Source organism: Anthonomus grandis, chromosome 12 (genome assembly GCF_022605725.1).
Source record: "Anthonomus grandis grandis chromosome 12, icAntGran1.3, whole genome shotgun sequence".
NCBI classification, from domain to species: Eukaryota; Metazoa; Arthropoda; class Insecta; order Coleoptera; family Curculionidae; genus Anthonomus; species Anthonomus grandis.
The window spans coordinates 7,863,353-8,007,531 of NC_065557.1; the positions used below are offsets into that span (position 1 = coordinate 7,863,353).

The following is a 144,179-nucleotide window of genomic DNA, read 5'->3' on the forward strand; positions in this document are numbered from 1 at the left end:
TGCATAATGTAAGTATATATGTAATGAAATTTACATATACCAGGATAAAATAATGCCAATAGTAAAGAACTTGCATACAAATTATTTATAGTACAAATGAAATTTTTCTGTTATATATGCATTATGGTAACGTTACCATTGTCACGTACAAAATTTTAAAAAACAATAATCTAAATTTTTTCAATTTTTCGAAATATTTCGGCATGTGTAGTTTATTTTTTTTATTAAAACATATATTTTATCTATAGAAATATTTACTTATATCTTATAGAAATTTGTTTACTTTAATTGTATGTATGTACACCTTTTCCAATAAAATATAATAAATTCTTTTAATATATAATATTTTAATATTTTTTAATGAAATATAGCATACTCCCAGTAGATTTAAAGAAAATATTTATTTTATAGAAAAAATAACACTTATTCCAAGAAATAATACTACCATCTACTAATGTGCTTTCACACTACATCAAATATAATTTATTTACAGTAACTCTTACATGTATTATAACTATTTAATGACACTTATAAAATATACCCTAAACTTAATAAAATTCCAAGTTGCAAAACCCCAAATGTAATCATGTGTCCAGATGATGGTGGACTCACAAAATCTGAAAAAGGATCTACGACGATATGTCCATTTTCCGCCCCCCTTGCTAGCCCATAAACTGTAACGTTGCAAACCAGGGCACTTCCAGGGATCACATTTTGCACCACAGACCTTGGAAGTATGTAGGAGTCATTATCATAAATGGCAAGTGGTACATTAACGGTCATAACGTTATTATTCTGGAAAGTAACGTAACTGCAGTTAGTCAAATTTGAATTCTCCGAAGCAACTGTTATCGCTGTTAAATTGGTAAATGGAGTATCTACATTATGCCTTAGTACAACGAGATTATTGTAGATTGTAGTGTTTACTTCACCAATAAGCAGTGAAGTTCTTGTTATTACTGTTTCAGCATGAATATCCAGAAGCTCTCGCTCAGCCTCAAAGAATTCTTGTAAAGTTCTATGAACCACTACATCTCTATTACTGATTAATACTCCCAAAGCATTTTGCTGGCTAACCCTGCTACTAAAGTTACTTATTATCTCACTGTACAATGGTATACTATAAACATGCTCCAAAGTGATAGGGATGCTATTCCACATAATCAAAGCATGCTGTTTTTGAATATTATGGTTAAGCAAAAGCCTCACAAAATCTTCAACTTGAAAAGTAATCAAATCATTGATAAACAGATCCCTTACAACTTCCCAAAGGGCTTCAAGGGTGATCCCGGCAGCACTGCAAGCAACTTCCAAGTTCTCTCTAGAAAAATTCCCTTTAATAAACTCTTGCCACGGATCAGGCTCTCCATAAGCAATACCAGCAGAGAACTCATTAACATTGATGTTTAAAGCCACCAAACCATTCCTTAACGGTGCTCCAGAGAGCCCCAACCTATTAATAGCCGTATTATAAAAATTGGTGAATGTCCAATTAAATAAGTTCATTGTATAATAAAAGCCATTAATACTAAACACTTGGGAATTGGAAACATTCCAACTTTGTAGCACATGCTCAGCAAAAGTGAGGTTGGTGGTGTTTGCTTGATACAAAGTTAAAACTGCCTGGGCAGAAATACTTTTTTCCACAGGTCGGTCATATATGACGTTTATAAGGTAATTCGGGATTCTTGCTTCGGATATGTTTAGTAAAATGCGGGTGAGATAGTCCTGACTTAAGGAAGCTTCTTGGGTTTGGACTACGGTGAGTGTTGCTAGAGAGAGCAGGGCTGCAGTGAGGAGTTTCATTTTCGGATGCAGTCAATCTGGAAAATAAAATTAAGTTTTATGTATATAGGCGTTGTCAGAAATAAGTGTAATTAAGTCAATAAATTAATAATTCCAGGCAATTTAGATAGTGACTGACTATCTCAATGGACAATTAATCGATTCTAAATATCCATCTTACACCAAAAATCGTCATTACAATATGCCTTTCATTTGTACATAACTATATGATAAAACCAATATTTCAAAGGAATTAAGGTAGTAAATAAAAGAAATACGATATTGAAATGAGCTTTTATATTTCTTCTGGGCATTATTATCGTTTATCTTCTAAAACTTTTAGTCCTATGGTTCTGGTAGATTTTTTTAATTAGTGAAGTAACTGGTAAAGAAAAATATCTATCGGAGTGATTCGGCCATACTACGTTCCAAAACATGATTTAATCTTGATGATACTTGCTTGTAAACATATAACCCGGTTTCTTTTTACTGTATTTCACTTACAACTTCTACTTCTTCTGGATTAAGAATTTTAAAAATATAAAATATCCAATTTTTGTTTAACTTCTTTCAAGGCACCATCTACATCGGGTAAAACCCGTAAAGCCCTTATATAGTTTTTTAAGGAATTTACGTTTAATTTGATCAACTATATACAGTACAATATAAATAGTTGTACATATTATAGCAATAGATCTAACTAAGTTTATAATGGCACGCACAATTAACGTAATTTTATAGACATTGGAATAAAGACATGAGGGTTACACCTCTCTGTCTTCTATGATATTTCAAGGGCCATAATAAAAATATATTTCAGGTGGATTATAAAGTAAAGCTCGTCCTATAGATAAAATGAAAAATAATAATTTTTAATAATTCCATAAGGCATGAAAAAGAAGTAGAGAGTTACCTTTTTTCTCATATCTTACAAGCTTCAAATGCCATTTTAAATATCTTGCTAGTATTTCAAGTAACTCCTTTGAGACAGTTTAATTCAATACTTAGGTCTTGCAAATATATTCTCGTAAAACTAAAAGTGGAATATTTAAAAGCTTAGTCAGTGCCTCAGTAGATTTTTATTCAAACTTGAGAAGCTGCTTAGAAGCATTTTGTGCTCGAACTACCTGGAAGACTTACAACAATTCTATGAAAAATTGCATTCCTAAATAAGTTGATTCAACTACCTAAAAGTAAACACTGTTTACTCAAATATGTAAAGAAAATTTACGCGGGAACATCTTAGGAAGATTCTCAATCTGACTTGAGCACACTTTTTGAAGCATTGTATTAAAACTGTCTGAGAGCAATTATATATTTCATATTCCAGGCAGTTAAAGGGATTTATTTAAATTATTTTTTTAGACAGTTGAGATAATTCTTTAATTTCTTCCAGGTAGTTAAATTTATTCAGAGTTGAATGATTTATTCAGAGTTGATTGCCAATTGAAATAAAAATACAGAAAATGACAAATGAACAAAACTACCTGAAAGGAATTGGACAGTTTAGTTCAATGAGATAGTTCAATTCAAAAAGTAGAAAGCTACTTTTTTTCATATAGTAAAAGCTTCTAATGCCATTTTACATATCTTGCTAGTATTTCAAGTAACTCCTGTAAGACAGTTCAATTCAGAACTTACATCTTTCAGGTAATTAAAGTATTTTTTCGGTTGTTCTAAGTTTTTGGACTAACTGTAAATGTAATTTTAATTTTGTTTTCCTTAGTAAGACACTTCTTAAGTCAGTGGATATTGAGGTCCTTTCCTATATCCAGATTTAAAAAAAAATGTTCACCTTTATTCTGGAAATTCGTCGTCTTTGTAGTAAGTTCCTTAAACTTATCACACTTCCTAAGTCAAATTTGTTACAAATTTGTTGCTCAAGAGTTAGATTATACAATATTTACCGTTTTTTCAATTTCTTCAGGCGGTTTACCCGGAAATTGCGGTCTTGAATAGTAGTATAAAATATTGCGTCTCGCCAGCTTTCGGCGTAATGAACTTGCAAAAGTGCGGTCGTCCTTAATAATCTAGTTCCTCGTCTTCTAACTACTGGTATAGCCCTAAATGCCAAAAAGATTATGCCAAATGATAAGTGTTTTTTTTAGTCCAGCTGTCCGATTTGCTGATGGCTGAAGTATCAGCAAATATTTTAGTACATCAATCTTATAAATGTGATTGGCGTAATCTCTGGAAAACTACCCTTATAATTTCATTTGAGCTTTTAGGCCTTTCATATTCTATATTCTTATAATAAAAACTATTATTGCATTCAGTTAATGTAGCATGTGAGCTGTAGAATAGTGAAGCTGCACAATAGTGAAGTTATAGAAATTCAACTAATGACTGAAGTATGCTCGTTGATTTCGTATCTTTCGTATCCTCATATTCCCTGCAGACAAGAGACCTGGTCAGCTATCTATCTCTTTTCTCCTACAGAATTTGAAAAAGTAGTTTATACTTTACTTTTTGAATCCTTTTCTGTGCTACTAAATTTTGCTTTTTAGTTAGTTCGCCAAGATTTAAGCATTTGGAGCACACATCTATTCTGGAACTACTAAATTGTAATTTTTGTTTGTTTTATTGTGTATTTTTTAAAAATGATTTTTGTATATTTTGTAATATTTTTACTTGCTTTATCTACTTTGTTCTAAAATATAATTAATATAACTAAGCAGTTCAGGCACTTGAAATAAAAACTGTCCAGTTTCTTTCAGGCAGTTGTGTGCCATCAAATTAAGCATAAATTCAACTGCCTACAAAAAGTAAAAAAAATAATCACGTTCATCTAAAAGAATTACTTTAACTACCTAGAGTTTGAAATATAAAAACGTAAAATTTCTTCCAAGTAGTGTCAACACATGCTTCCGAGGATATTTTCAAGGTAGACTATGAATCTTTTCAGGATATTCACGAATGGAGTTCCTTGGAATATTTTAGTAAAGAGTGTTTGCTTCCAAACAGTTGCACTGACTCACATGTGTATGAGAGTTTTTCTAAGAAATCTTAAAATTTTTCCAGGCAGTTGGAGCACAAAATGCTTCGAAGCAGGTTGTTAAGTTTGAATAAGAATCTACTGAGATTTTCAACCAGTTTCTTAATATTCTGTCCAAGCAGTTTTTTTTTGTTAATACAGTAATATTTTGTGTCACATTCCAGGCAGTCATTTTTTCTTTATTATTTATTCCAGGCAGCTGTGTGCACTTGCACTTTAGGCAATTAAATTAAAAAGTGTCCAATTTCTTTCAGGCAGTTGAGTTGATTTATTATTTTCTGTATTTTTTTTAATTGTTACAAATTATAGATAGGTTCAACTGCCTGGAATTTAAAACATAAAATTGCCTGCAGGTAGTATTAATACAAAATGCTTTAAAAAGTGTTTTTAAGTCAAACTGAGAATCTTTCCCAGATGTTCCCGGATGAAGTTCGTTGAAATATTTGGGTAAACATTGAGTTTATTCAACTTCCAAGAAGTAATTTTGTATATTTTTTTTCAAATTGGCACAAACTGTAAATAGATTCAACTGCCTTGAAGAAATTGAAGAATTATCTCAACTGTCTAAAAAATAATTAAAAAAATCAATTTAACTGCCAAAAGTGTACTTAAGTTTCTTTACTTATTGGGTAAACATTGTTTACTTCTAGGTAGTTGAATGGACTTGTTGTGTTGAATGACTCTTGTGACAGAATTGTTTCACAGAATTGTTGCCCTTTACAGAGATTTTTTTTTCAAGCAGTTCAAGTAATATTTTGTTATATTCCAGAAGGCTAATTTTCTTTTGTTAATCATTTCAGATAGTTGTAAGTATATTTAAGTAATTCAGGCAACTGAGTTAAAACCTATCCAATTTCTTTAGACAGTTAAGTTCATCTGTCAATTTCTTCATTTTTTTAAAATTTTCACAAACCTTGAATAAATTCAATTGCCTGAAAAAATTTATAAAATAATTTCAACTATCTGAGAAACAATCATTTTAACTGCCTGCAATATGAGATATAAAATTCTTCCAGGCAGTGTTCACACAAATTGCTCTCAAGGATGTTCTTAAGTGAGATTGAGAATCAGTCATTTTTAAGTCTCACATATCCGCATTCTTAAGCTAAATTTACCGATTTTTTTTTTTGATAATAACTAATTGTAATTATTATAGAAAATTTAATAAAATGTTACCAATTATATATACAATATCATTTCACTGAAACTTCTAAACAAAACCCTGGGGATCACTAAATTCAAACATTTTTTATATTAATTGACTACAGGATAAACATATATAGCACAGGTCATATTGTTGAAGGAGATCATCGGCATCAGCCGACTATATCTCTTAAGAATTATGGTAATAGGTTAATGAGAGTTATATATATTTAAATGGAATTTGAGAGCCAGTTAGTATGTTACATACCAAGATCTAAAAGATAACTCTGATGTCTGTAAAGAATACTAGCAATTTACACAAGTCGGATGTAATATCATCGGAAAATTTGTGTACATAACTAAACATAAACAAGAAGGAGCATTTAATACATAGTACCAAAAAGTAAGTAGTATCCTCTAGGATAATCCTTTTTTTCTGATAACGAGGTTTTTTCTTCTCTTGGGATGTATCCTTTGGCCTCCACGATCTCCAGATTTGAGTATATGCGATTTTTATTTAAGCGTGTGGTCTAAAGAACAGTTTTTATGCTTAAAGAAGTGTTTTTAGATAGTTTGAATTTCTAATTGGAAGTTATTAAAAATAGCCAATGAACAATAAAAAAATAGCCTAGCAAGTCAAATAGAATTAAAAAAAATGAAAAGCGTCAAAAAAGATCATAAGAAAATTAAATTGCAAAAGTACCGAAAAAGGTGAAACAAGGGGTACACAGAAGAAAGAATACCGGATGAGAATCATAAAATACGATGACAAAAAAAATAGGAAAAGCTTTTTAGAAGGTTATCAAAAAAATAATTGTAATTAAGGCAACTAAAAAGTAAAAAAGAAGAATTATTAAAACTGAGAATCCTACAATTAAATTGATATATAAATATAAAAAGTAAAAAAAAATTAAAAAAATACAGCATAGATAAAAAATCACTCCAAAGTTAAACAAAAATAAATTAGTTTTAAAGGGTAATTCTGCAGTTTAGCGGCTTTTGTCTAAACTAACGAAAAATGCTGGGACTTTTTGCACAATGGGTAGATTTGGATATATATTTTTCACTGAGTGGCAATTAGAATAACTCTAGTATTCGATTAGTTTTGTCAACAAATAGGTGACAACTGAGGTGAGGTTAGGTATGGTGTTGCCAGTTCTGTCGTCAACTGTGTTTTCTCAATTTGCAGCTTAAGCCTTGTCCCTAGTGCGGCTCATGAGTCAGTGCCTTCTCTAAAGTAGAGAATTCACTCTGTATTTTTTTAGTCACGTGAAATATTAGGTAGTATGCGTCAAATAAAGTAATATAATTTCACAAAAACTGTTTTTACCTTTTCTTGTAACTAAATCTTTTTTCACGGGTTTTCTTTTTTAAATGGCCTAATTTTACCTGAAAAAAAAGTGGCGGAAGGTGTATTTTGCTCACAAATAGAGGTAAACTGATTTATTTAAATTTTTTCCTGTTTTTTTACACTCAACGGAGAGCTTACGCCTCTTGTGTGCTTAACATTTACGAGGGGTTTGGTTGGGTTGAAATAAATTGTCTTGAGTCGGGACATCGAGCACTCTATATACTTTTTCATGTTAGAAAGTATGAAGGGTCTGATCTTTATACTTACATTTTAGAGAAGGTCAGCCAGGCTGGGGACAAGGCTTAAGCTGCAAAGTGACAAAACGCAGTTGACGACAGAATTGGAACACCACACCTAACCTCACCTCAGGTTGTCACTTAGTCTCACTATTTGTTAACAAAACTAATCTTATTCTTATGATTAATCACGTCCCATAGTGAGTAATTTAGTGCGTGATAACACCATCGTCGTGATAAAATTTGACTTTCCGCCACTCTTAGTAAAAGATATATACCCAAATCTACTCATTTTGCAAAAAACCCGACCATTTTTAGTCAGTTTTGACAAAAGCCGCTAAACTGCAGAATTACCTTTTTAAGTATAAGGTGAAAAAACAGAGCAATATATATTTTTAAAATAATTTTCACATTTTTTCAGGAAATTTTTCATTTTTGATGTCTTTTAAATATCTATGATAGCTTTTAATTTCTCTCAGTCTAAAGTGGTATATGATATAACTGAACATAAACAACATAGTCCTAACAAGTAAATTTCTTTAGGACAATTCTCTATAATTTCTTTTGTGATAAGTTCTGATTTTCATTTTTGACGGATCTTATGTCCTTTGGCCTCCACAATCTCCATATTTGAGTATATGTGATTTTGTTTTGCCTAAGGGATTCTAAAGAAGAGTATGTATGCTTAAAGAAGCTTTATTTTTAAAATATGTCATTATATTTTTAATTATTAGCTACACAGATTATGCAAATTGGCGCCTAAAAGCTTTAGATTTAAACACGATTGACTCAAAGGTAAGAGAAATTAAGCATCTCATGGCATTATGGAAAGGCAGTTTATGGATAGATAGCCAGACTGATGGAAATATCAGCCTAAAAACTACTCGCTATTGCCAGTTTGGTTTTTCCTAGGTTTAAATCCGATGTCGACTCTACTGAATTAAATAGATTCCGGCTTTGAGTTGATCACCAAGAGATAAAAGATATTGTCTCGTTTACTCTTAATGAATGACTTAAACTGTATGGCGAGACCGAGGACAACTTTTAAAGTGATTGCTTTTCGACTAATGAACATTGTGAAGGACTACATCCAGAACATCGGAATAAACTTTGGGCCCGACAAGGATAACTATCAAGTGCAAGGATAACTATCAAGAAATCCTTGAACATTTAATAGTAAGTGAAATAGTATACGAAGAATGTTTTTAAAAATTATAAAAAAGTTAATAAAATTTATTAAATAAAATAGTCAACAAAGACTAAACAGAAGATAGCATAAAGGATGAAAAGCACCAAAGACGAGATCAAAAAAAAACAGAAGAAATAAGAAAGAAATTTAAATAATCCAAATATTTTTGAGCTAAAAAAATTAAAACCCACAATCCTTTAACTGCATTAATATACTATGAATATAAAGAGTGAAAAATTAAAATACTAATAAAATATCACACTAATAAAAAAATGTTTTAAAATATGGAAATAACAGAGATACAAAGTAAAAAAATAAGAAATAAGTGATATTAAAGTATTTAATTATATATTCTTTAAAAAAATTGACCAATTAATCCCAATAATGTTACAAATTCTTAAAACATTAAAAAAGTAAACGAAATATAATGCTAAAAACTTGTGCAATAAGAAAATTAATATTTTTGTTTACCTAATTAAAACTTGTTTTATTATTTTAATTTTAATAAAAATTTTATAAATATAAAATAAACTCACCATTAGACCCAGCTGAAAAATCTAAACTGAACAGCCAAGCAGTTTGTAATCTGATATTTAAGAGCAATATTGACACACCAATTTGGGATTAAAATAATTTTAATAAACACCAATTTCTACCGTAGCCTCCGATTACTAATTTTTCTGTAAATAAAGGATTGTTCCCTAAAATTAATTTGTCATAAATTGCTCATCGTTAGGTTGGCCTCCGTAAGAAAGTCAACAAAAACACGCATATTTAAAGGAATTCTAGATTAAGTTTAATTTGTGAACAATATATCAAAGATAAAATAGATTGGGCTGCTTAGATTAGGCCTACATCATTAATTTGTTAGATTTATGGATTCTAAGGCTGGGTTTAGTGTTCTTTTTCGTAAGTTTGATAAGATACTATGCGGGCATGCCAGCTCAGAATAATTCCCTTCAGTTTTATATGTAAGATTAGGAGTTTCTTTATAATAATGATCCATATTTATTTTTGATATTTCAATAGTATCCTATAATGTAAAACAATATTCAATTTTATTATATATCGTCACTTACTTCATAACCATTTTAATCTACTTCACTAAACGCCCACAAAATGCGATTAAAACAAAAAAATAGTTAAATTTACCCATGATATAACTGTAACGGTCTTATGATTAAAGTAAACAATAAAAAGTAAATTCGGGTTAATGTACAAGGTAATTTCCTACGGTAATTATGTAAACAGAAATTAGTTATTACAATAAACACGATCAAAGTGCTTTAAATGTGAAATTTATAATGTGCAGGAGGCTGTTAAAATCAGTTAATTTTTAATGTAAATTTATTGATGGTTTTTTAATTGCTTATATTGGACTGGTAATGACATACATAGGTATTTTTAGATTAATATACTTATAGTTATAATAAGATTGAAAAAAATACATTTGTGAATAATACTTTTTTAATTAAGTTGGATTTTGATTTTTTTTGTTATTAAAATTTATTTTCTAATTGATTAATGCGCTTGTTTATTTATTTTAAGATCTTGTGTAATTTAAATCTTGGATCCTTAGATTGTTATGCTTAGTAAATAGGTCAATCCGCCTTTAAAATAATGAGAAAATATTTTAATGTTTTAGTTTCTAATAATTAAATTTCTGATTACTTGAATGTTAGGCCATGAAAAGTTTATCGTAATCGTAACAACCTTTTCACTGATTCGAGACTATAAACATAATATAATCGCCATAATAATTACATATTCAGATGTATAGAAGTTTATCGGTATCAAAATAATTTTTTCTACAGGTTTTACGCTGACCAGTTAATCATAATAACCAGTTTAATAATTAATTAAGTGTACACGAATAAGGGGTGATCTGAGTTGAAATATTTATTTCGTTATGACAACCTTTTTAAATCACTCTAATGAATCTTTACAAAACTTGTTTGAATCAAAGTAGTTTTATACTAATTCTAGTTGGATTATTCTTCTTACTACTATATTTTCATTGGTTCAAAGTCCTAAGCATTAAGTATTAATTTAAATATAAATTAATTTTAGCCAAATAAAGGTTCATCTAAATAAAATTAATTGTTTCCTTTGTTTTATGGTAATATATATTTTAAAATAATTAATTGCCTTTAAAAGATTATTGGAACCATCTAAATTTTTTATTCATCTAATTAAAAAACATGCTATAACTGTTTTATTGGTAAATTAACTTATTAATGTAGGCCGATAAAAGATGATTTTAATTAAAAGAATTACTTTATTAATTGTTTAATAATGACTATTTAAAACCACCTTAATTAATCTTAAGCAAATGTATCTGAAGTTCGTTATTGATTCTAGTTTGATTATTTTTTACAACTGATTAATTAATTTTGGGGTGTTATAACTTTATCATAATCTTATTAATTATTCAGCTAATTAGCTTCAAATGAATAAAGATTTTTTTCTTATGGTTTTGCGTTGACGTTTTTATATATGCATATTAAATTAATTGCATGCCTTTAAAAAATTATTGAAACGATTTCAATTTTTTTATTGAGCTAAATTAATAACAGGTTATATTCGTTTAAATAATTAATTAATTAGGTATAGGCCGATAGTGGATGATTTTAATTAAAAAAGTATTTTGGTTATTCTATATCGAAGAAAATTTAACATCACTTTTATGAATCTTAAGGGAATTTATCTGAATTTTGTTATTGATCCTAGTTTAATTTTAATTTTTTAATGACTGTAATATAACACAATTAAATTTAGGCTAATAAAATTTTATCATAATCGTAATATTCTTTTTATTAATTCATTTTAACACTAAATATTAATTGCAATAATCATACAAATAACTATAATAAATGAATGAAGGTCTATCGAAACGAATTTTTTTTTTAATTTGCACTTACGTTAATATATATTTTTAAATAATTAATTAAATAATCGGAGGTCTTTAAAAGATAATTAAAATCATTAAAATATTTTATTAATTCTTGACAAATATGAACATATTATAATCATTTTGTTAATTAATTGGTTAGTTGTACGCTACTAAAGGATGATCTTATTCAATATATTTTTTTCGTTAATTCGATAGTTATATTGTAATTAGTTTTAATAATTGAGTAATTAATTTTAGACCATTTAAAGTTTACCATTATAATAACAAATTTTATATTGATTTGAAACCCTTAACATTCTTTAATTATTTTAAATAAGTTATTATATTTTTTTAAATTAGTAACTAGTTAATTGCAGGCCTTTAAGAGCTTATTGGAACTATTGACTTTAAGATTCTTAATTGATTTTTAGTCAATAACATTTTATAATCACTTTAATAATGAATTAATCATTTTATTAACCTAGAAAGGATAATCTTAATTAAAATAATTTTACATATATTCTATATAGAAGATAATTAAAAATCACTACAAAAAATACTTTCAAATCACTGTAAAATCACCTTCAGGCTTGTAACTTTAAGAATCTTTTTATTCGATTCGAATATCAATTAGTTAAATAAATCGAATAGTTAATTTATAATAATTATTATTTCTTGAATATTAAATCAGCTTTAATAAAATTCTAACCAAATTTTTCCATCAATTATAAGGCCAGATCATCTCATAATCATGGCGGATTATAATCACTTTGCTGATTATACTCAACTTTAGGACCATAGACGTTTTTAAATTACAGTAACTTATTTTTCTCATCTATAGTAATATTGATAAATTAGATAATGATGAAATATTAGATAAATGATAGAAAATCGTTTAGGCTTAATTATTGATTATATAGAAGAAGCTACTGGTACAAATACCGATGATAATCTTGCACAAAAATTTTTTCAAGATTTTGTAATTTCATCAGAAATAACCGTCATTGATTAAAATTTAATATTTCGCTTTTTTGTCATTCATTCAAGTTCTTGCGTGGATTATATATCAACACTAGTCAGTAGACTGCTTATGAAAGTATCCACCCATTGGTCAGTTATCTGAGAAAGCGCAAGAAGCAGGAAATAAAGAGCACCAAAGGTAGCATGACCTTTATTCACGAAAAATTAGTCATAAACTACAATCAAAACTACAGTCAAAACAACATAAACCAACATGGATATTTTTCAAAATTTATTAATGTCCTCTGATCCTGTGATTGAATGATGAACTAATTTACGAAAAATTAAATCATAAAAGAAAGAGCATCTTTTTACTAAATTTATGTCTTTCCTTGAATCGTCTATAACCAACTCTTCCTGTTACAGTAGCAGTGACTCTGAAGGAGCCTAATTTTTTGTTTGAGTTTTCATTTTGTTTTAGGCGATTTAAGAGATGTAAGTAGTTCTAATTAGAAAAGGTAATTTTTCAAATTTACGCAGTATCTTTGGCTCACTGGGTACCTTGCCTTAATAATTACTAATTTTCCGTACTCTTGTAATCAAAAAAAAACTTAAAAATCATTTGATTGTTCCAATTTTGTTGTATTGAATTTAGTATCAACTTCCTCGATCCCCCTTTTATATATTTTTATTGATATATAGCTCTTTTAGAAATAGGACTATACTGAATATAACATCAAAATAGTACATAAACAGGTATCGATCGGTGTCAAAATATATATTCCGCATAGCGTCGTCATTTGTAGGGCCATTATTGTAGAAATTGTCGCGCACCCCGTTTCGGAGAAGTATCTGTGGAATATAGTTCCCACCTTTTCCTTTTATCACCGTCCAGAATCCATCCCGAATGTAGGTCAACCTGCTGCACCTCCACTATTTATAGCATTCCACATACGTTAGGATTATTTGTCTGTAATTCTTCAAATATTAAAAATATCCTCATTAGAGGCAGAGGCATCTCTTTGAAATTACTTTTGCTAATAAGAAAAAGGTTCACTAATATCATTATCATATAGCCCCTGATGTCTACTACTGAACGTATGCCTCTGAATATATTATGACTAGCATCCTTGTCCAAACGGTCCTGTTTTACGCCACCTGTATCCAGTTAGTTACTATTCTTTTAATGCCATCGCGCCATCTTGTTGGAGGCCTTTCTCTGTTTACATATGCTTTTATACGAAGTCTCCACTTCAAAACTCTATTCGTCTATCGGTTATCGTTTGTTCCCGCAACATTGCCTAAAATTATTCTCTTCATTTCTCTTTGGGTTTGCAATCTTGGTTTGACATCGTTGTTCTTGTTTACGTTGAAACCTCTGATCCATATGTCAAAATAACCCATTTTCAGAGTTCATGCATTTTCCTTATCAGACCCATTGGAATACTTGATCTGAAAAGGTCTCTCAGCTTGCCAAATGTAGCCCAGTTAAAGTTATTCTTCTTACTAACTCGCATGTTTGACCCCAAGTCTTTATAGGAAACTACTGGTTCTGTTCGATGTCTTTGTCGTCCACGAATATATTCTTGACGTAAACCAGGTTGGTCATGAATTGGCTTTTAGAAGCAAGCCAACTCTTCTTTAAAGCAATAAAGAGTCCTTGTAACATTGTTTGAGCCTGGTCAAAGCTGTCAGCAATAAGTACTATGCCATTCGCAAACTTGAGGTTATTAAAGATCATTCCGTCTATATTTCTAGTTAACGGTTTCACATACATACTCTAATAGGGCTGTGAACAGCCTTGGAAGAATTATGTATTACTGACAACACTTTATTCCTTCTATCAGGGAGATGTACCTATTAGCTATTTTACATATATCCGGAGCACCAAACTTTGTGTTTTGGTTGACAGAGTCAAAAGCTTTCTTAAAGTCAACGAAGATCAGGATCAAAGGTTTGTTCTATATAATCTTTTTTCCAATCAGCCAATTTTAGAGATGGTGATTTAGAGTGAGGATATTCCACATATAGTTTCTAATTCTAAATCTGGCTTGGAGGTTGATAGAAGTCTAATTTTAATGTTAACTTTTAAGCGACTAATTTCATAACCACTTTGTATAGGTGGGATAACAAGCTAATCACACTATAGTTGCTCAAATAAGTCAGAGCCCCTTTTTTATGCATTTTTATTATTATCCTATTTGCTCCATTTAAGAGGCACAGGTTGAACAACGGAGCCAGAACTTTTAGTAACATATAAACCTCTACCTTAACTGCGTCATTATTAAGGCAAATAAGATCATCCCCAGCTACTTTAATATTCATCATCTCGTTCAGGAATGTTGATCTTTCCGCTAGTGTTATCTTTGGAATGTTCTTTGTATGTATATTTTCTACTTTCCTGATCCTAATATCCTTATTCTTATTCTTTTCTCTCTACAGATCTCTGAAATTATAGTATAGTAGAGTAATAATAAATGATAATAACTCTTTACAGCACCCTTAAAATTAGGTTTCTTTTTATTGTTGATATCTCTATTTAACTATACTGGATCGTCCCTGTTTTGTATCAGTCCTGTTCTTCAGCTCTCTTTATTTATTTATAAGTTTCTTTGTGTCTGTATTAATTTTAACTTCATTTCTTCTGCCTCTTCTCTTATGTATCTGCACTCTTTACGGATTCCATTGTTTCTACGTCTATTTCCTTCAACTGTGTCTCTTCAATACTAATTTCAACAGCCTCCTCGTAAACCTTGGTATTTTCTAGAAGGATCTATTCTATTTGATGTCTTTTGTTTATTATCATGTTAGTTCTTTCGCTCTTAAGATTTTGACTCTTAATACTCTATGATCACTTCCTTTTAAGCAGTTGTTAAGGATCAATACATCGTGCAGCATATTTTTGTTGTTTGTAACTATAAAATCTATTTCATTCGTAGTTACTCTGTCTAAACCATATCCACTTTTTTTTGGGACTCTTCTTGAAGAAGCTATTCATTACGAAGAAACTATTTTGCAATAAAAAGTTTAAAAGTTGTTGGTGCATATATTAATATATGCATATATTAATATAATTTTAAATTGCATTATACTGTTCTTGAGTTGTTGGTAATATTTGGTATGTTTTCTATATATAAGAAAACCAATACTTCCTGCTCCTTTGTCATTATCTTATAGTCTCATGTAGAACTCGATTTTACGGTTAAATGTTCTTCTTCTGACTGTTTTATTTCACTGAGATCCACAATATCCCACTTCATATGTTTCAATTTTTCGTCCAGTTTTAAAAACTGTTCCTATAATGACAACTTCCTATTATAGATTCACTTGTACAAGAAAAAGGTTAAATTTTAGGAAATTTTTCTTAGGGTGTATGTAAAGCCATACCTGCAATTTTAAGGGGTGACTGCAAGCGGCTCTGCGCTCACCGGAGCACGAGCGAATTGAAAAATGATGAATTAGAGTTCAAGGGTTGTTAAGCACTTTTTTTAGAAAAGTTTTACCGTTGTGTCAGATGGTATTAATGAGATATGGATTATTGAAAAAGGGCGATTATGGCTTTTTAAAGCTCGATAAAATGGGAAATGGATATAGTTGACATTTTGGGTTAAGTAGTACGCATTTTACAAGGTGCTCTATGAGAAATTTTATAAATTAAGTGCTGTAACGGAAATGGTTAACAGTTTGAATAGGTAATAAAGTGAAAATATTGTGGATTGTTTTCTGAAATATTAATATTCTTTATTCGTTATTTTACTTAATTTTTTAAAAACAAAAATAATTTTTTTTTGGTAATGAAGTTTTAAATATTTACCGTATTATCCTCATGAAAATATGTCTTTTATAAATTTGTGTTTAGGGATTAACATCCAATTTTACATTATAAGGTCTTGTGATTAAATGTATAGAGAAGTTTATAGCATTTATTCTCAGAAATTAAAGCACCATAGAAATAGGACAAAATTTTTTACAGTTTTTCTTAAATAAACATTTTAAAAGGTGCTATATAAACCTAAAAAAAAGAGTAAAAACCATTAACAAATTGGACAACGAAATAACGTCATATTTTTTATTGTTGTTACTTCAGTCCTTTACTTTTTAATTTAAGTCGAAGGTATATTGTAATTTTTTTTTAATTTTTATTTAATTAGTTTTTTTTAAATATTAGCATTCTTATTCTTCACTCTAATTTTTTTTATTCTAATAGTTTTAGTAGCAAGGTATTAAATAAAAAAATTTTCTTGCAATTTACATATGAATGCTATAATGTCGAAAATAAAAAGAACATTTATTGATAGAGGCCCAAAGTAAGAGGAAATTAAATTAGTTGATGAGAAAGTTTCGAATTCTTACTTAGTCATCCTCAGGAAAAATTTGATAGTTACACTTATGCATCAATAAAGTATTTTAGTAAATTTAATTTTTTATATTAAAATATTATGTAAATCAAGAGAATTTAACTTCAAAAAACAAAATTAATAACAAAATCAATTGGATAGTTTTTCTTTATTTAAAGAAAAAAAATATAAACCTGATGTGCCTAATTATAAAATATATTGTTTTTGATTTTTTAAGTTTCTTTTACTAATTTTTTTATTGTATTGTTTTGATATTCTTTTGATATATTCTATTTTACCTTATTCTAATCCCTTTGATTTTGATACAATTCAATATAAAATAATTTTTTTTAAATAGTTTCCTTTTGATCGAAGTTTTGTCATAAATTTAAGTACCTCGAAAAATGCTTGACAAATAGTCAAAATACCAAACTAATTATTCAACCCCGACACACCATAATGCTCTCTTTAAACCTTTAAATTTAAATTTTCTTAAAACATGCCTATGCACATAAGGAATATGGATTATTTTCAATTTTTTTTTTTTTTTTTTTTTTTTTTTATGATGGTAAACACAAGCACAAGAGGAAAGTCCTATGTCACTCTTGGAGTGGTGCTTGCGCGAAGATATTTGTGGGCATTTATCTTGAATCGCTGTAGGTTGTATGCGTCGGGAAATATGTGAGGTGGAAGCCCGTTCCACAAAGAAGATGTTCTCCAGATGAATGAGTCCCGATTCAGCGACGTCCTTGGGGTAGGCAGGTGGACTCGATGTTGATGAGCCGCAACTGCTAGACGCGTCCTTCTTGCCGGAACAGCCCTGGGTGGAATCAGGCCTGCCAGCTCAGAGGAGCACTTACCGTGATAATAACGGTAGAATAAACAGAGATCAGCCACCTTTCTTCTGTGCTCCAGACTATCCAGACTCTTTGTCAGTTCTGGTTTGTCGATAAGACGAATAGCTCTCTTTTGTATAGAATCCAGTAGGTTTAAATTATGCTTGGGTGCAGAGCTTCAGACATGCGAGTAATACTCGAGGGAAGGGCGTATTTGAGCCTTATAGTCAGCAGCTGTTGTATACAGTTTTTTCGTTTTAAAAAGCAGTCCGCGTTTTTTGGAAGCCGCCCTACCGACCTCGGTAACGTGGTTATGCCTGAACACACTGTTGGTGACCTCGACTCCCAGAAGATGTAAAGATGATTTCATTGGCAATGTTTTCCCTGCCATAACCAGCTCCGGGCCACCAAGGTTAGTCTTCATCGTAAATACTGCAGCCTGCGTTTCTTTAGCGTTAAAACTGACCAAATTATTACCGCCCCACTCTATTTTTGTTGTTCTAATATCGTTGTTGGTTGAAGCTACTCATTGCTGCCTAAGATTCTGAGAACTTGCGGCTGTCGTTGGTTATTATTGGTTATAATTATCTCTTAGTTCAAGTTGTTTTTCCGAATAGAAGTAATATGACCAACTATAACGCTGTAAGTAACCAATCATCGTTACCAAAATTACTAATATGTCTTCTTAGAGCTGTTTTCAAGCTGAAGTGCAGATGTCAATGTGGGTTTGTATGTTAATTACATAGACGATCGTTCAAAGAGGGGATCTTTGACTCGATTTATACAAATTTCTCTAAAGCATTTAATCGATTCAATCATGGAGTCCTCTTAAGGGGACTAAAGGTTTGAAGTATTGCAATTCCTCCTCTTCAATAGATATCTGATTTTATGAGAGGAAAAACTGAAGCAGGCTAATTATCTGATGAAATATGTGATATCAGGGATACTACAACCGGCTTGCATGCTATCCTTTTCTCTATCTAGGTCTCAGTAAACTTTAAGTTGTTTTAATTCTTACTCATTAACGTTGAATTTAGTTTAAACTTTAGTTATTAAAGAGAGAAACTAGAGGATTGTTCTCACTATCATTTTCATCTTAATTTGTAACGTAGTGCCTTATTTAGGGTAATACATTAATTTAGGCACCCAAGAGCCTAAAAGTAACAATAAAAGTGAAATCAGGATAAACTTTGTAAGTTTGGATCCTAAATATTTTTTGAACGTATTATCAGATAATATGATATTCTTTAATGAGCTAAAACAGAAGCAATACAATGCGGCCTAGCAGTATTCATTAAATTTTGGGGCAGGTAAAATACTTCAGGATGGTATGATTTTTAGATATCACGTTGATAGGATCACGTAGGTATTAGGATAATAAAGACAGGAGCTAGGAGATTCAATGAAAGTAAAATTAAAATTTCAAATCATATTTTATACAAAACCGTCCGTTTTTTCCTATTCTTAATCTATTAATTGAAAAAATTTAAAAAGTCCAGTGTTCTGATATCAACGGATGATGACAAACTTTTCAGAAGCATTGAGTCTTTGAATGATGCTGCCTTACTATAAGAGGGTCATTAAACATTCATTACATTAATTGGTGTAATTTAAACAGGATGTTGATATTTTAATGTTAATAAATACTGTAAAATTACTTTCATCAAGGCAGTGAAAATCTGTAAATTCAATATACTTAATAAATAATCTTCCAGTTGGCTCTAAAACAGAAGTTTTGGACCCAAAATTATCATTTAAGAGCCACGTCAAGCACGTAACAAATAGGATAATGAACGTGTATTATTTAATTGAAAGGTCAAGTGTTGACTTATCTATGTTTACTTTTAAAATGCTTTATTGCTCTCTTGTTAGAGCAATTTTGGAGTATGGGTCAGTTTTTTTTTGGTTTCCATCTTACAAGTAACATTGAGCAGCTCCAAAAATCCAGAATACCTTTTTGCTACATTTAGAAATAGATATCACAGGGACTAATATAACTATCAGTAGGTGAGGAATACTCCAAATTTTCCTACACTAGTATCATTAGGAAATCTATAAGATTTATGTTTTTTACATAAAGTAATAAATGCTACTAAAGGCACTCCTCAGTTGTTGTCACTTTTTTAACTTAGAATTCCTAACAGTCTGAAACTTTTGTAATATCATTTTACCAAACTAACTACAGCATAAGTGAAAGCAAATATACGACTAGTTTGCATTACCTTAATGACCTTCTAGGAAAAATAAATCTATTTAACTTTAAATTTAGCGCTTTTAACCAAAAACTGCTAGTAATTTGTAACTGTGTTAAATGATTTACTTTGCTTACTGTAATTTTGTGTGATATAATATAGAGTTTCTTTATTAAGTTATATGGAGTGTGATACTTTTCACTAAACTCAGATAATTACAACGTAAATGGTTTCCATTGATAAATTAATTAAAATATTTAAGTACGATCTTATGAATGTGTGTATAGTGGTATATCTCTTCTGAAGTTATCTGTTAAAGAAAATTACTCATTACCTGCAAATCTCTTCCTAAACACCAAAAATCCAAAATTTCTTCTAAACTCTTAAATACACTCCACGCCTCAAAATCACATGAGCATCATTATTCCACCAAACCAAAAAACTAAGTATGTTAATGAGATGTTGATTAGGCGGCGAATGATTGTAAAAATTTCAAAAGATAAAGGTGAACATAAGCTTATTAAATTATATGACATAAGAAGGGCAAACACATTTATGTTTGATTTAACAGATAAAAGCGTGTTATTACCTTACTTCTGCGGTACGAATTTTTAATAATTTATTTTCATGTAATTGAGAAATTGATTTTTTTAGTATAGCACTTTCTCTATATAGAGTAAACGGGTTTTGCACTGACTCTAACTCAAATACTTTCTAGAAAAAACTGTCAAATTTTTAATTGAGGATCGTATCGAACATTTTTGGAAAATACACACAAATTTGTCATGTGATCTAACGCATTAAATGTTTTGTCTTAAGGATTTTCTAGTTAATGCTCTTCAGTGTAAAGTAAATCAAGCTTTATTGTGTTTTTAACTGTTATTGATTTTAACAATTTAATTTGTAGTTGTTACATTAAACCCTATTATCCAGAATTTATTTCTCAATAAAATTAAATTAAAACGAACGTTAAACGGACCATAAAATTAGAAATTTATTTTACTTGCTGTCAAAGATGTCGTTGTCGCCTGACGTGTCCCGCAGCAAGAGTAATGTGGATCTGGAACACGTATAGTTTTGGATTCGAGGCACGAGCACAACGTCGAAATCTCATTACTTTTGCCAACAAAACCGAGTAATCAGGAATTCTTTGAGTTTTGTGGTTCCAGACGTCTACCTAGTTTTTAACTTCATGCAGTCGGATTTGATGCTGAACAGATGCCTTTGTATGTTGAACTTCTCATTTCTATTGTTAAGATATCCCTTGTGATCCTTCCATGAAAATATCCTAAGAAAGCTGATTTGGGTGTGCTTTTTCATCTTGTTCGTATTTTATTTCAAAGTGAATGCTGAGTTATTATAAAATAATAATAATAATAATAATAATCTTTATTTAGCATAAATAGTTCATACAAAAACAAAAAAATTTCCTCATAAACCAATACATATAATATTAATAATAATGTTTACAAACCTAATTTAACAACATATTTAGTCAGCAAGAGTACCATATAAATAAGCAATAAATATATTAAAAGTAATTTTTTTAGAAAACCTGAATGATACAGGGTTTCTCACTACGAATAGACGCGATCGATATCTCGGAAACTATTTTTTTTAAATTTGGCAATATGGCACAGTCAATTGGGGCTACACAACTAAAATATTTTAACAGTTATGACGTTTCCGGTTATACCGGAAGTAGGTGTCAACTTCGTTATTTTAAATTGAACTCCAATAAATAAAGGCTACTAAAAGGGAGTAATCGGTAATTATGTTAAGGCTTATAAACATAATTTTTCATATGATTTTAAAAATATGTCAAAAACGGTTACACTTAGGTATTGAAGATTATACACAAAATATACCTAAAATTTCACGTCGAATCCAAAAATGTAAAAATATACAGGGAGTTTAATTTAAAATAACGAAGTTGACACCTACTTCCAGTATAACCAAAAACGTCACAACTGTCAAAATATTTTAGTTGTGTGGCTTCAATCGACTGTGTCATGTTGCCAAATTTTCAAAATTTTTGAAAAATTAGTTTCCGAGATATCGATTGCGTATATTCCTCGTAAGAAACTCCTTTTCTTACGGATTGATGCTGCGCAGGAAAAATTGGAAGAGATCTATGTTCAGGAGTGGATGAGACAGCTTATTTGACCATGATGACACATGCCATTTAAACATGTCTGTTGTGTTTTATAGATTCGTTAAGAATTATTGAATCAGTTCCTAATTGCTGTTTGCATCCATATGCCTTACACTAATACATTTTTTTGATTTTTTTGCGATTAAATTATTTACTTCCAAGTATTTATAACGCTAGATCAGTTGTAAGAAGTTAGATCGCGAACATAAATAGCAAGAACGGCTTTTGTTAAGATCCAAAAGTTTGTATATAATAGGAAATTCAATTTAAAATTCAGCATCAGAATGCTACGATGCCATTCAACACTTTTCTATGGATCGGAGGCTTGAACACTGAGAAAGGTTAAAATGGATAAGCCTATAAGATGGTATTATCAACGTTTATTGAAATTATCATGGATTGATAGAGTTTCTAACATAGAACTGCGTCTGAGAATCCAAAAAGAGGAAGAAACAATAAACATCAAACATAAACATAAACATAAAAAAAGAGAAAACTCGAATACTTTGGACATGTAGTAAGAGGACCTAAATATATGCTACTTTGGAACATCAAGGAATAAAAAATTAAAGGAAAAAGAAATGATATTAAGAATAGCTGTAAATAAAGTACGAATTGCTTTGATGATTTCAAACCTCCGACCAGGAGGCGGAACGTGAAGAAGACTTCGTAGATTATGTAAATTATACAATATGTCAAAATCTTGTATATAGTAGGTTAATAGGCATTAGATCGGTATTTGGATGAGCCATTTAGGATTTTTACATCTTGGGGCAAAAAGAACGTTACAGCTTTGTGCAATAGCTAGGGAGCTTGTCTGGATAGCGATTATACCAGTAAAGTATTTAGCAATATAAGTATGTGTGCATTTCAGCCGTTTCCTTCAAAATTGATTTATTTGGGCTTTAATTAGGATACAATTAATAAATTTTAACATATATTTAACACATTATATTTTAAAGTCACGTGACTCTTATAACTCATTTGCTATTGATCCGATTGGGTTGAAATTTGGTATTTGGAGTTTTATTAGGATGCCATTATTGACTTTTTACAAATTTTTAAAATATTGTGTTTTTAAGTCACGTGACTATGAAAATTTCTTTCCTATTTGCCGATTTGATTGAAATTTCCTATTAGATGATATGTATATATTTATAGATAATATTTTGTAGTAGGTGCCCTATTCCTTTTATCTTAATTAGTTAAATTATTTCTTAAATTTGCCTTTAAAAAAAAATTAAAAATCGTCAGTTCGAATACATAGGCTTTACTTATCTTTTTTCATAATATTGTAGCATTATTATAGATTTTGAAAAATTTTGTCATAAAGCTTTTTTATTACTTTTTGAATAGTCTTTAGACAGAAAAAAGAAATTTTAAATTTAGAGCATGTTTTAAAAAAATGTTAATTTTGGGCCGGATTTTGTTCGAAAATCGATAAATGCAAATAAATAAGTGTTCTGTTCATTTTAGAGTCATATCGATAATTACCTTTTTAAAAGGTATCCTGAAGTAGTACAAGATAGAAAAATAAAAAATTGAAATTTTTCCATAGAACTCTTGATAATTCAATATTTATGATTAATAGTTTTTTACAATTTTCTCCGAATCTGTGATAGTTATAATCAATTCGTTTTAACATTCGGATACCTCGTAATATTCTCGAGAACTTTTATTTTAGACAAAAAGTTGTCAGAGTTATAGTTTATTTAGAAAAAAATAAAAACCGTTTTTTCGAAATTTTTCATGGCTATACTCCTTTTGATTTTCGAGCAAAAAAAAAATTTTTTTCTTGGGTTTTTTTACTGAAAATTGCAAACTTAGGGCTTACATTTTAATTTGTCGATTATCATTTTAAGAAAAAAAATGGTACCGTGGGAAAAAACGAGTTTTTTTTTCACATTTTTACTAATATCTCGACTTTATAGCTTCGATTCAATTCGTCGATGTTTTCTATTATTCCTTATTCTCCTCCTGTTAATTCTTTTTCTATTTTATTGCAATTGACTTTCGAAATAAAACTAAAAAATTTAAAAAATCGACGTAAAAATTAGGTTGTCTTATCCCTATACATAGACGCTTATAGGACCTACTATTTTCCCTTTATATTGTGGCACTCGTATAAATCGTGGAAATTTGTGTTATTGGGCTTTTTTACTAGTTTTTGAATGATTTTTAACCAGAAAAAAGAAATTTTGAAATCGGAGCATATTTTGAAAAAATGCTCATTTTGAGCCCGGATTTTGCTTCAAAATCAAAAAATGCAAAGAAATAGGTTTTCCGTTTATTTTAGAGTCAAATCGATAATAACCTTTTTAAAGGTACTTAAAAGTAGTACAGGATAGACAAATAAAAAATTAAAATTTTTTCATAGGACCCTTAATAATTCGATATTTATGTTTCATGGGTTTTCTTTATTTTCTCTGATTTTGTGATAGCTAGAACCGATTCGTTTTAACGCACGGATACCTCATAATATTCCTCATAACTTTTATTAAAGACAAAATGTTGTTAGTGTTATAGTTTATTTAAAAAAAATAATTCGATTTTCGACAAAAAAAAAACATTTTTTTCTTGTGTTTTTTTTTACTGGAAATTGCCAACTTAGGGTTTACATTATAATTTGTCGATTGTCATTTTATTAAAAAAAATGGTACCGTGGGAAAAAAACGAGTTTTCTTTTATTTTTTTTTTAATTTTTACTAATATCTCGACTTCTATAGCTTCGATTCAATTCGTTGATAGTTTTTTTCTTACTAACTTTTTCCTGTTAAACCTTTTCATATTTTATTACAATTACTTTTAAAAATAAAAAAGAAAAATTAAAACAAATCGACGTAAAATCCCGTTTGTTCTATTTCAATAAATAGACCCTTATGGGAACTTCTCTCTGAATTTGGTATTTATGGTTTATTTATGATACAAGTAATAAATTATGACAGATAACTGACATTTGAGTTTCAGCCTAGATTCTGTTCAAATTTGGTATTCAGGCTTAATTTAGGATACAATTTAAATATTTTGACAGATATTTGAAATATAAGACAGTAAATTGACACACAACACGACTATATAACAAATTATGGTTCTTTGAAGCATGATACCCCAACCACTGGTCATCTCTTTCCTTGGCAGATAAACGTTAGCCCCCCCCCCCCGACTGACCAGACCTAAGTACACCTGATAATTTTTGTTTTTTTCTAAGAAATTCTATATGGCTCTTCACAAACAAGACCTAAAGGTTCCAAACTGGTCCCCACGGACCAAAAGTATAGATACTTGTTTTAACTGCTCAGTTCTAAGTTCAATATTCAAGTATTTTTAAGCTTCGTGTTGGTTTAGTAGTTTTATTGTTGTTCGACTTATTCTAATCCTATTAGCTATCTAATATTATTATTTTCATCTATTGTTAAATTCTTTATTGTAACCCTAAACTTCTCACCAAAATTTTGTTAACATATTTTTTCATTATTGACTTAAATTATTTAATATTTGATGACTTTATTGACCCTCATCTGAGCCGATAACTAAAAAAAAAAAAACGATAAAGTGTATAACATTCAAATAATTGTTTACTTGGTAATAAATAAATATCTCGGTTAATTTTTTGGTATAAATACCCACCGATTTGGAAGACAATTACACAGATATTCAGAAGTATCTTAAGAAACAACACTGTTCATCAAAATGAAAGTAGCTATTGCTTTGGCAATCTTTGTCGTTGTTACAGCTGTGGTAAGTAATCTCTTTTAGTTTTAAGTAGTCGCTTATAGAAGAAATTTGTATATTTTATTATCGTTTATTTTAACTTAGGCTGCACTCGACAAAGAGCAAGTACAACAAAAAATGAAAGCTGCCAGTGAAAAATGCTTAAACGATCCCGCAATAGGCGTAACCAAGGAGGAATTGAACACTTACAGAGAATCCAAAGGAACTGGACCCAAACCTGCCAACTTAGGAAAATTGTCCATATGTGTCCTGAAAGAAAACGGCTGGATGAATAACGATAATAGCTTGAACACCGCCGAAATTAAGCAAATCCTTGAGCTAGGAACACACGATCACCCTGAAAAACTGGATGAAATTATGGCCAAATGTACCGCTGACAAGGGCAGCTCAGAGGAAACCGCCAATAATTTGCTCGAATGCCTTGTCCGTCTTCGAGGTCATCAATAATTCATGCATAATTCAATTATATTTTGATGTAAGTCAATAAAGTTTTACTAAAACTATCAAGAAAAACTTTTATTTTAACCTAGAAAGTTGATTATTTGTATATTAGTCATGCCATAAGCTTTTGCTTATTTGAAATAACAATTAGGTTTATATTTGATTATACCTTTTCAGTTGGATAATAATTTTTACATTAGTATTAAAAGTATTTTCTTCGTTCTAAATCTTTGGGAAGCCTAAGGTCATTTGAAACACGCTATATAGCTTTACACTATATTACATTTCCAACTTATTCTTCTACTTCTTTTATAAGTATTTATATATTTTCATTTGGCTTAGAGCTTTTATTATTTTCCTACGTGTTTGTCGTGTTATCACTAATTATTGTTATTATTTAACATTTTTTGGTGACTTTGTTGACCTACTGCTAAGACGATAAATAACTTTAAAATAATAATACAACGATAAAATTTATTACATTGAATTAATTGCTTACTTAGCAATAAATAAATACCTGGCATAATTTTTTGGTATAGATATCCACGGATTTGAAAGACCATTGCATAGATATTCAAAAGTATCCTAAGACACAATACTTTTCTTCAGAAATACGTAACATTCACTAAAATGAATGTGTTTATTGCTTTGACAATTTTCGTCGTTGTTGTAGCTGAGGTAAGTAATTTAAAAAAAAAAACTATTTTTACCGCATTTTTTTACTTAGGCTGCAATCAAAAGAGAGCACGTACAAGAAAAACTGGCAGTGAAAAATGTTTGAACGATCCCGCAGTGGGCGTAAACAAGGATGAAATAAAAGCATTTAGAGAATTAAAAGTATAGGAAAATAAACCTCGGATAGATGAATAACGATAACACCTTGAAAACCTCCGAAATTACACAAATCTTTATGGTGGAAGCGGTAGCTAGAAAAAAACCGCAAATTGTGATACAAGCAAGACGTTTGGTACATGTATATTATAGACCCAAATAATCATTCTGGCCCGAAGTTCCTACGAAAATTTCCCTTAGGGGAGGAATGGGGAGAATAACTACCCCTTACTGAAAATTTAAATAGATTTTTCTACAAATCGTAGGTAAGCGTGCATTTATCCTGTTAGAAAGTCTTGTGGTTGGTAAATAGACACTGACAGTAGTTTTAGTAGTCCTAAAGAGAGTAAAAAATAAGTTTTAACCCCTAAAAGGGAAGTTTACCAACTAATTTTTTTTAGAGACAAACGTATTAGTTATATAAACATGTTAGTTATAATAGGTATTTTATCCCAGTTATGGCACAACTAAAATAAAATATGGTCTCAGAGGGTGCTACGAAGGCAGGCAGGCACCCCTAAAATGCGCCCCTTCTTGCCTTTCCAACTAATTTAATTGATTTTCTATTCATTTTCTATTCAGAGAGTTTCATCTTCATTGCTTCCCTCTATAAAAATAAAAAAGGAGTATTAGTATACAATAATTAGGATAAAATAATTGACAAACACACGTTTTATTAATGCAGTCTCCGTGGCAAACTTTGCAGGCGGGTGTGCACGGGATTGCATATTTTTTACAGCAGCATCTATTTGTGTCACAGCCAGACCGATAACCACACCTATCCAACTCTTTAACTGATGCCCATATCCAGTCTAGCTGCGACCAAACTGGCTCAAGGGAACCATCTTCCTGCCTCTTCCACCCCCATTGTTCTGGGGGTGGTCGGCTGGATATAGAGCTTTCCAGTGCACGTCCCCATATCTCTCCAGCTTGGTACTTAAACGCGTTTTATATGCTCTAAAAGGGCACCAGCGGTAGGAGGTATCCCTGAGATGGACTTCTCTTCAGTGACAAATAAGTGACGACGGGCTTCGGTGATATCGGTTATCTCGCTGCGTGAATCGTACATATCAATCGTAAATTTTTCTAGAGCTTTTTGGTGTGCGTCAGTCGGCTGATCGATGCTGGAGGGGTACGACAAACACTTAAAAGCTGAAGTAATGTCTGGGTCTTTTCAAGTAGACCAGGCACTTCTCTTACCTAAAACACATTATATCAAAACAATTTCTCTTACCATGATAAGAATACGCACCCTTTGATGTAAAAAAGGAAGTTGAATCACACCCTGTAAAACCGTGAAATCCACGCACTGCATTTTCTCTACCAAGTTTATTTGCCAAACAAAACCCACAACTTTTTTAAACCATGATCTTGAAGCTCGTGGATATGAGATACTCCCACAACAACTACGTCTGTGTCGGAACAGCGGATCAGAACTGACTCGATTCCGTCGGCAACCATATCTTTTACATGAAGAAGTATTCTGCCGTCAGCTTCCTTCATTTGGGAAATATCCAATCCTTGTAACTCAGAAGTAGATCCAGGTGACGTTACAATTTTATTATCAACATTTGTAACAATTTTCAACAGTTCCTGTTTGTTTTCTGAGTTTTTTAAATAGTCGTTCCAGTTTTTTGGAAGAATATCTATAACAAATAAGAAATAATGGCAAATACTATTGGTTAAAAGTTATTTGTGTCAAATTTTCTTACCTCTTTCAGGAATATCTATCTGGCGAACTCCAGCACCTCTTCGATCACGAGTGGTTGCTTTAAGACTCATATTGCAGTAAAGATCCCAGGCCATATCTATTCTAAGAGCACTTACGCTGTTATCAATTTTTGTTAGAGCAGGAACTAACTGTTTAGAACAGTATTCGGAGACATTTGTTGAAGTGCCCGTGGGCTTATATAGATGAACTAGTCCTGCACCATCAACTACAAGTCCTTGGCACTTTATTGGATGTTCAGATAATGTAGTGTACTTCTCAAGGATGCTCATTAGATCCGCTTTATTTCCAGGACGAATTTCACCGTATATACATTAAAAATAATATTTTAGGGCATAAAAAGTCACAAGTACAATTTGTTTAAAAAAGAACTGTCCTAGAATATTGATCGCAATGGTACATGACAATTTTTTTTTGTTTCTTGTAAGTTGAGCGGTGGTGCAAAGGAAGGTGCCTCTCCCCCTCCCCTACCCCCCCCCCCAAACGTTTCCAAAATTTCTTGTTTTTTAATTTGCATCAAATTTATTTTATGAAAATGTACTAACTTAAACATTTATCTTTTGCGCTAAAGTTTCAAAAAATCAGGGGGTAGCCACCTCCTTTTAGGGGTTAATAATTGTTTTGACTACTTTCAAAGACTACTATTACCTTTTTTTAACACCTGATCGTAATTCACAATGTTTTGAAACAGAATGAAAGCTGGTTTACTGACATTTGGTGAATAAATACATCTGAATTTTGAGGGGGAAGAGAATGGTGCTTCCACTCCTCCCCTAAGGGATGTATTTAAAGCAACTTCGAGTAGAAATGATTATTTGAGTCTATAGTACATGTATACCAAACGCCTTGCTTGTATTACAATTTGCGGTTTTTTTGTAGTTATTCATGTGTACCGCTTCCACTATTAAAGAAGGGCTACACGGCAACACTGGAAAGTGAAAGAGGCTATGACCAGATGTATCGCTGATAAAGGCACTCTAGAGGAAACTGCCAATGGTTTGATTGAATGCTTTGTCTTCCATGGTAAAAATTATAAAACTGCTGCTACTGCTTAAGCAAGAGACATTTCAAAAATTTGTTGATCTAACTCACTAAAGTTTTAATAAAACTCTTAAGAAAGACTTCTCATTTGACCTGGATAGTAAATTACTGATATATGTAGTAATTGTTACGTTATTTTTAAATTTAAAATATTACATGTCAAACTTAATTATGAAACTCCTCCGAATAATCGTAAATCTTACAACCTTGAAAAAAGGCGGATTTTTACCAAAAATAGATTTAACAGAATAATAAACAGTCACCATCATAGCAAAATAATAACCAGCCCACCATATAGAGAGGCGCAATAGTTTACCACCCAAGATGATTTGATTGATTCTGATTGGCTAATTTTTGACGTATATTAAATATCGTGCAAAACTATCGTATTTGATGGCTGTCTTTTTTTGTTCCCTTTAAGTGAGAAACAAGCCAAGTCTCATGATTTTATTCAAAATTAAAGTATTATTTAAGATATTCTATTTTACAAGAATCATATTGTAACTATACAGAGCAGAGGACAGGTACATTTTTCAATTATGGATTAATACCTAAATGTTTTCTAATAATGCTGAGGTACAGTTCTCAATTTTTAAAATTCAGTTCATCCTCCGAAATGTCGGGAGTTTAAATTTCCTTATCTTTATCTAGGCTAAAATATACGTGCAAATATCTTTTATACACGAGTTTGTATATTGGTAGTTACCCAGAGAGTCCTAGAAATCATAAATTTTTCAAATTTCCGTCGAAACCATCATTACTTCACTTCTAGTAAAAATATCACCAATTATCAAATTTGCTCCACTTTTCTGGTTCCAATTTTAACAACCTTGATAATCCTATGCAACTTAAAATTGAAATGCAAAGTGTGCATAATCACTTAAAGCACCTTATGCAAAAAATGTCCTATTTGCAATCCAGTTTTAAAGTGTGTCTTAAGATGTATTTATTGATATTGCTTGAATTAAGAGAGAACATATTTATTCAGTCATTTAAGAAACTTAGAGTTCATCTCAAAATAGAAATTTTGAACTGAATTTTGAAAAACAGTTGGTTTGTTTATGGTTAAAAATCACGGTTACAAATCATAGAGTTACAAATCTACAAGTTATATTTGACTAAACACCTCTCCAACTTCTGTATAGTGATGGTAGATTTTGGTTTATCAAGAACAACTTTAGTGAGTACTCCTTCTAGTTATAGATAGCCTATTAAGGATAAAGTTTTTTCGCTCTCATTTTTTAGATGTACAAGTTTGATGACATTTTTTAATTTTCTTGGGCCTTTTTACGAAAAATCTAAGCAAAGAATCTCTGATTTTGAGAATTCAGGTCTAATTGGCAGGACTTCTACCCAGGCAAATCAAAGTTTGGTTTTTATGATAGGGGGTCTAAGAAAACATTATAAAATTCCTTATTTTCTTTTACAAAAAACACTATTAAAACTAAGGCATACAAAATTATATTATCTTGTATAAAAGATTCACAATGCATTGGTATCAAAGTCTGCATAACTATATGTGTTTATCACATTGGTATATGATTTTTATATCATTTTGTAGATTGTTATATTATATTAGGGATTAAGTTAAATTTCTTATAAAATAATGCTAAAAAAAATTAAAACAAAAAATCATGCATATTATCCAGTCATTATTGAGTAATTTATTTACAGTGAGAACACAGAATTATTTTTATATACCTGCAACAATTTTACATTCATGCATAATACGTTTTATTAATACCATGCTTACAGTTCACAGTATTTAAATAAGAATGTGTTGTAATTATTTTTTTGCATAAAGTTCATTGCTAAATTCGTTTCAATTCATCTTAAAATAAAATAATTAAAAAACAAATTGGTCTTGTTTTTTTTATTTAAAATTTGCTGCCATACCTATGGCGCTAATTTATAATTACTAATAAGTATCTATATTTAAGTATTTTCAAATTCCAGTCTTAAATGTCCTAAATAAGCAATTTCTTAAGAGCTAAATTTAATTTAAATATTATTTTAGCTGATGTGTTAATTCTTGAACAAAACTATGGGAGATGTCAGATATGCAATATTAACATTTATTTTTCCTTTCAAAAAATGTATTAGGTATATTTTAAACTAGTAAATGGATTGTTAATTTTATATTAAATTAAAATAAAATATTATGATAATATATCTTTCATCACTCTTCAGTTAACGCCTAAACTTTTGGAATTCCTTGACTTCAAATTTAAATATCGCGCCATAGATCATGTTTAAATTTCCCGCCACACGCCACCCAAGTTGATCGCTCCCGTCCTTCTGAACAACATCAATACAAGTGTCAATGGAATTTTCGTCTGATCATTAGGCAACTCGCATTTCTCTATATTTGTGATCCGAAAGCTGATCGAGAGGCTCATTTTTTATTGACGACTAAAGGTATTAACATATCTTTTTATCCTTCTAACACCGGATGATTAGGAATAAAGACTAGTTAAGGGAGAACACTAAGGTTTAAATTAGAAACAAAATTCAAGAGTAATATGGTATTTTAACGTGTGCACTTCAAAGCAAGAAAAAGGATCACAGGAAGACAAGAAATAGCAACCTATAGTGCAGCATGTATGGAAGCGTTGGGCAAACGAACACATTTCTCATTTTCTGAAGGAAAAAAAACCAAGGAAGAACTTAAGAGACTGGTCTGAGTTAACATCAAATAAGTTACTTAGAACAGCTGTAAATAAAGTACGAATTACCCTGATGATTTCAAACCTCTGACTAGGAGACGGAACGTGAAGAAGAATTCGTAGATTACGGAATTTATACAATATGTCAAAATCTTGTTTACATCTTTGGGAAAAAGGTACATAACAGCTAGGGAGCTTTTCTGGATAGCGATTATACCAGTATACCAAGCATTTATTAGCAATATAAGTATGTGTGCATTTCAGCCGTTTCCTTCAAAATTGATGAGTTTTATTCCCACCTGTTGCTTTCTAGCTGCTTGTTTTGAAAATTGCTTTTTCCACATTCTTTAATGCTATACTGTGGTGTTGCATAGGAAAATTAGTCGCAAATTAAATTTCTCGTAAGTACAAAGCCTTCTCGTGATGTTTTGATTCTTATAAATAGACTCCCAACATTTTTTGTATTCGGTTGTCCATAATAAGCTTTTTCATTTTTTTTTAAACTGTATTTTGTTTAATCTGCTTTTAATTTTTGTTTGTAACTCTTTAAGTAGCGAGTGGATCCGCTAGCATATGCACTAAGTTGCATTGTTTCCAGATTGTAACATAGATCGACCACTCATTTTGGATGAAGGGCAACATGTATGTTTATTTGTTTCCTAGTTCTTGTCTTCCAATTTCTTACTTCTGCTTACGTCCACTTAATTTTTTTGATTGCTATAATCTTGTTTTAAATGCTCAGTTTTTAGTTCAATATGCTTACTTCCATCGTGTTATTATACTCCCAAGTATTTTTAAGCTTCATGTTGGTTTAGTGGTTTTATTGTTGTTCTACATATTCTAATTCTATTAGCTTTCTAATATTATTATTCTCATCTATTGTTAAATTCTTTATTGTAACCCTAAACTTCTCACCAAAATTTTAAAACAAATTTTCTTAACATAAAGATTACAAATAGGGGAAGTCTTTATCTCCAAGAAAAATGCATGTAGGTCACTTAGGTAAATGTATTATGCATTTCGTCGTTTTTTGTAATGTTCTGTATCTGGTGATGGCTGTTTACACAGCCGAAATGCATAATACATTTACCTAAGTGACCTACATGCATTTTTCTTGGAGATAAAGACTTCCCCTATTTGTAATCTTTATATACGCATTCTCCTACAAAATAGGGACTTCTATTCAACTTTCTTAACCTATTTTTTCATTATTGACGTAAATTATTTAATATTTGGTGACTTCATTGACTCAGATCTGAGCCGATGACTAAAAAAAACGATAAAGTGTATAACATTCAAATAATTCTTTACTTAGTAATAAATAAATATCTCGGTAAATTTTTTAGTATAAATACCCACCGATTTGGAAGACAATTACACAGATATTCAGAAGTATCTTAAGAAACAACACTGTTCATCAAAATGAAAGTAGCTATTGCATTGGCAATCTTTGTCGTTGTTACAGCTGTGGTAAGTAATCTTTTCCAGTTCTAAGTAGTAGAAATTTGTATATTTTATTATCGTTTATTTTAACTTAGGCTGCACTCGACAAAGAGCAAGTACAACAAAAAATGAAAGCTGCCAGTGAAAAATGCTTAAACGATCCCGCAGTAGGCGTAAGCAAGGAGGCATTGAACACCTACAGAGAATCCAAAGGAACTGGACCCAAACCTGCCAACTTAGAAAAATTGTCCATATGTGTCCTGAAAGAAAACGGCTGGATGAATAACGATAATAGCTTGAACACCGCCGAAATTAAGCAGATCCTTGAGCTAGGAACACACGATCACCCCGAAAAACTGGATGAAATTATGGCCAAATGTACCGCTGACAAGGGCAGCTCAGAGGAAACCGCCAATAATTTGCTCGAATGCCTTGTCCGTCTTCGAGGTCATCAATAATTCATGCATAATTCAATTATATTTTGATGTAAGTCAATAAAGTTTTACTAAAACTATCAAGAAAAACTTTTATTTTAACCTAGAAAGTTGATTATTTGTATATTGGTCATGCTATAAGCTTTTGCTTATTTGAAATAACAATTAGGTCTATATTTGATTATACCTTTTCAGTTGGATAATAATTTTTACATTAGTATCAAAAGTATTTTCTTCTTTCTAAATTTTTGGGAAGCCTAAGATCAATTGAAACACGCTATACAGCTTTACATTACATTACATTTCCAACTTATTCTTCTACTTCTAAGTGTTTATATGTTTTCATTTGGCTTAGCGCTTTTATTATTTTCCGTGTTCTGTCGTTTTATCACTAATTATTGTTATTAGGAATATTTTCATGATAATTACTATGAATATTTTTATTCTTAAATTCTTCACTGTAACCCTAAAACTTTTCAAACATAAAATTATTTAACATTTTTTGATGACTTTGTTGACCTACTGCTAAGACGATAAATTACTTAAAAATAATAATAAAACGATAAAATTTTAATTAATAAGCAATTAATTAAAAAACTTTCAATTAATTGTTTACTTAGCAATAAATAAATAAACCTGGCAAAATTTTTTGGTATAGACATCCACGGATTTGAAAGACCATTGCACAGTTATTCAAAAGTATCTTAAGACACAATACTTTTCTCCAAAAATACGTAAAATTCACTAATATGAAAGTGGTTATTGCTTTGACAATTTTCGTCGTTGTTGTAGCTGGGGTAATTAATTTTTTTAACCTTTAAACAAAAACTACAAAAAACAATTTTTACCGCATTTTTTTACTTGACCTGCCATCGAAAGAGAACACGTACAAGAAAAGATAAAAACTGCCAGTGAAAAATGTTTGAACGATCCCGCAGTGGGCGTAAACAAGAAGGAAATGAGAGCATTTAGAGAATCGAATAAAGAATAAAGGCAGATAATAAAGGCACTACAGAGGAAACCGCCAATGGTTTGGTTGAATGCCTTGTCTTTCATGGTAGAAATCATGAAACTGCTGCTACTGCTTAAGCAAGAGAGATTTTAATAACATGTTGATGCAACTCAATAAAGTTTTGTTCAAATTTTTGAATGGCTTTTAATTTGACCTGGATTGTTGAATATTGGTATATGTAGTAGTGGTTACAATGTATTTAAATTTAAAAGATTACATGTCAAAATAATATTAAAACTCTTCCGAATAATCGTAAATCTTGGAACCCCAAAAGAAACCACATAATTATGACATTTTTAACTATCGTATTTTCTGTCTGTCTTTTTTTATGTTCCTTTGGGTGGAAAACAAGCCAAAACTCATATGATTTTATTGTAATTGGAAGTTTTTATTTATCTGTTGTTCAAATTGAGCGTTTTACTCTAAGTTCATCTCAAGAATAAAAATCTAGAACTGAACTTGAAAAAAAGTTGGTATGTTTATAATTAAAAATCACGGTTACAAATCTTACAAGTTATAATTCACTAAGCACCTCTCCAACCTCTGTATATTAATGGTAGATTTTAGTTCATCGAGAACAACCTTAGTAAGTACTCCTTCTAGTTATAGATAGCCTATTAAGGATAACGTTTTTTCGCTCTAATTTTTTAGATGTACAAGTTTTAATTTCTGGGCTTTTTTACGAAAAATCTAAGCAAAGGATCTCTGATTTTGAGAATTCAGGTGTACTTGGCAGAACTTCTACCCAGGCAAATCAAGGTGTGGTTTTCATGGTAAGGGGTCTAAGAAAACATTATAAAATTCCTTATTTTCTTTTACAAAAAAACACTTTTAAAACTAAGGCATACAAAATTATATTATCTTGTATAAAAGATTCACAATGCATTAGTATCAAAGTCTGCATAACTATATGTGTTTGGGCTATCACATGGGTATGTGATTTTTTTATCATTTTGTAAATTGTTATATTATATTAGGGATTAAGTTAAATTTCTTATTAAATAATGTTAAAAAAAATTAAAACAAAAAATCATGCATATTATCCAGTCATTATTGAGTAATTTATTTACAGTGACAACACAGAATTATTTTTATATACCTGCAACAATTTTACATTCATGCATAATACGTTTTATTAATACCATGCTTACAGTTCACAGTATTTAAATAAGAATGTGTTGTAATTATTTTTTTGCATAAAGTTCATTGCTAAATTCGTTTCAATTCATCTTAAAATAAAATAATTAAAAAACAAATTGGTCTTGTTTTTTTTATTTAAAATTTGCTGCCATACCTATGGCGCTAATTTATAATTACTAATAAGTATCTATATTTAAGTATTTTCAAATTCCAGCCTTAAATGTCCTAAATAAGCAATTTCTTAAGAGCTAAATTTAATTCAAATATTATTTTAGCTGATGTGTTAATTCTTGAACAAAACTATAAGAGATGTCAGATATGCAATATTAACATTTATTTTTCCTTTAAAAAAATGTATTAGGTATATTTTAAACTAGTAAATGGATTGTTAATTTTATATTAAATTAAAATAAAATATTATGATAATATATCTTTCATCACTCTTCAGTTAACGCCTAAACTTTTGGAATTCCTTGACTTCAAATTTAAATATCGCGCCATAGATCATGTTTAAATTTCCCGCCACACGCCACCCAAGTTGATCGCTCCCGTCCTTTTGAATACAATATAAGTGTCAATGGAATTTTCGTCTGATCATTAGGCAACTTGCATTTCTCTATATTTGTGATCCGAAAGCTGATCGAGAGGCTCATTTTTTATTGACGACTAAAGGTATTAACATATCTTTTTATCCTTCTAACACCGGATGATTAGGAATAAAGACTAGTTAAGGGAGAACACTAAGGTTTAAATTAGAAACAAAATTCAAGAGTAATATGGTATTTTAACGTGTGCACTTCAAAGCAAGAAAAAGGATCACAGGAAGACAAGAAATAGCAACCTATAGCGCAGCATGTATGGAAGCGTTGGGCAAATGAACACATTTCTGATTTTCTGAAGAAAAAAAACCAAGGAGGTAGAAGAACATCGTGGCTTAAGAACTCAAGAGACTGGTCTAAGCTAACATCAAATAAGTTCTGAAAACAGCTGTAAATAAAGTACGAATTACTCTAATGATTTCAAACCTCCGACTAGGAGACGGAACGTAAAGAAGAATTCGTAGATTACGCAATTTACACAATATGTCAAAATCTTGTATCTAGTAGGCAAACAGGCAATAGATTGATATTTGGATGAGTTATTTAAAATGTTTACATCTTTGGGAAAGTTCTAAGTTGCATTGTTTCCAGATTTTACCATACATCGACCGCTGATTTTGGATGAAGGGCAACATGTATGTTTATTTGTTTCCTAGTTTTTGTCTTCCAATTTCTTACTTCTGCTTACGTCCACTTAATTTTTTTAATTGCTATAATCTTGTTTTAAATGCTCAGTTCTTAGTTCAATATGCTTACTTCCATCGTGTTATTATATTCCCAAGTATTTTTAAGCTTCGTGTTGGTTAGTGGTTTTATTTTTATTCTATATATTCTAATGCTATTAGTTTTTTAATATTATTATTCTCATCTATTGTTAAATTCTTTATTGTAATCCTAAACTTCTCACCAAAATTTTAAAACAAATTTTCTTAATATATTTTTTCATTATTGACGTAAATTATTTAATATTTGGTGACTTCATTGACCCACATCTGAGCCGATAACTAAAAAATACGATAAAGTGTATAACATTCAAATAATTGTTTACTTGGTAATAAGTAAATATCTCGGTTAATTTTTTGGTATAAATACCCACCGATATGGAAGACAATTACACAGATATTCAGAAGTATCTTAAGAAACAACACTGTTCATCAAAATGAAAGTAGCTATTGCTTTGGCAATCTTTGTCGTTGTTACAGCTGTGGTAAGTAATCTCTTTTAGTTTTAAGTAGTCGCTTATAGAAGAAATTTGTATATTTTATTATCGTTTATTTTAATTTAGGCTGCACTCGACAAAGAGCAAGTACAACAAAAAATGAAAGCTGCCAGTGAAAAATGCTTAAACGATCCCGCAATAGGCGTAACCAAGGAGGAATTGAACACTTACAGAGAATCCAAAGGAACTGGACCCAAACCTGCCAACTTAGGAAAATTGTCCATTTGTGTCCTGAAAGAAAACGGCTGGATGAATAACGATAATAGCTTGAACACCGCCGAAATTAAGCAAATCCTTGAGCTAGGAACACACGATCACCCTGAAAAATTGGATGAAATTATGACCAAATGTACCGCTGACAAGGGCAGCTCAGAGGAAACCGCCAATAATTTGCTCGAATGCCTTGTCCGTCTTCGAGGTCATCAATAATTCATGCATAATTCAATTATATTTTGATGTAAGTCAATAAAGTTTTACTAAAACTATCAAGAAAAACTTTTATTTTAACCTAGAAAGTTGATTATTTGTATATTGGTCATGCTATAAGCTTTTGCTTATTTGAAATAACAATTAGGTCTATATTTGATTATACCTTTTCAGTTGGACAATAATTTTTACATTAGTATCAAAAGTATTTTCTTCTTTCTAAATTTTTGGGAAGCCTAAGATCAATTGAAACACGCTATACAGCTTTACATTACATTACATTTCCAACTTATTCTTCTACTTCTAAGTGTTTATATGTTTTCATTTGGCTTAGCGCTTTTATTATTTTCCGTGTTCTGTCGTTTTATCACTAATTATTGTTATTAGGAATATTTTCATGATAATTACTATGAATATTTTTATTCTTAAATTCTTCACTGTAACCCTAAAACTTTTCAAACATAAAATTATTTAACATTTTTTGATGACTTTGTTGACCTACTGCTAAGACGATAAATTACTTAAAAATAATAATAAAACGATAAAATTTTAATTAATAAGCAATTAATTAAAAAACTTTCAATTAATTGTTTACTTAGCAATAAAGAAATAAACCTGGCAAAATTTTTTGGTATAGACATCCACGGATTTGAAAGACCATTGCACAGTTATTCAAAAGTATCTTAAGACAATACTTTTCTCCAAAAATACGTAAAATTCACTAATATGAAAGTGGTTAATGCTTTGACAATTTTCGTCGTTGTTGTAGCTGGGGTAATTAATTTTTTTAACCTTTAAACAAAAACTACAAAAAACAATTTTTACCGCATTTTTTTACTTGACCTGCCATCGAAAGAGAACACGTACAAGAAAAGATAAAAACTGCCAGTGAAAAATGTTTGAACGATCCCGCAGTGGGCGTAAACAAGAAGGAAATGAGAGCATTTAGAGAATCGAAGGAAAAGGTGTCTGTATCTTGAAAGAAATCGGATGGATGAATGCATAGAGTAATTAAAAGTATATTAATATTCATTTCTCTATGGATGAATGACGATAACACCTTGAAAAGCTCCGAACTTAAGCAAATCTTTGAAGAATGGCTACACGGAAACACGGCAAAAGTGGAAAGAGCTATGACCAAATGTGTCGCTAATAAAGGCACTCCAGAGGAAACCGCCAATGGTTTGGTTGAATGCCTTGTCTTTCATGGTAGAAATCATGAAACTGCTGCTACTGCTTAAGCAAGAGAGATTTTAATAACATGTCGATGCAACTCAATAAAGTTTTGTTCAAATTTTTGAATGGCTTTTAATTTGACCTGGATTGTTGAATATTGGTATATGTAGTAGTGGTTACAATGTATTTAAATTTAAAAGATTACATGTCAAAATAATATTAAAACTCTTCCGAATAATCGTAAATCTTGGAACCCCAAAAGAAACCACATTTTTAACTATCGTATTTTCTGACTGTCTTTTTTTATGTTCCTTTGGGTGGAAAACAAGCCAAAACTCATATGATTTTATTGTAATTGGAAGTTTTTATTTTTCTGTTGTTCAAATTGAGCGTTTTACTCTAAGTTCATCTCAAGAATAAAAATCTAGAACTGAACTTGAAAAAAAGTTGGTATGTTTATAATTAAAAATTACGGTTACAAATCTTACAAGTTATAATTCACTAAGCACCTCTCCAACCTCTGTATAATAATGGTAGATTTTAGTTCATCGAGAACAACCTTAGTAAGTACTCCTTCTAGTTATAGATAGCCTATTAAGGATAACGTTTTTTCGCTCTAATTTTTTAGATGTACAAGTTTTAATTTCTGGGCTTTTTTACGAAAAATCTAAGCAAAGGATCTCTGATTTTGAGAATTCAGGTGTACTTGGCAGGACTTCTACCCAGGCAAATCAAGGTGTGGTTTTTATGGTAAGGGGTCTAAGAAAACATTATAAAATTCCCTATTTTCTTTTACAAAAAAACACTTTTAAAACTAAGGCATACAAAATTATATTATCTTGTATAAAAGATTCACAATGCATTAGTATCAAAGTCTGCATAACTATATGTGTTTGGGCTATCACATGGGTATATGATTTTTTTATCATTTTGTGAATTGTTATATTATATTAGGGATTAAGTTAAATTTCTTATTAAATAATGTTAAAAAAAATAAAAACAAAAAATCATGCATATTATTCAGTCATTATTGAGTAATTTATTTACAGTTAGAACACAGAATTATTTTTATATACCTGCAATAATTTTACATTCATGCATAACACGTTTTATTAATACCACGCTTACAGTTCACAGTATTTAAATAAGAATGTGTCGTAATTATTTTTTTGCATAAAGTTCATTGTTAAATTCGTTTTAATTCATCTTAAAATAAAATAATTAAAAAACAAATTGGTCTTGTTTTTTTTTATTAAAAATTTGCTGCTATACCTATGGCGCTAATTTATAATTACTAATAAGTATCTATATCAAAGTATTTTCAAAGTCTAGTCTTAAATGTCCTAAATAAGCAAGTTCTAAATAAGTAATTTCTTAAGAACTAAATTTAATTTAAATATTATTTTAGGTGATGTGTTAATTCTTGAACAAAACTATAAGAGATGTCAGATATGCAATATTAACATTTTTTTTCTCAAAAAAAGCACTTTTAATAATATGTAGATATTTTTTAAACTGGTAAACGGATTATTAATTTTATATTAAAATAAATTAAAATATTATGTCAATATATCTCTCTTCAGTTAACGCCTAAACTTTTGGAATTCCTTGACTTCAAATTTAAATATTGCGCCATAGATCATGTTTAAATTTCCCGCCACACGCCACCCAAGTTGATCGCTCTCATCGTTGTGAACAACGTCAATCAATATAAGTATCAACGGAATTTCCGTCTGATCATTATCCAACACGCATTTCTCTATATTTGTGTTTTGTGATCAGAACACTGACCGAGAGGCACATTTTTTATTTTAGCTATTGACAACGAAATGTATTATCATATTTTTTCATCCTTCTTACACCGAATGATTGAGAATTAAGACTAGTTAAAGGGAAAACACTGAGGTTTAAATTAGAAACAAAATTCAAGAGTAATATGGCATTTAAACCTGTGCACTTTAAAATTGAAAAACGAGTTTCAGTTCGAAGCAAAAAAAAGGGTCACAGGAAGACAAGAAATAGCAAACTGTAGTGCAGCATCTATGGAAGCGTTGGAAAAACAAATACATTTCTGGACTTTAACAACGAGTCAAATTTACATAATTTGCTGAAAGTCGGATGTTTGGTGCTTGTTAAAAAGGATTCTGAACTTATGTGAGATTGTAGATTGTGTAGAATCACACGATTACATCCAGGTGATTGTGATGTTTCCTGAGTGGTTGACAAAAATATTCGCAATAGTGAAATCTGTCGTTCAGTGACTAACATTTGTGCTCTTTCATTAGAGGGAACATTTGTAATTTACTGTATTAACTTATTTTACTGTGTTCTGACTTGCTTGAATGGCTCATTTCCCAATCAATTTCATATTCCGGAGTCGACGTCTGATCTTAGATATCGAGCCCTGTGCATAATCATTAGTTTTCTAGTTTTCGTGTCTCATTTTCTCAGTTCTGCTTGCATATATCTTACTATGCTATAGTTGTACTAGATGGTACCTAAAGTTTAGTAGTTTTTTAGCCGGAATCCTGTCTACAGTTCTTGCTTATGCTGCGGGATTTTCTAGTCTATTCCTTATTTAGTTTGTTTTTCATCATTCTATGCTCTGCTCCCTCGTTTTCTTCTACTCCCAAGTATTTATAACCTTTCTATTGGTTAGGTGCACTAGCTTTTTCTTTTGAAACGTTGCTCTCGTTAATAATTATTGTTGTTAATAATATATATTAGTAATTTTATTTTAAATTCTAATAATTTGAATAATTTGAACCAATTTTCATAACACTTTTTCTTACTATTGACGTAAATGATTTAACATTTGTTGAATTTCTTGACCTAAAACTAGACCGATAATTAACAAAAAATAATAATAAAACGATAAAATGTATTATATTTAATTAATTGTTTACTTTGCAATAAGTAAATAACCAGATTAATTTTTTGTATAAATATCCATGGCTTTGGGAGACAATTATATAGACACTTAGAAGTATCTTAAGAAACATTGCTCTGCAAAAATACGCAAAATTCACTAAAATGAAAGTGGTTATTGCTTTGACAATTTTCGTCGTTCTTGCGGCTGGGGTAAGTAACATTTTCCAGTTTTAAGTAGTTACTAGTAGAACAAATTTGAATATTATATCTCCGCTTTTTTTTTACTTAGGCTGCAATCGACAGAGAGCAAGTACAGCAAAAAATGAGCTGCCAGTGAAAAATGTTTAAATCTTCCCGCAGTGGGCGTAGACAAGGATGAGTTGAAGACTTACAGAGAATCCAAAGGACAAGCACCTAAGCCTGCCAACTTAAATAAATTGTCAATGTGTATCCTAAAAGAAAACGGCTGGTTAAAAGACGATAACACCATAAACACCTCCGAAGTCAAGCAAATCCTTGAGTTAGGAGCACACGACCACCCCGAAAAACTGGATGAAATTGTGTCCAAATGTACCGCTGACAAAGGCTCTCCAGGGGAAACCGCCACCAATTTGCTTGAATGCCTTGTCGTTCTTAGACATCATGCTTAGTTCATAAGAAAAATATAGTTCAATTATATTTTGGTGTATCTCAATAAAGGTTCACGAAAACCATTAAGAAAAACTTTTATTTTGAACTGGAAAGTTTCAGTTTTTCTCCCGAATCTTTTGGGGAAACCTCTGTTGTTCTAAAATAATCTGTAGTAGTTTGACATTGTAGGACTCTATAAAGTATTACAATAATGTCAGAAAAGTAAGTTAAACCGAAATTATTTGCTGTAAAATTAAAGCGACACAGCGCAAACGGAGACAATAAACATGGTTAATATTAATACAGAAAATTCAGGTGATATTACCTTTTTTAGTGCGAATGACATTCACAAGGATATCGATATCGATAAAGAAATACTATACTTAAGACAACTCATCAAAGAAGAAAATGTCATAATAGCAATTACCCAAGATAACATATATTTTTTACAAAACCAAATTAATGTTCAAAATAATATAACGCTGAAATTATCCGCTATCACGTCAGCGCAAGCCTCGCCTTTAATTCATCTAGTAAACGAGGATAAAGATCTTCAAATTGAAAAGAAAAAACCAGCGCCAAATTCAAGTACTAGATAGTACAAGAAATAAAAGAATATGTCAATGCTAATTTCCATTTCATTCAATTTCCATCAAATATGGTTTCAACAAGATGGCGCCTTCCTTATTTTGAAGTTAATGTAAGAAGATTCTTAGATACGACTTTTAAAAATCGTCTGATTGGCAGAAGAGGTGAAATTGAATGGCCAGCGAAAAGCCCTGATGTAACACCCCTAGACTACTTTATTTAGAGGCATTTAAAAACAATATTTTATGCGATAAAGCCGAAAAATATTAAGGCAGTACAAGACAGCATTAGAGCAGAAAGTGAATTGATAACTTTGGATTTGTTAAAAAACGTAGCAAATGCTGTTTACTACAATTTGGCACATTGTCAAACCGTTTAAAGGAGTTATTTTAAACTCTTAATTTAATAGGTTTATTGTTTAAATACCTTTTTTTGTATCGTCTCTTGTTTTAAGCGTTAATTTGCATGTTTTATTTATAATAAATTCTACATAATAATTCCATTGTATCTTCTAATCTGGTAAAGTTATGTTATAGATACAGCAAATGTTATATGAAGTTGTATTAAAATTTTACATAGAGTCGAAAAATTTATAAAAATTATACCATTTTATTTAAAAAAAAAACTTGAGTCACTACTTCTATGTAGATCTAAAAGCGATTTATCATTCTTATTTGGGAAACTTTTTAATAAAGCGCTCGTTCACATTTTGAAAGGGATCCGGCACTTTTTTAACACATGATGTACGGATTTTAGTATATACTGATTTCAAATATCTCTGGAGGAAAAACGGCTGAATGATTTTATGCCTTCTTTAAAATTAATACCAACAATAATTCAGGGTATTACAAAGCCGGCTGCAGGCTCGTTGCTTGATAATAATGAATAAAAAGTAGTATATGCTAATGCTTCAAGTATGTACTACATTTTAAAAGATTTATACTACACAAATGAAGCATTTACTACTCTCTGTAGCATATACTACTATGTACGCGATACATAGAAGAAGGTGCTATGCTTTGGAAGTATCTAATAGTTATAGTAGTATTTACTACAGTTTAAATGAAGTTGGTGTTTGACAAACTTCGGCCACAGCAATCAAAGTGTTTTAGTAAAAAATGGCAGTTTTTATGGATGTGCATCGTCAAAAAGTACAAACAAAGAAAAAAATACAATAATGACGATTTATATCGAAAATTATTTAGGTAATTACCATAAATTTAATAGATTTTTTTATCCCAATCAATTAATCACGCTTTGGTATTTTAGATTTAACAGAGAAAATATAGAGTGGCTTGGACATTATTTTCTCCAAGATGATAATGAACCGGTGGCAACAAGGGGTGGAGCCCTGTCACCGACTTGGAAAATGGAGGTTTTTTTGAGAAGTTTAGGTGTTTCTAGTAAATTAACTTGTTATTTGAAAAATGTAAATAACTTTTCTTACAGGAGATCCTGGATTTCAGCAAGGAGTTGGTGTTGATCTAGACGTTAATCAAAGCACTGTTTCCAGAACCTTAGCCACGGTATCTAAAGCAATTTATTCAAAAAGAAACAATTGGATAAAGTTCCCCAACACTAACGAATTGCTTAGAGTTGCTATTAATGAGGGAGCACGTGGTGAGCGAATGCCCAGGGTTATAGGTGTTATTGACTGTACCCATGTAAAAATAACAAAACCATCTATTCACGGTGATAAATACGTGAACAGAAAAAGAGTATGCTCAATAAATGTTCAAGCTACTTGTAATGCCCGAGAAATGTTTACAAGTGTGGATGCATCGTGGCCAGGCTCCGTACACGATAGTCGAATTTTACGAAACTCCATAGTACATGGAATTTTGTATAATAATGTGCACGAAGCAGCTTTATTAGGTGATGAAGAATATGGTGTTGCCCCGTGGTTATTGACACCATATAAAAATCCAACTACACCAATGCAAAAAAATTATAATTTTATCCATGCAAAGGAATGATGTGTCATAGAGCGCTGCTTTAGTCAGTTAAAACGGCGTTTTCTAATGCTTCAGTATACTTTTCGCCTAAAAACTGAAAACATTCCGGAACATATTGTGAGTGCATTTGTACTTCACAATATAGCTAAATATCTACAAGATCCATACCATGATTTTGATCGAATTGAGATGGAAGTTCAGCATCCAAATGAACTAATGCCAGAGGGTAATCAAGCACAAATTCGAAATCAAGGTACACAGCGCAGAAATGAAGTTGCTGAGTTTTTATTTCGTAATGATAACTAGCGTACCTAAGAATTTAAGTTATTATAATTATTATGATAATTATATACTAAATAGGTAACTTAGGAAATGTTCAATAATAAACTAAGTATAAAACAGTAACAACTAAATAAACTAATTATTTCAATTTTAAGTTTGTGACAAAATATCAAACTATAAAAGAAATAAATGGATACTACACCTCATATTATATTTTAATTATGGGTTCATACGTAGATTTTATATTCCTGTAAATAATCCAACATGTCCCGCCTAATTAAATGGTCAACTAACTGCCCACCAGCTTTGGCAAAATTTACCAATGCAATCGCGGCCCGTTCCTGAGCTTCGGCTGAAGACTGAGGAAGTCATCTTGACTGTTTTGGAAGGAAACATCAATCTCGTTGCTTACACCGGCCTGACATGCACCTGGTACTCTGTGTAGAACTAAGTTTTCTCCTACATTCCATAAGTCGTAGAATTTTTTTTGCCATTCCGTCAGTACAATTCTTTTATTTCCAGTTTTTTTCGAGTCAACTATTTTCTTAACTTTTGTTTTCATGTTATTAAGCTTTTTCAAAATTTGTTTTGTGTCTAGGTTTTTTCCCATTATTTTATTAAAACCAGTTGTTAATTTTTTTAGTGCATCTTCTTTTTCATTTTTAATTTTTGGTGTCATCTTTTTATCAAATAAAATTTGATAGCGTTCAAGTAGAGTAACAAATAATACTTGTTTTTATCTTGTCCTAGCTCTTTTCTTGCATCGGAATCTGAAGAATCACTCATAGTTAAACCAGTATTATAATCACTGAACTTTTAAAAAGTTTGAATCCGAACCGAATTACACAAACACACTTAATACTAATAGATGCACTGATAGAAAAACGAGTTTTGACAATTGTCAATTTTGAGAACTTTGACACGCGCTTACTGCGCACTTTTCTCTTAAGTAGTAGGTACTTCTGTTGGGCCGTACAGTGTAGTATTTACTTCATAGGCAAAGTAGATACTTTTATGTAAAAGCAAATGCTACAAAGTAAATACTTTTTAGCGAAGCATTAGCATCTACTACTTTTTATGCATTCCACCAATGTGTATACTAATCTTAATTTCAAAAATGATATTTACACTTTTATGAAATATGGCCTCTCTGACCATTTTTTCTTGTTCTTGGAAATTCAAAATAAATACAACGAAAGAAAAGTACGATAAAAAATAAAAAAACCAATATACTCTAAAGAAAACATTAATTTTTTTATTTTATAATTATCTGAAGTCCGAAGATTGTAATTATATTTTTGGTAAAAGGACGTGAATTTAAAATTTAATAAATTTTACTTAGTTTTTGAGTTTTATTATAGCATATCTTTTCCCGAAAAAATACATATCATAAAAAATACGCCAAGTCATTGTGTATCATTGTGTCAAGTGAAATACAGTCTACAAAGTAAAAGACTTATACACAGGATGACACTATCTTTACCTAAGAGTATAAAAATTTAAACAAACTATATAAAAAAACAATATTTCCCGCTAAAATAAACTTTAGCAGTAGCATGCTTAATACTTCAAATGATATTATTATGTAAATGGCTGGCAAATTTTAAACAACACCAACGGTAAAAATCTCTATGTGATAAATTCATTAACTATTTTTTATTTTCCGTAAACAACATTACCAACAGCCTAAATAACAAGCAAAATAACAATCAAGGACCGTACGTAACACTCTTAACTTTCTCTTTAACTTCTTCACTTATCTTTCTTAAATGAAATTTTTCCTTTAAACTTAAATAAAATAAGCCCAATATTTAAAAACAGAAGTTGCGACGATATAGAAAACTATCGGCCGATTTTGAGTCTATCCGTTTTATCAAAAGTGTTGGAAAATTGTTTTATGACAAATAAGTAATAGCTTTCTTGCGCAGTATGCAACAGCAATAAGCGAGAGAAAATCTACTAAAACCGCATTAAAAAGAAGCCTTTATCAAAATCTAGTTTAGGGTGTTTAGACAATTAGTGTATTTTACGATAATAATTAGTGGATAGAAATATCTTCTATAGTCCAATTAAATAGGTTGAAAGCAAACTAACTATTTAAATCTGAATTCTGAAATCTGAGAACTGAATAGAATCTATCGAATATGAAATATTCGTCTACTCTAAAGTATGTAACTTTCATTAATTAATGTTATTATCAATATAATTAACAATAATATTTTTATTTTTTAAATCTTTAAAGTAACCCGATAACTTTTTTACAATTTTTTAAGTTACTCTTTTTTAAACATTTTTACTACTAACGTAAATTATGTAACATTTGATGACTTCATTGACCTTCATCTGAACGGACAATTAATTAAAAAAAAAAATAAGACGATAAAATGCAAAAAGTAATTATCTCGATTATCTTTTTCATATAAATATCCATGGATTTGGAAAACAATTATACAGACATTCAGAAGTATCTAAAGAGACATTTCTCTGCAGAAATATTCAATATTAATCTAAAATGAAAGTGGTTATTGCTTTGACAATTTTCGTCGTTCTTGCAGCTGGGGTAAGTAACATTTTCCAGTTTTAAGTAGTTACTAGAAGAAACTTAAATATTATATTGCCACCTTTTTTTAACTTAGGCTGCAATCGACAAAGAGCAAGTACAGCAAAAAATGAGAGCTGCCAGTGAAAAATGTTTGAATCATCCCGCAGTGGGCGTAGACAAGGATGAGTTGAAGACTTACAGAGAATCCAAAGGACAAGCACCTAAGCCTGCCAACTTAAATAAATTGTCAATGTGTATCCTGAAAGAAAACGGCTGGTTAAAAGACGATAACACCATAAACACCTCCGAAGTTAAGCAGATCCTTGAGTTAGGAGCACGCGACCACCCCGAAAAACTAGATGAAATTGTGTCCAAATGTACCGCTGACAAAGGCTCTCCAGGGGAAACCGCTACCAATTTGCTTGAATGCCTTGTCGTTCTTAGACATCATGCTTAGTTCATAAGAAAAATATAGTTCAATTATATTTTGATGTAACTCAATAAAGTTTCACGAAAACCATTAAAAAAAACTTTTATTCTGAACTGAAAAGTTGATTATTTATATAGTAGTTATGCCATAAGCTTTTGATTATTAGGGGATTATCTGAAATTACGAAGAAATTTGTTCTTGATTGTCCCTTAATACTTGGATAATTTTTAATTATTTGTCAAAAGTATTTCTTTTATCTTGAATTGTTTGGGGCAGCCTACCGTGTTCCAAGACACCTTGTAGAGCTTTACATTATAGGAATCTATAAAAGCTATATATATAGATTTATTATGTATGTCCTAAACGTCTTAGATCTTTTTCTATAGAGTGGTAGAGTTGAAAGAAAAAACTTAGTTTTTTAGAAAAATTTGATAATTTGTAAATACATTTTTTACTTCACCATTTACCAATAACAAAAAAATCAATAAATTTGTAACAAGAAAAAAAAGCTGGAGGATCAGAATATAAGAAAATTATATAATAATTTATGACAACATTCAAAGCCTTTTAGTAGTAAAAATCAAAATTTAATTACCTACATATTCTTAATAATAATATACACAAAAACGATAAAAAATATGAATAAATTCAAAAGGGGCAGCTTGATGTTACCTTTAAAAGTTTTTTCCATCAACGTAAAATCATTCATTTTAGACCTATTTATATAGTGTGTAATCAAGTATAAAAATGATTTTTTAAACAATTCCTTATTGTGCCAAAATATTAAGCAAATTTTTCTTTTAATATTTAAGTAATGAAATCAGAAAAGTGAGTGAAACCGAAATTATTTGCTGTAACAATAAAGAGATCAATGAACGGAGATAATAAACATGGCTGACATTGATACAGAAAATTCAGAATATATAGTTCGATTAATATATATTTGCGTTCACCTCATCATTCTTTACATCTATTTAAGACAATCAGTATACTATGGTAGTAGCTTTAATATACGTCGAAAACTTATAATGAACGTATGTATTGAGTCGAAAAGAAATACGTATTCTAAAAACCATGTGTCAAACAAGGATAAATGCCATATGTTAAACAAAGAAAAATAATATTCGTGTTTCCGATATTCGATATTTGACACAGACCATTGGCGTTGTTGTTTTGTAGTTTTATTTTTTGATATTTAGACTTTCAGCAGTTTGTTTCCTTATTTGTGGTTATAATTTTATTTCTTTTTATTATTATATTTAAACAGTGGTTTTCATAACTTTTACTAGTGTTCAGGTTATGTTATAATAATTATCAATTTGCCAAGAAAACGCTTGAATTCTCAAGCACGTGTCCTTGTTGGGAATCTCATTGATTATTTTAATCACAGATCAAGGCTGAAAGAGATAATAATGGTCCGCTTATTTCTTTAAACGTAGTCCAAGAGGTAAATAATACTATTTTTATTCAATATTTGATAATATGAAAAACTTTATAGAGAGTTGCTCATGCCCTGAAAATCAACTTAAAAACTGTAACCGGCATCAAAGTATCCAAAGATCAAAATGCGCTGCCTTCAACACCTGGAAAAAATAAGTCTCGAAGAAAAACCAAAACTCTCGACCTGAATGAGGATACTAAAATGGAGGTTCGGAAATTGTATATTGTTATTACACTTTCAGAGAAACATGTAACCATACAACCATTGGGGTTTAAATACAAGAAAGATGATAACCGAAGAGCACTAATGGAGACACCTAATATAGCTTCAATGAGAGCAGCATTTTTCAAAAAATATATGGAAAATAAACATTTAGAATTTACACGTCAACTAGTTTTTCTCGATGAAACATGGATTTTCTCAAAGGGCAACAAAATGAAATCATGGCAAGATGAGAATGTAAAGAGTGTGTTGGATTTTGCTAGTAAATCGAAACTGATGGATTATCATGGAGAAATGCATAGTGAGAACTTTACAAAACGGGTAGAAAATCAATTAATTCCAAATTTAGAAGAACCATCTTTAACTGTAATGGATAATTCTCCATATCATTCAGTTGAGTTGGAAAAGCAACCATCATGTTCTTGGAAAAGAGGTGAAATTGTTGAGTGGCTCGAGAAGAATGAATTTCGATTTGATAAGCAGATTTTTAAAGCAGAATTGTTGAGCTTAGCAAAGTTACACAAAAAACCAAAGAAATATAAAATAGATCAATTATTACAAGCAAATGGACATGAAGTTTTAAGATTGCCACCCTACCATTGTCAGTTCAATGCTATTGAAATGATTTGGGCCGATACAAAATATAATTATAATACACATATTGGTGGAGTTGGGCATACAGATGAAAACGTTTTAGAAATGTGGCAAAAAGCTTTAGAAAAATGTACGCCAGAAGTATAACAAGCAAAAGGCCGTGAAGTTATGACCGTCAAGTCATAATCGAAGAAGTTCCAGAGCTTATTATCCACCTAACCAATGAAGAAAGTGATAGTATTAAAAGTTCTATTGAATCCTGTGAATCATTAAATAAAAAATTATAGAAATAGATCAGACGAACATTTGCACAAATGTTGAAATTTAATGTAAAAAAAAAATTAAACTTTACTAGAAAATATTAATAACCTAATAAATGATTTACCCAATGCAAAATGTTATAATATGTATTTTTAGTAACTGAATAAATATTTTACATACTACAATTCATTATTTTATTTAAGAATCATTAAAAAAAACTTGTAAATAATATTATTATAACAGCTTATTTCCAAAGAAATGCACTTTTTTTTTAATTTAATTTTGTACTTTTAATTACTCTAGAGTTGGATTAAATTCAATTCTGTGTCCATTTATCAGTTTTATCTCTAAAAATAAAAGTAACACATAGATTTAATGCTTGGTTATCATCAAGAAAAACCTCGCTAAATTTGATAAAATCATTTTATCTTATAGAGCTCCTCAGTAGGACTATAAACCATTCAAATAATCATACGAAAATATTTCACAATTTGAATGTTTTATAATTATGAATATTCATGATTTTCATAATAAAAGCAAAGAGTAGTACTCTTTGATAAAAGATTAATGCGATGAACCAACGAACCTGTTTTTGGATTTGAGTTTAACTTAGACCATTGATAATATATCTGGTAACCAAATATCATAAGTAAATATATTTAAAATCAATATAGTCGAGTTCTTTAACTTTTTTAACTAGATAATGTAGAAAACAAAGCACTTTTTAAAACTTAATTAATAGTTTATTTGAAGTAGAAACCCTCAAACCGACTGAGTTGATAGCTGATTTGACTATATTGACCTTTTGCAGTGCCAAAGAAATCCATGTCAATGTTCATTTAGAAAACGTTCATTTAGAAAATCATGTTCATTTAGAAAACGTCGATTGTGTATTTTTGCAAAAAATCAACAATAAAATTTCAATGGCATTTTTTATCGTTGACATCATCCATATGATGATCGAGGAAATGTTTAGGAATGCCGTATTCAAAAACTGTGCCGATCATAAAATATTCATAAAAGAAATTAAATGCTACAGTCTCATTCTTCGTGAACTTAATTATTTAGGGAAAAGGTTTTACTGAGACTCGAATAATGACGCGAGAAATAAACTGGTTTAAATGTTTATGTGCACAGATCATTATTTGCAAATTTTACAATTAATTTGCTGGGCTGGTAATGGGGTTGTCTCCATGTGCATCGATATTTAAGTGCCGAAACACAAGTAGTTCAAGTACCTTGTGATGAAGAAGCATATTTATCTGGTTTATAATTGAGTTTGTGTAGAATGCTTAGCAACTCGATAAGACATGTAGAGGGACTTTTCTATAACTCGAGTTTAGAGAATAAATACCGAAGTTTTACTTGAACTCTGTTATAATTCGATTCCATTTGGACCAAAAAGTTTTGGCACAGTTTTAACATTTTCAAGCTCAATTTCCTTAAACAGGGTACCTGATGATATTTATTTTGATAGAAGGAATCAGTTGATTATTCGAGTTTCACCTGACACTGGACCACTGTTTGTACTTTTTCCTTGATGGGTTTTAATTAGGTGGTCAAACGGCCTAGAATTACAATATGGTTTCAGCTAATTTCGGTTAAATATTGAAAAAAAAAAACTAAAATATTTTGCTCTTTATTCTTGTTTGGTATCCTATAAACCTGAAAACTATTGATTTGATATTTTTCTCCCAAAAAAATTACCAGGCGTTAATCAGTTAAGTCTCAAAATAATGTAATGTTGAAATAAAATTATTCACGATCACGTCAGCGCAAGTCTCGAGTCATTCATCTAGTGAAAGCGAATGGATAGATCGCTGAAATGAAAAGAGAAAAACGTACTAGATTTGTAGAGAGAAGGATCAAAGTAATATACACCGACAAATTAATACTTCTTAGTTAGGAAACTCCCACAGGAGCCAATGGAACACTGAACTGTCGATTGAATGTAGCGCCCTCTAAATGTCGAGGGGTAGTACTAACTGGAAATTATGATGAGTTAGTGACGTTATAATAGCGGGAAATTTAAAATTTGAATTTTACTCTACTATACCAAGCGCTTCACATTAGTAGAAAATATGTAGTTTTTTCAATAACCATAGTACGCAAAATGTGTTAAATTGAAATTTTTTTTGGTCTCCATATTAAAGTCTTCCATTTAACACTTTTTGTCGGTTTCGGAAATGAATTAAAAAAGATTTACAAAATATATTTAATTAAAATTAACATCAGGTATATACACTTGTGACAATTAGATTTAGGTATAATTTTTCCCAAAACCTTAAACCTAAGTAAAATTACCCCAATATTTAAAACCATAGATTAATACTTCTTAGTTAGAAAACTCCTATGAGAACTAATAGAACACTAAACCATCGACTAAATGTAGCGCCCTCTGAATGTCGAGGAGTAGTACTAGCGGGAAACGATGATAAGTTTGTGACGTCATAATAAAGGAAAATTTAAAATTTGATTTCGGCGCCAAATATAGATTACCAGGATATAAAAAAACTATCGGCCGATTTCGAGTCTTTCCATTCTTTTGAAACATATTATTTTATGATAGCTTTGTGACAAATAAATAACAACTTTCTTTTTCCAACGCAGCATGGATTTACCGAAGGAAAATCTACAGTCTACAAAGACCGCATTATTTAAAGCATAAAATTCAAGATTTTTTTACAATTGGTGTATTTTACAATATTTTTTACGTACTTATACACGGTATTCACGGGTCTCCACTTAAATGAATGTCCAAACAAATAGCTCGAAAGCAAATTAACTATTTAAATCTGATTTTCTTAGGACTGAATACAGAATCTATCGAATATAGAATATTCTTCCTCTCTCTGAAGTATTTTGCTTTCGTTAATTAATATTATTATTTCTTATTTCTTCAAAGAAACCTCAAAACTTTTTAAAATTTTTTTAAGCTAATCTTTTTTAAACATATTTTCTCACTATTGACGTATATTATATAATATTTCGTGACTTCATTGACCCACATCCGCACCGATAATTAACTAACAAAAAATAACAAGACGATAAAATGCAAAAAATAAATATCTCGATTATTTTTTTGGTATAAATATGAACAGATTTGGATGGCAATTACACAGATATTCAAAAGTATCTTAAGAAACATTACTCGGCAGAAATACAAAAAATTCATTAAAATGAAAGTGCTTATTGCTTTGACAATTTTCGTCGTTCTTGCAGTTGAGGTAAGTAATATTTTCTAATTTTCTAGAAGAAACTTGAATATTATGTTATCGTTTTTTTCTTACTTAGGCTGCAGTCAACAGAGAGCAAGTACAACAACAAATTAAAACTGCCAGTGATAATTGTTTGAACGACCCTGCAGTTGGCGTGAGCAAGGATGAATTGAAAGCTTTCAGAGAATCCAAAGGACCTAAACCTGCTAACATAGGAAAATTGTCCGTGTGCGTGCTAAAAGGAATCGGCTGGATGAAAGCCGATAACACCTTGAAGACCTCCGAAATTAGAGAACTCTTTAAACAGGGACTAAACGGTGACCTCACGAAACTGGAAGAAGTTATGGGCAAATGTGTCGCTGATAAGGGCACTCCAGAGGAAACCGCCAATAATTTGCTTGAATGTCTTGTCTTCCATGGTAGAAATCGTCAAGCTGCTTCTACTGCTTAATAAATAAATATTTTAATTAAATTTTGACCCAATAAAGTTTTATAAAACCTAAAAGACAAATATTTGATTTAACTTAGAAAATTGTTGCTTTTTATAGTAGTTATTCTATACAAGTTTTGAACTATTAAGCGATTATCTAAAATTAAGATTAAATTTGTACTTATTTTAAAATAGATCCCTATAAATTGATTCCAACTCAGGAACTCGTGGAAGACGATTTTAACAGGAGACCGAACTTTTAAAAAAATGATGCCAAGGATTGTTTTGGTAAATTTAATTAAATTGGATTATTTTTTGATTTTATTTTACATCAAGACAAAGACTGATGTACAAATTCAATTAATTTATAGAAAAATAGAAATAATTTACTGAATTTTTTAAAGAACAATATGATTTACAATGCTTAAATTTTTTTAAATATTTCCAAATCATTTAATTCTGTCAATCAAAAAAAAATTCAAATTAGGCATATTTAATCATTCTACGTAGCGGTCAAATAATTACCACCTATTTGGGAAAATCAGCTTTAGTTTTAGTTTTATTTCAGGTAAGACTAATTATTTCTTTAAATAAAGAGAAGAATTTTGGTATTTTACTTAAATAAATAAAAATGTTATTTATATGATTTCTCATTTAAATTTCGCACTATAAATGTGATAGAATAGCAACATTGCTTGAGGTAAAGCTTTTTTTTCATAAAAATTAAAATATAAGGAGGGTTTTTAGTCTAAATTATAGGAAACATATTACAAATTAAAGAAATTGAGTACAGGAAAACTTTGATTCTTAAAACCATAACCGAATTTCCGGTCGCATGATCAGCATCAATATTTCTTTTAAACAATCCTCGAATTTTACTTATTTGTTTGATACAAAATGCTTAAATTAGGGTTACCTTTGTTGTAGAAATAAAAAAAAATTAAACATATCAAATTTTAAATCAAAAGAGTACACACATCAAAACAACACAAAGTCTCGGTCTCAAAAAAATTCTTTTATTTGTTAAAGTGGTGACACGTGTTTCGCTCCTAAGAGCATCATCAACAGACCTTAAGAAGGTTAAAAACACACCCAACTGGGTCAATTATACACACACACTACAGCTACTAGCAGTGTGTGTGTATAATTGAAACAAATAAAAGAATTTTTTTGAGACCGATACTTTATGTTGTTCTCTTTTGATTTATTTATATCAAGGTCTCTCTCAGAATATGGACGACTTCTTTTACTATCAAATTTTACCAAAAATTTGTCTTCTTTCATCTTACACTTGATTACATGGATTTCGCGGTCGAATAATTAGCACTAATACTATTTTTTTAATTGCTATTTTCTTCTAAGATAATTTTTGAATTGTTTGAATGGATTTAATTAAAAATCCTTAAATAAGAGTTGTTTTCATTGGGCTTAATTTAAAATGCTCAAATTATAAAATTTTAACAAAATACGTTTTTTTCTAATCTAACAGGGAAGCATTTGCATTTATTGATTTTGTGGTCGGATAATAAAAATCAATTAATTTTTAAAGGCAATTCCTGATTGATATACATGGTAAGTCATTAATATTGCACGAAAATTTAGAGGCGTATTTCTTGGATCAAACTAATGAGAAACTTTTTATAAACTTATGTTCAAAAATGCTTATAAAATGCAGAAAATATTTATATGTATAAACATATAATAAAAATATGACAAAACGTGGCTCTCTCTACTAGTGACCTCAAAAGTATTAAAACATTTAAATTTAGCATCTTTAAAAACATCCATATATCTAATTTAATAACATTTTTCTCCCTTATTTTCAAATTACTTAGAAACAAGGAATAATCCTACAAATTTTTGTTCAATATTATTGACTGACTCTGTATAAAGCTGTTAGATAAAAATGAGATCTACTGAGAATTTTTTTTCGATGAGTGCACCTTTACACTTTATAGTATTCAAATCAACAAAATTGCCACTATTTGTCTAAAGAAAATCCCCACTGAATAAAAGAACAAAAGACTCAACACCCTGAAAAAATCAATGTTTTGGTAGGAATTGTCGTTACAGATCATAATTATCATAGGTCTCTTGTTCATCACTAGCAACTTCAATGTTGATAATTATTTAACACTGCTCCCAAATAACGTCGTGCCAGCTTTCACAAACATATCCTGATTCATTAAAACCCACAAATTACCGCTAATATCTTTAAGCGAGATTTAGAGAGCATTACCAAATTAATGTTCGACAGTACCACAACGGAACATTTCCAAATCGGTTGATAGGGAGACGAGGACCAATGGAATGGCCAGCACGATTTTCTGATCTGACTTTACAAAACTAATCCCATATCTATAAGCTTCGTGCTGTTTTGGTGCTTTTATTATTGTTATACATGTTTTGGCCACCCTTTTCTTTAATTATTATTTTTTATTTTACTATCATTATTATTATTGTTATTTTTATTATTTGGTGCTTTTTTATAACCTTAAAATCTCTAAATACATTTTTAAACCAATCACTTTAGCATTTTTTTCCATTATTGATGGAAATTATGTAACATTTCCTGACTTCATTGACCTACAGCTGAGCCGATAACTACCTAAAAAAATTAATAAAGCGATAAAATATATAATATTCTATTAATTATTTACTATAAGCAATAAATAAATTTTTAATTTGAGTTTGTAGTATAAATATCCACGGATTTGGAAGAGAATTGTACAGATATTTAGAAGTATCCTAAGGCACAACACTGCACTGCCGAAATATACAAAATTCACTAAAATGAAAGTGGTTATTGCCTTGATAATTTGCGTCGCTTTGGCAGCTGGGGTAAGTAATTTTTTCCAATTTTACTATAAGAAACAATTCTGACCGCATTTTTTTACTTAGGCTGCAATCGATAGAGAGCAGGTAGTACAAAAACTGAAAACTGCCAGTGACAAATGTTTGAATGATCCCGCAGTGGGCGTAAATAAGGATGAAATGAAGGCTTTTAGAGAATCGAAAGGAAAGGGAACTAAGCCTGCTAACTTAGGAAAATTGTCCATGTGTGTCCTGAAAGAAATCGGCTGGATGAATGCCGATAACACCTTGAAAACCGACGAAGCTAAGCAACTCTTTGAACAAGGACTACACGACAACCCCACAAAACTACAAGAAGTTATTACCAAGTGTACCACTCCTAAGGACACTCCCGAAGAAAGTGCCAATGCTTTGCTTGAATGCGTTGTCTTTCACGGTAGAAATAGTGAAGCTGCTGCTTCTGCTTAAGCAAGAAATGTTTGATTTATATTTTGATGTACTTCAATAAAGTTTTGTTAGATCTCTCGAGAAAAACTTTTATTTCGACCTGGAAATTTACGTAGTTATGCCATAAGTTTTTGAATATTAGGAGATGATCTAAAATTAGGATTGAGTTGCTTGTACGTGATTGTACCTTTTAGATTGGATAATGTTTGAATTTTGTTATACAAGTATCTTCTTTTTTTCTGAATTCCTTGTGGAAGCTACAGTATTCCAAGACATTTTGAAAAGCTAAACTCACTTTACATCCATATATTTGCTTCACGTATTTTGTTTCTCGTCAAAGTAATAAGTATTCTGAAAAATTAAATTTCTTATCCCAGTCGGTCCACTCAGCAATATCACCATGATTTCCTATATTTCCAAGTAAGTAGAATTTATTTTATTTATGCTAAAGAATAAGAACTAAATAAGAAGATTAATAATGAAGAAGCGAGGTAATAAATTGATAGGAAATTGTACTTAGATGCATGTATATAGATAGTTTTCATTGATAAAGATGAAGCGATGGATAAATTCGATAAGTAAAGAAAACAAGATTTGGAAAATAAAGTAATTGAAGAAAAACGAAGAGAAGTGTAGGCTGATGGTAAAACAGCAAATAAAAAGCACTTAAATTTCCTATAATAAAATATGATATATGTTTTCAATCTCTCCTCTCAACCTTGTGTTCTTCATCCTTCTTGAGTCTTACTTCAAGTTTTCTGCAGATTATAGTGAGATATACCTTAATCCTCAAAAAAGCTTCAATTATTCCATTAAACAGATTTGCATTGTGCAATATAGAATAATGTGATCTTACAACTAAAATTGAAATTTTCCAGTTGTTTTCTATATCACCATTTCATTTCTAAGCAAATATTTAAATTTTTTGGAATTTGGAATTTATTTTCCTGGCATAATTTACCCGGTTGCATTAAAAAATTTACCTCTTCCCATTGGAAAAAAAATCAGAGTAAAAGGCTATGGAGCTTAAATTTAATGGGTGATGGAATTTATGTTTAAATATGTCCTCCAAGAAGAACACATTATTGGTCCAAGGATTTTCTTAAATTTGTACATTCAAAGCCATAAACATTCCACAAAGCCCTGTTTCCAATAAGAGACTTTCTCTAAAACATATAAAATACATATATGATTAAAATAAGATTAATGAGCTTATTTAATTTTATTTTGGCAAAGAGCCAATTTGGATCATATAAAAAATACCGAATTAGGTTTTTAGTATCAATTTAAGACCAGTTAATCCAATGATTTATGTTATGTAGTTTTATAGACCCGTTCACTCCATCACCCCCTAATCCAAACTCTTCCGTCCATAAAAAGATCACGAAAAATTGAGGTAACAGTAAATGATTTTAAAGAGTAATATATAGGAGGAATTAATGTCTGTATGTTCACTTTACTGCTGAATTACATATACACTATTTAAGATTTATTTAAAGGGGGTTTTGAAAACTTGAAAAAAGGTATTCCAATTAAAGATGATAAGGCAGGTAACCAAGTATTACTTGCAGAAGATCAGGATGATCCCACTACATATTACTTCAGCAAGTGCAGTTTGTCAATTAACCCATTAGAAACAGAGTATGTAATTGTAGAAGGCGAAGAAAGGTATTAAGTACCAAAAACCATACAAATTAAAAATACGAACAGCTATAAATAACTCGATGTAAGCATTACAAATAATGGTCAGGACAGAAAGGAAATAGCAATACGTTAACTAAATAGTATTATCTAGAATAACGACATAACTCGAAATATAAAAATTAGAATATAAAAAAGTATCATATTTCAAAAATAAAAGCAATGGAAACGAACTCCTGACGTTGATATTATTAAGTAACCAACAAAGACAAAATAAGAAATACTGAAATCAGAGATTGTATGTGTATAGACATCGATATCCTGAAACTATATACTGTAGAAGACTGAAATGGTATGACCATGTCGAAAGGTTGGATAATTAATAATGGCCAAAGGGACTGTAAACTTTTGGCATTGTAGACATACTAGGAAAATAGTTTACCACCTACATAAAATCTGAAAAAAAACAAGCTCAAAAGAACCAGACTTTTACATTTATAAACCTGGACTTGCCACACTATTCCTGTCACTTTTGTAGAGACAAATTTCCTGTAATATGTGTATTTCAAGGAATCTTGATTCTTGATTATCCGATTGCTTCCACATACGTTATATGTTATTATTAATATACTGTGATGATAAAAAATTATACTGTAGAATTGATACTATTGAGGACTGCACTAAACTCCAAGCAGCCATTAACTTAGTGAATGAATGGTGCAAAAATAACAACTTGCCTCTAAATGCATCTAAATGCTGTGTAGTCTCCTACTCCTTAAAAAAAATACTGTGTTACTTACCAATACAAAATTTATAAAGTGATACTACCAAGATCAATTCACTTCAAAGACTTTTAGGAGTCATTTTTGATAGCTTACTTTCATTTAGTTTTCATATCGAAGATTGAACAAACTCCTGTACCTTTGTTCGTTCAATTTTGGAATATTCTTCCCAAGTCTGGTCGCCACATTATCAAAACCATATTCAAGAGCTTGAAAATATACAGCGAAAATTGGCAGGTAAAATCTTTACGGGAAAGAAGGGATTCGGCAGATTTACAGTTCTTACATAAATTAATTAATGGCATAATTGACTCGCGAGAGATCTTGCAAGTTCTAAATTTACACACTCCTCGGCTATCAGCTCGCAACTTTTTACCTTTCAATACCTCGAACCAACATTACAAAACTTTCGCCTATATGCAGAGCTTGCAATACATACAACTCTATACAGAATCAATGTGATATATTTAACTGTAGCCTAGCCGAAATTAAAGGAACTCGCTTAGTTAAGATAATCTTGTTTTCTTCTTTTTATATATTTATTAATAATTTATCATATCTGTAATATTAATTTTATTTTGATAAGATGATTTGATGTTTATATACATCGTTTCCACTCTATTATTGGAGTTTCTCTGTTGAGTGATGTAAGTAAATAAATAAATAAATATGTCAGAATGTACACGTAGAGGAACTTGTTAAATTTTTGAGAGACTTCCATAGTTTTTACTTCTTATTCATCTGTGCCTTCGACCTGAAGATTGAAATTAGTCATCTTTTACAACGTCGTAACGTCAGAACTGAGCTATCAATATATTACTAATCTATAGACGTTAATTAGAACACATGGAAATCTTACAACACAAACTGATCTTATTGATCTGGCTCGATTACTAAGGCATATCCGAAAAACCGTAGTTTTGTTAACAGAATTAGGAACATCAGACTCGGATCAGTAAAAATCCAAACACCTTGTCTTTAGATAATCAGAGGCCGTCAAGGAACATTGGAATCAATATTTTTCTGACCAGATACCAACCGACCCATTGGAATAGCAAGAGATAGTGATGAGCAGTCATTAAAGGAGCCGGACAATTTAAATAAAACTGTCTCTGATCTACCAATTTGCTATTGTCTGTTCGACCTATTATCTATCGACCCTTAATCTCAACTATTTCAAGAAGAAAGTTCACCATCGAGGAAAAAGGAAAAAAATATGTATATACTATAATGTTTGTGATTATTATTAGATTTAAAAATTACAATTGTTTGACGATATATAAAAGTGTCATTAGAATAAAAATGTGTTTTAAATTAACCAAGCAACTATCGAATGACCAGTTCCAGAAAGAACTCTTTAGATCTCTAAGGTACACCGTTCTCCAATAAAAGATGAGTAGAGTTGATATTTTGGTTCCAAAGTTGTTGGTATCTATTGTTCAAGAAGTAATTTTTTATTCTTAAAGAACTATTACAAAAAAGAATTTATTTTAAAGTTGCAATTAACATGTACACAAACTCATTGCAAACGCTTTTGTGTAATTAAGGAGAACCAATAAACTTTAATTTCCTTTTTCACTAGTAGCAATTATATCCTCCATGATTGATAACAAACATGCTAAGAAAGAAGAACCACCATAAAACCAATGACGAAAAAGAGAAAAAACCATAAGGAATCATAACAATCAACAGAAGCGAGGAACCAATTTGCGTAATCAGCTCTAGTATCTCCAGCTTTGAAGGAAAAATACATCATCTACACTAAGGAAGCTGTATTACCTGTTTCTATTACCCATCAAATTTAAAACATTTCACAAGTGTAATGAGTAAGATATTTATTTTAGGCATATATTTCTTAGTACAGTCCACTGAGTACATGCAAGTGTCATGCAAGAGATAACCTTTAATGGTTTATCTTATGTCATATGGCAGACCAGAAAGGAAGCTTACATTGAATTCAAAAACTTAAAAAGTAGTTAAATCGTCTCCATCGTATTTTATTTTTTCTATATGAACAAATTTCTATTCCCTTAAGGGATATTGACGAACCCTTTTCAATTGAGTGAACCATAGAGAATAACAAAAGCATAAAGATACTGCAAGAAAAACTTACGAATGAGACGAAGGAAGGAAACTTACAAAGGAAAGAAATATGCTAATTAAAAAACAAAGATGAAAAACTTATGAACAATAACAGGAATATTATGGAGAAACTCATTAAACTCGTTTACAAAAGTCATAATTATGATAGTGATAAAGAAAATCCTAAAGCCAAGATGCTGACATAAAACGAAGAGGAAATAGAATTTGCATTAAAAAATAATAAAGCATTAGAGAAACACAACGTAGATACAGACGCAAAAAAAATAGAATGCCAACATATACTGCTAAGAATAAAACAGCTTTATAATCTCTGTCTATTTAATGTATGTGTATTTATGAATGATTTGTGGATCCATCTATGCAGTACTTTTTAACTTATAATTAAAAAGAACTCCAAATAATTGCGGAATTACCAAACTTCTTTTGGAGTGGTGTCACAGTTCAACATGCTAACTATCTTTAAGGTCCGAAATATCAAAACTAGTTCGAATGTTCTCATGAAATAAAAATCAAAATATTCCTCAAAGAATACTGTATAAATGTTCATTAGGATTCTAACTTGTCCAGGCTATAATTTTGAATATACCAATCTTTTTTAGGACTGACGCCAGAGGAGCAAATTAATACTTCCAAGTAATGACTCACTTTAAAGTCTTAAATCTCAAGAAGTAGCTAGAATATATTCATTCACATATACATACATAATTCTGTATTTAAAATCCCTAAAAGTCGGCAAATTTCTATAATAATCCTGCTTCATATAAAAAGAGATGAACTAGAGAACTACCGATCAATAAGGCTCTTATGTCACCTTTACAAAATGTTTACTCAAATGGTAATGTTAAATTAGATTTCTATCAACCTGTGGTATATTTCGTCGTGAATTTGAACCTCCAAAGCATCAAAACAGTTAAAGAAAAGACAACCGAATACAACAGAGCTTTTGTAATGAGATTCGTGGACTTTCACAAAGCCTTCGATACAATAGAGCTAAATTCATTGCAAAAGACACTTCAGGAATGTAGAGTCGATTACCGACATACGAAATTTATCCATAATATCTACAAAAATGAAATATTCACGGCAAATGTACATGCAAATACCAACCTCATCACTATTGAACGTGGTGTTCGGTAAAGCGACACGATATCGCCAAAACTGTTTATTAGAGAGTACAATCAAATAATTGGTTTGAACATAGATGGCAAGAATCTAAACAACTTACGTTTTGCAGATAATATAGTGCTGTTCTCGGACAATCTAGACGAAATGCAACTGATGTTGCAGGACCTGCAAGAGGTGTGTCGAAAAGTTAACTAAAAAGAATACTTAGTCTCTCATGGACAGTTTTTGGAAGACTTAAAGACATTTTCTGGTACGACATTTCCCGTTAATTTAATAAAAAAACGTAATCTGAGCTATAATGACAAATGGTTGAGAAACCCTAACACTAAGAACAGTTAAGAAACTAGAGTTACACAGAAGAAAAAGGTGTCAATAACACGGCTGAATATGATGATGGTAAAGTGATCTTGAAATTGCATTTTCTTACTTCTTACATACGTTAAACTTAAATCGTGAATAAAACTTCTTTATCACCTAAATACCATATATAATATAAGTATTTTTAATTTATATAAAATTTTAAACAAATATATATTTAAGCAGTTTTTCATACTGCTACTCCAAAACATCCCATTACATTAGTAGCAGTCGCTTCAGGACTACCCTTATCCGCAGTACATCTGTCCAAAAATTTTTCAGTCTCTGTAGCATTCAAGCCTCCTTGGACGATTTGCTTCATTTCCGTGGTATTCAAGCTGTTATCAGAGTTCATCCAGCCAATTTTTTTAAGAAAACATACAGACATTTTACCAGCAATCTCTGGGTTACTTCTGATTGAGGCAATAAATTCATCTTTGTTTCCACCAGCGGCCATATCATCAAGGCATTTTTTGAGGGCGGCTTTTACTTTTTCTTCTATTTGGGTTTTATCAATTGCGGCCTAAGAAAGAAGATATTGTTAGTTAATGATAAACCAAATAGAAATGCATGAAAAAAGTTTATCATCATCATACAAGTTGATGGGCTGTTTTCATTAAACAGCAAAATTTAATTTCGCTAATTGTAGTTTTTTTAGTTTTTAAGGTATTTTGCATTAAAATGCAATACATTTTCCTAAACAATAAGACAGAGTAATACTAAGCTTACCAGAACAGCAGAAATAAGCACCATACAAACGACTAAAGTAACTTTCATTTTTGGTGTTTTTTTTCACACTTTTGACTCTACCACTAATACTTCAAGAGTCTGTATACTCCTTAATATATATTATGTTAAAATAAATGTTGCACAATTATTAACATTTAGTTTTGAAAAATATTTTACTTGCAGCTTCTAATCAGGTCAGTCTTCTTAGAAATATAAATTGTTCGTTTTGCATAATATTTATCAAAAAGGTTGCACCAGACGTTCTGTTATCACATTATAATTTTTTTTACATATAATTAGATAAGTTATTAATTTACTGAGTGCAGAGTTGTTGTTTATTTTATATTGAAAAATAAAATATTGATTACTATTATTAATAATATTCATAATGTAATATTCTCTAGATTAATGTAAATAAAACCAGATTAACTTTTCTTTACTTTAGTTTTTACTATCATGATCTTAAAACTGCAAATTTTATATCCCTCTCTTACATCATCTGTTTTACTTCACGTTATATCTTATACACTTGACAGTTGGAGGGAAATTTGAAATAAAAAAAAATTCTACTACAACTCGACCATCCTGATTAATTAGGACATCCTCATAAATTGTAACAAACTAAAAGACATAAATTAAATATGAAGTCATAATCTCAAAACGTTATTTTATAACACAAGGCTAAAATTAGTAATAACATTAATACACATGTTATAATAACTAAAAACAAAATCATACGAGCGAAGCATAGTATTTTTTAGAAGTATCTCAGTTATACACAAATGGTTAGCACATTGCTGATTTATAATGCTGTACACAGATTGACTAAAATTTCAAAGTTGCATAAGTACATAAAACATAAGGTTTATCATTAAAATACCTAAGCGTAAATCATAAGTACCAATAACGTTTGTTACATAAATCGCAGTAATCAAATCTAAATAATTAGAGTAAAATAAGGTTGTCATCTAAATCATAATCATTTTCGTTATCAAAATCAACTTCTAACTTGATACCACTACATCAAAGATTCCTACAAAAGGACTTTGAATCAATGCTCTTTGAGTTTTTGTAGCAATTTCTTATTTACCTCTGAAATCACATCCACATTAAGGATTTTCCTACATTTTTGCATCTCTTATCATAGTTCTTGGTAATTTTTTTTAATATTTTTAGATGCTGTATCACAAATTTTGTTGTTTTTTTTTTAATGTTTTGATCAGTTAAGCTATATTTAATATTTAAATTAGATAAAATATATTTTAAATTATCCCTTTCTTGTGTAATACCAAATAGCAATTTTTATTTGAAGGTTTCAGCTGTAGAAGATTTACAGTATTAATTATTGCAAATTTAATTTCTTCTATTACCTCATCTTAACATTCTGAACTTTCATTCATTTCATTTAGTCAATTTAGCAAGCATTCATGCTATAATTCGGTTAAAACGTTCATCGTTCAAGCATTCGGTACTCCTGTTGCAATAGGAATATTATGTTATAATTCTTAACAGCACCTGAAAATACTTTAGAAGTGAAGGCTGTTACCCTATAAGTATTTATTATAATTGGTTTAGTGTAATTAGCAAAATACTCTTTATGATGCTTAATAGCCTGTTCAGTATTAGTGGTTTTACAAGAAATAATATTAATAAACTTGGTAAAACCATCAGTCATAATAGAGATGAAATTACTTTCTTCTCTTTAGTTTTCTCCCATGGATCACAGTATTTTACAGTAAGAAATGGTCTTTTGCCCTTGAAAATGCTGTGCAAATAGCCTTCATGTTTACCACTACTTGGCGAAAAAGAAATACATTTTAAACAGTTGTTTTATATATAGTTCTCGCGTTAGGCTTCATAGCTGGAAACTAATAAGTATTTTTGATAGCATAAGTACATTCCTGTTATCCTAGTAACTAGTAAAGCTATATTTATAGCAGGATCCTCTGGTTTTGACAAGTTTCTTGCAACGAGAAGCCTAGTGTCCAATTAGATTTATTTATTTATTTATTTATTAACGGAATCCATTTACAAAAGTGTTACATAGCATACCCATACAAACATATATATTCAGATACAAAACTATCTATAAATTAATGAAAGGTGTAGATGAGTTAATTAATTAAAGCCCCTATGAAATAATATTCTTTAACTACCCCTTAAAAGTAATCCTAGAGTCAAAAAAGCTTATCTGTTCTGACAGACCATTAGCACTTCGAGTAATTGGCTCATTAATACCATAAATGGTATGGTGGAATGGGACTGAAAATATTTCTGATTGTCTATTTAATCTGGAAGGCACCCTAAGTTTAAAAAGAGACAATAACTCGGGACAATCTATAGTAGCATTTAAAACCTTATGCATACAACATAAGTCGAGTAATGTTCTTCGTGACTCTAATTTGGGTAAGTGCAGGTTATACCTGACCCACTGATAGTAATACTCCTGTAACCACATCTAAAAGCAGCCACGCATAAAAATTTATTTTGAGTTTTTTCAATCTGCTCAATGTAGCAGTTATATGACGGGGACCACACCATTGAGCCATACTCCAAGACGGGCCTAACAAGAGAGCAATAAAGTAATCTAAAAGTAAACAAAGACAAATCAGTTGTAGACCGTTGGATAAAACCCAGCATTTTCATTGCCCTACCAGTCACCTGATAGATGTGACTTTTAAAAGACAACCTGGAGTCAATAAATATTCCTAAGTCAGAAACCTCTGTTTTGACACCAATTGCTACATTATTTATTTTATAAAGAAAACCAATACGGTTTCTTTGCGTAGAAAAATTAATCTTATGGCACTTATTGATATTAAGGGACATTCTATTCAAGTGGCACCAATCAAAGAAGAAATTAAGGGGTCTTTTTGCAGAAGCACGGCATCGGAAAGGGATGTGATAGGCCTAAATAGCTTTACATCATCAGTAAACATTAGCACACGACAATTTTCAAGTTTCCAAACTAAATCAATCAGAAAGAGGCAAAACAAAACAGGGCCTGAGTGAGAGCCCTGTGGCACCCCAGATGGCACCAAAATTTCAAAGGAACATGTACCTCTAAGATTAACAATCTGGGTTCTACCTCTGATGAATCATGAGATCCACTGAAGAAGAAGCCCCACAATACCTAAAGCCCTAAGCTTCTGCAAGAGTACCCCATGGTTAACCCCATCAAAAGCTTTGGAAAAATCTGTATATATTGAGTCAACCTGAAGTCCGTTCTCCAAGCAGCGGTAGAGGTAGTTGACATACAGCACCAAATTAGCATCAGTAGATCTGCCTTTTATAAATCCAAATTGCTCAGGATTAAATAAAGATTTAAAACTCTAGGCAATCCTATGACTGACCAGGCAATCAAGCAGCTTTGGCAACTCAGATTAGTTACACACAGCCCGATAATTGGAAATTTTGTTTCTACTACCAGATTTAAAAATGGGTTTTAGGAAACTTCTCTTTCAGAGAGTGGGATAGGAACCAGTACCTAGAGATTTGTTAAACATGAACAGTATTGGTTTCGTAAGAACACAAACACATTTCTTTAGGAAGAATGCCGGAATCCCATCTGGTCCATCACAGAGCTCATTCTTAGAGGAAGTAATAACCTCATAAACATCCTGCGTTGACAGAGTTAAATTGCTTAGACAAAATGATTTATCAAAATCAAAAGATGGTATGTCATTGACTTGCTCATCCGAATAGACGGATGAAAAGTATTCTGCAAACATATCCGCAGTATCCGAGATATTCATACTAATCCTATTATTGTATGTCATTCTGGAGGGAAGGCTAAAACCAGTTCTTTTATTTTGAATATATGACCAGAAGTAACTCGGATTGCTAGCGAGATTCATTTCCACCTTATTAATATATTGTTGATAGCACAACTCTCGTAAGTACTCACATTGATGTCTCAAAAATATAAATTCATCATATTCCTGCTGTTGACCACTAATTTTAAACTTTTTGTGAATTTGTTTCTTTCTTATGATCAAACTGCGAAGCTCTGAAGAAAACCAACATGGAAAAAAAGAACTTTTGTACCTCTTTAGAGGAATAACCTTTCCATTGAGGAGTAGATCATATAATAGAAAATTGAAACTATGACATCAATAGACGTCTCTCCCAAAAACAATTGATTATCCCAGCAAGACAATCGTTAATTGCTATGTAATCTCCCTTACCAAAATCATAAAAATATTCCTCATATCATCAGAATTTTCTATAAAACAAAGGTCAAAACTAATTCCTGTATGGTGCAAGCTATTCTTAAAAATCTTGTCTATTGCACGTTCGACACTAATTAAATCTGAGCTACTAAATACGAGATCCAAGGCAACCCCGTTGGTATTTAAAACCCCATTTACCTGAAAAAAGTTATAGAAGCTAAAGCAGTTGGCCAAAGAAAGCACAGACTCTCTGTTATTCTCCAGACAACCACCAACCACCAAACTAAGATCATCATTCTCCCATCTAGCATGTGGTAAATTGTAATCACCTGTCAAGACAAACAAACTACTTGAATATCTACTATATACATGTTCAACGAATTTACAATGGCTTAAATAGGCTTGAAATGGAGATCGAGATGGTATATAAATGCAACCAACAACAAAGCTTTGATTGTCAATTGTAAAAGTCAAATAGATCTGATAAATATCCATATCAACACGTGGGATACCAATTCTATGTGTACATAAACTCTTTTTAGCCGCAATCAATACACCACCTCTACGAGCCTTTGTAGTATTTGTACCCATTTGATGATCATATCTATATAAATCATAGTTTGGTACTCCAATTTCAGCATCTGAATATTCAGATGTTAACCAAGTCTCTGCAATTATAACAATATCATAGCAACAGCAACTAAGTGCCTGCTAAAAATCTTTTATTTTAGTTCTCATACCACCTGTATTAGCATAATACACGCAAACACCTGAACCAGAAGGGCCATCCCGCACTAAATTATGGTTTGATTCATTTAATTTTGATGAAAATTTATCTTGCGTTTATTATTTAACCAAAATTTTCGCAAGATAACCCCTCTAGGCCAGTTATCCGGCCTTAAAAAATCATCCCTACAATCGCCGTTGATGCTTATCTTAATAGAAAAAGTCTCACCCTTAACTGGCAACAATTCTACTATAAGGTCCCTAATCTGCGGGCACCGCTTTTTAATGTGCTCTTCAATAAAACCAGGGGTCACTCCCATTTTAACACGTCCCAGATAAAAATATTCCCTATTTACTGAACCTGCGAAATTTTTATAACCTCGAAAGTCCGCTTCTCCTAAAACCAGATTCCAATTACGATTTGTATTTGTACGTTTTCGATTTTCTCCCAAAGTAAATAATGTTGATGTGTAATATGATGATGTGTAATGATATGTAAATGTTGCAGCTTAAATACCTGGTTGCATCTTAGGAGCATAGTGAAGAAGCTGGTCTCCTTTACCTCCTATTTAGCTTAGCTGGTGTTGCGGGTTTTGGTTTAAGTACTTTCTTATCAGTAACAAGGATATTCCTAGCAGTAACAATTCATTTATTTCAGATCATGTCCTCAAATTAATGGTCTTTATCACTGTGCACTTTAGAGATCATAAAGTTGCTCAGTTTCTTGGACCGTAACCCTAAATCACAAACCAAGGTCTTAACAAAAATATGCTTCATAAATCATTAGTGTTTTTGGTAAAAATATTTTTTTTTTCAAAAGGTACCTTAAATGTCTTTCAGTTCATAATTTACTGTTTTTTCCCGAGAACCAGTATTTAGCAACTCCTCTTAGTTTGAAAAATGAAGTTTTTGGAAGTGTATAACCATCACCATTAAAGACTTCCCTGGTTTTAATCAAATCAGGCATTATATTAAAATGTCTAAGATCTTCTTCTCTGAACTAAGGTGCAGGTGTTGATTGTTGTTGTAGCATTTATTATTTGCAAGAATATTTTACTATTCTGGTGCAAAAGCGAGTTAATCGTAGACATAAATTGGACAGTTGATGCTGCACTGGCATTATCAATTTCTGCAGGTCGAGCTTTACATAGATTAACTGGATCTGGATGCCTTAAGTAGTCATGTATAAAGTTTCGAAATCTGAAGCATCAAAAATACGGCTTTTTCTACTAGTGGAAGATACATTAACATTATTTCCATTTTCGGAGTCATGACGGCACTAACCTCACGTAACATTATTGTCAGCAAATCAAAATATATAATTCGAGAATCCTTTTGGGCCTTAAACCTACACCTGAATTTGTAAGGTGCTCAAGACTGATTTAAATAAAACAAGATTGATTTTCCTTTACTTCATTCTTCACCATCAGATCTAAAAACCAGAATCTCAATCCCTCTCTTACATCATATGTTTACGTCACGTCATCTGTGACACACGACAATTAGCGGGAAAATTAAAATTTTAAACATATCTTCTAAACTAATAATGTATTTATTTCTGATGTTAAAAGACAATAATAAAATAATCTATAATAATTCGAAACTTAGTTTAAAAAAACATGTTCACAAGAAACGGCGTATTCCCTAGAAAGGCGTTTTTTCTTTCTTTAATTGTAGCAACTAACAGTTGAAAGATTCTGAATGCTTTTATATTATTCCCAATGAGTTTCGACTTTTTAAAATATGATAGTGTTTCTAAGGTTCTAGTTTTGATAAGAATGCGTCATCCATTGCAGAATCTTCTTAGTAAAAACATTAATTTCTCATAGAATATCAATGTTATGATTAAAGAAATATTTTTTTAAAATAAATTAAGGTCATACAAACTACGCCAGGCTATTAATTGTAAATGTGTGTTAAATAATAGATAGTCCTAAAAATCTCTAAATTATTTAAATAAAGCTTTGGCTTTCAGTTATATTAATGGCAGCATACCACATGATGATTCCAAACAGATTCTAGAAGAGAGTTTAATTCAGTAACATCTGTTGACATAAGATCTAGCATGTAAATATTTAAATCTTACATAAAGCCTACACGATCCTGTTTTGAAATAACTTCCATCAATGGGTCTTCCAAAACTGCCAAGAATTCATCCAAATTATATTATGGTGTCTTGTATATACAGCTTATGATACATACATGAATTTTTGGAAGCTTTTATTAGTGGAATTTTTCCATTGTGTACTTCTAACAGCTAGTGACTCAACAACTTAGCCCTCGAAAACGCCAATAGTTACACTATGTCTTGCAAACTATTTTTTTTAACTTACTTTCATTGGCCGAGCTTTTTTATCGGTAAATCTTGAGAAGCACAGTCTTCAAGAAAATCCAGATATAAAAAGTGAAAAAGTTCGCCTTTCCTTATTCGCAAATCTAAATTCAAATCAATCCACAAGCCTAATAAGTGAGATATTTACTTGAGGTATCTTAGTCTTACTTCATTATTTGAAATACTTACTGTATTTACTACTACTGTAATTGCTTGTCACTTGTCATATAGTAGAACGTGCACTCATACGACAGCCTAAATTGAATTATGCAACTTAAAAAGTATTTAAACGAATTTTTGCGTCACACATTAATTCATATTTATTACTTAAACACTTTATCTAATATAACTATTTGAGATTTCTATAAATTTTAAAATAATTAGTCGCATATATTACATAGGCTTTTCATATTACAAAACATTGTATTAGATTCATAGCAGTTGCTTCGGGGCTACCCTTATCAGCAGTACAAGCTTCCAAAAATTTTTTTGCATATGCAGGATCTATCCTTTTTTCAACGATTTGCTTCATTTCCGTGATGTTCAAAGTATTATCAGCATTCATCAAGCCAATCTCTTTGAGAAAACATACAGACATTTTTCCAGTAATAACTGACTTAAGGTGTGCACCATCTGGATCTGAGCCAACTGATTTATCTCGGTTGACGCCAACGGTGATATCGTTCGCGCATTTTTTGTAGGCGTCTTGTACTTTTTGCTCTGTTAGAGTTTCGTGAATTGCGGCCTAAGAAAAAAAAGGATTTTTATTAAAATTCAACCAGGAAGGAGCCTTTAGTACATAAGAAACCATAAAGGCAAATATGTTGTATACCGTTTTTTTGAATAGTGTCGTCGCTTTGATATTGTCGAAAGCGCTAGGCAGCAATTTTTAATGTATTATAAGCTGATTACAAGTAGTGTATTTTATTTATTAAGAAAAAATTGCTTTAAAAAATCTTTAAGATCCAACCATATCACTTATAATTGCGCTTCACGTATTTGTGTTGTTTGTAATGAAAGACATCTTACTTTAATTTATGTTAATATAAGTGAATTAAATAAATTGTTGATTATGAAGTGAGTTCTATGTACAAGTAGAAGTAAACAAAGGTGAGGCTGAAATAGTTATAGGCTGTTACGAAGTAGATACAAGAAATAAAAAAGGATACAATAGAATATAACCTCTACATCATGAATAGTTAAAAAAACCTGCTAGTAGGAAGTAAACAAAAATAGTGTCACTAGAAACGAAAGAGATTACATGGTATCGAGTAAAAAAATAATAATACAGGACGTCAGTATGCTTCCGGAAAGCATGGATCTGAAAGAAACAAATAACCAACTAGTAAACATCCTAAAGAAAATTATTGTAGCAAATAAATTAAGCCTAATAAATTAAGCTAATAAATTATCTACAAAAGACGATAAAAATGAAATTGAAGAGAATAGAAGCTCAAAAGTCGTTATAGAAGTGTGGCAGAAGGAACAAAAGAACTTCGTAATTACAACCGATAGGGATCAAAAACTTCAAACAGTGAAAGATTTATACAACGCATTATGCAAAAAGTACATCTTTGACAAGAACCTGACAAACGTTCTAAATGTTTGCAAGGGTTAGAAGATATGCCAAAAATTTCAGTCCCAATCATAAATTAAAGTGGCTTTACAAGAAATGAAGAACAAGAGAGTATGTTAGGAATAACACTAAGAGATAAAGTTTCAAATATAATTATTAGAACTAAAAGAGGGAACAAGGATGCTGTAGAGAAAATAGAATATATAAAATTTAACTGGATGGACTAAACGCATTATTAAGTGGCGTCCTAGGTATTTAGAAGTAGGGCAGCTGATGGTATCAAGATAATTTCAACAAACTAGACTCCATCAACACAAGATCGGGAACATTGGAAATGATTACGGAAGGCCTTTGTTGAGTAATGGACACTAAATTATCATATTTAATGAATAATATTCTTCAAATTCTTTCTTTATCTTCTTTAACAAATTTAGAATTGTATAGAAAAGAATGTCAAAGTAAGTCTAAAAAAAATCTAAATAAATATTTTTTATAACTACATTATATTTAACTCATAATAAAATAAATATGCTTAGGCACTTGAAGCTGCTTCGTCGCTTTGCCAATCCATCATGCAATTTATCATATTTGAGATCAATTCAAGTCAATCTGACTTGCATCAGATCTCAAATGATATCAGACTTACTATAAATATGCCATTAATGATCCAATGTCTCGCATGCGAATGGTAAATTTCTGCGATGTTTTTTCAGTAGCATTTTTACAAGGATTTTTTAAAATTGTTTTACAAATATTTTTGCATTTATTTAATATAATATTGGTGAGAAGTCAGTGTATAATTTTAATTGATATAAATACATATATTTGACACATTTCGTAATTGTGATTAAGTTTGACCGAGAGTGAATATTCTATTCAATGTCCCAATGTATATTTTTTAATTATTCTGTTAGAATGTAATTTAAAAAAAAAATAAAACTTTGTGATTCATAGTATGTTATTTAAATGTGTGTGAAATGTACTTTTATGGAGTAAAATACTTCTGCTAATAGTGTTAATATCTACAAAAAGTGTTGCAAGATAAAATAGAAATAGACCTTTTTTCATAAAATGTGACATGAAAATGAAAATGACGTAAATTATTTATAACTTCTAAATAATTTATAAATTAGTCGCCATAAATCGTTAATTTTTTAACATATGTAAATTATTGAGATAAATTCTAAATTTTTTGCAGGCTCTCATATGACATTTTTTTCAAGATCGGTTAATTGCTGTCAAAATTTAATTTTTTATTTTGGCCATCATTTAAGTGCGTAAAAAATAATGTAACGTTTATTTGGCATTAAATTTATTATTTATCAGACATTTTTGTGACTTTTTTTTACGCACTAGTGCGTAAGTTAATTTAGTATTTTTGATGTTTTTATGCTTTCTTCGGTAGTTAAAAAATTTTTGTATGTTACACGTATGTAAAAAAATCTCGTTTTTTATGCACGGGAATTGTCCAAATTTCCCATTTATAAAAAAATCATTTTACACACGTGTTACATAAATAACTATTATTATTTCTTAGTTTTAATTACAATATTATAAAAATTGTAAAATTGTATTTCTATAAAACTATGTTATCTAACTTATGCCCCTTACAACTAGTAAAAAGAAGGAGTTGGAGTTATATTCATGGAATTTATGTGTGAATATATTCTCCTAAAATGAAACGTATACGGTTCGCATTTTTTTTTACATACACCTTGAAGGGCTGTTCGCAATGACTAACCTTGTAATGGGTCATATGGTAGAAAGCGTTACATGCCTAAAATACTATTACTAATTTAGGCATTTTTGGTTTTAAAAATATTCTATATAAAAATGTGATACTTTTTATATAATAAAAGTATTGTATGTCACTAAGCTTACCATAACAGCCGAAAACAGCGCCATACAAATGACTAAAGTAATAGCAACTTTCATTTTTGATGCGTTTTTATAACACTATTGACTATACCACTGATACTTCAAGAGTCTGTATACTTTCCAATATATATTATGTTAAACTATAAAAGAAATATTTAATTCTGATAAATATTTATTATTTGTTGCCTATAATCTGACTTATCGAGTCAGTCTTTGTTTTGCAAAATATTTACCAAAAAGCTTGCACTAGGCAATTATGCTATCATACCAAATTTTTTTTTATAAAATATAAATTATTGATTTACTGAGTGCAGAGTTGTGAAATTCACGTAAAAAAATAAGATTTTGGTCGTTCTTAATGGGATTTTCTCACCTGATTCTTTTAACTGCCATAGTAGTATTTTTAAGATGTTTTCCAATTAAAGACAAGGTAGAGTTATCAACCTTGTATTTGCCAAGAATAGCAGTCGAAATCAAAACTCATCAAAATCACCGATTTTTCACACTAAAAATAATAGTAATAAAATGATGTTGCTTTTGTATAACTAATTAAAGCAGTAGAAACTTTTTAAGCTCCAGAGAAAAAAAGTGAAAAAGTTGTGTTTCATATTTATATCTCAATCTCAGCATGACGTATCTTATGAAATATTGAAAAAACCATGTAAAACATAATTTTTGTATATTCTAAATTAGAGTATAGAACTAAAAAGGTTACATATGATTATATATTTTCTCAAGCTGATCGGGTCGATTAGATTTAAGAGAGGAGCAATGTTACAAAGTTGCCTTATAACAGACCTGTCTTCTAAAGAATCTTATTGGAGATATACAGAGACCTGATTCGATGTTAAGTTTAAGTTTATAAATGTGATTTGAGCACGCTAAATAATTAATAAGTGAATAAAAGTTCAGTATTTAGTATCCAAGTGTGTTTGTTTTTCAACCCACGGTGAATCTTTACCAATATATTCTTGCTCATCGATCATATATCTTATTCTTTTTCATTTTATAGAGACGAAGAGGAGAAGACCTTAACGGCTGTGACTTGCAAAGGCCTAATCTATCTTTCCATCTCTTAGATGGTCTTTCTACCCTAAACCTAAAGTTTTTTCATCTTAAGCGATGCGAATATTACGCCAAGATCTTCTTATTTTACATCTCCATCTCACTATGCCCTCTATCTTGCATGTTTCTCTTGGTTCTTAAGATTTACATCTCCGCTTTTATGAAGATGCTCTTTGTCTTATTAGTGTCAGCTCTAGTCTTGATATTATAGGTTAGGACCGGTCTCACACAGCACTTAATGATATCTGTCAAACGAGGTTAAAAAGAAATGGGTTGAGCTTAACACCCTTATTTCTGTTAGTGTCAGTATGTATTTTATTGTTTGATGCTCCACTTTTATTACTTGTTTTATGTTGATGATTGATGTTGGTAGTTGGCAGCTCACTTTGTCAAACGCATTTGTTAGATCAAGCGTAGTTAAATTAGATCTTCTTCTCTTTTACCTGTCTCACCATAAACACGGCATCAGTTGTCGATCTATTCTTCCGAAATCTTTATTGTTCATCTTTGCTTTTGTCTCTGTAGTTCTCTGGATTGATTTTTTGTCCTTTTTTAAAAATTGGTATGACGGTACTTTTGTGTTATTCTGTTGGTATATTGGATGTGGTTATTATTTTCTTAAACAGTTTCGTTAATTTCCTTTCTAGCTTTTTACCTCCATATTTTATAAGTTCAGTATTGCCTAGTGAACCGTGGATCAGTTGCGTCTCTTCTTGGTCTAAAATTATTTTCGTATAGTTTGTTGTAAGTTTCTAGCCGTTGTTGCACGATTTCTTAAAGTTTGCCAGTAATTTTAAATACTTGCCATTTAAACAGTTAAAAAAAAAATAAAAATATACCAAGCACTTGAAAAATTTGTTAATAAATATATTGTATACACGTAGATAATGTATATATTAATAAAGATAAATATTTTTTAAACATTTAAAGTGCAGTAACAAAAAACTTCTAAGAATTTTCAAGTCTCCCGAAAACCCTCGCATCAAAACTCACAAAGAACAATCTTCCAATAAAACTCTTCTAAATGACACTCAACGTTATCCCATTAAAAAAGGACCCTCTCAATAATTCCGCAAGACAAACGAGTCTGACTAATCGTTCGTTCAGTTTCATGCAGAACCTCGGCCTTTTACGAAAACCCGTGGAGAGCCCTCGTAACCTGCATCCAACGGCCAATTTTTTTTTCCTGTCCAGTCTCCATCTCATCCCGAAACTCCTGAATGGAATCGAACACGCCTTAAATCGCAAGCGCAACCGAAACTCCGCCGGATCCTGTGGGGTTGGTGGTCCCAGCATTCAGTTAAACCGGTTTCACAGGCGCGTCAGGGAGTTTCCTTGCTCCGAGTGATCCGAATTTCGATATATCTGGATTTACCTGGAAGTAAGTATTAGACGTAGCAGGGGTTTATTCGTTAAAATTGGGGTTAGTGGAGCGATTTGCTTGGTCTTTTTTAGGGTGGATTATTGGGATTTTTTGACTTTTTTTTATAGTAGGAATGCTGTTTTTTTAAGCGGTGTTAATTTTACCATTTTTTTTTTAAACTAAGTGGGAATATCTTAAGATCAGTTTCTTGTTAAATTTACATTTTATATTAGACAGTTGCTAATATGAAAAAATTTGGTATCTATCCGATTACGCACTAGGGTGCGCCGGCACACGTAAAATTAATTATCTCAAAGTTTATTTTATTATTTATTTTATTAAATATAATATAAATTAGTAAACAAGATAAAGATATAAAGATAGAAACGGAACTTTTCCATTTTTTCCTTCTGAGAATTACATTGTTCGTGCATAATATACACAGATACCATATAAAGGTTTTCATTTTTTCTCTTTATGATTTTTCAGATTCAGATGAAGATATAGCAAAGAAAATTAAAATATCCACTTTTTTCACAATTTCTATAATACTGTTAAAATCTTCTGGAAATTATTGATGATTTAGAATTAAATAGTAACAAAAGATGAAAAATCGAACTTAAGAACTTTTTTATAAATCATTGAGTTCAAGTAATATAGTGTAATTTAGAACAGAGTCAGGTTTATATTATCAAAGGTTTTCGGAATAATCCAAGAAAATCAAACTTAATGTCTTCTCTAAGCCAATATCTCTTAGAATATCATCTATAATGTAATAAATAACTGTAGCAAAACTTCATCTAAAACGAAAGCGTAAACTATATCATTCAAACATTAAGTCTTAACATTAAACTTTTTTTTTTTTAGTTTTGTCCTAAAAACAACAAACTTTGCCTTTTCACTTTTAACATAAAATATCAATAATAGTTCGATCAATTAAAGACACTACTCCTGTACTAATTTTTTCAATTATTCTAAGCTTTCAATAAAAGTATGGTTTTTGGCATCCTATAGTTTTCCAGCATTAGTTATGAGATTCTGAATCTTTTTTTGCAATTTACATTATCATTTTCTTTATCCATTTCCTTTGTTAATATGGTAAGAATACTTTTATGATCTGTCTATTAAATCTCAAGCCCTCGAATTCCAGGTGTTTAAATTTTAATGTTCTTCTATGGAATTGCTGCACATAGTTTAGATATTCAGGTTTAAGTTGTGTCATTCTAGTTTTTTAAGCTTAATTTCCTGTAATAAAAACTAAATTTTAGGTTTTCTTTACTTTTACAAGATCTTTTTTAATAAAGAAATATCTAAAGACTTCTAACTTTTAACAAGCAAATCTAAAGCAAGTTGAAGGTTTGATTAATAATTGGATTTTAAGTGGCGATTTCATCCAGCTCTTTAAAAAACTAAACAATATAGTACCAATCTTCTGGGTTTGTGATAATTCACAATATATTTAGCTGAGTTAGTACACTCTTAACTTGTGGTCTTTGCGAGTCATCCAATATTCACTCAAATTACTCTCGACCGATTGTTCCATTACCAATAAATTGTAGAAGCCAAAAAATCAATAAGTGATATATTGATTTTTGACAATCCTACCAACGACTACGCTATTTAACAATCGATAGCATTGAAATCTCTTTTTAAAAACACGGCTTCTGAGTGACTTATTAATTACGAAAAGCCCAATGAAAATAGATTTTTATTTTATGGGGGCATTTAAAAACAAAAGTTTACACTACCCAACCAGACACCCTAGAAGACTTACGCCAGAGAATTATAAATGAGTGTCAGATGATAACACCTGAAGTTCTACAAAACGTCAGGCATCGTTTTGAGCAAAACCTGTATTCCTGCATGGAAGTAGGCGGGGCACAATTTGAACATTTAATAAATTGACGTAATTTAAATAAACTTGTTTTATTTAAAAGACACAAAAGGAAAAGGGTAGGTATTTCTTATCTCTCCACTTTTACTGGCAGTAGATGGCTGAAGATATTTCTTGCTATTTTTATAACCACAAGATATCCATCAGTCACTCAGAAGTCACCATTTAAATTCAGAGTAAAAAGGCCTTCAAAATAAGGAATGACACGACCCCTTTTTCTATTTAAGATTTAAGGGGTGCATTCAACCCCATGTAAAGGGTTCCAGGTATTAGGGTGGCCTCTTAATTAATAAGTGACCCCTTTGAAATTAGGACTTTCTTATTCTTTTAAAAATATTATCCAAAACAGAGTTCAAAATACCTTTTTCATTTTCGCTGTTTCTACAATTTTGACAAGCTGTCATATCCGGATAAAAAATTTTAGCCACTTCAAATTTGGCAGTTATATTCAGAATTAAAAGACCTTTAAAATAAGGTATCATACGACCCCTTTTTCCATTTAGGATTTTAGGGGTGAGTCCACCCCCTCGAAGGGGGTTGCTGGTATGAGGGTGCCTTGGTAAGGAAAAGTTGTCCCCCTCAAAAATAAAATCGACGTGTCCGAGATTTTTGAAAAAAAAAATTTTTTTCATACCAAAAATACCTCTGTTTCGTTTTTGCTGGGACACCCTGTATAAGTGGTGTATTACTCATAAAGCTAAGCCTTAACTTGAACTATGTTATGACATATAAATCATAATTTTTTTAATACCTATATTGTTTCTATACAACTACCTAGATTTTTTGAAATTGTGTTTTTCTATGTATTTGACTAAAACACGGCCAAAAAACATCATTTTATTACCACTCTTTGTAATACCTCAAACTTGGCTAGGGATATAAGAATTAAAATTGAACTTTTTAGTTTTCATGCTATTGTCTTGATCTTCTAAATTTAGTAATTTCATGCATAATTTATCCAATTAGATTAAAAAGCCATAAATATATTAGCGTTTTTTTGGTACTTCTCACATTAAGATAGGGAGAAGAAAAATTGAACTTTTTCACTTTGATCTCTCTCACCATTTCGTTTTTATACAATCTATCAGATCATTTGGAAATCATAGTTTTTTTGCACAAATACACTGAAAAAACATTATTGTATGACCAATCTTCTTGTTAGCTTAGACTGAAATGAGAATAAATGTTTTTTTTTGTATCAAAGTTTCATTTCTTCACTACTCTCTTAATCTTCTGGAAATTATATTTTTCTTAACGTAGTTTCTTAAAAAGTCCAGGCTGTAGAAAACTTTAATAAGGGATCAAGCCTTTAGTACTTGTTTAACAGGGGAATTATTTCAACTGCTAATTCAATGCTGTACAAAGTCTGTATCAAAATCAAATAAAAAATCTTTACTTAAACATTCTAGAGTTCACAGATATTACATCTGGCATAAATTCTTTCCTAAAAAAATATGTGTCCACTAGCTCAACTAAATTACAAAGAATTTACATAGAAATTTTCTAAAAGAGCCTGCTAGACGTAGGACCATGAAATTCTTAAGTATTTCTCTTAATGGTCCCTCCCTCTTATCTTTTGAATGCGTTTATATAAAAATTTGAAATTTGGCACACATCATTAACAACCTAAATACTACTTTTTGGTCCTTAGCTCACAGGGACGCCATTTTGAAAAATTAAATTAAATACGTAAAGGGAGGTCATGCAATCATCGTTTAAAAGCTATTACTGAATGCTTTATGCCTAGAATATTATGTCATTACTTCTACCTATAGCAAAATGGCAGTTTTTTAAAATCTTATTTTTGCATTTTTATTTATTTTTATTTACTTTACTATATAATTTCTTTACTTTATAATTTTACTACTATTTTTTCTACTTTACTTTATAATTTCTTTATAGATGTGTTGTTGGTTGTAGAGTTTGTATTTTGTAAAAAAAAATTTAATAAATATTGGCTGTTTTGCTGGTCCATTCATTTCTAAGCCAGAATTTGTAGGCCAAACAGTGCTTCACTTCACATTCTTAATTCTCTGGTTTACGGCAAATGTGACTCTTTGATAAATAACGAAGTGACCAATTTTATCTTAGAATTCAAGATACGCCAATATTCTCACTGTATTTCAGGTGTTAATAATATTCATTTAAGTTCAACATTTAAACCAAAACAGCGAATTCCTTCTAGGCAGATAACGTCTTTACTAAAAACGTTTTTTAGTGTTTAAATAATTTTTTCCAATTTTATCACTTCACCAGAATTTCAACTTCACCATTAAATTAATTGGTAGGTATGGTTTATCCTTAACGTAAATATAATAAGTAACATAAATCTGATATTTCCACTAATATTTTTCATCAATATCCAATTATATACATTCATTTAAAGTTTTTGAGCCTTCGTAATTTCCAAACTTTCTTACTATTTTCTATTTTCTATTTCTTCTGTAGTTTTTACAGCTACTACTGAATTCTCTAGTATATCGCTTTTTTTACATTATATATCTTATTTTAATATATTTTAATTTTATTGCGAAAATTTGACTTTATATCCTATATCCGGTTCGAAGGACCACGGAACAATTTCATCAAAATTTCAAAGGAATGAATCAGATTTTCAACTTGATATTCTATGCTACAGGTTTCATGAATAAAATTTAATATGAGCCTCCAAACACGATTCGTAGAAGCAAATCTTAACGACTTTATCCTTAAAGCACTTTAAAGTGATAAATTGAAAAAATCGTCCGCCTGTTTTGTCCCATAAGGCATCATCAGACTAGAAAAAAATTATAGTTATTTATTATATTTTATTTACTAAATATAAATGCAAACGTTGGCAAGAAACAAAATTGTTTTCTTTAGCATTTCACCAATTTACCCACAAAATACTACATATAATTTTTGTGTTAAATTAGGTGTTAAGTTCATTAACACCTAATTAACATAATTTAGGTTAGGTGTTAATAGTATTCATTTAAGTTCATCATATTATATTTCTTCTGTAGTTTTTACAGCTACTACTGAATTCTCTAGTATATCGCTTTTTTTACATCATATATCTTATTTTATTATATTTTAATTGTATTGCAAAAATTTGACTTTATATTTAACTAATGATAAAATTCCTTTGTATCTTATATCCGGTTCGAAGGTCCACGGAACAATTTCATCAAAATTTCAAATGAATAAATCAAATTTTCAACTTGATATTCTATGCTACAGGTTTCATGAATAAAATTTAATATGAACCTCCAAACACGATTCGTAGAAGCAAATGTTAACAGCCTTGTTCTTAAAGCATTTTAAAGTGATAAATCGAAAAAATCATACGCCTGTTTCGTCCCATAAGACATCATTAGACCAGCAAAAAAATTATTGTTATTTATTATATTTTATTTACTAAATATAAATGCAAACGTTGGCAAGAAACAAAATTGTTTTCTTTAGCATTTGACCAATTTACCCATAAAATACTACATATAATTTCTTACTATTCTCTGAATCTGTTCTAAGTTGTGTTTTTCTTATGTATTTCTCCTCAGAATAATAAAAAACATCATTTATTTACCATTCTTTATGATACAAATTCTGAAGTGAGAATATAAAAAATGAAAATTGAAAACTTTAATTTTTTTCCCAACGTTTCCATTCTACTGTCTAGATTTTGTAAAACTTGTGCTATGCTTGCATAGTTGAGTCTATAGATAACTACATCAAAATACAATAAATAAAACATAGTTTTATTACAATTCTTTATGATACCTCAGAGTGATTAGAATATGATGATATCATATTTTTACATTACATTACCTCAGGGATCAGAATGTAAAAATTGGGCTTTTTTACTTTTTTTTATAAGCCATTTTATTTCTGTACTAATTTTCTAGAAATTATATTTTCAATGCTTGGTTTAACCAATTACACTGAAAATTTATAATTTTTTTACTATTCTTTATGATGCTTATACTAAGAAGGGAATATAAAAATAAAAATTGAACTTCGTTTCATAATAACATTAGAATCAAATAACTATATTAGAACCCTTTTAATTTTACCCTTTTTTTCTAAATCACTTTATGATTTTTCTACTCTTGGATATTAATTCAGCGCAGTTGTTTTTTTTTTAAATTTGTTTAATTAAAAAACACATACAGGCATTCAAGCGATATAAATTTTATATTTGTACAAGAATGTTGAGCAATTATAAATTATAAAAACCGGATGCCAGTGTAAATAAGAAATTTGTTATTCCAACAAATCGAAACGGTTTAGAATAAACAGTTCGTAAATAAGTTCCAGTTAAATATAATAAAAAGCCCGGTCCCGTAATAACTCTTATATTCCCGTGTCGAAATCGAAAATATTTCCACAGTTTGATTGTGAGTATTGGGTATAGTATTGTTTTCTCAGGAATCGAATATAAAACAATCCTACGGGAATATGAGTAACACGTGATTAATTAGGATACTTAAAAGAAAAACTCGCTGAATCATCCGATTATAAAAGAAAGGCAAAAAGCAAGAAAAATTAAAAGTCACCTGATAAATTCTTGTTTTCTTGACCTAAGTTAACCTCATTTTCCTTAAAACTCCCCAGGAAAATGACACGGTAAAATGAAATTACCGTAAAAGCTTTCATATCTGAAGAGAAATCTTTTATGAATGTGGGCAAGGGGTTAGTTAAATATCGATATTTTTTAGACGCCACTAGAGCCTTTTAAAGCTTTTTTTTAGTTATAGATTTTATGTTCTTTTATATTCTATTTCTTTAAATAATGCTTTTATTATTGACTAAAATAATATGGTTATTTACGTCCAAAAAAAAGCAGAAAAATTATATTTCTCTACTTAAAGTGTTGAGTGCGTACCGGCCATAAAATTTCCGAGTTCATGTTTAATTCCGAAAGTGTCGATTTTTCGTTTGGCCTGATGGAGAGGCGGTAAAAATAGCATGTTTTTAATGCCTTTTGTCTGATATATGAACGGGGTAATTGTTTAGTTTTATTCAGAGTTTTTCTCCATTTTATGGCTAATAAACAGTTTTTTCTTTTAACTTGATAGGCTTTTATTCAAATTAAATTGGCTATAGCAGCTATAAATTGATTAAATTTAGAGTTTACCGGGCCATAATTTTTGACAATTTTTGTTTTTAATACATAAGATTTTTGTCTATAAGAACTTCTGAAAATAAGCCTATCTAACTTTCTTCCATGTCTTTCTGTTTTGTGCTATTTGTACCCAGATTCTCCTCCCAATTTTCCTTACATTATCAGCCCATCTCTTAAGAGGTATGCTTATGCTTCTTTTTGTTTGTCAGTAAGTTAAAAAATGTATTTCTTGGCTGTTTTCAAGTACCAGGAATTATTACTATCTATAACCGATTTTCGATTCAAGAGATATAAGAGATTATAATAAATGGATGAATTGGTTGGGTTTTAAATAAAAATGTATTTTTACAATCACGTTTATACGTGATAGATCTAAGTAGAACTTTGCTGAAAAAGTTGACTTTTTGAGTGATTTTGTGAGATATATAGGGTCGAACATGTAAAAAAATTATGTATTATTTAAAATTAAGTATCAAATTGTTTTTCGATAAATTATATATTTTTAATGGCTTGTGAGGACGCTTAGTTAACCACAAAAATTTTAGGAATTATTTTTTTACCAAATTCGCCTTAAAATTTTAGGATTCCTAGAAGTTTTAAAGAATTAAATGATTTAATTGAATTCGCAGGGTCAGGAGTATGAAAATATATTCTTGGAACTATAAGGATTAAGGCCTCGGTTTTTCAATATTCGTCTTTTATTGTTCAAATGAAAAATTTTGAAGGTTTTGGAGATTTAGTGGATTAAGACAACTTAATTACCTTTGAAATACAGGGTGTTTCTTTAAAAAATACTACTAGCTTGATCTGGCTCCATAGATCACAAGAACTTTAAAAACTAACGGAAATTTCTTGCCCTAAATTCATCTTAAAATTTTAGATTCTTTGGATCTATAAGGGGTAAAAATTAAATTATTTAATTGGACTTACATTATGGAGAATATAAAAATACCTTAAGAATTATAGGAATTAAGGTCTAAGTTATCCTATAATTGTCTTTCAAAAATTGAGGTTTTTAGTTTTTTAGGGGTGAACATTTTGCTCTGTAAGAAAATGTTTTATGAGTGTTATTTAAAAAAAAATAAAACTGATTTATTGGATTTAGTGGGTTGAGAATATAAAATCACCAATAGAATACGAAGACTTAGTTTTTCAAGAAACTTTTTTTAAAAAACTGGATTTTAAATTTAATAATACATGGATTTTAACATTCTTGCCCCATATATCACAAAACCTCTAAAAATTTAAAATTTTCAGAAATTGTAAGATTTTTGGGAACTAACAGATTTTTTTTTAATTTTCGAAAATATGCATTTCAAAATTCCTGAAAGTTTTAAAAATTAAATGATGTATTTAGATTTACAGGATCAAGATTATGAAAAAATATTTTTGGATTTATATGGATTATCAGAAAAATCATCAAGTTGAAGATTTTTAATTTTTCACAATTTTTTTTTTAATTTGCAATTTTTGAAAAACTTTTATAATTTAAATGACCTTTGAAAGGTTTATTGACCTTGGTGGGTCAAGAATATTAAATTACCCTAATTATAAGATCTTAGTATTCCAATAATTGTCTTTCAAAAAAGTTTTTAAAGTCTGTCCTCAAAATACCACTAGTTTGATCTTACTCGATAGTTCACAAAGATTTTAGGAAATTTAAAATTTAAAGGAAGGAAAAGAAATTTAAAATTTTTTTTAATTGTGATTTTTCACAATATTTTTTCCCTAAATTCACCCCAGAAATTGTTTGGAATTATAAATTTAAAGATTAAATAACTTCATTGGACTCAAAAGGTTGAGAACATAAAAATACTTTTAGAATTATAAGAATTGATGGCCAAATTTTCCTATAATCGTCTTTCGAAGTAAGTGGATTTTCAATTTTTTAGGATTAGATATTTTGCTCTTATAATTTTAAATATTGCGATTAAAAAAAAATAGCATCATTCGTTGGATTTAGTAAATTTAAGATATTAAATTATTACTGGATTGTGAGGCTTCAGTTTTCCAATTATCCTTTTTATTTTTTTTAAATTCAACGTTTAAATATTTTAAATTTCCAAAAATTGTAATTTTTGACAATATAGTTAAGACATTCTTCCAACAAAGACGCGATATCGTCTTTGGTAGAGCCTGGGAAAATATACCCAGAAGGAATCTACTATTTTGGTTAGAGTGGAAAACTTAAAAGAATATTATGACCTACATCTCATTGGCATATGCTCAGGCATATTATGAGTTAGGTACAAAGAATTCTGATACAATTAAGCATTATAGAGAAGGAATTTGATAGACACTGATGATGGTTATTTATTAGCCGAAAGCGCTTTGCTATTAGTTAATGGAAAATATATACACAATATAAAAATCTCTTCTAGCATTTTATTAGATCTACGTGTACACTCTTGCAAATGGAATTTTTTCATTTTTAATTACGGCAGCATATAAGAAAAATTTACCAAACACGTTAGATTTAATTCATATTTAAATAAATAAATAATTCAGATAGCCTTAAAAACCTAAAAAAATATTAAATAATAAAAGAAAATAGATAAGTTGATGGATAATCCCTAATTTCCTTAAAATCATAAGAATAATTTCCAATGCATGTAATACACAGAAATTACGTCAAATTCCTACGACAAAAAGGAAAATTTGTTCAATTTTTAAGCCATGAAGAATTAATTTAGTAAGCTATAAAACATACAATCTACGTTAAATTGTTTTAATAAAATTAAAAGTTTCGTTAGTTTCGTGAAAATCACATGATTTCTATTTTTAACGTTATTTTTAATATATTTTTTTTGAAATCTTAAATGGGTATTTTGAAACTAAATAAAATTAATTCATTTATTTTTTATTAAATTAAATAAAAAAAAATTATAAATTATGTTTCTTTCTGAAATTAAATTATTTTCTTGTATTCAGAGATTCAGATCACTTTCAGTAAATCACATTAAATTAGAAAAAGATAAGTTTCCATAAAAAAATGCTAAAAATTAAAAAAAATTAATACCTTTAAAATTTTTTCCATTTTTAGAAAGTATTTAGATACTTGTCATATAGTTTGCCTGCATTGCATATCTAGATCTAATATTTTCTGAAATTTCTCATATGCATGACTCAGTGTATAGTATCACTTATATGTCCTCAAATTAATAATATCTTGTTCTTCTTTAAATTATTTTTAGTTATATATGTCCTAACTTTTCTTCAAGTCAGCATTTTCTTTTGCACTTATCTTTTTCTGTCTATCGATCACTTAGATAATATAATTATACGGCCTTTGCATTTATTATTTATTTTGATCAGGGATGACTACACCTATTACCATTAATTTATCATGCTTAAACTCATCGTAAAGTTTTAAATAAAGCTATATTGTACTGACCAAATAAGTCATATTCAAAGAAAATGTTATTATTAGTACACCATAAAAAATTATTAAGATCCATTAATTTTGATAGCCGATAATAAATCAAAGTAATGACCTTGTTAATTAGCAAATATCCTAGTTTTTATTACATTAATTTATTACAAATCTATTTCTGATTTTTCGCAAACTATCATTTTAATAACTTTGTCGATTCCAGGTTGTTCTATAGTCCGAACACTTGTTCCCTTTCACCGTCTACACACGCCCAATAAAAAAGGTAAGTCACATAATACTAATAAACTCATAAAACATTTACGACTTTATGACACATCGAGCCAATTTTATTTTTATGATTTATAGTACCAGACACTAACACTGGTTATTAATTATCCAACTCATGTATACAAACAAGCCTCCGAACCGTTAATCAAAAAAAAATTGAACTTTTCCAATAGCAACGTCAAACTAACTATAAACGACATTTCCGAAGTTTAGTTGGGTTATTTACTGGATGAACGTCAATAAAGCGATTTTCCGGGCTGTTTTCCAGTGAGGTAAGTATCAAAAAGTTTTAGAGGCCAGATGTCTGGTTTGTTTGAAACTTTGCATTTAGTTAAAATATTGTTATTGTGCTGCGAGGGTGAATTAATGGAAAAAAGCAATTTGCAAACGAAGAGAAAATGAGTCAATAGAATTTAACAGTCAGTCAGGTTTATTAGAGTATTGTTATGTGAGGCCCAGTAAATTGATTTTGAAAAATAAGTCAATAACAGAAGATCAAATCTAATGTTTAAATGAAAAATATTCTTTATTTGTGGGCTTAGAAGATTTAGTTGATACATTAAAGCTTAACTCTCTTATTTTTTTTATATACTCGGACCTAGACTGATTTATTTATAAAAGATAAGAAGGTGAGTATGTTTTTCCCCTTTTATAGGATTCTCTAAAGCAACAACAAGCTGAATTGCAAAGTATGAAAGTAAAGAGAATCCAAGGGATATACTTGAACAATCATATATTACTGAATGCTACAAAAATAAATTTATAATGTTTTTCGATAATTTAATGAATATCTACATACATGTAAAATTTTCACTTAAAAAAAAATGATGACGATTATGATGATAATAAAGAAACTATTGGAAATCACACTCTGGTTTTTTATTTCTTTAATTTGATATACTTGTTTTTGTTTTATTTATTCAAGTAGTGCTTGCAAATGAGTATTATTTTATCTTCTTCTGTGATCTAGTTAGTAATTCTGGAATTATCTTTATATAACCCTGAAAGCTTTTTTTTTGAAATCCATAATTTTTTTGGCAATTTATTTTTAAGTACTTAAAACAACGGGGTTGATTTTGGATATATAAAACCAATATACAATATAAGGAAAATGCCTACAAAATTGAGACAAGCAGGGGAAAATAAGTTAAAAAATTGTAATCCTAAGCTAGTGAAAAAACATAGACCTAATTTCGTAACGTTTAATGTTAAAAAGACTGGCCAGAAGTACGCCTCGTTTGAGATTGATATTTTTTAAGCAGATTAAGGAATCGAATTGAAATTAAAGCAGATGTTAGGAAACCTATAGGGGTAAACAGGAGCAAAATTAGTTAAAAAAAAATTAATCCTAAGCTAGTGAAAACTTTGACTTAATTTCTTAATGCCAAATGTTTAAAGACGAGCCAGAAGTAGGCCGCGTTTGACGTTGGTATTTTTCAAGCAAATAAAGAAATCGGATTGGAATTCGGATTGGAGGGGCAAAATTAGTTTAAAAAATTCTAAGCCTAAGCTAGCAAAAACTTAAACTCAATTTCGTAGAGGCAAATGTTTAAAGACTGGCCAGGAGTACGTCTCGTTCAATATTGATATTTTTTAAGTGGATTAAGGAATCCAATTGAAACTATCGTAGATGTTAGGTTATATATAGGGGCCAGCAGAGGTAAAATTGGAAAAAAAAATTCAATCCTCAGCTACTAAAAACTTGGACTCAATTTTGTAGAGATAATGTTTAAAGACTGACCAGGAGTACGCCTACCTTGACGTTGCTAATTTTCAAAAGGATTAATAAATCAGATAAAAATTATCAGCAGATATTAGGTAATCTACCAAGGCAAGCAGGGAAAAAATTAATTTGAAATTATCCAATTCTAAGCTAGTGAAAACTTGGACTCAATTTCGTATGGCAAAATGTTTGAAGACTTTGATCTTGTGCTGGGATTCTAAGATTATATTAAGCAATCATCCTAAAATTGATGATAACATTATAAGCCAGCTGAATTCTGGAATATCGAAGTGAAGAGAATCCAAGAAAAATACTGGAGAAACTACATATATTTACTGTATGCAACAAAGGTGACTATGTGATGTTCTTCCTGATAAGGTGAATTTCAGAATATGGAAATGAGGAGATCAAAGTCAAGTCAAAGTCAAAATATACTTTATTTGCTAAGTTTACAAACTTGTGCTAAAAGCTTCCTAATCCTAGAATTTATAATACAACTATTTATTTGATTATACAGGATACAGGATACAGGACAAAAACCAAATACAGAATCGATTTTGATTGTACATAAAAGCATATTTTATATAATCAACATAGAGAACCAACATAAAACAAGAATAATAAAAAAATAATAAAATAAATCTGATCAACAGATAATCCAAGATATCTATTGGAGAAAACACTGTATCTAGCAAAAGTATCATTGTAAAAGATTGTTTTTAAAACCAATATTATTCTGCATTTTTCCAACTTGTTGTTATTTTTACTTTATTGATACATTGATTAAATAGTTCTTGAATGATTTTAACTAATAAGTCTTCATTTATTTTTACTATTTCTGTAGTTCACTAGTCTTTTCCTTGGCACGACAATTCTTTATATACTGTAGAGCCATGTATAATCCATGAATAGACTTTAGGTTTTTCTTTAGAGTTAACATCTTGTATTGCCATTTCAGGTGTATTAGGTTTTGAATTTGGCACTGTTGACTTGTACAGCTTAGTATAAAAAGGTCAAACCGTGAGATATGTTGGAGAAATCACTGTATTTAGCAAAAGCACTACTGGAATATGATTTTTTGATTTGATGGTGTAAAGGATTATGATTACTGTATCTCTAGAAGCTCGAGATACAGTAAATATTAATGGAGATACAGGGTGTTTCAGAACTATGGGATCAAACTTCTAGGGGTTGTTCAGTGCAACAGTAGAATCCATTTGAGTATAGGAACCCATGTCCGGAAATGTGTCACTATGCAACTACGGCTCTAAGACGCGTTTAAATTTAGAAAAAAAATAATTACCTAAATAGGATCTGATGCATTTATTTTTACCTTTTGTATATGATACCATCACAACAATTATTCAAAATGTCTTCCTCCAACCTCAATACACCGATTTAAACGCTGCACATGATTTCGGCGGACTACACTAAAAATTTGATTCTCGTCTTGAATGATTTCAAATGCTGCTGTTATTCGTCCAGTTAAGTCTAGCTCTGATTCTACTGGAGTTCGTAGACTAAAGACTTTACATGTCCCCCACAAGAAAAAATCGAGCGACGTTAAATCGGGTGACCTACAAGGCCAAGAAACTGCTCCACCTCTGGCAATCCAACGGTGCCCAAACCGCTGAGCCAAATACTTACGTACTTGTACAGCAAAGTGAGCCAGCGCTCCATAATGCTGAAACCACATTTGCTGTCTAACGTTTAGTGAAATATTTCCAAGGAGTTCTGGGAGAACTACCTCGAAGAAACGCAGATAAATAGGTCCTGTTAACCGTTCCGGTAGAAGGTAGGGCCCAATTAAATAATCATCAACAATGCCTGCCCATACGTTGACAGACCAACGATTCTGATGTTTTCTTGGAAAAATTGCATAAGGATTTTCTTCGTTCCAAACATGGCTATTCTTACTATGAAAAATACCGTCTCTTGTGAAAGAGGCTTCATCGGTCTACAAAACATATCGTAAAAAATTTGGTTGTTCAATGATGTGATCCAGAAGCCATCGACAAAATTGAACTCTAGGATGATAATCGGCTGCAATCATACCTTGAACTTTCTGCAGGTGGTAAGGATGGAGTTGTTGCTCGTGTAGTACCCGCCAGACAGAAGCGTTACTCGTATTCATATTCTTAGCGACGTCACGTGTGATATTTGGTGGTTCATCGGCAACTCGCAGAACCACCTCTTCTTCAAATTCGACCGTTTATTACGGTTCGAGCAACACCAGAATCATGCATCTTGGGCTTAAACATGCCTGGCTCAGCGAGCCGCCGATGAACCGTAATAAACTTTTTGTATCCAGGATGATGTCGTTCGGGATAACGTTCATGATACAACCGCGATGCTGCTCGTGCATTGCAGTTTGTTGCTCCGTATGCCAAATGCATATCCGCCAATTCTTGATTGGTAAAGTTTTCCATTAGCAATAAATGTTTAAAAAGTGTAGGCTATAAAATTTTTAAACATGACATTGAGAATTGACATTAATAGGCGTTGATTTTTAACAATTGTTGTTGATTTTTAACAAATGCAGCAGATCCTATTTAGGTAATTAATATTTTTATAAATTTTAACGCGTCTTAGGGTCGTAGTGACGCATTTCCGGACATGGGTTCCTATACTCAAATGGATTTTTCTGTTGCACAACAACCCCCAGAAGTTTCATCCCATAGTTCTGAAACACCCTGTTAATAAAATATGTGATCATCTTATTTTTTGATCTTTTGCCCAGCCAGCATGCTTAAGATATTAAATAAAAATGTATTACCTTCGAACTTAATAGTGGATTTGCATTGCCTTATATATAAAGTGACTGAAATGTTCTCTTCTACATGTTAATGAATGACTTTAGACATTTCTTCAATAAATCATCAGAGCAATGCTGTCTTTAATACGTTTTAGTAAAAAAATTTTAGCATATGAAAGAAGCAGATGATCATTACTTATTTGCTCAGTCTTACTAAAATCATAAAGACATTATTAAGCAAACAACATCTCCTATCTAAATATTCTTATCTCACCTAAGCTACCTTTCTCTTAAAGGATTACAATAGCTTTTTCCTTAATTAAGGCCTCAAATGTCTGTTCCTTCCTATTATCTAGCAAAGGACTAAGCCTTGGCAATGTACTTAACGGTAACAATCCAGATTACACATTCCAGGCGACAGTTTGGCAACGCGCCCTCAATTTCCAGTAATGTTGGGTTACCGACTGAAATTGTGATTATTACTGGATAAAATTGGCCAATAAAGTTTCAAACTATGCTGTCCTTAGTTTAATTTAAAATTAATTTAAGTAGAGGTAGTAGACTAGTTCTGATAAAATATTAATATTTTTATTATTTTGTTTGTAAGTGCTTTAGAGGATCTTCTGGTTCGTCTGGTTGGCTTTTGAATAAAAAAAAGGATACTGTAATATTTATTACTTTTTCATTTTAATTTTTTTTATGTTTTTATTTATTATGTCACTTTTCCAATCTCTCTTTTATCTACGTGCTCAGGTACTTAATTTTTATTTTAAATCGTTTAATTCTAAAATCTTTTTTACATTTTTACCAATGAAACATAATTAATTAAAGTATATCAGTGCACAATTTCAAAATTAATTAAAAAGGCACTAATATACAACATAAATACACCAGATTTTAATCCTAAAATATTGTTCATTACTAAAACTTCACCTCTGCTCATTTTCATAAAACACGGTAAATACTGACCCAAAATTCTTAATTAAAGTGTTAATTTGGTGTCAGCTCTAAGAGAATAATGGCTTTTAATTGTCGAGGTCTTTACTAAAGGAAACTAAAGCACAAAGAAAATGATGTAAATTAGAAGATTGTGGCTTTTAATTAAAAAAAAACTGACTGACATTTAATATTCATAAAAGTTTGTAATAAAAATCTCACAGTTTGCAAGGCAACATCATAACTTTAAAGTTTCCATATCACATTACAGCAAGTTTGAAACTGTACATGTGAAACTTTCGCGAAACTTGGATATATCAACGAGAAGCAAAATTTAACAAATGAAGTTACCAAGAAAGTTGCTTTAAATTATACAGTTTACAAGTATTTTAAGTTTCGTTCATATGCGAGGAAAATGTTTAATTTATCTAGCGGTTTTCGTCAAGCTATTTAAGAATATATGGATAAGCAATGGAAATTGATATCCGACCATTTTTTATAAGAAGATAATGATTATGATGAAGATGATACTGCTAGTGGTGATAATGCTTTGCCAACTATCGATGTTAGAAATCCAGTTGAGATATATTAATTTTTGGTCATTAGCCAAAGCAGATTTCTACATATTTTATATTTTATTTAAGAACTCCTAGTACCCATAGAACTCTGAATACTTAGGACCCAGTGTTGATTACGATACAATAAAGAATTCAAGACTTCACTTACTTTTAGGCTTTAACATTTGCTGTAATATTTTGGTAAATATATTTATGGGAATTCAACTTCAGATAAAAAAAAGCCTCGTCCAGGGATCTTTGTCCTATGTGTCTTTATTTTTGTTGCTCATTTATTTTGTTTTGATTATATTTATTTTTAGTCCTACTTTTCATGTTTTCAGCTTTAGGTCTTTTTTAATTTCTTTTACTCGTTTATCTTTTTACTTTTACTTTATCTTTACTCGCACTTTATTTTCTTTCATTGAGGTTATTAAATACATCTTTAAGCATTTATATAAAGAGCTTTGATAAGATAACATACTTCTTTTAGAGTAACGCAAGAGTGTGTTTTTTGCTTTTGTCTTTTAAGATCAAATATCATAAATTATGTTGGTAAGTGATTATTTACCATCTATTATTTATTTTTGTTTTCACTTCTCTGGAATGACTCTGTTACACCAAGCTATACATAACTTTTGATCAAATGTTAAGGATTCCTAAAAGGGCTTATCAGATCTCATTTAACGTGACTCACTACCAAGTTTCTTTATAACCCTTAACTTACGCTTTATGGCCAGGAATCTCTCTTGATCTACCACCCATCGAGCATGTGTGGTCTATCGTAAAAGAGTCAACTTCTCAGCTTACCGAGGGATTTGCGTCACCTAATACGTTAAATAAACTATACGAAAAGTTGAAAAAATTAGGCAATGATGATGATAATAATTTTACTTACAGGTTTTTCTTTGCTCTATTTATTAAATATCGGTGATTGAAGGTTGAATAGAAGTAATTTTCCAAGCAGCTCCATATATCCCTCTAGTTCAATTTTTTCATTTTTGATACTCGTTTCTTCTTTGATAGATTTAGATAGCATGAAAGTTTAAAAGCGTTCACTGATCATTTAGCTAAAATTAATTATAAAACTTATTTATCAGTTCTTACATTTTCTAAACTCCTCGAACGCATACTTTCTTTAGACTCTTCTGATCCATTTTCTGACTTCTCTTAAGCATTAGGTATCCAAGAGTTTAATATTCAAGCACTTGATTTAAATTAACTAAAGTATTAAGCACATACAGTATATCTCTTTAAAATAAGAACTTTAATAGCGTACTAAATTATATGTCATCACGAAAATTTTACGTTTAATATATCGTGTTGTTTCTCTTTTATTTCTTAATGAGCGACATTGTGTACTGCCTTGATAACTGGTACAATGACCTCGCTCGTTTTGTGCTTATCCCCCTTTAAAAGCCATAAATTATATTTGACGTCTATCCAAAGAGGGGTTTTATTGCGGATTATGCTTTATTATATTTTGTCGGTCTTAAGTAATTGGAAAATGATGAAAATATTTTTTGTTTTTTTTTTCAATAAAAAAATTTATGACTCAACATAATTTTTAGGAATCAGTATTTGGTTACTATTTGGAACTTTTGGTATTAAACATTTTAAATTACTGCTGAGATGCGTTATTTAAAAAATGTATTTTGCACTAGTTTATGGTCTGTAAACTACCGTAAATGACTGCTGATAAAGACTACTTTTTATTTTATTATTGGGAATTAATTGGTTTTTAGCACAGAAATAGCCCTGAGGATAAATAAAGGCCGAAATATCGTCATTCCTTCTGGAACAAAACTGGTTTTATTTGAGGTCCTAAACCTGCTATACTTTCTCTCCATATCGGTTTTTACTGGTTGTGTCCCTAAAATTTTAAAATCATTGGCAAGTTAAAAATATATAAATATTAAAAAATGTATAAAAAAATAAAAATATATAAAAAATATCAATATGTTATATATCTCGAGGAAATAAAATCTTTATTTTATTGGCTAAGGGTAACTAATAAGGGAGAAACATTTATTATGACATTAAACCTGAGGAAAAAGACTTTTTTTTATTGTGTTTTGGATTCATAAATATTTTTAAACTAGTACTGAGAAAAATATGTATGTTGTGAGTATTATATAAATGTAGTGAAAAATTAAGCCAAATTATGTAAAGTAAAGATACTATTGATCCTAAAGGGGAAATAAAATTCTATTTAGCCAGTTGCCATCCTTGATTTGAATCAATTTTGGTGCAGAGTATGATCATCTGACGTCAACCAGCAATATTTGGTTATTTAGTTTATTTGGTGGAATCGGCACAACCTAAAATTGTACCTCATTTATTCAAAATTAGATCATAAGTAACAAATATATCATTAAAAAGAAATAATTAGTACATCTGTTCCTTTTGCTAAGTTTTAACTTAAAATTTAATACATTTGTCCCAATTCATTCATTTTATCATATTATTCAAATCAAACCAACAGCAAAAAACAATATGATAAACACCTGACCTTAAAAGTCAATAATTTTCAGAATTAATTAATTGTATCCTAAATAAATCCCAAATACTATATTTAAAATTTACTCCATTACATTATTAAATCCTCTACATTATAAATTACAACATTAATAATAATATACGAAGTTAATACACATAGTATTTTTTAAGAGAGAAAATTCATTACATTGAGGATCTCATTACTTTGAGGATGATAAATCCAAAAGACTTTTATTTTTCAGGCAATTTAATGTTATAAATTCTTTTCAAAATCACACAAATTCAAGTCAGGTGGCTTTACTCAATTTTAAAAGCTTTCAACCACTTGAGATTTGAAGGATAAAAATGTGATTGGGTTTAGATGAGGTGTATATTTTTTGAAGAAAATTTGGATTTGAAGGAGATACAAGGTGGGTAAATATAAGCGAAGAGAAGTGTGTAAATAAAAATTAAACTGCTCCAAAGGCGTATACAAGGTGCCCCTTTTAAACAGTCAAAAATGCTACAGGATATACAAGAACAATAAGAAGGTAGTTTGAGATACGACATCGGTGGTCGGAAGTACGTCGTTTCCGAAATATAGGGTGTTGAAATTTTTCAAAAAAATCGTTTTTTTCGCTCTGTATTCAAAACGCTTTAAGCGATTTAAATGAATTTTTTAGGTTTTAAATGACAGGTGGTGAGGTAATTGTTTGAGGAATTGCAAGTAATTTGACTTGTCCAGGGACGCACTTGCAGCATATGCACGTTAAATTTTTTTATAAAAAACAGGTACAGTGTTTTTGAAAAAAAAAAATTCTGAATATTTTGTTTATTTCTAGACATTGTTTATCTCTCTTAACAAAGCACAGTCCTTGCATTTTTGTGGTCTAACACACCGTTGTGGTGCAAAAAAATAAAATCCATACCAGAGTTCTTTATTTAATTATTCTTATTGTATGAGATTTTTTTATTTGTTGAAAATTTTTAGCAGTTTTTTATGGTAATCTCCTTAAAATAATTAATAGTAATAACAATGATAACGCCTGTACATGTTTTTGTTATGTTTAGTGTCGGTGCATACCTACCATCGTATTTTTACGGTATGGAAGTCACTTTTTTTAGGAGATCAGATCGGTCAAAGTCAATTTTTGCAAAAGATCGAGATACCATACTCAATTGCAAATAATGTTGGCCAGCAAGGTCACCCCACGCGTATATTGGGTCAACAGGTACAGAAAATGTGTGGAAATGCATGGAGGATACTTTAAGCATTTGATTTGAATTGTTTATTGTTTAGTTAAATTATAATTTTTTTATTGCATTGATATTAAAATTTTCGTTGTGACAAAAAAGTTTTAAAGGATCTTTGTGCGGATTTAATTTTTTTGCACGAAACCAGTGCATCGGGGCGTAAAAATATAGGGAATTTGTTTTATTAAAAAGAAGCAAAATATTTTGGAAAGAAGATTTTTTTCTCAAACAAACAGGTCAAATCCATCCCCTGCGATTCCTCAAAAACTTGCCTCACCATCTATCATTTAAAAGCTAAAAGTTTCATTCAAATCGCTATAAGCGTTTATCGTACTCTGTATATTATATGTATATTACCCTGTTTATCGACCTTATTCAGTGCCTGATTTTCAGGTTAAATTATCGTTTCATTGGTCTTCTTTAAGATTTCTATCACTCATAGCCGTCGTAACACCTTCCTTTTAAGTCTTCATAAGCCTTCCTTTTTTTCTTCATCTTATCTGGCATTCTCTAAATGTGTCCATACTTTATTAGTTGCTTCCTTTCCATTTTTCATGTTACTAGTTTTTCTATACACATTCGGCGTTTTATCTCTTATAGTGGATTTTGTTCGACGAGATCACATTAAAAATCTTCTGAGCACGTCTATTTCCACCTCTTCTATTTTTCTATTCGTATTCTTCGTTAGTTGATTTGTCTTGGTTCTATACTATTGATCAGCTTTTCTTTTTTTTTGAGATTGTTCTTTTTGCTTGTGTGATTCTTTTTTTTTTTAATTTTATTTTCATCCCTTCTATATATTTTCCTGTAGAATAGAAAATAATGCCAAAATAAGTCTCATCACGTAATAAGTTTAATTTGTACAGAACCTTATACTATCGTCATTTTCTAGCTTGATATTTGATAAATCAGATCCAACCTGGAAGTATTTCGATTTTTGTGCATTGGTTTCTAAGCCCCAGTTTGTGTACTTTACCTGTGGTTTCCTAGCTGCCGATATCTTTTTCATCATTGATCATATTAATCTGGTCATCTGTAAATTGTCGGTCTTTGTTAGCAAAGAGTTTTTGTGAAAGTATATTACCCGCTTTCACTCGAGATATTGAAGCTTTTATAAATATTTGATTAATGTTAGTTTTCTGATAAACTTCATAGTTTACTTAAAGCAATGGTGTCATAACATTTCTGCAAAGATCCCATTACTAAATACAACCCATAAAAAGTTAAATTTAGAGGTTTCTTCTTCTGAACTGCATCTAAATTTAATTGCTGAACAATTTCATTCAATAAATCTAGTTAGAAATCAATGAAAGAAGTAGCTTGGGCTTTGTTTATCTTGAAATTAGAAACAGCAATTTTCTTTCATGTTGTCTTTAAGGGTCGTTTTCGCTTTACAAAATTCGATAGAGGAATGTTCATCTCCGGAGCACTGTCTTCTTAATTACTTATTTCAACTTCGGATACATTCACTTTTGACTCGCTATCGTCAGCTTTTGAAAAAATTTCATATATTTTACATGTTGTTGGAAGCATATTACGACCAAGATAGTCTAAGTTTCCTTCATGTTCATCATCACTTCCATCACTGTCTTCTTCGGTCTCGGTACCATCAATGGCAAAAATGACTAATAATATAAATTTTTATTGGGATTATTATCCTTTATACTTCATAAACTTATCTAGTAATTCAAGAAGTTCATGTACTAGTTTTGAAGTGTTGTATTGCATAGTGTCCGTTATAACAAATGTTGCAACAAACTAATCAATATTTTGAGAGCCGATCGTTATACAAATTTGGATTATGTCTGAATATACTCTGTAGGGTATATTTTACTAATAGTAATAGTTTCCACACTTAGATTTTAAACATATTTAAAATAAATTAGATATATTTACCCTGCATGGTTGGTATTATAGAGCGACGAATCCATAGAATCCTAATGAAAGCAAATACCATAAACAAACAAAAAAAACCAAATAGTTTTAATACGAAATATATGAAACATAACCTCAAACGTGAAATAACGTGGTGTATTGCGTCATCTGTTTAAATAAATGTTTTGCACCAATAGGTTGATTGAATCCCTTATTATACCACAGATGGACTATTGCACCGTATTTCATTATAAATAGTTAACCTAGAACTTACAACATAGGGTACAGATAGCCCAAATTGCATGCAAATTTGAGCAATATTTTAAAATATGATTAGCGATTTATTTTTCATTTTGCGATATATAAACATGAACGCCCTTGAACTCTTTACAGCTAGACGAGACCTATATAATCTAAACCTTATATATATTTAATTGTGTGATTTGAAATCCTTTTACATCGAACTACTGATGTAGAGGTACTTTCTCTTTTTTGGCTGTACAGTTATTAAATACTGATAATTAAAAATAACTTCAGTCTTTAGAACTAAATATAATTCTTTGCTACTTGTCAGTGACCAGTAATTTGGTACTAAATTTAATATAAATGTATTTTCTTTTAGAAGAGACGTTTTGAAATTGTAAGGTTTTTAGCAGTATTGAAGAAACAAAGTGAACACTCTGCAACTACTATACCTATTATGTTCATAGTTTGTTTAATATTGCATAATAAAATCTATAATTATTATGATTATATTTCAGTTTTGTTAGATCCTAAATGATTATTCGGTATCGTCCATTTTTCAGCCGTCTTATTGACTTTTTTACTTCTCTTCTTTTTGTAGTTAATACAGCAATATGTTCTTCTTCAACCATCACCTCGTGTCTGTTTTCTATTTAAAAATTTTTGAAGTATTTCTAATTTTTTTTATTTTCTGTGGCTCCTATTTGGTTTATAAATTTCCTGTTTTTGTATATTCGTGTAAAAGTCCCCTTTTACACGAAACAATCTCCTAGAGGAAAGAACTGTTAATATTTTTATAAAAGATAAATGTGCAGTGTGAATTAATATAACTAAACAGAAGTGAGTAAGAAAATAATACTGCTTGAGAGATTGCGTTTGTATTATAAACAACATCCAAATACTCTTTAAGACATAAGAATTATTCCATTTCAAAACGGAATCCAATATATTAAAAAAAAAGAGTCTCTCTTGCATATTTCACTTATTCAAGAAAACACACTTATAAATAAATATGCCTGTAAACTTTAATTAAAAAAAATCTTCATATATTGCCTCAATCCTAAATAAATATAAAAAACTTACATGCTACTGATATTTACACACTTTTCAAATATTAATTTCGACTTTCTTAAACCCTATATACGTCTACAAGGAAAATATCCCTGTATAAACATACCTAACCTACAAATCTATCGAGTGTTTATTCAGGCACGTGTCGATCTTGATAGCAGTTTCCTGAGCGGTTTTCCCCGGATCTTTACACTCGGTTACGATGGCGTTGACATCGTCACCCTCTTCGGCTTTCTTTGTCACTCGCTTTTTCAGGTTGTCTTCGTTAACTGTTCCATTCTCGTTTATAAACCCTATTCCTAAAATGGGTCTTTGTTGTATTATCAGATTATTACCACCTTAAAGATTTCTTACCTTTTAAAATGCACAGCTTGTGATCCCCATAGTTATCCGGGATATCCACCGGTTTGTGCTTTTTGATTTTTTTCAAAACTGCATTATCCACTTTGGTTGCTTCGTTTCTTTGGCATTCCTTCACTACTTTTTTTAAAGATTTAGGTTTGTCTTCTTCAGTAGGTTTTGCCTTCTTGGCAGACACCACCTAGCAATTAAGACATCTATGCAATAAATTATTAAAATATTCAATATACTTACTGCAACAGCCAATAAAACCACACAAAACAGCACAAAAACCTTCATTTTTTCTTAAAAAGATATAAAATGGCAATTTTAGTTCAAATTACGCGTTCAAAATGCTGATCGCGAACGTACAGAGTTGTTATGGTCATTTGGCCTTTTACAATCAGAGTTCAAGAGATTATCGCTAACGGGGCATTCACAGATTATCAATACAATTACACTTTTAAATCACTTTTTAATGTCTTATTTTAGACATCGCTTTTGCTCGTGATGCAAGAATGTTCTACTGAAAGTAAAATGTTAATTTTTTCATTTTACTGAGAGTTCATACTGGTTAAGACCGACTACGGAAGTTCCATGCCCATTTTAATATTATAATAAGGATTTATTAGATAAATGCTAAATAAATATGATTTACTGGCTAATACTGTTGGATGAGAAATATTGAGTGGTTTACATGGGAAGCTTAAAAAGAGGTTTTTAAGAGTGAATTTAGTACACAAATCAGTATTTATAGGTCAAATCTCTTTATGGACTTCCTTGATAGTTTTGAGATATTATGACTCAATTTACTAGGAATCATATTTATCAAAGTATTGTCATAGTAATTTTTGATTACGATCTTCATTAAGGTGTTAAATAAGGTTAGATTCCTCATCAGACTCCAGCAGTTACGTATATTGATTCATACCCAATCCGAAATTGCTTTCTTTTCCTTACATTTTCGATTAATAGGTCTACATGGAGATCTTCTATACAAAAACCTGCTATTTATCACTCTTACTGCTATTCTAATATATTTTAAAAGATGAGATTTATCTTTGACAATTTTGAAACTTTACTAGAAACCTTACCTTAAAAATATTGACAACTGCTTATCTTTTAATATTTTAAAATAATTACCACCTTTTTGACGACAATCATCAATTCCTTACTCCACTCCCTCATTAGACTCTAGCAGTAGTCGTTAATCATTGAATTAGTTCAAATTGCTGCTTTTTCTGTTACCAATTTCTTGTAAGAATGCTTTGGTTTTTTCCAGTTTTCTGTAAATTATTAGGTAAATGACCAGTTAGAAGCGAATAAAATAAATGAAAAAAAAATTCTAACTATTTTAAGATATATGATTTCCCACTAGGAATCCTTCTTTACTAGGAAGCTTATTTTCGAAATATAAAAAATTGCTCTTTTTCCAGTATTTCTAATTTATCATTTTAATCTGAGGTTCTTTATCACACTTTAGTAATAGTCGTCATTAATTTATGTCAATTTTTTATCTCTTTTAATATGAGGATTTTCTAGTTTACTAAGAATCATACTTTTAAGATTATAAAAAATGCTCTTCATCTAGTACTGCAAAGTTATGATTACGTTTTTGATTACCACCTTCAATACCTTACTCACATTCCTCATTAAATTCTAGCTGTCATGCATACTAATTTATTACAAAGCCATTCTCATATCCAAATTTGCTATCTTTGACAATTTTGAGATGTATGACTCAGTTTACTAGGAAGGTTACGTTAAAAATAGTGAAAACTTTTTCTCTTTTTGTATTTTTAAGCCACCACCTTTATAATGACAATCATCAATATCTTATTCAACTCCCTCATCCGACTCCAATAGTAGTCGTCAATGAATTAATGATATCATTACAAATTTTTATCTTTTCTAGTACCAATACTTTGAGGGTTCAAATTCTGCATCAAAAATATATCTCTACAGTCTTCTATAATTTTTTATGTTAATATCCAAATAAAAGTGGATTTTAAATGGTACGGTTTCTGTAAATACCTTTGACAATTTTGAGATATATGATTCTTCTTTAAGTATTTCTAATTCGTTAATTGAATTTCAGGTTTCTCATTAGACTCCAGTAGTAGTCATCATTGATTTATTCTAATTTTTTATCTCTTCTATTACGAAGATTTCGTAGTTTACTAAGAATCATACTTTAAAGAATCTGAAAAATGCTCTTCATCTAGTATTTCCAAGTTATTATTATGTTTTTGATTACCACCTTCAATACCCTACCGAGATTCCTTATCAGATTTGTCATTGTAAAATCCAAATTTGCTTTCTTTTCGCTACATTTTGATTTATTAAAAGTTTTTATCTTCGATGTTGCAATTCCTCGTTCAAATTCTGCATTGAAATTTTAGCTTGACAGTTTCTTACAATTTTCTAGGTAAATGTTCGGATAAAGGAGAATAAAATTAATTTTAAAATGTTAGATTTCCTTGAGTATCTTTAACTGTTTTATAAAATATGACTCCCTATACTATAAACCCTATTCTGAAAATATTAAAAATTGCTCTTTTTTTAGTATTTCCAAATCGTTATTTCAATCTCAGGTTTCTTATCCAATAGTAGTCATCATTAATTTATTCCAATTTTTTGTTTCTTCTATCACAAGGATTTTGTAGTTTACAGAAAACATACTTTAAAGAATATGAAAAATGCTCTTCATCTAGTATATAGAAGCTATAATTACATCTTTGATTATTACCTTAAATACTTTACCCAGGTAAGATTAACTTTTGACGATTTTAAGACGCACGACTTAAAATACTTTACTAGAAAGCGTATGTTATAAATATTGAAAACTGTTCCTCTTTGGGTATTATTAAGTCATTATCATCGTTTTGATAAGAATAATCAATGCCTTACTCGACTACTACGAATTGTTCTTCTAGTATATCCAATTCGTCATTTCAATCTTGGATAGCTTATAAGTTTTATAGCTTACTAAGAATTATACTCTAAAGAATATTAAAAATGAAAAATACTTAAAGCCATTCCGAAATTAGAATTTACTTTCTTATCCATACGTTTTGAATAAAGATATCATGAATATCTTCCATATAAAACATTTCTGTTTATTGATGAATATTGAATTTGATTGAATATTAAAAGATAAGATCTATCTTTGACAATTTGCAGACGTATGACTAATTTTACTAGGAAGCTTACATTAAAAATACTCCTATTTTAGTATTTTTAAGTTATCTATCAGTAACAGAGTATTTTTTTCTCTGTTACTAATTCCTTGTAGGAATAATTTAAAGGGTTGAAGTTCTGCACTAAAATTCGATCCCTTTAGTTTTCTATAGTTTATTAGGTAAATGTCAAGACTAAATTAATTTTAAAAAGTGAGATTTGTTTGAGTATTCTTAACTATTTCAAGTTATTTGACTCCCTTTACTATTGATGTTCTAGTATTTTAAATTCGTGATTTTCAAACTGGGTTAATAGTATCAACATTAATTTATTCCAATTTGTTATCTCTTGAGAATAAATTGGTTCAGAATCTGCTTTTTTTCTCTGAAATTTGACTGAACATGGAATTATTCGATACATAACTTTTCTGCGTGATAATATACATCACACTATCCTTTATTCAATCTTCTTCTAGCATCTGCTCATTACAAAGTGTCTGATATCCTTGATACTTCATTAAAGTAATTTGATCATTAAAGATTTTGTAGAAATCTTCCACGTTTCTGCATCTAGTCACAATTCTAGAAATAAAGTCACTTTTTCAAGTTGATGTCTATAATTTATTCGTTTATTCGTTTTTGATTATATCTTTTGTAAATTCTCGCTTACCACAATTTCTTGAGTAAACATCCAGATAGATCCAAAGGAGACGGATTTTAACAGGAACGTTTACTACTACGTAACATTCGCCGTTTTATTGCCTGTGTTCACAAGGAACTCTAGCGGGATTTGACCTTTGCATTACCTAATCTACGGAATTTGAAACTCTTCTTTTGAATTTATACGCTTTATAAGATTTATCATGAACCTCAAATTTATGTATGCCGAAAAGAAGAAAAAAGGATTGAAAGATAGACTTTGAAGCAGAAAAAACATCTTAAGTACTCGTCAAGCAATTGAAGTTCGCACAAGCAATAAAAGTGCATCTCTTTTTAAAGAAATTAACAGAATTCGTTAATAACTCTGAAATCTGGTCAAAGGAGACATCATTGCTAAAGTCTTGTATTAGTTAATTGAGATCAGACATTAGGTTAAAAATCTTGATTAAAAGAAGTAATATCAGATCTATTTTCATAATATTCTTTAGCTACATCGATGAAAATCTATAGTTTAATACTGTACACACTTGAATGTGAAACCAACCGATCATTCAGTTCTACTTTTAGAGTGTGACAATCGTGAATAGAAAGTCTGAAACTTGCTTTAAATGCTTCAAACATAACAGAATCTGCTTTCTTCTTCCTAAATTTTGACTGAAAATATCATGGAGATCTTTCACGTTACAGTTCAACAATTTCTTAGATAAACATTCAAGAAATCAGATGGAACTAAAGGAGATTGATGTTAAAAGAAATGTCAAACCCTACTACATAACAGTCATGATTTAATTACTTTTGTTTACAAGGAATCTTAGCAGGAATTATTTAAAATGCTGACCTTTGCTTTACTTGATCTACAGAATTTGGAAGTCTCTGCTTTTGAGTTTCTACCTTTTACAAGACTTATCATAAGTCCTAAGTTTATATATGAAAAAGAAAAGAAAACATATGTGTTCAAGTAAACGATAAGAGGATAGGACTTCTGTGATCAGCAAAAAAACATATTAAATACTCATCAAGCAGTTAGGATTCGCACAAGCAGCAAGAGCTCTTTTTGAAAAAGATAATGGAATTCTTCTGATCACTGTGAGATCTGGCCAAAGAAAAGATCATTGCTCTAGTCTTGTATTAGTTTATTGGGATCAGATAGGTTATTAGTTTAAAAAATTTATTTATAAAAAGTATCAGACATATTTTCATATTATTTTTTACCTACATCAATAGAAATCTATAGTTCAATGATGTAGGTACGTGAACGAATTCTACTTCTGAGTCTAACAATCAGGAATAGCAAGTTGTAACCTAACCAAAGCAAAAAGAATTCGATGTTGAGTGTTTTATTTCTTTTACTATGTAAATATTTCCAATAATATCAGATAAATGATTCAGTTTCTAAAACGTTAAAATAAACAAATGACCTTCTTAACTGAAAATATCTTTTAAAATCCTTATATTACATCTAGAATATCTTCCGCTAATAACTTGATCTTGAGACTGGCTTTTTTTATATTAATATCATCTAAAGTTATAATCCAAGTGAGTGAGGCGTGTCTTCAGATAACGTCTGAATATTTTTAACTTATTACGTTGTTTTTTTAATAATTCTTAACACCTAATTTTATTATATAAGTATATAGGCCACATCCAAGCTCACTTCAGCATAGAAACGATTTTTTTTTTAATCTGCGATAAATATACCCCCTAAATTCCAAACAAACATTAACTGATAACCATAATCAAAAATCACCAAGTTAAAAAAAACACTATGGAAATATTAATATTTTTACAGACCATTATAGTAACCGAACCCCAGATAACCTCAGACCCCAGTTAGTTTAATTTAAACAAAATTATATAAAAGAGGGCCATAATTCAATTTTATTTAAAAGCAAACGAGTCATTGGGTACGTTATTGTTAAAAATAGTTTTAAGAAACATGAAATATTTTGTTGTTGCTTGTGCCCTTTTTGCAGTTGCTTTGGTAAGTATAATTGGTTTTATATTCATAATTAATTATAGAAATATTGATGTAAGTATTATTTGAGTTAAATTAATAGTAGTTACAACAATACTCCCGTCTGAACCTTTCTCTTCTTATGATCCATTCAAGCTGTTTATCTAGCCTTCATTTTCTTAGTCTTTCTACTAAGTCATCGTTGTCTGATTATGTTTGTACTATATTTTATTCAATTGCATTCCATTTGGTTACTATCATTTTTCTAGTCTAGTACTCTATTTTTGAAAAAATATTTATCTTATTTAGTCAAAAATATGACTCCAACTCTTTTACTGGTTGCAGATCTACCAGACATCCTTATTTTCTTCTCATTTCATTCTTGCTCTTCTTAGTTCTTTGGCTAATATATGGATTAAAACCCTGAACAATGAGCTTGAATTTTTGTCTGTTTTCTATGAAGTCTCTTAAGAATCAGATTAGACTGAAATTTTGGATCATAATGAGACTGCTTAGTTATTAGCTGAGGATATTGATTCCATATATACGTCAGAGCAACATATGTATATTTTCTAAAGTGCAGTTCTTGGTCTTTTGCTTATGTACACCTTTTATGTATTAGTATAATCTGGCTAAGAAAAATTTTAAAAAACCTTAGAAGATTCTTCATTATTTCTAAAGTTTTGCTCCTTATCTACTTAGTCTTTCATGTTTTATCCTTTATTTCTAACCCAATATGACTCCCAGATATATGACCTGCTATAGAAAGCCTAAATCTAAAACACGACAACCTAGAAATGCTAACTAAAATTTTGAATAGAAAACTACTCTGGAAGGATCCTATATATTGTTCATTTCTTTTTTTTTAAGGAATTGACCATTAACAACTTTCTACTATTTTTTTGATGAAGATATTGTAAGAGAGGCTTTTCAATTGGTCATTTTCTTAAATGTTCAATTATTGATTAATTATACACTCATCCTAAATGATTTTTTCTCCGAAATATCCAAATCGTCTATATAATTAACATTATAATAAAAAATCTAGAAGGAATCAATTGGATCAAAAGGAATCAATCAGTTTTTGTTCTTATGTTCTGTGTTTTATCTAAACTGCTCACCTTTATTATCTGATTTTTTATTTCTTAACAAGAACTTGCAAGAATATGAACCCAATTATTATAAGAACGATTTAAATTCAAGGCAGCACCTCAAGAGCACCATCACCACGATCATGCTGACGTCCATGGCATGAAGGCAGTCCACGAAAAATGCCAAAATGACCCTGCCACTCATCTAGAAACATCCGTGTTAGAAGATCTTCGTAAGAACCGTAATAATGCCCAGCTGCCACCCAACTTTGGCCTACACGTCCAATGTATGAGCAAGGGCATGAATCTCATCCAAGAAGATGGCAAAGTGAACGTCGAGGGAGTGAAAACCCATGTAGGACACGTCGAGAAAGACCAATCTAAGGCTGACAGCATTGTTCAGGAATGCGCACAAAACAAGGAGAACGAGAAGGAAACCTCTAAGCATGTATGGGAATGCTTGCACAAGAACCACATCTTCAGCGGACCCCATCATCATCATCACAGCGACGAGAGCAGCGCCAGCAGTGAAAGTGAGGAGCACCATCATCATTAAATCATTTTCGAGCTTTAAAAGTAATTAAATAAATAATCGTAATCGGATAAAAGTACTTTGTTTTAATTCACGGCATTTCGCAATAAAAAAGGCAGACGTGTGTTGGCTATAAGCGTAATATTTAGAGCGTAAAAATAAAGGTATAAATTCAGGAATAGTAAACAACATACATAAACGGGATTTAAAGGATAACATTTACGTTAGTTCAATTCACGATGCCATAAAATATGTCTGGGATACAAAATGTGGATTTTTCTGGATGCTAATGCCCGGACACCCGCTGCGTGTGTTTTGTGTCTCTGGATATTTTATTTGAATCGATGAATTTTGTTTAGCAATATAAAGTTTTTACATTATTGTAGAGCCGTTTGTTATTTATTATATATTAAATTGTTGGAGGAACCATATGGGAATTTTTGATTTATATCATGTGAAAATATAGTTTTTTTAAAATTTTAAACCAACATAAAATAATACTTCGAAATATGATGAACGATATGTGATTGCATTCATATTACAAACAATTTGCTTACTCAGGTGCTAATGTTCAAAAGACATGTGACACTTAGGCCTTATGTATTGTCGAAATTTATTCCATAGGATAAAGATGGAATTTATGGTTAAAGAACTTAAGAAAATGGTACAATTAAAACAACTACCGACTGTTTTCATTTGCATTATCAAAAATACGCATAGCTTTGCCGATACACAAAATTCGTAAACAAGACGGCACCTAAAGAAGAAGAAAAATTTGTATAAGCCCAAAGACTTAAAAAACTGGAAAATGTAGTCAGGACCTTTCTTGAAAAAGTCGAATTCACCAGGTGCTAGATCAGCCAAATAAGGCGGATGATCCAAGCTTACAAATGTATTGTTTGACGTTTGATTTTTGGATCAAAAGGTTTTATCTTATTTGATTACTCGGCTAAAATGATGAATTTATTAACAGTTTTACCAAGACTATACTAACTAAACACTGTAACTTTTGGTTTGTGAAAGTGGTAGACCTTGGTAAATATAGAACCAACATGAAATAAAAATTGCAAAAAGGATAAAAGACATGTGATCTTTGAAACTTTCATTCATAAGTACTACGGACGCAGAATGCAAAGGGAGTACCTTTTGAGCAACGATTTGCTTTCTCAGATGATGCAGCTAACGTTTAGAACATATGCGACGCTCGTCTTCTGAAACTCCATAAAAGAAAAAAAAATGCATGGTTGAAGAATTTAAGAGAATAGTACAATTGCAATAACTGCCAACTGTTTCGATAGCTTTAATGATCCAATTTTAGGAACGAAGGCGACACCTGACGAGGAAGAATACGTATTGCATTTGATAAATTAACTTTCATGTACGTTAGTACTTCTCGCCTCATATGGCAACACCGTCTAGCCTCGTTAGTCACGAGTCTTGACGATATTACTCGATTTTAAGCCGCCATGGTCAGAGTACACACAAGAAATGTATATGCCCAGTGTTATCACATGTAAATGGAAGAGGTGAATCTGTATGTCATAACAAAGGAAATTAAGATGCTTTAGCAACTTGTCCTCGAAAGCCAAAAGCATCAGAAAAATGGAAAATTTTATTAGTTCCTTTCTTGAAAAGGCCGAATTCACCAGGTGCTAGATCTGCTAATTATAACGGATAATACAAGTTTAGTGTAATACAAGTGTCTTATTTATTGTTTTATTTTTGAACCAAAAGGTTTTATCTTCTTTGATTACTCAGCTCAAATCATCAATTTATTTAAAGTTTTATCTAATATGGAAACTTTTTATTTTTAAAAGTGGTAGCCGTTGGTAAAGTCTAATTTTTGAACCATTGCCTTCTATTCTAAATTTAGCACTATAGTTTTTGGTCAAGAAATACCTCCAACTGTTATTAAATGTAGCCTACTAACCACTATTCTACAGGCTTTTCTCCTAGAGGTGTATGTGACATCTAGTCAAGGGTAAAGTGCATTAGATTATGGAATAGGAGTCACCAGATGTTAGGATTATCAACACTGAGCCATCTGTAGATTCCTTGGTCTTGACTGATATAAGTTCTTTTCAGAAATTTTCTTTTCTTTCAGTGTTTCTACTTCCACAAAATATTTACTTCTATCCCATATATGTTGAGGTTATGTTTTATTAGATTCCTGAAAAATCTCCTGTTCGCTTTTGATGTTTTTTTATCCTAACTTTCAGTGGTCGCTTTATCTCATCTATGTATCACAGTCCACATATATAGGTGAATTAATTTGGCATATCCAGTTCTTGATATCCAGTAGGCATTCTGGTTTGGTATTCGATACTAAGACTTGTATGATTGCTTTCGAAGTTAAGGCAGTCTTAATCTTAAATTATCTGGAAGTTTTCTTGAATTTGATCCGCATTTTCTTTATTGTCCGAAATCATTGAGAATCAATGTAGTATTTTCTAATTGATGTGGCTTTTTTCTTGTTATTTCTACTGCTTTCCTAATAGTTGTCTTCATAAGTTTGCTTGGATCGCCGATTTGCTATAAGTCTTTGGTGATGTTTTTTATAAAGTGTAACTTTCCTATACTCTTTAGACTTTTGAAGTCTTCTTTCTTTTCGTTTATTTTAATTATTATTTTTAAATTCCTTTTTCTTAATATCCAAGTCATCGTTTTCATCAACATTTAATTTTATTTGATGCTTAATTGATCCATTTTTGTATCTCTCGGTTTGCAGAAAGGGTGATATCTAGCAGCTCTTGAGGTTATATCGAATCGTCTTAATCGCGTAATTTATCGAATACGCGAGAACAATCTTACTCATTCCAATGTTGCCAGTTTTTAATTAACAAACACTACCTAATCTATAAGCCTGTTGCATTAAAGAAGTAACAGTTATTCCAGGAACCTCACTGAACATACTTACTCTGATAATACAGGAACGGCTGTGTAACTGTATATCCAGAATATTATTTGTTTTTTTAATTGTGGGAATGTCTTGGTTGCCATCTTGAAAAAACAACAGCAGAACAAAATGGCGGTCTGAATGACGTAAGAGGCCGCCATTTTAATATGCTTCTAAGGAGTGATATCATTAGGTTCCAAATCCCAAAGAAATTTGAAAAACTATTAAAATGTCATACGACCCTTCAAGGTGATAAGATGACGTAAAATAACTTGAAACAACATAATTTTAAGGTTACTAATAAAAACTGAAATGAAAGATCTCAGAAACAGAGGATTGCTTTCTTTTGTGATCCAGGTACTAAGGTATCTGTATTTTTGTACTCTTTTTTTTAGTAAAATTATATTTGATTATATTTTTGGCTTCTTTGTTATTAAAAAAATCTAAGTCTTTTTTACGTTTATTTTTAATTCATTCACAAACTTTACTTATTCTATTTAATAAAGGTTTTTCATGGAGGTTGCACTAATCACTGTGTCATCCGCAAATTTTATATGGTTTATTACTATAGATCTTATATAGAGTCATTTGGCACCTCTATTCTTTTTGTAAATGAGAAGTTTTGCAGATGATGACTAACATCTATAGAATAAGTGTCACTGAAGATGATACAGAAAATTCTAAATTTTAATCTTGAGGAAGAAAAAGATTTACATGCTATTTCTGAAAAAAATACCTACCATAATGATATTGATAGTAATGATGGTAATGATAATTGAACAACTTCTGGCAAACTAAACTACAATATATTATAAGTTATGATACTGAAAAAAAACGATATAAAATTGATAAAAAAATATGTTTAAATAAACAGTAATTATAATTAAATTACACGCTTCCCTCCGGAAGATATTACAAACATCAGATAAGATAATGATTTCCCTAACATGCTCATTACCCTTACAGTCAAAAAAAACGGATGGATTTAAAACAAATTGCATATATAAATACTGAAAGAGAACGAGCATAAAAAATCGATTTTTAACATTGTCATTATCGTGTAAGATATAATTATGAGTTATCTAGTTGTACTGTCCGTTATTGTTGCCGCCGTTAGCGTAAGTCAATATTGTATTGTTTTTGTTATTACGGGCAACAAATGGGTCGCGGGGTCAAGAATCGATTGATTTCGTATTTATTTTTAAATAGTAATAAGAGAAAATGTTTCCGAGAACGCTTAAATATTTGGGTAATTATGATGTTGTTTAATGGAAAATTTTGTTTTATCTGAAAACGCCGTGTTAAAAGGTTCACTACCACCTCTTTAATATAACCGTAGCTAAATATTTCATTATCATCATCACTCATATCTCTGTCAGTATCATCCCTATCATGGTAGACCTTCTTTGACCTAAATAACATCTGATGATCGCAGTAACAGGAACTTGCAGTTTTACATTTAACAACATACGTACCAGGTAGTCTATAGTGGGTTTTAATACAATTTAGAGTTCAAGAGCAATTCAAGTTCTTTATTCAGAAAACTTAGTCCTTTGCTAATTATACCAATTAGTCATATGAACTTTGATTGCCTTAGGGTTGTCAAGGAGTTTATCGTATAAAATAGGATCTTGTAGGCAATTAAGAGTCCTTCCCTATTTTCAACAGGCAAATTCTTATTTAGGTCACTACCTAAATTAAAACCTCACTAGGTTTTAATCATTTTTTTGGAGTTCAGTTACACTTTTCAATGGTCAACCTATAATAAAAAATTTAGTTATCTTTAACATATATCATCACCATTATTACCGTTATTATGAACTTTTCTGGTTCTAAACTATTCATAGCTCAGTTATCTTATTTAGGTTTTATAGGGCTTAACCCTGGAATTCATGCTATCCAGGCTTGACTAAATCCATTAATTATCATCGTCATTAACTACAATTTCATGTTCATAAAACAATTTTGGATATGATTTGATAGCACTGGGTTTGCTTGAGTTGGATTTGATTTAGGTGACTTGATTTGGCCTGTATGAAAATATTACTTGATATGGATAAGGTTACACTAATTATACACTCTTAACTAATTCCGAATTTTCATGGTTAGAAGACCTTGACTCTTAAACTTATCTGTAAGATTACCCTCTTAAATATCCAATCCACTTTTCGGATAATAAACATCCTCAATTCTGTTTATTTCTTTTGAACTTAAAGATAGATCTCTTGTCTTTTCTATTGTCCAATATCCATATATTGAGAACAAAATAACCTCTGATCCGAGTGAATGTTGGTCTTTTATTCGAAGCAAACGTAATCAGTCTCAAATCCATGGCTCAAAGAAGCTTCTTACCAATCATACAATACGCCTGACAGCATTGTGTCCGCTTTTGGAGATTATTTCAGGAGTGTATACACGAACTCACTTCCCAGCGATCATCCTATCGTCTCTGAACCTCCCTTAACTTGCGTCGTCGCGCTCGCGGCTACGCGAGCAAGTGTCTCAAAAGCAAAATGACCTCTGGCCCAGATCTAACTCCTAGTTTTTTAACTAAGGACTGCTCTGTTGCTCTTACAGACCCTCTGCTCCACATTTTTAATCTGATCTTAACACAGGTATTTTTCCCAAGATCTGGAAGCAAGCCAAAGTTTGCCCTATCTTTAAAAAGGGCGATGCTGGAACAATAGAGAATGACCGCCCTATATCCATTCTGTGCAATTTCTCAAAGTTATTCGAGTTGGTTCTTTATAAATTAATTTTTCCCAAGGTTAAGTCAATGCTGGCCAACGATCAATATGGCTTTGTTTCTGGCCGCTCATGTACTACAAACCTAGCATTCTTCTCTCAGTTTGTGTGCGAAGCACTTAATGATAGAGGTCAAATCGATGTTATCTACACAGACTTTCAAAAGGCTTTTGACCAGATTGACCACTTCATCCTATTAAATAAGCTTGAACGCCAGTTTGGATTCTCCGATCGCTTGTTAAAGCTCCTTAACTCCTATTTAGTTGACCGCTCTCAGTTTGTAGTGGTCGAAGGCTTTAGATCTGCTTGTTTTTCACCTACCTCTGGAGTTCCTCAGGGCTCTAACTTGGGCCCCCTTCTCTTTAACGTTTTTGCTAATGACTTGATCTCCACCCTCAATTGCTCTCGGTTAGCCTAGGCTGATGACCTAAAGCTTTTCCATAGGATTGACTCTTTGTCACGTACACCATTGGTGCACTTAATGTGGCCAGCTACTTTCGAATCAAAAGTCCAGTTGTCTTTAATTACTCAGTTAATGGAAAGTCTCTGGCAAGGTCTACCTGTTTTAAGGATCTTGGAGTCCTCATCAATCCCTCACATCAAAGATACTGTTTCTAAAGCTACTCGCATGCTGGACTTTATTATTAGAAATTGCAAACTTTTTTCGAACACTGCCACTGCCAAAACTCTCTACTATGCATTTGTTAGATCCAGGCTGGACTACAGCTCCCTCATTTGGTCTCTCATTTACAACCAGCACATTCACCTATTAGAATCAGTCCAACGGCGATTCCCTAAATGTTTGGCATTTAAGGATGGTGGAGTCTATCCATAACCATAACTTAGTTTTGACCATAACCTGCTGCTCTCTAGATATACTGAACGGTCACTTGCGAAGAGGAGAGAAATGTATTCGGTGAAATCCTTTTTTAATTTACTTAACCATAAAATTGACTGCCCATCCCTTTTGCAAAGGATTTGCTTTCATATACCACGCCCAGGATCTAGACAGTGTCCAGCTTTTAACTTGGACACAGCCAGGTCCAACATTCTGTACCAGAGTCCTATTCACTTTATGTGTCAAAACTTTAACACTATTGCTGATTCTTGTGACATTCACCATGACAATTTGGCACTTATTTCGAGTTACCTGCGTATGGTCGGTGGGGGAGGCTAGGTTATTTAGTTTTTAGTTATTTAGTTTTTAGTTTGAATACATTTATTTACTCATTTTTTTTCTGCTCTTTTGATTTAAATTAATTCTTGATTCTTAGCCTAATTTAGTGTTGATTTTTTTATTATTTGTTTTCTCAAACTCTCTACTTTTTTTTATTATATAGCAGTTCTTTTATAGTTTAGTTGCATGAATCTAATACAGTTCATGCATTCGTACTTATACATTTATATATTTAATTGATTCTCCTGTAACTGGGTATATGTAACCTGTTGGAAATAAAGCTTATTATTATATATGATTCAAAAGCCGATTAATTTCTTTTATTTTTAAATAATAATAAAATAAAATGTTTCCACGGATGCTAAATTATTCAGGTATAACTATCGTGTTGTTTAATGGAAAATTTTGTTTTATCTGAGAATGCCATGTTAAAAAAAAAACATAAAGCAAATGTTCGCCAGGATCTCTTCAATATAATCTCAAATAAAAATTTCATCATTAACATTTTCAATTTTATCATGATCTTTGTTAGTATCATCGTGATCATGATTAACTCTTCTTGACCTCTTTGGAGCGGTCTTTGTTTGACGGATCACAGGTAACTGATGAGAAGTTAAGTAAGTCCTTTTTCCTTTAGACTGTGCCTGTATTGCGATCTTAGTCTGACGAATGATAAAAAAGAGCTGAGCGAGGGTTTATTTTGGTATATATCAAAAATGGGCTTCAAGAAAATCGTCGATGGTGTCAAAAATCTAATGGTACCATTGGCTTAGTTGGGAAAAAAATTGCTCAGGAAGAGTACCATGTCGATGCGTTTATGTTAATTTTGTGGAAAATTAGGTGATGGAAATAAAAATTTAATTTCACCATTGGAATAGTTTAACAAAAGTAGCCGAAAACAAGTACCATAGTTTAATTTCATTTAAAAAAAAAAAAATCAAAAAGAAGCTTTTGAGTTGAGCTTTTCCTTGAACGGTAGGCAGTTGATCCATTTTTTCTTCATTTTCACGCATTTTAGGTTATTCACCTTTTAATACGAGATTGTTAGAATAATAATTTTCCTTAAATGATTGAAATAAAAAAACAATTATTTAATCGTCTGCCTAGAATTTAAAAATAAAACTGAAATGCCTGAAAATACAATTATTTTTAATTCTGTTAATAACTGCCTAGAATTAAAAAAAAATTAACTCAAATGCCTGGAATTCCAGGCAGGTGAATGATTTTATTATTCCAGGCAATTGATCAAGAAAAATTAATTATTTTCTAGAAAAAGTCTATTTTTTTCTAGACAGTTGACTTCATTTTTCTTCACTTTCCAGGCAGATAGGTCAATATTTCCTACAATTTTATAAAGTTTTGAGCCTGGAATGAGGTTAATTTTTTATTTCAGGCACTAGAATCATGTTTTTTTCAACTATCTAAAATTAAAAAAAATATATTGGCTTAACTGTCTGAAATAATAAACTTTTTTCAACAAACTTTCTGAAAACCGTGCATTTGTGTAATTTGTGTAACCTTATATAACCATAATATATTAATTAAAAGAAAACATAATATGATTATATCAAGGTCTATTTGAAAACATGGACAACTTCTTTTAATATATTTACCAGGTTCAAAAGCAGCTCAAGTCACTTTATTCAGAAGTCCTTTTCCAATCACATGAATTTTGATCTTCGATTATCATTCGATTCTCTTAACAGGCAAATCTTCTTTTAGATAGTGAAAGTCATTTTTTCGAGGACAGTGACACTTCTTGGTTGTCAATCTACAATAAAAATTCAATTATCGTTAACATGTTGATAATCATCATAATTATCATCAACATTATCATGAACTTTTCCAGTTCTAAACTAGCTCAGCAGGCGCAGACGAAGATCTTTTCCAAAGAAACCATAATTAAGAACCTTTCATAGTAGAGTTGTCTCATACAAGCTTTATAACAACCTTCTTTTAAGTTAACACTAGATGTCATGGTCCTCTTTTAACCCCCACCTATGCGATTATCTTAAATTTCTTATTCATTTTTCTGATATTGAACATTCTGTTTATTTCTTTTGAACTTATAGACAGATCTCTAGTCTTTTCTATTATCCATTATCCATACATTATTGTTCATCTTTTTAAGTGTATTTTATTTTTTATTACTGGCATTGCATCGGATTCTGGACTAATTAGTAATCAGTGAAGTACTGGTTTATCTGGTTTATTATTATCTCAAAAACATCTAAAAACCTTCATATCTATTACTGTTAGTAAAGGAATAGCCATCCATTCAAAAGATAGCTCCAAAGATTCCTCTTTGACATATACATTATCAGAGATCTTTTTTCTGTTAAGAAATTAGATGTAGGATATCATTCAACGAAATACTACCCAATAGCACCAATATCATTTGAAATTTTACCTTGGAAGGTAAACAATTTTGAAGATCACATTTTCCATTATAAAATAACGCTTGGGCAGCACAATTTGTTGTTTTGACATTTTTAAGATATTTTAACCAATATCTTTGATGATGCATAGTTTTTATAGAGTGACCTTATTCATTAATTTAAGAGATTATACCTTCAATGATTAATATGACGAAGGTTTCATAAAGATCTTTTATTGTTCAACCAAAATCTTTAGCATCCAAAGCATTAACAGCATCTGTATTACCCAGATCTTTGCAGGAATAACTCGTGCTACTGATACCAGATTTATTTATGCTTCAACATTTAAATCTATCCTATTTACTATTCTAGGGTCAGCTACTGACTCCAGACGAAGTCGAAAAATTAAAATCTTACCACGCAAGCTGCCTTAAAGAAACCGGAATCGATGAGTCCCTAGTAAAAAAAGCCATGACCGGAGAATACACCGACGATCCAAAATTCAAAGATCACCTCTTGTGTTGCCATAAGAAAATCGGTTTTCAAAATGACGCAGGTGATATAAACGAGGAGGCGATAATAAAAAAAGTATCGATGGTATTTAAGAATGAAGAAGTGGTTAAGTTGGCCGTGCAGAAGTGTTCGAAGAAGCAAGCGACACCTAGTGAGACCGCTTATGAGTTCGCCAAGTGTATGCATGCCTTTGCTCCCAAGGATTTGGATATAGTTTCCATGTTTTATTAATTGGATTTTATTAACTGATTTGTGTTACCAAGAAATGTCTTAAATAAAACGAAAACATCAAATTAAACATGTTTTTATTAGAACGTCATTCCAATTACTTAAAACTGCCCAATATTAATCTTGTGCTTGCCAAAGCAACTGAACAAACCAAGGGCAACTTGCTCTTTGTTTCCATGCTGATTGGAGCATTCGCGCACAATATCCTCAACTTTTCCATTGTCTGAATAATATTTCTTAGTAATTTCCCTTATGGCACCAGTAATAGCTTGTCCTTGACTATCTTGGTATCCAAGATCCACCATCATGCAATTGGCGTGAAGACCAAAGTTTGCCGGAAGGTTTGGCTTCTCGCCTCTTTTTAATTGCTCGAATATTATGTCTGGAACATAGAGGGCTTGGTTTTGCTGACATCCTTGGTGGACCCGGTTCCATTTTTCTTGGATTTGGTTTGCCTGGAATAAAGGAAAAAAATTGGATAATAATTGAAATGTTTTAGGAATAATTTAGTTACGAGTTTAGTCTGACAGATTCTGTTCACTCTGGAGAGATATTCCTACAAGGGGTTCTCTTTAATACTAGTGTCATCGATTGTCATTGCCTGTTAGTACCCTATTGAATTTATCATAAGATGGTGCATAGAGCTTAAAATCGTCCATGTAAAGCTAGTGTACTTCACTTGGCTTTCTTTTAGTTTTTTTTTATTATTATTACTATTTTAGATCTAAGATAAGTATTATCAGCAATCAGATATAAAAGATATGGGATTATGTTAAACTGGCAATATGATTCTGTTATTAGCCTTAATACGATCATTGATAGAACCATGAAACAAGTTAGTCTTTAATAGTGGGTGTATCATTAGTCTTTTGGAACTCTGCGTCATCAATAAAAAAACTTAATTAATTAATTATTATTTATGATCCCTGTAGGATGATGATGATGATAAACAGTATTTGATTCTGAATCGTCTGTTTTCTGCAAGAATATACTTTATAATGCAGTGCCATCATAGAGTGCACGACAGTGCATACCAAAGTGGACTTTAACACCATTAGATTGGGTTAATTTTACACTATAATTATGCATTTGAGGTTAAATGATGGCAAATCTTGTGCATCATTATTCATTTATGCAGCAACTTCCAGTGATAAATTACAAATATGTTAGAAGCCATCGAACTAGGTTTGAATATTATAATTAATGTATCACTTTTCAACCATGGTGCCTTTGACTATGTATAATTAATGACAAATAATGCTTAATAATATATGATGCCTTTAACTGTGCATTGTCTGTTTCCTGTAGGTCACCCTTAAGTCAAAATAGATAAATTTGGTCATGAAAATACTATATATTCTAATAAAAAAACTATAGGTAGAAAAGACACCAGAAATATTTTCATAAAATAGGGAAAGACGTAGAAGGTTCCAGAAAAGGAAAAAAAGGAAACAGTCTGGTAAATAATTACATATATAGTTTCAGGATTATTTCTATAGGTAGACTATAAATTAGGCAATTTTTAGTTATACATTTATGGGTAGAAGTAAACTAGTTAAAGTTTAAATAATAGAGTTCAAAATCATAATAAAATACAAATTAGACATATAAAGTGTTGATTTTTTAATATTTTGTTTTTTGCTATATTTCTAAAGACCGTATAATTTTTTTTTACAAAATTAAAAAATACAATTAATAAATTAATATGTATTATCTATAAAGTTAATGTACCAATTTCAAAAGTAATTCTAAAGGCAAAGTAATTTATAAATTAAATATTGAAATTGTTTTAAAAAAGCCTATAAAGTTATATAAACTATAATAGCTGAAAAGTTATATAAATTGCTATAACAAAACATTTTGTAAGGAAATTTATGCATAAGCATAAATGCATTTGCTAGAGTACTTTTGTAACTGTATAAAAAAAACTAAATTCAATTAAAGCAAAAATAAAAGTTTATATTATTAATGAATATTAGTATAAATTATTAAAATAGTGTATTACTCTTTTGCTGCTTGGAAAATCTATTCAAACTTTTACATAAAAAATGTAAAAATTTAGGATTCTTTAATAATTTACTTAAAAATTAAAATTTTAGAAATAACAAAGTAGAGAGAAACATATTATAGGATAATATAAGACTTTAAAAGAAGAATAATTCTGATAGAACTAAAATAAAATAACAAATATGAGAATATTTAAATCCTTATCATCTAAAGCTGATGATATTACCGAAACGTTAATATAAAATTAAAGAAGTTAGGTGAATGGATATTAAAAGTGAAGGAGTTATTAGAAAATAATTTAATATCTTTTTAGGATAAATAGGTATAAAAAAGTAGTTTATAAAGGTAAGAAACCCTAAAATTATAAAAAAAATATATACTTTAATAATAAAATCCATATATAACGTCTTAATTTAAAATATTTTACTACTTGGAATACCTGGTACCTTCAAAAATGTCTAATAAAACCAAAGATTGCGAAAAACTTAAAATTGTTGGTATATATAAAATAACAAGAATTCTTACCGTAACAACTGCAACAACAACCACCAAAACACAAATAACCGACTTCATTTTATTAAATGTCTTTGACCTTGTTGACTTAATGATCTTCTTGGTTTATATGTTTGTCCCAACCACCATAACCCGTTTTATACCAGATGATATAAAAAAAATTAAACCAAAATAAAAGAAAATCTGGGATTACCCAGACCGTATTATCGCTGTGAACTGCAAAAGGTGTAGAATTTTAAGAAGTCGTTTTATCTATTCTTGGAACATGCAGATATCTGCATAACGTGTCTTAAATGTGATACAGAGAAGCAAAATTAAATATCTATATAGGTTATTTTTTTTGGATAAGTTTACTTTGGTCAAATGATGTACAAAATAATTGGCTAGTTTAAAATTCTTATTATAATGTTTTAGGTACCTTACTTTTTTTTTTAAATTGTAAGCATTACAACTAAATAATGTCTATATAACTCAGGTCTTTTTTATGATTATTTCACTATAAAAAAACAATTATTTAACCCACAGTGTAAGTAGCTCTACCTATTTTTAACCTAATTAAACTAAATTCTGCGTATAGAATTGCTAAAAATGGTGTGGCGGAAATTCCCTTTGTCACGCTAACTAATTACAATAATAATTCTCTTAGACCGCGTAAGTAAGATATAAACAAACGATAAGGTTACAAAACAAGTTTTTGTTTAGATATTCAAACGGTGAAGCGATCGATATGCGGTTTTTTTACGAGAAAAATAATTTATGTTTTTAATGTTAAAAAAATGTTTATTTATTTTTAGTTTTCATGTTTATAAATAAATATATGATAAAGTCAATTATTTGACGTCAAAATTTGGAGTTTGTTTGACAAACTAATAATAATGTTTTGCCCTGACAGGACCAGATAAATCAGAATGTGCCAATAAAAGATAAATAATTTATTTTAAATTAATTTGCCTCTAAAATGGTACATTCTATACGTTAAAACCTAAGTAATAGCACATTTGTCGCAGTTCTTTTGAACACAGTAATTTAACCGTTGTTTAGAAAAATTATATTTAAGTTTAACATCCTGTCATTAAAATGCCTGCTGTTAAATTGAAAGCTGTATGCTAAAAATTAAAAATATTATTTTCGAAATGTCATTTTATAATTTCTTAATTATGTAACCTTGATGACGGTGAAAATGTCATCGAAACATTGTCATTTACTTAAAGTATAAATGAATTGTTCTTATTTTTCTTTGATATATTTGCTCAAAAAGAACTTAAAAACACTTTTTTTTTATTTTATTTTAATTTATTTTTAAGCTTAGAAACTTAAATTATAATTTTAAATCTATTTTGGAATTTGAAGAATTCTTATATTATTTACATTTTACGTATATTTATTTAAATCCAAATATTAGAGTTGTTGCCTACACCTAAACTTATTCATGGCAAAGGGGTTGCCGAAACCTTACCATTAAATTGAATTTTAATTGCATTTTTCTTATTAAAAACTAAAATGTATATTTATTCAAAATATTAATAAATACTTTCATAGTAATTTCTAAAACATTATTTTAAATATTACATACATATTAAGTATGTAAGATTTTTTTTTATTATAATTTTTTGTTGATATTTGTATGTTTTTTTATGTAATATTTTTGTATTTCAAAATAATGGTTATTTTTGCCAAATTATGTGTGCCACTAGTGATTTTTTAATTATCTGGCCCTGATGATAAAGACGTTGTTGATACATATTTTGTTACTCAATACACAAAAAAACTGGAAAAAATTAACTTTTTTAAATTTTAATATAAGGGTACTTTCTACTAATTAATTACTATTTTAATATTTCTATTTGTACATTTTTTTATTGTCATTGATAATAAGTATATTGCTAAAACATTCCTGTTTATTCAATTTTTTGAAGTTTAATCTTGATTTTTATTATTGAAAACTTTATTTTATTCAGAAAATACATTTTTTATAATATTTTGTTATTAAATTTATTAGTATTGCTACTTATGAATTCCTTAACAATTTTCTAATTTTTATGGATTTTTTTAAACCTTGAACAACAACATTTTAACGTTAAAACTAATTACTTTTGTTATAATTTTAATAAGTACTTTTATTATGAAAGTGTTAATTAATGTGTAAAATGATAACAAATATTCATCATTTTGCTTACAATGCGCTTTTTCAAATTTAAAACTTTTTTCCATTTTTTACTTAAAAATTTTATCTCGTAAACTTGTCTCAGTTTTTTTTGTTAAAATCTCCAAAAAAAGTAAAAATAAATGTTTATAATAATTATGTTCTAAGTTTAATATAACATGTATTTGTTTGTAATTAATTATAATTTTTTATTGCCTTCTTGTGAAATATTGCCTTTAAGCTATTATTTTTGAGTTTTCTTACTAAACACTTTTATTTCAATATTTACTCAAAAAACTAACAAAAATTAGGATTTGTATAAATAATTAATGGGTTTTATAGGCATTAATAATTATTGAATTTTTCACAATTTTTGTTACAAAATATTAAATATTTAAGTATTTTAAACACAATTCCTGATGCCATTGATGACTTCTCCATTTACCCCTAAGAATGCTAGAAACCTTAACGAAACAATACTATTAATTTAATTTCTATGAGAATATTTTTGATTTTAATTATTTAAAAATAATTTTTTTATACATTTACTCAAAAAGCGCCTTTTTTATATTATTCTATTATTGAGTGAATTAATATTGGTTTTTGCGAATTTTTTAATAATTTATTGATTTTTATAGAACATACTGTTCTCTTAATAGTGTGCATTTAAACAAAATTTTTAGCATTTGTTTTTTTGAAAGTAATTACTTTTGTAATAATTTTAATGTGTACTTTAATTATAAAAGAGTAAATTCATGTGTAGATTAATTTGTAAATTTCTTACTTTTTTCAATTTTTTGTTCTAGTCAAAACTACCCCCAAGAAAAGTAAACGTAAATTTTTAATTTAATACATTTGTAATTATTTAAAATCAATTATTATTCGTAATAACCATTTTTATATTTCGTATAAATTTTTGCTGATTTTTGTATGAAGTTATTCGCAAAAAAGCTAAAAAAGTATATTTTTTATGAATAATATTTTTTAATATATTTTTTATATTTGTCTTATTAATTTTGCACTTTTACAAAATATTAAATATTAAACACAATTTCTGAAGCACTTTTGTAATATTTATAATGTATATTATGATTAGTACAGTTTAATTAAAAACAATTTTCAAAAAATCTTTACACGAAAAGACCTAATCAAAAATGCGCCTTATATGATGAATTATTATTTTTAATAAACATTCATATATACCTTATTAATATTTCTGTCTATGTTTAGCTATAAAATATTAAATATTTAAGCAAAGTTTTCGTGAAATTAATTAATTTTCCATCTAGCTTTAATGACGACAAGGACGTTGCCGAAACGTTACCAATAATTTAAAGTATATTAACTTTTATAAATATTTTTTTTTGTACATTTATACAAAAAGGTGCCTAAATAAAAATTTGCCATACTGAAGTTATAAATTAAGAATAGTTACACTTTTTTTAAATGCTTAATTTTTAGTATTAAAAATGCTATAGACGTAAGTGTTGCATTAGTTCAAAATTAACTTTGTTTATGTGTATTTACTCAAAAAAAACATACATATTTGTACTTTTTTTAAATTAATAACATATTTTTAAATTGTATTTTTTTACATTTCCAAATTTTTCCATAATAAATGTAAATATTTTTTTAAGTTTAAAAAAGTAATTTACGTATAACTTTTAGTGTTATTGGTAACTTCTTCACCATCTAACCCTAATAATAATTTAGACGTGTCCGTTACAATTATTTAAACTTTTCCACTTTATTACTTATACTTTTACACATATTTACTATAAAACTAATCTTAAACGTTAAGTACGTCCAGCATTGAAGCACCAAAAAACTTGAAGTCAGCATCTCTTTTTTTGGATGTGGAAAAAGCATTCAACAGTGTCTAGCATAGGGAGATTCTATACAAATTAAATATTTTATCCTATTCTATATCCTATCCTTAGGATATATTAAATAAGATATCTTAAAAATATCATAGAATAAATAAAAATCCTTTAAGAATGTAGAAAACTATAAATTAAAAATCAATACCCAATACCCAGAAATCCCAGGAATTAAGTCCACAACAAGGAGTGCCATAAAGTTCACCTTGCATCATCATTTTTGTATAATGTATATATGGTACCACATAACTGAAAACATTGTAGATATGGAAGCAAATAAATATATCTAGCAGTTTGCCGATGATATGATAATTACACATGCAAAATGTTGTTCAGAAGCTTCAATATTATTCAACACCAAACTCAGCTTTAAGATACACTTTAAGGCCATAAGTAGTTAACAGAGCAAAGTATTTTCGAGCATAACCGCACAAAAACCATGGAATTAATAGCAGAACTGCTATAAACAATTTTAAATTAATTTGCAGACATATTTTAGAATATCGCCACACAATATTTGTTATTCTTAGACTATCTGCTCTAAAGGGCTTTAAAGCTGCAGAAACTTCAGCTGAATGAATGCAATCCATTAGAAACTTTCTTCAAGACCACACAACATAGTAGAGATGAGCGATATTCATATCACGGCGACCCGTGATTTCGAGATACCTGTTACCGTTCCAATAGTGTATATTGTCATGGAACGACTTCAAGCTAAATGCGTATGACGTATGAGTGATGACTGATATTTTTACAGCTTTTAACCACAGCCCGGCCAGTTGGCCCGTCACCAGGCGACTCCTTAAATGTAAATATTAAAAATACAGTGATCACGGTCATCGTTTAAAAGAATGGTGATTGCCGAATCACGGTCGCTAATCACGCCGCTCCTAATAAATCATCGGATAGCTCATCTCTACAACATAGAGATCCTACGTAGAATAAGAAATAACAAGCAGAAATTCCAGGCACAGATTTTCCCTTTTCACGACATTTGAGAAACTACAACAACTATGTTTAATCGCCTTTTGGGAAACTAATGAAACTCTTAAAAATAATAAAACTCATTATAAAACAATTCTATTATCACTTATATCATTTATTTTCTATTACACTCGTACACTTCTCATGAAAATTTCATTTAAGTCTTAAAAAGTCAATTCAACAATCTACAAGAGATTGATGTTAGCCTTTTGGTAGACGCATTTCAATGCGTTAAAGGCTTGCAGTTTCTTGTCGCTATTGGCGATTGCGCAGGCCTTGATCAGCTGTTTGGTCTTAGCTTCATCTCCCTTAAGGGCCTCCTTAAGCTTCTTTTCGATCACGTCCTTCTGGAGGACTCCCTGGGCATTTTGGAATCCAATTTTCTCAGTTATGCAGAGGATGTGCTCCTTCAGTTTGGGTTCGTCAGCAAAGTCTCCGGAACGGGCTCTTTGGAGAACGGCCTGGTCAACTTTGGACTTTTCCACGCATTGTTTGTAGTGTTGGGCCAGCAGCTCCTTTTGCTTATCAGTCAAAGATTTGACCTGGATGGTTATGGAATAATTAATATTAATTAGTTTAACACGTAATCAATCAAGGTTTGTGTACGTTTCCGATGACCCCTGGCGCGTCCTGTTTATTTTGAAACAGCCGAGTGTTCCATTAATTTTACTTAAGTGCCAGGAGGCCAACAAAGTTTTATATATCTGTTTACCCGAGATTCAGATTGCGTCCTTTTATCTTTTCTCGAGATGATGAATAGGAGTTATAAGGATAAACGAGAAAGTTCGGAATTAATCCAGGCAAAATAAATAAATGCTTTGGGATTTCCTACGAAACTTCAGGAGAAGTTTTCCGGTGCAATTTATGGGAATTGGTTGCGTCACCTAGGTTTATTTTTGATGTGTTTTGTAGAATAGAAAGGGACAAATAATAAGAAAGAGACTTGCAGAAATTGGTTATTGGAAAATATTGAAAAATGCATAATAAAATTGACTCGTACCGTATTCAAGAGATTTTATTGAAAAATTATTGTCGTGTGCATTATTGGCGCCCAACAGTTTCGTTTTTTTAAATTCCCTAACATTCTACTAAAACTTAAGATAGAATAAAGATGAAGGCTTTAAAATATTTAATTTCAGCGGTTCTTTTCAATCTTAATACCTATAGAGAACAAGGACAAGGATGTTCCTCTAAAAAAAAATTCCTTTAAATCAACTTAAAGCCTTAGAATCACTTTCAAATTAAGCGTATTCCAGGCACTGTAGCCTTTTCTTCTTAAGGATTAACTAGGGTTTTCTATAAATGAATATATCAAGAAGTCAAAAGAATATTTTTAAACACTTCATACTCTAATATTCGACGTTTAATTACAGGCATAAGAATAGACTTGAATGACACAAAAACGACCTTAACTACTTGGAACCAATAACGAAATACTTGCCTGGAAGAAATAAAATAGTGTCAATTGGAAACATTTCCAGAAAACCCTTTATTGGAATTTATAGATATTCTCGGATTAAGATTCTCGAATGTGACCACTCTATTTATATTGAAGGTCTTAGCAGAGTATTCAAATAGACTCCATTTACTTAATCCAAAATAAATTATGTTTTTTGTGCTAAAGTTCTGTACTTTTGTTTCTTCTGTCTGATTTTTATAATCTTTTTACTGTTTGACCCCATTATCCACTTTTACCTATTAGAGTTAGTATTTTATTTGCTTCTTGTAATTGTTAACATTTTGTGAATTTGTAATTTTTTTAACATAATATTTATTTCCCTTTGACTTTTTTCGCTTTTTTTGTTTTTTAGTTTGTACATTTCTTTTGTCACTTCATTCTCTGACAAAGTTTGTTAATTACATTTTGACCCAATAAATTGGTTTTATCTTTTTTTTTTTTTTTAAATTTAAAATATATAGGGTAGAAGTATATACAAAAATTTAATATGGAACAGAAATTCTTAAAAAATAAAAAAATTATTAATAAGTTAGATAATAACACTAACATAACAAATATAGAGTCTGTGGTATACCAATTGCAATATTAAAATGGGGAAACGTAAAAAATTATAAAATAAAAATTTTTAAGAAAGAGTAAAATATTGTAAATTACCTCAACGAAAGTAAAAAAGAAACTTTAATATTTACCTGCACAAGAGCAATAAGGAATACGGCTGCGAAAAACACCTTCATTTTAATTTAAAAAAATGTTCTTTTTTTTTGTTATTAAATTTGAATTGCTTCTATCGAAAGTTGCAAATTTACTGGACAACTTTTGCCAAGTTCGTCCCCTTTTTATACAAACCGATCTTAATTGAATAATATGGTCCACGTACATATCTTATTGTGTAAGGAGGTTTATTAGTTATTAAATTCATTTAAGCGGTAAAAACAGCCCAGTACCGGCGATACGGTGTTTTATATTAGGGTTCAATCTCCGGTTGTGTCTGGTTTTCATGTTAGGAAAATATAGAGAAAAGTTGTAAAACAACCACTTTGCATAGAGAATTATATAAAGTGGTATCAGACTGACGCAAAATGATATAAAAAAGAGACAAAGAGCTGTAGAGTGAATTCAAATTATTATAACATGAAAATATGTGTCCGTTGGGCGCCAAAATGTCCTAATTTTTCTCGATTTTCCAACTAAATCTCAATAATTATTATTTTTGTACGCCTTTAGAAGGTAAAGTTCAGCTAATAACTACCAATTTTATAAGAAATATTCAAATTAAACAGTTTTATAAATCATAGCAGCTTAAAAAGCTCTTATTACCTCTTTTATTAACATACAATTAACTTGAAAAATATGTTCCAATATACGATAATTGGGCACCCAGATTATAAAATAATCTTAAATTGGCCTAGGTTTGCCTCAAAAATACTCAGTTTTAACTATGAGCATAGAGACGGATATGTATGAGGAAAAACATTTTCTTTACAGGTTCTCATATAAAGTGGACAACGAATTTTTAAGAAAAATATATAAGTCTGTCAAGATTCGCTAAGTTTGTTCCGATATTCTTTAATTGTTATTTTATTATCAGGGTTTGAAATGTAGTGTAAACATTTTTGAAAATAAAGCAATTTTTATGCACTGGTAGTTATCATATCTTACCATATCATATCTTACGACCATCACCATGCTACCAATAAATCATTTTAAAGTATCATGCCCTATAGTTAATAACCGATATTTCGCTATTTTATTTGTGTTCTTTAAAAAATGATTCTACGTAAATTCGAGCGCATAGATCCTAAAAACGTTACAATTTATGAAGAAATTGAGAGAAAAGAGCAGTTTGAGGTAATTGCAAAACTACAAATCGATTTTTAATGCAGTCTTGGAATGTAAAATGACTACCCCCACAGTGGTACGAATAAAACAATCTAAACATATTAAGTAAATTTGTTGGGCGCCAATAATCTTATACTTTCATTAATTTTTTTCTGAAAAATTTCAATAATCCTGGTTGTGACATTACGTTACTCCCAAAAATGTATAAAATAATTTATTTGCTGCTGTTTTTACCCTCTTGGTTATTTGAGTGTATTTTTTTTAAAAGTACGTCACTGTAAAATATTATCCCAGGTCCTTGTAACATATTTAGATACAACACTAACGAAATTATTTGCAATTTTATTGTTGTTACTATGCTGTGACATTAATTTATGGGTTCCTTAAACTGTGTACGTATTTTATTGTAGATTAAACTGTTTACACATCTTTTGATTGGGTAGTTTAGCTATGATAATTTGACTATATAGAACCACTTTGGAAACCACTTTTCCGAATGTATAAAGTTAACACGCATTTAAATGTCATAAAAAATTTATATCTAGATAAGAAAGATATATCTATCTAGTTGTATTCTAATTTATTTTAGTATTATTTCATTATTTTCTTTTTGCTCATATGATTTGATGCTATTTGCGATAAAGTGTATAGACAGAACTGATCGCATGTTTTATTTTTGCTGTAGAGATTCAAATTCAAGCACTCTCGAGCATGCTCCTGTAAGACACCAAGTACGGGAAAGCATGCTTCCTAATAAACACATACCTCTTCAATAAGATCTATAATAACTTCTGCCTGTATTGCACTACAGCATTGCGGATAGTTAAACCAGAAGATTTTCAAGGAAGACTGAAGATCTTCTAATGAAATGATTTCAATTACCTGGAAGTAATCTTCACTTTGATTCTTCCAGTTAGTTGAAACAGAGAATGGACATTTAACGAAACCTTAAGAAGACTAAAGATTTTCTAATGAAGTGACTTCAACTGCCTGAAAGAAATCATCACTTTCATCCTTCCAAGTAGTTGAAATAGAGAATGGACTTTTAACGAAACCTTAAGAAGACTAAAGATATTACAATGAAGTGACTTCAACTGCCTGGAAGAAATCATTACTTTTATTCTTTCAGACAGTTAAAACAGAAAAGATACTGCCTTACAGAAGCATACTCGAGATGGTGTCTCACCAAGGAGTATTTGTCTCACCAGTGAAACCTCCAATTCTCCATCATAATTTGTCTAACAGTTTTGTTAAATTAATCCTGTACAAATTTTTATCTAATTTAATGGCATAGCTGACTATCAAGCATTAAATCTCATGCAAATAGATTTTTGTGTAAAAACTTTCATGAAGGTGGCGCCAAAAGTTGTTAAACCGTTCAGTTCGCCGTCCGACCGCTTCTACTTCTTTGCCAATATGAGACTGATTACTTATTTTAGTGTAAATACAATATTCTTTGAAAAAATAAATACTAACTACCCTACATTCAACAATAATTTCCCAGGTATTAATAATATGGTTTTCACTCTCGTAGGTTAACAAAAATCTCAAGTTTAGAATATAGTAATAATTTAAAATATCTATTAGCAACATACCTGTGAGCTTCCATATACTTTTTAGAGATCTTAAGTGCTTTCAAGCAATTCCTGTTATTAACAAATGTATCATCTTGCAGTATCTGTTTAGCTTGGAGGGATAGTGTAAAAAATCAAAATCAAACCAGATATCATAGCGTTTATTTTTTTTTTAATTTTTGTCAACGAAATTGCAAATATCACCCTGATTAATATGGTTATTTCTCAGGATCTTGGCATACCGATTAATAACGTCTTCTGCAATTGAAAATTTACAAGGGACTTTACGTAATCATACTATTGTGTTGTACATCGATCAGATCTTTATTGGAGTATGCGTCCACTATATGTGTACCATATCCGGATTTTCAAGAAAACCTTGAGAAAATTTTCTTTACACTTAAATTATATATGTTACCAGCCTTATATTGTATATTGGTAAAGAAGTAAAGGCGGTCGGACGAAGAATTGAACGGTTTGAAGACTTTTGGCGCCACTTATGTGAAGGCTTTTACATAAAAATTATTTATGTATTAAATGTTTTTTCTTGCGTAGCTTACTATATGCCATTAAATTAGATAGAAATTATTACAAAATTGATTTAACAAAATTGTTGAGTATTGCTGAGCTAGAAATGATCTGTCTCTATCCAAAATCCTAATTTTTTCCAAAGTACAGCTGAACAAATCGAAATTCAAGATGTATAACCTAGATTATTCAAATTTTTTGTAAAAAACATCGTACTAGTACTCCTAACATATATGGAAAACTTCCTGGTCTTGATTGGACTCAACTTTCCAAATCTTAAATAATCTGTACATCCAAAAGCAATGAACAAGTTCTTCAAAATGTATTAACCCCAAAAAAACCAAATTTGTAGTTAATACAGACTAACGAACTTCTTGATTGCATTTCCAAGGTTACGTGTAAATATTTTAGCACGTACGTCAGTCGTCCACACGCGACTCCACTTAAATATGGAAATATTTACTTTACTTTAACAAAATATGTTTTAGTTATAAGTGTGATTTAAAAATTCCGAAAGAGCCTTGACCTTTTTCACATGCCATTTTACTTCGAAGGACAAATAAAATATATAAACGAATCTGGAAAAACTAACATATTTATTAGAAACTTATAATTACAAAAACAACATAAAAAAAAATTTTAAAAAATAGCAAGGTGCTCCGGAGTGTTTTCATAATAACACTTGAACACCTCATAAGCCGTATCCTCGTTGGTGTCTAACTTCTTTAAGCAACGCTCGATCAGCATATCAGCTACTTCGGCACTGATGGCGGAGCTGAGTTTTTCTTTAATCACGTCAGCCTGGATATCTCCGGCATCGTTCTGGAAGCCGATTTTCGTGGACATACAGAAGGTGAACGCTTTTAGTTTGGCGTCATCTGCGAAGGAACCTCCACGTGCTTTTTTAATCAGTTCTGGATCTACTCCGGTGTCTTTCACGCATTCTTTACCATATACTTGCACTTTTGCTTTTTGTTCATCTGTTAGGCCAGCCTGAAACAACAAGATTTTTGTTTAAGAAAAAAGGATTGTTTAGAGCTAATGATTGAGAATTATCATGATATTTATACAACGGGTCATATACTATAGGAAATTTAAGATGTAAGGTATGCCAAGGATCTTCATCACATGAAGAATTAACGTAATATTTGTGAAAACGTAGAATTTAAGAAGACGCAGGTGATAATTGAGTCTAAATTTAAAATTGACCTATGTTGACTTGGCTTGTAGCTTAAAAATGACGAAAAGGGCTGGATAATGACAAAAAGGAACTCTAGAAGTACATATGGTAGAATGAACAAGTTATTTTTAATAAACAGGTGTACATGATTTTAATTTGTCCTAATCATCTCTTCATGAGAGATAAAGTTTGGAGTCATTGCTGTGGAAATTCCGTACTTGTATTTAAATAAAACAAGAAATAGATTAATTATCAGCATAGCATTTTTATGAAAATTAATTTTCAATGTGCCCAATTATACTAGTAAAAACTTTATGACCTTTCACATACCTGATGTGGTAAACTATAACCGGGAAGGAAATCCCTTATAGTATTATTAGTATTTTGTAGATCGGGCGACAAAAGGTCAATTTGGGATAGAACATATATTTAACTTTATTTCCAATAAATTTGCACTGTACAATATTTGGAATAGCATTAGTATTATTACTCTATCGAATCGTTGTTATTAGTAGCAGCATTTATTTATGTAATGGATCTGTTAAATGTAATAAGCAAAATAGTAATTTTAACACTTAGTTTGATAGGCATCCATTTCAAATAGTTTAAAAACTAAACTTGAAGTTAAGTGGCTTACATCCATTTAAGTTATGCACACTTTATAGGAAATCTAAATAGCAAGGGTTAATTTCCAATAAAAGAGTTTTAATAAAATTTTCAATAAAAGAATTTTACAATAAAGCAAGACAATGCAATATACTTATTTTATATGTATAAAAAAGCAGTGATCTGACGCTTTAAAATTATTTCAATAAAACACCGATTATGTTGTACTTCTTTCAATACTAAAAATGGTTTAAGATGATTTCTTAGTTCTACAACATTACTCTTAATAAGAAATAGTATTTAAGTATAGGAAGAAGGAAGAACAGAAAATAAGATTTGTCATAAGCCTAAAAATTGTTAAAATAACAGAAAATAGAAAATATAAATCAAAGTAATATTTATTTCAGTAATAAAGTAAATTTTGTTGAGTGTAGAAGTTGGTATACAAAAAAGTGATTTCAACTACCCCTAAGCTGCTTAGTTTATTTCAGTCTTTTCTAAAATTCTACGAATTCCATTGATATATTTTATATTCAAGTTTTGTTTTCCTTAACTTTTGCTCATCCAGCTTCATTAAAAGATGCTTAAAATATTTCCTTTGGCTTTGGTTAGTTTTAATAATATATTTCTAGCTCCTTCTTGCCTAGTTTTCCTTCGTTTTTAAGCTTTTAAAGCGTCTTCTTTGTTTTGAAAGGTGGCCTTTATTGGCCCCTTTTTACCAAGGCTTTTGGGACTTAATTTAAAAATCTGTGGCAAGGTCAAATTAATTTTGCTCTATAATTAATTAATTGTTTCTTTATAAACTATTAAGAAAGGAATCTTTGTTAGCACGTCTTTCCCTATCTTTCATTTCAACATCTACTTTTGATTGTTTTTCTTTTAATAGACATTTTATTATTTTGACTTTTTCCTCTAATATTTTCAATGGATCAGCACAAGAATTTTATTTTTTATGCTTGTGAACTCTCTCTTAAATGACTCATTTTTCCTGCGTCTTCTTTCCATAGATTCTTTTATGCTACCTACCTCTTCGTTTAGTTTAGCCAAGTTTCTTGCTTTTTCATTAGTTTGTTGCTAGGTTTTTGCAATTGCTTTTGAATCTCTGGTATCTTCTTAATCCTGTCTTTACAGCAGGGAAACAGATATAGTGTTATCCTTGATAAGCTCGGAATTATGCATATTTCTCTTGCAAGTGCTCCTATGTACAATAAACTAATGTACATTAGGAGCTAAGGGAAGCTATAAGGGTTAGCAGTATACAGGAAAAAAAATTAGTAAATAAACTTATATATTTTTAAGTTAATATATTTTTAACTAAAATTATATATTTTTCGATAATTTCTAAACAGTGATAATTTAAATTTTATTTTTTTTTCAAAAGACATCTTTAAAAACAAATATTAAAACGCTATTTAAAAATAAATTAAGAAATATTAAGCATAAACGAATATAAAATCAATAAAATTAAAAAATAATTTAAATATATCAATTGAAAACACAAGAACTTCAATTAAAAACTATACAAAGTATTCCATGTAGATAATATTATATAATTATAACTAAAGTAACTCGAAAAAATTCGATTTTTTATTGCTTATATCATTTATATTTATATTTCTTAAAATTTGGCAAAGATTCAAAAATATTTTAATATTTGATTTATTTAAATTTTTAGTAATTTTTTCAAGTTCCCATTGATATTATAGTTAAATTATAAAAGTATAATTATTCAATGCGAAGTATAATTAAGAATAATCAAGAATCAAGTATAATTAACAATTCATCGAACCAGTATTTTGCAAATAACAAAAATAATAGCATTTTAAATGAAATAAAAACTAACATACCACATCAAATAAACCCTCATCTAAAATCCAGTTTTGGTCCGGATTCGATTAAAAAAAAATTAAATAATTTTCAAATTGGACCGGACACATAGTTTACTTTGTTTAACAGGACCGGTAATAATTTAAAAATGTTGTTTGTTTTCTTTATTAGCTGTGATTCATCACACGATGATGCCGCCGTTCGCTGCTAATTGAAAAATCTTTTATAATTTGATAATTTGCCGCTTTAACTCAATTTAGTAGTAAATTATAATTAAAATGTTTACGTCTGTATTGAAGTTTGTGTAAGTAGATTTTATTTTGAGTAGGCATTTTTTAATATACGAAAAATGTATTCAGAAATACTGAAATATCGCTAATGGGTATTTAAAAATTCAGGCCGAGGGAATATTTAAAAATTCCGTTCACTAAAAGCTCTTTCGAATGTTTTAATAAAGCCAGGCGGAGTTTCCATAAAAGTATTTAAATTTTAAAAGTGGCTATTAAACAAAAAAAGTCTAGATAACTCAGTTATAATAATTAAAAGATTTTTTTTAAATTAGCTTTTAGGGCTTTAATGCAAACCCTAAGGGTAAATCCCTTAATCAAGTTTGGAATTAATAGGCAACCTAATATACCCTAATAAACTTAGTTTAGGTAGATTGTAATTCATCCCTTGAAAGCTTGACTAGCCGCTATTAAGGCCGTTTTAAACCATTGATAAATCCTGGGAATATATTTATTTTTTTTTAAATACAAAAATTAATTGTTTATTAAATAATTTTAATTAAACAATAATGTTAGTTTATAAAACAAAGACAGGCTTAAGAAAAAAAAGTATATTGTTTATATAATAACTAAACTTTCGTTTGCCTTAGAAAATATGATGACTCAACAACATTTATAAATAAGTTGTTTCATTGAGGTTCAGGCTGTTACTTCGGAATTATTATAATCTTGATAATTGTACATTTACTTTTTTAAACTTAGAAATTGTTGTGATTCGATTTTTAAAATGTCCGTATCAAAAAATGCGACTTAGATAATTATATTAATAGAAAAATCTCAATCTTTTACAGAAATTTTTTTAAAATATCCTTTTAATTAAAAAAAAAATTTAACTTTTATTTGAAAAGAATTAATTTATATTTTATATTTAGGTTTTTTTCTAATTTTTATAAATTTTTTTATTCTTATTACGCTTTTTAATATATATTTTTTTTTAAGTCTAAAGTAAGTGAAACGTGTAGTAAAGTTTCATAACTTTATAATTTAAGTAATATAAGCTTAAAATCAACTTGATGTTCAAGTTTTCTCTTAATAATTTTTTAATCTATATTTTCCTATTTATTTATTATTTGTATCATTATTTTTGCTAATATTAAAGGTCTTTTTTCATAACAAAAATAGAAAAATTAAAAAATGTATACGAATGGTATATTAAAAAATATTTAACAAAAAAACAATGATACAATAAAAAGCAAATAGTTTTAAAAATGTAAAACTATTTTAAAATATAGAAATTATTTCAATTTGAGAAAACTCATTAAAAACAAGTTTTGTTTAATTTTTATTAAGAAAAATTTAATTTATTGAACAAAAATTTGAGATAAATTGCTTTTAACTTCAGGTAGAAAGAAAGATATTTTACTAATAAAATATACTTTAATTAACAAATTAATTATTTAAAAATTATATTTTTAATTTTTTTCCTTTTATATGCTCTGCTTTTATATTACGAATTTTTTCATGTTTTCATAAATTTAAAATAATATTTTAATTTTTTATATTTGTAATATTTTCTTATATATTTTTTTGAATAATGAAATGTAAAAAATGTGATAAATAAAAGCGATTTATTTATTGAAATTATAGACAATATAAGAGGTAAATAATCAAAAAATATAGATTAAAAAAAAAAAACTATTTAACAAAAAAATTTTTTAGGATAGTCTATTTGTATTTATTCATTGAGATGAAAATTTAAGAAATTATTAAATCAATGTGTAAATAAATGCGTGTTTAATAAATTATGACAAAATACATAATACACAGCTGATGTTTTACAGTCTCAGTTAGAATATGCTATATCTGTATAATTTCTAAATTTATTTAAAAAAAAAATTAAACAGCGTATAAGATAAAAACAAATATTAACAAATCAAGTATTCTAAGAAAAAATCAAAGAACAGTAATTAACGACGTAATTATTTTTAATTTCTTTTTTATTCAAAATATAAAAACAGTATTTAAAAGAAATTGATTTTGGGTTATGCCTCAATTAATGGAATTTGTATTTTACTTTATGTTTTATTTTCAGATTTTTTTTAGCCTAATTTAAAAATCTATTTTTTGTATTTTTATTACGCGTATACATTTTTAATTTTTTAGTTGTAATGTAAGAGACACGTGAAGTTATTAAATGATTTATTAGTAATTTAAAAGCTAAACTTTAATTGTTTTTCCTTGTGCATAATCCTATAACCTTGTTTACAATTCAACCATGATTGCTTTTATTTTTTTTTATATTTTTTAATTTCTATATTATCTTATTTAATATATAACAAGTTGTATGTAATAAATAAAGATTTACAGGTTTATTTTGGCTAATCTTAGAAGTTTTGTGTATTTTCTTTCATGATTAAAATACAATAATTAGACGCTCAACTTCATCAAAAAGATGAAAATAAAAAAAAATTAAGCCTCATATATTTAATTGGCAGATTAAATATAAAAAGAATCAATTAATAAAATTGATTCATTAAAACAATTTACAGGCAACAATTGATAAATAATAAAAAATTATAAATTACAAAAAAACTTACTTAATATGCTAAAAACCCGTTAAGTTTAGGCTACTTTGATTTTTTATTGTGATGAAAATACAAACAGCAAAAAATCAATATTTAAATAAAAATTTAAATAACTAAATATGACAAAATTTAAAGTGTATTTTGTTACAAAATTTAAAGGTCTAATGGGAATAGGATATTCCTACCGAACCAGTTGATGTATTAGTAAAAATATATACTTTTTAAATAAAAGATCTTTTAAAAATAACATCAACAATATGATAATCAAAAAAAAATCCCCAAAACCGTTTTAAACTCGTTCAGTTTATCGTCCGAATACATTTTCAATACTAATCAAAATGGACGAACTAGCACGGAAATGCATTTCAAAATAATGCATCGTTTATCTCTTTGTTCTCGAAAATTGAACGTTTTCCGAACCGCACTTATAATATAGACCGGAGCCAAATCCGGAATTCTAATATACATTTATGGATATTGCAACATCAGTTTTAATATTTAGGGTATTCCTGTTTAAATAGCAGGGTAAATAATGCATTTACTCAACAATGCTTCTGTTTGATTTATTTCAATGCTTTTTGATGAATATTTCAAAATTATAATGTTTTTCAAAAAGGCAGAAACGGTCCTTTCATTTTATTTGCTATATATTTTCGCGAATTTCAACCAAAATTCAGCTGGAATTATAAAGGCTTTAGGTACAAATATACGAGTTACATAAATAATTAAACTTACACTTTTGCAAGCAACTACAGCCACCAAAACAAACACTACAATACCCTTCATTTTTGATGATGATGATGATCTGCAGGCGAATAATTGCAGAATGATTCTTGTAAAATTAAAAATGAAGCTTATATACAAGTTCCGAAGTCATTTTTTAAATCGGTCGACGTTAGTTCCACCCATTTGCATAATAATAATAATGGTAAAAGGAATACAGAAAAAAGCGAACCTTGAACCTCCAAGGAAGAATACTAACAGCCATTTATTTGCTGTTAGAATTAATAAGTTTTAGTTTGGACTTTAAACCTGCTTTAAATGAGATTAAGATCACGATTTTGTTACGATAGTGTTAATTGGTTTGATTTGATGGATGTGCTAGTGCAAAGTCTACGGTTTATTTTTTTATACAGGGTGATTATGGTTTTATTTTTTAATAATGAATATTTGTGTTTGAGTGTTGACTATATTTTATTAAAAACTAATTTGTTGTACGGGTTTAAATAAAATAAGAAAAAAATTCTTTTGGCCCTCTTTGTATTTCTTCAATTATACATTGGTTTCATAAGTTTTTGCTGAATTAAATTATAATTTTATTTTTTATATTTGTATAATTTTACATTTTGACTTAAAAGAGGCTTCTTGTGGCATTCTAAAAATTTTAAATATAATCCCTGTATATTGAGAATAGTCAAATAAAAATATATTTCTTTATTTTATTTTTTTCAAGGATTACTAATATTCCTTAAACGTTTATACTTACTTTTGAATAATCCTGCTTATCTACAAAAATATCAAATAGAAATATATAAATTCTATATACTAGCCGATTATGCCTTAAGGCTTAACTATAAAAAATGTAATAAGTAATTTAGAGCAAAAACTAAAATTTAAAAGAAAAAGATAGTAAATAAATAAAAAAATATCACTTTCTTACACAAATACATTTAAATTTAAAAAATATAAAAATTTGAAGAAAAACAAAAAAATGTTTTTAAATTTACAGATGACTTTATATGAATCTCATGAAAAAAAGAAATGAAAATTATAAAATTTCTGCTAAATTTCACTACCAAAATTGGTAATTTAGTATTAAAATTTATACTAAAAAAATTTGATTACAAACCCTTAATAAAAAACGAATAATTAAAAATAAAATCAAATATCTAATAAAAATAAATATCTATAAGATGTGTGTTTACTAAGAAAAATAAAAAATAGGTTTTTGATCTAAAATTTAATTATTTTTTATGTTTGTTTTATTTTTAAATATTTTGCGATTTAAAAAAAATTAATAATTTTTTAGGATTTTTTTTAATTTTTTTTATTCAATTGTATAATTAAAAATTTGTTTGATATATTTGTTATTAATATATATCTATTCTTATTTAAACCAAAAAATAAATAATAAATACGTATGGCCAAACCCAACGAACAATTTTCTGAAAACTAAATTTAATAGAAATTTTTATAAGAAAAATAATTAAAAACAAAAAGTTTTTAAAATTAGTCTTATTCTTCTATTTAATTTCTACCTCTTATTTTCATATTTCCTACAAAATTTGCTTACAAAATGTTAAAATCTAAAATTAGCATAAAATGAAAATGTTTGTTACGTTTGTTTTATTTTTTTTTATTTTAAAATACCCTCCTAATTTAAAAAAGAATTTATTGAATAATTGTCCAAAATTTTTGTTCAATCAATTTGTCAATTAAAAATATCGTTTGATCTATTTATATTTAATATATACCGATTCTTATTAAAATCAGAAAGTAAATAACTATACATAACCTCAAAAACTTGCTACAAACCGAACTTTGATGAATTTAATCGACATTTTTATAAAGCTTAAAAAAACTAATATAACAATTAAAATAGTCTAATTCTTTAATTTAATTTCCACTTTTTATTTTTATATTTCTTACCAAAATTGCTAATTTGATATTAAAATTCATGCAAATAAAGAAATCAAGTGTAAGATATAAACAAATTTATAATAATTCCATGCGCTATCTCTTATTCTACCATAGCGTATTGCGAATCGTTGTCGTCTAAAATAGTATCTAACATCAAACGTCGTTAAAACAATTCAATAAATTTTATGATAATAACCAATTTTAAGTTTATTAATAATACATAAATATTTTTTTATATCTATTGTGTCTTTTTGCTATTCTGGTCAATTATACAGAACATGTAAGAGACAATGGAAAAATAATTTCATTGTAAAATAACACGTCATGGAAGTTAGCAACAGAATCAAATTTTTACAGTCACCCAAATAAGTTCTGCCGGCAAATATTTTTTTCCATATTTTCGATTTTAAACTTCTACAATAAAGTTGAGAGAAAAACCATAAATACATATAGAGAAAATAGGTGCAAGATTTGATTTTTTATAGTATAAAATAATAAATAATTAATAAAATCACAGTAAAAATTAAACATTTTATTACACCTTCAAACTCGGTTTATAGATAAAGGAATATAAATTAAACTATATATATATATATATATATATATATCAAAGACATACGTTTTTTAAGGGATGCAGAGGTGTAATTATCCTCTAAACAATTTAAAAAATCATAGCATTGGTAGTAATTTTTTCACACCTACAAACTCGGTGTGCAAATAAAAAATTATAAATTACACCATACATCTCAATGACAAATTTTTCTAAAAGATAAAGGAGTGCAAACTACCCTAAATAGTTTGAAAAATCTTATTTTATAATCTTTTATTTACACACCGAGTTTGAAGGTGTAACAAAATTTTTAACAATTACTGTGATTTTTTAAATTATTTATTATTTTCCAAATATTTATCTTTTACGCTGCAAACAAATCAAATTTTAGAACCCTTTTGCTCTATATGTAATTCTATTTTTTCTCTTAACAATATTTTAGAAAATTCAAATCAAATTTAATTCTTAAATATGGAAAAAATATATTGCAGCAGAACTTAGCTGGAAGACTGTAAAATTTTATTTTCGTTTCCGATTCTATTGTTAGCTTCTATAAAGTAAAATAACCTCTAAAAAATAGTTAAATAAAATATACAGGGTGTCCCAATAGTCAACGATAAGCCGATAAAGGGCAATAAACCAGGTGCTCAGGGATTCAAAAAAAATACTAAAAAAAATCTCTCTTGAGTACTTTTAAAATTATAGGCATTCATAGAAAAACTGAAAAAAATTGACACCCCCTGTTGACCTTTTTAGTACTGTGGCTGCAAATTTTCGAATTTCTTAACAATTTTTTTTAATGTAACCCTAAATAACCTTTCGATAAATTACAAAACTAAATTCAAACACAACTGTTCAAATTTTTTAAAAATTATCCGATTCTTGCGCAACTTGTGTTGAAAATTGTGTCTTTTGACCATCATTTCTCAAATTTAACTAACTGTCCTGGAAAAGAAAATTACTTAACTGCTTGGCAAGTGATTTCAAAAGTTGGCGTATCTAATCTAGATCTCAAAATGGTAACATACTTGCTAGATTATTTCTTCAATAGGTGTGTATTTTTTATTTTTTTTCGTACGTAGTCAAATGTACGCCGCTACTCTAAGCTAAGTTAATTTTACAATCTAAATAATATATATAAGGAAACATGCAAAAAAATTTCATACTTAGATAAATTATATACTAGATGACGAAAAGCTTCTTAATAAATTAAATAACGATATTTAATAATTGAATATTCTGTTAAAGGTTTTATCAGAAAATATGATATGGTACAAATAAACTCAGCAAACATTAAATTTTTTAGGAATATTTTATATATAACCAATATATTGCCTAAAAGTGATAAATAATAAAACTTGAAAAAACTTTTAATAATAATTAAATTTTACATTAAAAACTTGTTGCAAAAAGGACTTTTTTTACATACCTTAGCCAACGCTATAGCTCCCAATACAACAAATCCAATAATTAACTTATTCATTTTGAAATAATACTATATTATTCTTAACCATATGTTTAAACAAAATAATATACCTTAAGTGAGAAAAATCACCTTTTATACGAATGTTGTTATTCTCATACACCATTTAAACCCCCCACCATAAGTATCAAAAATCACCCATCAGTCGAGTTTTCCTTGACCATGTTACTGAATGATATAATTTTCACCTGACCGTGGTATAATTTAATACCAATTACTCATTTTTAATTTTGTTAGTAAATAAATCTTAATTAACGAAAATTATTTTAAGATTTTTAAGCTTTGCCGCCTGTTTAATTGACACTTTTTTATTTAATTTTTCTAAAGTTTATCCACACGAAAATCCCTTTTATAACACAAAGTTTGTGAGCTATAA

General features: G+C 29.7%; 15 protein-coding genes, 1 long non-coding RNA gene and 1 pseudogene across 24 annotated transcripts in view; 10 read left to right on the forward strand and 7 right to left on the reverse strand.

Annotated features, from left to right (window-relative positions):
* Nucleotides 1-449: 449 nt before the first annotated feature.
* LOC126743231 (uncharacterized) lies at nucleotides 450-20,416 on the reverse strand. Of its 3 annotated transcripts, none has more exons than XM_050450224.1 (2): nucleotides 20,252-20,416; nucleotides 450-1,823 (listed from the first exon to the last, which is right to left on the reverse strand). In XM_050450224.1, the coding sequence occupies exon 2, from the start codon at nucleotides 1,804-1,806 to the stop codon at nucleotides 529-531; it is 1,278 nt and encodes a 425-aa protein (XP_050306181.1). In that variant the 5' UTR covers nucleotides 1,807-1,823; nucleotides 20,252-20,416; the 3' UTR covers nucleotides 450-528. The 3 variants fall into 3 exon arrangements, with proteins under 3 accessions (XP_050306181.1, XP_050306182.1, XP_050306183.1); XM_050450225.1 differs by lacking the exon at nucleotides 20,252-20,416 and adding an exon at nucleotides 9,236-9,370; XM_050450226.1 differs by lacking the exon at nucleotides 20,252-20,416 and adding an exon at nucleotides 7,542-7,654.
* Nucleotides 20,417-25,642: 5,226 nt separating this feature from the next.
* LOC126743125 (uncharacterized) lies at nucleotides 25,643-34,479 on the forward strand. Of its 2 annotated transcripts, none has more exons than XM_050450090.1 (2): nucleotides 25,643-25,810; nucleotides 25,889-26,317. In XM_050450090.1, exons 1-2 carry the CDS (start codon nucleotides 25,763-25,765, stop codon nucleotides 26,249-26,251), a joined length of 411 nt encoding a protein of 136 aa, XP_050306047.1. In that variant the 5' UTR covers nucleotides 25,643-25,762; the 3' UTR covers nucleotides 26,252-26,317. The 2 variants fall into 2 exon arrangements, with proteins under 2 accessions (XP_050306047.1, XP_050306048.1); XM_050450091.1 differs by lacking the exon at nucleotides 25,889-26,317 and adding an exon at nucleotides 34,051-34,479 and having other exon boundaries at nucleotides 25,646-25,810.
* On the forward strand, nucleotides 33,871-38,854 carry LOC126743127 (uncharacterized). Of its 2 annotated transcripts, none has more exons than XM_050450093.1 (2): nucleotides 33,871-33,982; nucleotides 38,426-38,854. In XM_050450093.1, exons 1-2 carry the CDS (start codon nucleotides 33,935-33,937, stop codon nucleotides 38,786-38,788), a joined length of 411 nt encoding a protein of 136 aa, XP_050306050.1. In that variant the 5' UTR covers nucleotides 33,871-33,934; the 3' UTR covers nucleotides 38,789-38,854. The 2 variants fall into 2 exon arrangements, with proteins under 2 accessions (XP_050306050.1, XP_050306049.1); XM_050450092.1 differs by lacking the exon at nucleotides 33,871-33,982 and adding an exon at nucleotides 38,189-38,347.
* A 4,125-nt stretch (nucleotides 38,855-42,979) lies between these two features.
* Nucleotides 42,980-49,372, forward strand: LOC126743229 (uncharacterized; annotated as a pseudogene).
* Nucleotides 48,690-49,359, forward strand: LOC126743228 (uncharacterized). Its single transcript, XM_050450221.1, has 2 exons — nucleotides 48,690-48,847; nucleotides 48,924-49,359. The coding sequence occupies exons 1-2, from the start codon at nucleotides 48,800-48,802 to the stop codon at nucleotides 49,284-49,286; spliced, it is 411 nt and encodes a 136-aa protein (XP_050306178.1). The 5' UTR covers nucleotides 48,690-48,799; the 3' UTR covers nucleotides 49,287-49,359.
* Nucleotides 49,373-50,901: 1,529 nt separating the features above from the next.
* On the forward strand, nucleotides 50,902-51,663 carry LOC126743300 (uncharacterized). Its single transcript, XM_050450329.1, has one exon. The coding sequence runs from the start codon at nucleotides 50,902-50,904 to the stop codon at nucleotides 51,661-51,663; it is 762 nt and encodes a 253-aa protein (XP_050306286.1).
* A 3,175-nt stretch (nucleotides 51,664-54,838) lies between these two features.
* Nucleotides 54,839-55,506, forward strand: LOC126742949 (uncharacterized). Its single transcript, XM_050449837.1, has 2 exons — nucleotides 54,839-55,004; nucleotides 55,072-55,506. The coding sequence occupies exons 1-2, from the start codon at nucleotides 54,885-54,887 to the stop codon at nucleotides 55,444-55,446; spliced, it is 495 nt and encodes a 164-aa protein (XP_050305794.1). The 5' UTR covers nucleotides 54,839-54,884; the 3' UTR covers nucleotides 55,447-55,506.
* A 2,599-nt stretch (nucleotides 55,507-58,105) lies between these two features.
* LOC126743266 (B1 protein-like) lies at nucleotides 58,106-58,773 on the forward strand. Its single transcript, XM_050450270.1, has 2 exons — nucleotides 58,106-58,266; nucleotides 58,327-58,773. Exons 1-2 carry the CDS (start codon nucleotides 58,219-58,221, stop codon nucleotides 58,705-58,707), a joined length of 429 nt encoding a protein of 142 aa, XP_050306227.1. The 5' UTR covers nucleotides 58,106-58,218; the 3' UTR covers nucleotides 58,708-58,773.
* Nucleotides 58,774-64,800: 6,027 nt separating this feature from the next.
* LOC126743105 (uncharacterized) lies at nucleotides 64,801-65,642 on the reverse strand. The gene is made up of 2 exons (XM_050450067.1): nucleotides 65,424-65,642; nucleotides 64,801-65,217 (listed from the first exon to the last, which is right to left on the reverse strand). The coding sequence occupies exons 1-2, from the start codon at nucleotides 65,469-65,471 to the stop codon at nucleotides 64,885-64,887; spliced, it is 381 nt and encodes a 126-aa protein (XP_050306024.1). The 5' UTR covers nucleotides 65,472-65,642; the 3' UTR covers nucleotides 64,801-64,884.
* A 7,305-nt stretch (nucleotides 65,643-72,947) lies between these two features.
* On the reverse strand, nucleotides 72,948-76,327 carry LOC126743104 (uncharacterized). Its single transcript, XM_050450066.1, has 2 exons — nucleotides 76,111-76,327; nucleotides 72,948-73,398 (listed from the first exon to the last, which is right to left on the reverse strand). The coding sequence occupies exons 1-2, from the start codon at nucleotides 76,162-76,164 to the stop codon at nucleotides 73,060-73,062; spliced, it is 393 nt and encodes a 130-aa protein (XP_050306023.1). The 5' UTR covers nucleotides 76,165-76,327; the 3' UTR covers nucleotides 72,948-73,059.
* Nucleotides 76,328-78,015: 1,688 nt separating this feature from the next.
* On the reverse strand, nucleotides 78,016-101,060 carry LOC126742973 (uncharacterized). 4 transcript variants are annotated; one of them, XR_007662744.1, is made up of 6 exons: nucleotides 100,794-101,060; nucleotides 96,299-97,038; nucleotides 96,064-96,235; nucleotides 93,950-96,009; nucleotides 93,697-93,888; nucleotides 78,016-78,547 (listed from the first exon to the last, which is right to left on the reverse strand). It is a non-coding gene; the product is annotated as an uncharacterized LOC126742973 (long non-coding RNA). The 4 variants fall into 4 exon arrangements; XR_007662743.1 differs by having other exon boundaries at nucleotides 93,950-95,992; nucleotides 100,794-101,059; XR_007662745.1 differs by lacking the exon at nucleotides 78,016-78,547 and adding an exon at nucleotides 91,621-91,918 and having other exon boundaries at nucleotides 93,950-95,992.
* The window catches only part of LOC126742963 (calbindin-32), a 136,226-nt gene continuing 70,475 nt past the window's right edge, over nucleotides 78,429-144,179 (forward strand). For both annotated transcript variants that reach the window (XM_050449856.1, XM_050449857.1), the window contains exons 1-2: nucleotides 78,429-78,553; nucleotides 89,133-89,192. The gene's annotated coding sequence lies outside the window, so the exon portion shown is untranslated. The remainder of the gene's footprint in view (nucleotides 78,554-89,132; nucleotides 89,193-144,179) is intronic.
* LOC126742969 (uncharacterized) lies at nucleotides 102,040-102,848 on the reverse strand. The gene is made up of 3 exons (XM_050449865.1): nucleotides 102,681-102,848; nucleotides 102,441-102,627; nucleotides 102,040-102,385 (listed from the first exon to the last, which is right to left on the reverse strand). The coding sequence occupies exons 1-3, from the start codon at nucleotides 102,723-102,725 to the stop codon at nucleotides 102,198-102,200; spliced, it is 420 nt and encodes a 139-aa protein (XP_050305822.1). The 5' UTR covers nucleotides 102,726-102,848; the 3' UTR covers nucleotides 102,040-102,197.
* LOC126742967 (uncharacterized) lies at nucleotides 108,079-109,917 on the forward strand. Its single transcript, XM_050449863.1, has 2 exons — nucleotides 108,079-108,245; nucleotides 109,422-109,917. Exons 1-2 carry the CDS (start codon nucleotides 108,201-108,203, stop codon nucleotides 109,863-109,865), a joined length of 489 nt encoding a protein of 162 aa, XP_050305820.1. The 5' UTR covers nucleotides 108,079-108,200; the 3' UTR covers nucleotides 109,866-109,917.
* On the forward strand, nucleotides 113,743-119,842 carry LOC126742970 (B1 protein). The gene is made up of 2 exons (XM_050449866.1): nucleotides 113,743-113,855; nucleotides 119,410-119,842. The coding sequence occupies exons 1-2, from the start codon at nucleotides 113,811-113,813 to the stop codon at nucleotides 119,779-119,781; spliced, it is 417 nt and encodes a 138-aa protein (XP_050305823.1). The 5' UTR covers nucleotides 113,743-113,810; the 3' UTR covers nucleotides 119,782-119,842.
* On the reverse strand, nucleotides 119,839-122,477 carry LOC126742972 (uncharacterized). Its single transcript, XM_050449869.1, has 2 exons — nucleotides 122,311-122,477; nucleotides 119,839-120,233 (listed from the first exon to the last, which is right to left on the reverse strand). The coding sequence occupies exons 1-2, from the start codon at nucleotides 122,356-122,358 to the stop codon at nucleotides 119,880-119,882; spliced, it is 402 nt and encodes a 133-aa protein (XP_050305826.1). The 5' UTR covers nucleotides 122,359-122,477; the 3' UTR covers nucleotides 119,839-119,879.
* LOC126743301 (uncharacterized) lies at nucleotides 127,400-143,917 on the reverse strand. Its single transcript, XM_050450331.1, has 3 exons — nucleotides 143,750-143,917; nucleotides 133,357-133,698; nucleotides 127,400-127,847 (listed from the first exon to the last, which is right to left on the reverse strand). Exons 1-3 carry the CDS (start codon nucleotides 143,801-143,803, stop codon nucleotides 127,491-127,493), a joined length of 753 nt encoding a protein of 250 aa, XP_050306288.1. The 5' UTR covers nucleotides 143,804-143,917; the 3' UTR covers nucleotides 127,400-127,490.

What these genes read in the sequence shown, in the direction of transcription:
- LOC126743301 (XM_050450331.1), bottom strand. Translation starts at nt 143,803, where the DNA reads ATGAATAAGTTAATTATTGGATTTGTTGTATTGGGAGCTATAGCGTTG. An exon ending in GAGCTATAGCGTTGGCTAAG is followed by an intron (nt 133,699 to 143,749) that starts GTATGTAAAAAA and finishes TTGTTGTTTCAG; the next exon opens with GCTGGCCTAACAGATGAACA. An exon ending in AAAACACTCCGGAGCACCTT is followed by an intron (nt 127,848 to 133,356) that starts GCTATTTTTTAA and finishes ATAACCATCCAG; the next exon opens with GTCAAATCTTTGACTGATAA.
- LOC126743231 (XM_050450224.1), bottom strand. Translation starts at nt 1,806, where the DNA reads ATGAAACTCCTCACTGCAGCCCTGCTCTCTCTAGCAACACTCACCGTA.
- LOC126743228 (XM_050450221.1), top strand. Translation starts at nt 48,800, where the DNA reads ATGAAAGTGGTTATTGCTTTGACAATTTTCGTCGTTCTTGCAGCTGGG. An exon ending in TCGTCGTTCTTGCAGCTGGG is followed by an intron (nt 48,848 to 48,923) that starts GTAAGTAACATT and finishes TTTTTAACTTAG; the next exon opens with GCTGCAATCGACAAAGAGCA.
- LOC126743266 (XM_050450270.1), top strand. Translation starts at nt 58,219, where the DNA reads ATGAAAGTGGTTATTGCCTTGATAATTTGCGTCGCTTTGGCAGCTGGG. An exon ending in GCGTCGCTTTGGCAGCTGGG is followed by an intron (nt 58,267 to 58,326) that starts GTAAGTAATTTT and finishes TTTTTTACTTAG; the next exon opens with GCTGCAATCGATAGAGAGCA.
- LOC126742949 (XM_050449837.1), top strand. Translation starts at nt 54,885, where the DNA reads ATGGCAATTACACAGATATTCAAAAGTATCTTAAGAAACATTACTCGG. An exon ending in TCGTCGTTCTTGCAGTTGAG is followed by an intron (nt 55,005 to 55,071) that starts GTAAGTAATATT and finishes TTTCTTACTTAG; the next exon opens with GCTGCAGTCAACAGAGAGCA.
- LOC126742969 (XM_050449865.1), bottom strand. Translation starts at nt 102,725, where the DNA reads ATGAAGGTTTTTGTGCTGTTTTGTGTGGTTTTATTGGCTGTTGCA. An exon ending in TGGTTTTATTGGCTGTTGCA is followed by an intron (nt 102,628 to 102,680) that starts GTAAGTATATTG and finishes CTTAATTGCTAG; the next exon opens with GTGGTGTCTGCCAAGAAGGC. An exon ending in CAAGCTGTGCATTTTAAAAG is followed by an intron (nt 102,386 to 102,440) that starts GTAAGAAATCTT and finishes GACCCATTTTAG; the next exon opens with GAATAGGGTTTATAAACGAG.
- LOC126743105 (XM_050450067.1), bottom strand. Translation starts at nt 65,471, where the DNA reads ATGAAAGTTACTTTAGTCGTTTGTATGGTGCTTATTTCTGCTGTTCTG. An exon ending in TGCTTATTTCTGCTGTTCTG is followed by an intron (nt 65,218 to 65,423) that starts GTAAGCTTAGTA and finishes CTTCTTTCTTAG; the next exon opens with GCCGCAATTGATAAAACCCA.
- LOC126742967 (XM_050449863.1), top strand. Translation starts at nt 108,201, where the DNA reads ATGAAATATTTTGTTGTTGCTTGTGCCCTTTTTGCAGTTGCTTTG. An exon ending in CCCTTTTTGCAGTTGCTTTG is followed by an intron (nt 108,246 to 109,421) that starts GTAAGTATAATT and finishes TTTAAATTCAAG; the next exon opens with GCAGCACCTCAAGAGCACCA.
- LOC126742972 (XM_050449869.1), bottom strand. Translation starts at nt 122,358, where the DNA reads ATGAAGTCGGTTATTTGTGTTTTGGTGGTTGTTGTTGCAGTTGTTACG. An exon ending in TTGTTGTTGCAGTTGTTACG is followed by an intron (nt 120,234 to 122,310) that starts GTAAGAATTCTT and finishes CCTTTATTCCAG; the next exon opens with GCAAACCAAATCCAAGAAAA.
- LOC126743300 (XM_050450329.1), top strand. Translation starts at nt 50,902, where the DNA reads ATGGAGGTTCGGAAATTGTATATTGTTATTACACTTTCAGAGAAACAT.
- LOC126742970 (XM_050449866.1), top strand. Translation starts at nt 113,811, where the DNA reads ATGAGTTATCTAGTTGTACTGTCCGTTATTGTTGCCGCCGTTAGC. An exon ending in TTATTGTTGCCGCCGTTAGC is followed by an intron (nt 113,856 to 119,409) that starts GTAAGTCAATAT and finishes TTACTATTCTAG; the next exon opens with GGTCAGCTACTGACTCCAGA.
- LOC126743104 (XM_050450066.1), bottom strand. Translation starts at nt 76,164, where the DNA reads ATGAAAGTTGCTATTACTTTAGTCATTTGTATGGCGCTGTTTTCGGCT. An exon ending in CGCTGTTTTCGGCTGTTATG is followed by an intron (nt 73,399 to 76,110) that starts GTAAGCTTAGTG and finishes TTTTTTTCTTAG; the next exon opens with GCCGCAATTCACGAAACTCT.
- LOC126743127 (XM_050450093.1), top strand. Translation starts at nt 33,935, where the DNA reads ATGAAAGTAGCTATTGCATTGGCAATCTTTGTCGTTGTTACAGCTGTG. An exon ending in TTGTCGTTGTTACAGCTGTG is followed by an intron (nt 33,983 to 38,425) that starts GTAAGTAATCTT and finishes ATTTTAATTTAG; the next exon opens with GCTGCACTCGACAAAGAGCA.
- LOC126743125 (XM_050450090.1), top strand. Translation starts at nt 25,763, where the DNA reads ATGAAAGTAGCTATTGCTTTGGCAATCTTTGTCGTTGTTACAGCTGTG. An exon ending in TTGTCGTTGTTACAGCTGTG is followed by an intron (nt 25,811 to 25,888) that starts GTAAGTAATCTC and finishes ATTTTAACTTAG; the next exon opens with GCTGCACTCGACAAAGAGCA.